Here is a 101,441-nt window from a genome sequence, read left to right on the forward strand (position 1 = left end):
CGGCCGCCCCCATTTTAAAAATTATCTCATTATTAAGTTCTGTACCTGGCTTAAAAACTTACATCCAATTTGTCCAAATCTTTCATAATAATTAAACACTATCCTATCCTCCTCAGGTTTCTCTTTCCAAGAGAGAAAAGACCCAGGTTAGTCAACCACTCCTCACACGTGATTCTCTTAAGTTTCAGAGCAACTGTGTATTCTTTTCTCTTTAACCCCTCTAGTAACTGAACATCCTTTTCAAAATGCTCCTTTTGGCTATATGTTGTTTGGTCTTTGCTGGGCCATCAGAAAGACCGCCATATAGATAGGAGGCATTTCATTTTGGGAACTCACTCAAATTGAACTGATCGCAGAATTATCATTAACTGCAGTCATGCATGGTCCCAAATTGTCCTTGCAAATTGGATTTAGAGGAAAGTAATATTTATTAATCCAATTTGTTTTGATTAATAGCACAAACATATTGAACCTTAATGAAAACTGAAACATGATAACATTGGTAATCAAAGTAATGTAATTGAGTTACTATACATTAAGTGAGATTTGATAAAGAGAAAACAGTTTAGGAATTGCCTATTTGAAGGAAAAGTTGGGAAGAAAAAGTTCTACCAGAGCAACAATAAAACTACTGAGAAACAAGATATATTTCTTGGATAATTAAAAGAATGTGAGCCTTTCATGACCTCAGGACACCACAGATTGCTTCACACAAAAGGAGGTGGTTATGGATATTGGCAGGGGCAAGGCCATGGAAGGAGTTGAAAACAAGGATGAAAATTATCAAGCTGTCGCTTATCCGGGAGTCAATGTAGGTCAGTGAGCAGGGAATGATGGGTGAACGGGACTTGGTAAAGGTCGGGATATGGCCAGAAGTTTGGATGACCTAGTGGGTAGGATGAGGGAGATCAGGCAGGAGTGCCTTGGAAAAGTCAAGTCTAAAGGTTAACAATGGCTTTGATGAGATTTTCAGCAGGAGGTGAGCTAAGGCAGGGTGGAGTTGGGCCATGTTGTGGTGGTGGAAATAGTTGGTCTTGGTGATACCACGAATATCTGATTAGAAGCTAACCATGGGGTCAAATATGCCACCAAGGTTGAAAATAGTCTGGTTCAGCTTCAGACAGTGCCAGGACACGGATAGAGTTGATGACTAGGGAATGAAGTTTGCAGCAGGAAACAAAGGCAATGGCTTTATCGTTCTCAATATTTAGTTGGAGGAAATTTCTGCTCACCCAGTACCATGGCGGAGAAGCAGTCTGTCAATTTGAAGATAACAGAGGGGTCAAGAGAAGTGGTGGTGAGGTAGAGCTGCGTGTTGTCAACATACATGTGGAGGCAGACAATTTTTTCAGATGATGTGGCTGAGGGACAGCATGTAAATGAGATAAGGGACTGTAGATAGAACATTTGGGGACACCAGAAATAGTAGTGAAGTGTTAAGAGAAACCATTGCAGGGGATTCTTTGGCTATGACTGGAGAGATGAAGAATGGAACTAGGTGAGTGCAGTTCCACTCAGCTGAACGACAGTGGAGAGGCTTTGGAGGAGGATCATGTGGTCAACCATGTGAAAGACTGCAGAAAGGTCAAGAAGATTGAGGAGAGAAAGTTTTCCATTGTTACTATCACATATTAAAGTCATGGGTAACATCCTAAAGAGCCGTTTTGTTACTGTAGCTGAGGTGAAAACCTGATTGGAGGGATTCAAACAGGGAGTTCAGGGAAAAACAGGAACAGTTTAGGAGGCTGCAGCCAATTTGTGCAGAGACAAGGGACAAGTATTGTCCAGAACACCATGGAGAACTCCACTGCTTCTTGATATTGTGCCACAAGAACTTAGGTCCACCTGAGAAAACAGACTGGGTCTCAGTTTTGATGTCTCATTAAAAGATGGCACCTTTGACAGTGCAGCACTCCCTCAGTACTGCACTGAAATGTCAGCCTGGATTATGTGCTCAAATTAATACAATATATGTGATCTTCGCATCACAATCATTTTTCTCTGCTCCATGCTGGAAGCAGTAGTTTTAAGTGTAATACACTGGAGATTAGGCTACACCAATATATGGCCAAGCTAGTTCAGAAAGCCAGGGACATTCATTGTCTCCGTCCCTTTACAAACAGCCCTCTTTCACAAAATTGTCGTCGTCTCCATGCCTAGAAAAGTAGTAGATCAATTCGTTTACGTCAAGTTAAAAAGTCAGCAGTGCCAAGTTCAGGTTTTACATTTATTTAAAAAAAAATATGGGGAGGTTTATTCTGTTTTCAGAAACAAGTTGTCTCAAGATATTTCAGCATTAAAATAGTGTGATCTAGACATATTGAGTCTACTGCAATAATTATTGTGTGGAGTCTTGTTTCACACTAATTATAAGCACATTGACAGGAATTGTATTACTTAAAGAAATGCATGCATCTACTTCCTTAGACACGAGATATATAGAAATTACAGTTCTCATGTTATCCAATTCTCCAGTTTATAGGAATTATTGAAAACAATGAGTTATTAACTAAAAAAGGCGCAATTCCTGGACATACTCTGCCTGCTTGCAGAGGACAACATAAGCATGAGGAACAATAGCTCCCTGAGCATTTTCCATGGCAATGCCTTAATCAAAGATGACTGGCCAACCAATCAGCACCTTTCTGCCAAGCAATAGAAATTCCTTCCTTTGGAATTGGTATTCTTGTGTTGGTCTTGATGAGTGCAAGACAAAAAGCTTCGACAGCATGTCTCTTTTTCAGCAATACTCAAATTCTGTACTACCAAGCAACCATAAATTACTTCCTTAAAAACAATTTAGTTTTTTAATTAATTTAATTAAAAGTTAATTTAGTCAATGTGAAATAATAAACAAAGTACATTAAATACAAAGGATCTCAACGGCTTTGCATTTTGGTTAAAACAGGTTATTTTACACGTCAGTCATGGTAATGGCTACATTTGGAATCTTGTATACAATCTTGAACAACCTATTTCTGAAAGGTCATGGTTACATTGGGAAAGATTGAGAAGAGAACATAAAGGGCAGTTTCTCGATCATTACCAGGTTATGAAGAGAGACCCACAGAATTAAACTTGCTTTCATTGCAGAAATGGGGGCCAAGAAGGAAAATGATCAAGGTCTTTAAAAATCTTATGTTTATATGACTGGATGAAGAGTTCTGTCCCCACTACAAAATATTAAATACACCAAAGGCTTCCAGAAAAACCACTTAATGCTTTATAAATGGAGTAACTCCACATGTTGGATCAATAGTGGTTAACCACAATACTGAAGAAAATAAGGAGTTCAGGCTACATACTGATAATCAAAATAATTATGGAACAAAATAGTTCCGGTGTTAGTGGGAGCATGGAAATGCCATAATGGAAATAAAACTGTCCAGAATGGAATAATATAAATTGTAAAGTTGTAATGATAATTTGAAGTCCTTCCTCCATAAATGCGAAGGATTAGGGAAAAACCTTCACGTGCTTTAACTTCTTGGAACTTTATTTAACTCCCTCGATTAAATAAACTAGGCAAATTATATGATACTGTAGTACAAACTGCATGCAGCTTTTGGGACCTAAGCTTTTCTCATTCTGTAATTTATTTTTAAATATAAGCCTGGAAATGAAGAGACAATTTTTCATTGTTATCCATTAATCTGAGGACCAGAACCTACTGGATTGAAATATTGAATGTCAATCAGATAAGTGCTTCATGCTTTCATCTGGACCTGGAAAAATTTATTAATTTTGCTTCCAATTTCCATCCTTCCATCATTTTCACATGATCCATCTCTGACACTTCCCTTCCCTTCCTTGATCTCTCTGTCTCAATTTCTGGTGATAGACTTCCACCAATATCCATTACAAACCTACCGACTCCCACAGCTACCTCGACTACAGCTCCTCACACCCCGCTTCCTGTAAGGACTCCATCCCATTCTCTGTTCCTTCCTCTCCATCACACCTATTCTGATGATGCCATTTTCAAAAACAGTTCCTCTGACATGTCTTCCTTCTTCCTTAACTGAGGTTTTCCACCTACGCTGGTTGACAGGGCCCTCAACTGTGTCCGGCCCACGTCCCACACATCTGCCCTCACACCTTCCTCTCCCTCCCAGAACCATGATAGGGTCCCCTTTGTCCTCACTTATCACCCCTCCAGCCTCTGCATTCAAAGGATCATCCTCCGCCAACTCCAGCATGATGCCACCACCAAATACATCTTCCCTTCACCCCGCCTAGCGGCATTCTGCCAGGATCGTTCCCTCCGTGACACCCTGGTCCACTCCTCCATCACCCCCTACATCTCAACCTCCTCCCACAGCACCTTCCCATGCAACCGCAGAAGGTGCAACACCTGCCCCTTTACTTCCCCTCTCAGCGTCCAAGGGCCCGATCACTCCTTTCAAGTGAAGCAGCATTTCACTTGCACTTCCCTCAATTTAGTCTACTGCATTCGTCACTCCCAATGCGGTTTCCTCTACACTGGAGACACCAAACGCAGACTGGGTGATCGCTTTGCAGAACACCTTCGGTCTGTCCACAAGAATGACCCAGACCTCCCTGTTGCTTGCCATTTCAACACTCCACCCTGCTCTCATGCCCACATGTCCATCCTTGGCTTGCTGCATTGTTCCAGTGAAGCTCAATGCAAACTGGAGGAACAGCACCTCATCTTCCGACTAGGCACTTTACAGCCTTCCGGACGGAATATTGAGTTCAACAATTTTAGGTCATGAACTCTCTCCTCCATCCCCAACCACTTTCCGATCCCCCTCTTTTTTTCCCCCAATAATTTATATAGATTTTTCTTTTCCTACCTATTTCCATTATTTTTAAATGTATTTCCATCCATTGTTTTATCTCTACCTTTTAGCCTATTTCGAACCCTTTCCTTCACCCCACCCCCACCAGGGCTGTCTGTACCTTGCTTGTCCTGCTTTCTACCCTTAATTAGCACATTCCTTAGATAATATCACCACCTTCAACACCTCTTTGTCCTTTTGTCTATGACATCTTTTGGTTATCTCCACCTATCACTGGCCATCTATCCAGCTCTACCTCTCTTCCGCCCACCCCCCCCCACCACCTCAAACCAGCTTATATTTCACCTCTTTTCAAATTTTTACTTTGTTCTGTTGAAGAGTCATACGGACTCGAAACTTTAACTGCGTTCCTCTCCGCAGATGCTGCCAGACCTGCTGAGTTTTTCCAGGTATTTTTATTTTTATTAAGTGATTTTAATAAGTTGATTTACTGAAATTTTACCATGAAACTAAAGGAGAAAAAACTTTACAAAGAGCATTAAGCTTGGGATAAATATTTTCTTACTCTTACAGAATGTATGTGTGCTTCCTTTTTAAGAAATAATAGGGGTAAGTGATGGTGAACAACTTTTTATTTTCACAGTTCAGTACAGCTTTCAAAGGAATCAAAACATTCAAATCACGTTATATTGCAACAAAAGTTAAAAAATAAACAGGCAATAAAAGGATTTAACATTTTACTTGGAAATTAGGTCAATACTCAGTAGTTTCCCTCATGGCTCAGGGCATGCTGTCAAATTGTCCTTGCATTCACCCAGACATATTATATATAAGCGAAAGGTAATCTGCACAATGAAATCATAATGGCTAAAATAAACTATTACACTAAAACACAGTTACAACACAAAACAAAATTTGACAAATAAAGTTCCCTAAATATTTAAGTCTTTTCACAATGCGTCTTAAAAAGATCTTGGTTTCTTCACACTTGCCACCTCGTCACTGGGGACCACAGATGGAACGTTCATGTCATGGTCCCCATCAGGTTTTGTGTAACCTCTGAATCCTTCTACAACGCTACACCCATCTTCCAGCCACCCAGATTCTCAGAGCCTGTGTGGAATAGCAGCGAGGGAAGGTGTAGCAATAAGACCATCACATCACTTCTAATTAAAGTGGAAGATACAAAACAAAATCTTGTACCCTGACAATTCCACTGATACATCAACAGCCTGCACTATAGATTTTAGAAGCAGGTCAGTGCTCACTGTGATCCAGTCAGATGCCAACCACAGGTGGACAGAAAGCAGACAGATGGGCAATAGGGAAGGCAATACAACAAAGGAGAAAAGGAAAAACATTGTACAAAAATGATCCAAGCCAACTAATAAACTGTCTTGTATCATGTACAAAATGACATCAGCAAAGTCCTGTGAGCATGGCAACTTTCAGATTCATGGTGCTGCCGATGCATAGAGTGGCTGGGGACGGGGGGAGGGGGGGCGTGGCGAGAAGGCTGTACAAACATACAGCTGTAGATATGTTGCAGACATATTGCAAACTGAAGGTTCAAATACTGTACAAAGGGGAAAAAAGTAATCATATTTAGAATTCCTCATTGTGGATAATTTTAATTGGGTCAATATTGAATTCCAAAGGGTACAAATTAAATTGCACTGAGAGAAAGGAGTTACCCTTGATTATGATTACGAAGGAAACCCATTTCAGTTTGGGTTTTCTCTAGGTCAATGGTCGATCTCAACAGGACTTCAATAGATCTGCAGACCATCAATCTATGACTGTGGGGAAAAACAGAGAAAAACTGTATAAACACTAAAGTTCTTATAATATGCTCCATTACAACCTTTTGAAGCCTGTTGATAAAGTGACAATGGAGTAACTAACAGTTAGGAATAAATTGCTTATGTGTGCTGTTTCTCCTTCTTTATTAAATATTCCATAAAGGCTTTATACAAAGTTTAATACAATAAATTTTTGCTAACTTTACAGCATGAAGCAGAAATGCATTTTTAATGCGTACTCAATGAAAATGTAAAATTACAAAAGGGCAATATTCTTTTAAAGAAAAAGTCTATTATTTTGCATATTTTAGCAGTTCAATAACCCCTAGTCTCTCTCTCAAATTTTAAAATATACACATTAATGATTTGAGGCCAGAGTTATCAGCTTATCATTTGTCACAGGTATAACTAATGTACAGGGCATGCTCTTTACTCAAGTCTGCTTTAAACCATATTGTAAGTAAAGAATCTTTTGTATGCCAGTATGCTTTACAGGTGTCATGGATCAAATGTGCATCCCAGACAAATAAAAACGTTTCTACACTAAAGAGGATGACATTGTAGATTTAGTATTTTCACTTATCTGGATGCTCCTATTCATATGAAGGGACATCATCTGATCATTCTTGATGCCTACTCTATCATCAGTCGAAATGGATGCTGTTAAATTCAGTTACATTGAGCGCTATAATTTTTCAGCACTTGTGATCAGTCCAAGCTGGTTGTACTGACCACTCTTCAGTGCTGACCATTAGTTCAGTCAGGATTCAGTTATCACAAGGTATAACGCTGAACTGGCCGTATCCTTCGTGGATCTCTATGAAAACTATCAACAAAAATCAGGCACATTTCTCAAGAGGTGGATCAGTAAAGGATTAAAATTGGGTTCAAAAAGAGATTCATCAACACTGCTATTAGCAACCACTGCTGTAAATCGGGAGGCTCTTGCCTCGCAAGGAGCAATCAAAGTGCAGTCTTGAAATAACATTTTGTGGGAAGCATGGCTTCATTATGTCTGAAATTGCCATGCAATTGCCTCACTTACGTTAAGTATCATGTTTGCAGATTAACACCAAAATGCTTCTAAGCAAATACAACTTACAAAATTAAAATGGAGAACATATTTCTTTTTAAAAGAAACATCTTTTCCACAACTCCCAATTGTCATCACCGAGCTTGGTCTTTAATCCAAAATGAATGGGGACAGGGAGGATTTCACGACTGCTCTGGGGAACTCAAGCAATTATTTGCTTGATCGATCATTATGGACAGAATTATACGGCCCCGCTGAGACAGGGAAAGAGCCGTGAAAGGCGGTGAGAAGTTCAAAAGGCCATTGACTTTGGCGGGACTGGAAAATCTCACCAGCGGGAGGCGCTGCAAATTTCTGCCCTACGTATGGAATTCCATTTTATACTCAACACACACCGCTATGTTATTTTGTAGTATACAATAATCACGCTACAATCTCACATCTTAAATGACAATAAGTTTAAGTAACTGCAGTTCTGATTTCCTTCCAATGGTCCTTGACATTAGTGACTACCACTTTCTACTCAACATGCCTAACGGGTAAAAATTGTTAACAGTACCCTTGAAACAAAATACAGAACCATTTTCTCAAACTGTGAACTGTATTCTTTTTGGATTCTGTTTTAGCACACAAACAAACCTCTCATTCACAAATTACATTTATAAGCATTCAATACTGTTTCACAATCTTGTATTTTACTTGGCTACTTTCCAGAATACTTGATTTTCTTGGTTACAAACTTCCTCTGTTCTTCCAACTTTCACACTTCTTTTGACCTACATTTGAAGGCCCTGCAATGCCTCAACCTGTAATTGGTTCAACTTGGAAATTAAGGTAGCAAAGAATACTCTGGACTGCTGATTCATCTGTTTTAAAAGTCTGACTAACAGGCATTATAATCAAATGTAGGAAACTCCATTTAAGCCTGAGTTATTTAAAAAGAAAATTTGTTGAAATCATGAAAAGTTTGATACCGGCAAATTTTATGTCATCAGTCATCATATGGCTGGTCTAGGGTCTGGAACGTTTTTGTTATTTATTTGCTATTCTACCTGCACCGTTAAGGCCATTTCTGTAAACAGCCAACAAGGTAATGCACCTATTTATAATTCGCCGAGATAAATTCGTACACTGTTGTAATTTCATGTAAATTTCAGGCTCCGGATCAATGACTGGTTTTCTAACACTTTTAAAAAAGAATTCAGCATCTCTCACAAGGGTGTGCGACAGGCTGCAATAGATGCAACACTGATATAGTTTTCCTGTGCAGGCCTAACTTAGGAAGATTTTCCTGAACTTCAAATTGTTAAGCTGACACTTTTAAAAAAAAATGGCTGCTGAGCCAAGAAATAATGAAGAGTTGAAGTCATTTCAGCCTAAATGGGCATGTAATTGGCTGTGCTACTCCACTTTACATCCCAATGCACTGCACCCAGCAGCACGATATCTGGAGGATTTCTCAGTCACGGTTAGGCCCTCCTGAGCCAGGGGAAAGCAGAGCTGTCCTTAGGTGCATTCAGTTGGTTTAGCTCACCAACACCAATGTCAAAATTGAGTCAGCTATTTTCTAGCATTAGAAATTGAAAAGCAGCACAGCAAATTGTCAGTGCATTTTCATAATGCTAGGTTTTACGATCTTGAAAAGAGTTAACTGAACAGATGTAGTCACACTGATCTGTGGCAAGGACTGAGAGAGAATGCTTGTTACAGATAATTTCGCTCAATGATGGCAAAAGCAAAAAAGAAAACATGCCCCACCAAACTGGGGTACAAGTGAAGCTAGTCACCAAACACTGTGCAAGTGACAATCTGACGGATCTGTCAGGCATTGTGTTTTTTTTAAAAAAAAAAATGAATTGCAACATTTTTGAGTATAAAGAAGGGTTTAAATAATATCCAGAGTAAAAGAGCACACAAAGTAAAACACAACAGTTTGACACAGTCAGAAAATGGTTGCATATAATTTATTGTAGACCAGCCCATAAAATCTCTTAATATAGTCTATGACCAAATAGATTCTGCTCAGAAATGGGGAACTGTTTGAAAAACCACTGACCCTAGTTTCAGTGTAGAATCCACTCAATCCTCTTTTAGTTCACCATATACTTTAACTGCTTCTCTAATGGCTTAGTGGATTATTGTACCACCTGGTTTAGTACGGAACCACCCAAGTCAGGGAAGGTCTCAGGTTCAATCCAGGATGATATTAGATTAGCCAGAATGGAAGATTGGGTACAACAATTGGCCTCAGTACCCACTGGGCTATGGGGAGGGAAAAAAAAACTAACCAGGATTCACACTCATGACCCTTCTCCAGCGATCCTGCTGGAAGAACCACGTATGTGCTCAGGATTTGGCTTTGTTGTGAGGTGACAATATTTACCCACTGATTCGACTCACACACAAAGACTTGAGCAAGGGCCTCAGGGAGAGGGTCTGTATTTGTGGAACCATACTCCAAATATGAACCATTATCCATGAGAGAAAACTAGGGGTAAAAGTTGTTGAAAGTGCATTTGGTCTACCAGTAATAGTGAAGGGCAAAAAAAAATTTCATGGCAATTATGCAATACACCTAAAAAGGAAATAGACTATCTTCCTGTAGACAGCAGCCAAATATTGTATTGGTCCCCTATTCCAGAAGGGTACTCATTGCAATGAGTGCCCATAAATAGTTTTCTTCTGTGAAAGACAGAAACATACTTCCTATTTACAATAACTGAGATTTTTGTACATATCTCCAGTAGTTTCTAGAGGCTGAGGCAGTAACTTTCCTGCGTTGATGCTGGACATGACTTGTCATCAGGAACGATTCTTCAAAATTACAGGTACTGCAAGGATATGGAAAAGTACTTGTTAACAAAAATGTTTTTATTTGTTGTTTGGAAAAGCATGCATAGCACCACATAAATAATAAATATTAACACCAAGTTAAAGAAGCTTGCTGACAACTATCCTATTCCCTAAAGCAAAAGTTAACTACCAATAAATATGGACAGTGGCTCCTTACAATTATTAATAAAACAATGAGGAAAACATAATTTAAAAGAATCCATTCTGATATTACTTTCAATGTTCCCTGAAAATAAATTGAGCTTTAATAGTTCTCCACAGAATTAATTTTATCTTGCTTATTTAAATCTTTCCTCACTTTGCCTTCCTCCATAGTTTGTAGATTTTTAATTTTAGACTTGTCATTGTTAAATGTTTCTTATTCTTAATAATAATACTTTTAAAAAATTCCATATATTAGATACTAAAAGTAATGCGATAAAGGGGCACATTTATAAAGATAGTCAGTGATGCACACTGCAATGAAAGCTGCTTATTAAGAATATTGCAAAATAAACAATATGGTCTTCCCACTGGAACATGATTGTCAGTACAGAATTTGAGAGGCTGTATTTATTTTAAGATGAGAAGGATACTTACTGATGATGACTAACAAGACAATTACAACGACCACTGATATGATGACCTTCATCTGAAAGGAAAAAGTCAACAAGGTCAAAAATTAGTACATTGTTAAACAGTAATTATCTGTAAATACATATTTTCTTTGCGCAGTTAAAAAAAATGTATATTGAGCTATGGTCTTAAGTCCATTTTCCATTGTTGCTTCCTTTGAGCATCAGATTTCAAGTGTGTATGTGTATAATAATATATATATTTTTTTCTTTTCCCACCTACTTCCATTATTTTTAAGCGTATTTCCATCCATTGTTTTATCTCTACCTGTTGGCCTATTTCGATTCCTTCCCCCCACCCCACCCCCACTAGGGCTATCTGTACCTTCCTCATCCTGCTTTCTACCTTTAATAAGCACATTCCTTTAGATAATATCACCACCTTCAACACCTCTTTGTCCTTTTGTCTGTGACATCTTTTGGTTATCTCCACCCATCACTGGCCCTCTATCCAGCTCTTCTTGTCCCACCCCCACCACCACCCACCCCCAACCAGATTATATTTCACCTCTCTTCTATTTTTACTTAGTTCCGTTGAAGGGTCATTCGGACTCGAAACGTTAACTGTGCTCCTATCCACAGATGCTGCCAGATCTGAGTTTTTCCAGGTATTTTTGTTTTGGATTTCCAGCATCCACAGTTTTTTGCTTTTATCTTAATATTTAGTTATACTTAGGGTTTAGGAAACAGTGTGCTATATAAGTAACCCACTCACATCAAACTGAGAATGGAAGCATTTGACACGCCTTTAAACGGATATATCTACCTATACAGTAAGAGAAGTGCCTTTCTATCAAAAATAACAACGTAAATATGTCTTTTTTTTACTGAACCTCACGCATCTCTCTTGCATCGCTGTTATATTATCCTTGATAGTAAAAGAACTACATTTAAATAATGTCTTTCATGACCTCAGGATGTTCCAAAGTGCTCTAAATCTATCAAGTATTTTTAAAGTGTAGCAACTGTTGTAGCATAGAAAACATGGCAACAATTTGTGCACAGCAAGCTCCCGCAACAGCAATGTGATTTGGTTAAGGGATAAATATTGGTCAGGACTCCATTGCTCTTCTTTGAAAAAGGACTGTGGGATCTTTCACATCAAAATGCAGGGGCTAATGGGGCCTCAGTTTTAAGAGGGGAACTCTGATAGTGCTGCACTCCCTCAATATTACAGTGGAGTGTCAGCCTGGATTTTCTAGCTCCTGAAGTGTAATACAGGGTGCACTTGTGTAGCAACGTATGTGCCGGGTGCTCATATTTTAATAAAGACCTTTTACATCTTAAAACAAGTAGTAAATTAAACCAAAAAAAACTGTATCTGAATTTATAAAGCTTCTCTGTGAAACTCTGTGTGGTGATGCAAATGCTTATGGAGCAATATTGAACCAAGAGGTTTCTTAAAGTACATCCACATCATTGGCATCTGTGTCTTTAGAAGACAATGGAAGGGATCTGTATATACACTTAAAAAATATAAATTTACATTTAAATGAAAATTAAATACATGAAGCCAGTCCATTGCAAGTAATAAATTATAAAGCTACCTCATCCTTTAAATCTGGGTTAATTAAAACTGAAGTATCTATGCAAATTAGAAATAGCCCTGCATAGATGCTTAGGGACTCTTATTCCTCCCAAGACACATTTATTATTTAGACACCCATTCAAATTAAACTCTGTGTTACATACCAGTGGCTGTATTACAATATATAACTCCCAAATAACTAATGCTTGAAAACATTTCAACACAAATTTCCAAGAAGTTATTATACCACAATCTTAAGATAAATGAAACAACAGAAACAAGGAGATGCGATAAGTTAAAACTATTTCAGGACCAAATACAAGTGTCAAAAATAAATCACCATTATGAAGTTTTAGACAGCTTGTTTCAAGATTGTAAAATAAATCCTTTTGTGTTCTTCATGATTTACTGATCCTGGTGCCAGAATTCTGCACAATATAATGAAAGGCATCTCTCTAAAGGTGAAGGAAGGGTCAGTTATCTACCAGTGAAATGCCACAGGCAATAAATAGTCTTACACATTTGACAAATCTCTGTAATCCAAAGGGTGGTGGACAGCAATTACAAATGGGACGAAAATATTTTCTATTCAATCATACTTCAAAATCTGATTTTACAGTGAACTAACGAGTTTACTGTGACAAACTATTAGAAACCCCATGTCATAGATCTTGACTGAGCATGATTAGACCATAGAAGCTAAGGAAACCTCTCTCCCTCAGTAGCTAGAAAAACTAGTCAAAGACTTAGGCGGTCATGTCATTGATGCAATAAAATCATTCTTTAGAATTTTAGATTTCTATTAGCCAGAAGAAAAGACTTGACCACCTTCGGATTTGGTTTTCAGTTAACTGCAGTTTGTTTGGTGTGATTATCACCTGCAAGATGAATATTGTGACCCATGGGGAAATGGACAAAATAAAGGGGGATAAAAAGAATAAAACAGATAGATGGGATCAAACAGAAATATAGAAGAAGGTTAAAATAAACAGAATGGGGGCGGGGGGTGAAGAAGAGGGAATGGGAAAAATTAGGTAGGACAAGGCAAGAGTTAACATTTTGGTCTCAATTTAGCAGGCATATATAGAGCTAGTAAGACAATAATAAAACTATTCCAGACATTTAAGTAGCTTAACATTGCTCTAATATTAATATTTGTTTGTTTTAAGTACGTAAGGTGAAGGCTTTCAAAATGGCTAACTCAGGAAGACTGCAATTTCTACTGACTTTCCAGGACTCTACAGGTAAAAGGCATTGTATATTTGTTCAGCAATATTATGCATTCACTTCCAGTATAAATCAATTTTGTACACCAAATGTGGTTTTGTACACCACTGTCTACTAGAAGTAGCACCAAGTTATACATGGGAAATTTAGGGTAAAAATGCATTTGAACTACAAGGCTGTAAACACATTGACATTTCTGTTCAGAACAGGATTGTACAGAAGTAAATGGAGGAAGCTATTGCTTTAAAGAACAAACTGTAAAGCCATGCAATGTTTCACTACAATCACAACAAATAAATTGCATTTATTTAGCTTCCTCAGCTTAGAAAGCATTCCAATGTGAGGGAAGGTGGGGTACAGGCACAGAGAAATCTGTAAACAAGGGTGAAGATGATTTAGAATTTAACACTTTTGAGTAACTGAACCAAGGGAAACTGGGAAGGTAAGAAGTGATGAGCAAGCAGGACTTAGTTCAGGATGTAGAAATGAAATAGGTGCAGGGTGAATCTTGGGGTGGGTCCCAGCAAGGTCTAAATTTTAGGAGGAGGAATAAGGTGGCTACTTATTTATTGGAAAATAATGCACTAAATTGGTAGAGAACAATGCCCACTCTCATTTTTGTGTGGTTTGCAACCTGTTCACTTAGGTGTGCAGTGCCTTTAAATTTTTTGAGCGACTGCACACACACACACACCGTATCTTAAAGGCAATGACTTGTGAGCAGCCTGTGCAGTACTTTCAAGATTACAGCTTGAAGGGAACATTAATAGAGAAGCAAAGAAATCTGGGAATCCAGATACATAACTCATTAAAAGTAGTAAAATAGGTTGATACGACCATAAAGAATGCGAACAAAGTATTGTGGTTTATTTCTAGAGGAACAGAATATCAAAGCAGCAAAGTCATGTTAAATTTATAAAGGACTATGGCTAGACCCCACACTTGGAGTGCTAAGCACAGCTCTAGTCTTCATGGTACAAAAGGGGCACTGAGGCACTTGAAAAAGTACAGAAAAGATTTACAGTAATTAAGAGGATGCATTATAAAGAAAGACTGAGCAGATTGAAACTATTTTCTCTGGAAAATAGCCTGAGAGGACATATGATAGAGGCCTTTAAAATCATGGAGTATTTCATTAGGATGGATTTAGATAAACTGTTTCCATCTTGGTTGAGTCGAGAACAAGGAAACATAAATAAATGATAGCCAGCACCAGATCCCAAAAAGATTGTAGGAGCAATTTGTTCACACAGAGTGGTGAGAATGTGGAAGTCACTAAGACATGGAATTGTTGAAGCAAATCACATTAACACATTTAATATGAGGCCTGATACATACACAATGGAGAATGAAATAGAAGGATATGCAAGCTAGTTGGCAAAAGCTAATTTAAGTGGGAGGAAGCTCATGTCAAAAAGAAAAACTTACATTTATATAGTGTCCCATGACATCCCAAAGTGCTTTACAGCCATTTACATACATTTGAAGCATAGTCATTGTTGTAATGTTGGAAATGTGGCAGCCAATTTGCACACAGCAAGCTCCCACAGCAAAATGATAATGACCAGGCAATGTTTTTAGTGATGTGGATTGAAAGATAAATATTGGCCAGGAGTAACTCATCTCTTCTTTTTCAGAACAGTGTCATGAGATATTCCATGTCTACTTGAAAGGGCATATTGACCCTCAGTTTAATGTCTCATCTGAAAGATGGCACCTCTAATTGTGTAGAACTCCTTCCAATACTGCACTGAATTGTCAGTCTAGAGTTTTGTGCTCAAGACTCTAAAATGGGACTTGAAGCTACAAACGTTTGATTCAGAGGCAAGAGTGATGCCAACTTACAGAAAAGTCAGGCAAGTATTGGTATAGATCAGCTGGGCTGATTGGCCCATTTCTGTGATGTAGATTCTACACAATTTAACCCATGGAGCTGTTCACTAGTAGGTAGGATAGTAGGTAAGAATACACATATTGTAAATATACAGGGCACTTACACATTATTAAAGGAGCTCCCTTTCACTTTTGAAAGCTGCCTTGTACCTAGAGTCTAAACATGGTCTAGAAAATAGATCATATTAATATTCTTTTCATTTTCTACATTTGAGAAGGTATCTGATTCACACAAAATTTCAATGGTGATGGTTCTTTCAGCAGCTATACAAAATTAATGAACTGTATTTACAGTCCCTTACATTTAATTCAGAAAAACAATTTAGTTCTATTAAGGAGCAAAAGGTACTGTAGTATTTTAAAAGCAAGCTCTGAAGAGGAGTCATTTGGACTCGAAACATTAACTCTGTTTTTCTCTCTCCACAGATGCTGCCAGGCCTGCTGAGTATTACCAGCATTTTCTGATTTTATTACTGCAGTATTTTTACATTTTACCTTTGTATTCCTATCCTCTCTGCAAATTAAACACCAAGATCAAATTCTCCTAAGGCCATCAATATTGTGCAACCCTTTTGAATATCGGCAGGGTCATTGACACAATTATTCTATTTGTCATCTTGTCCACAATGAAATTATTGAGTTGTGTTTATTTTTTTTGAATGAACAAGCTCAAACCTTCAAAAATTTACATCAGTTTCCAAACAGGCTTAAGTGTGGCATTTTTAAAAGGACATTTTAAAAAAATGTCTGGAAACACTATCTTTCATGTGGCATCACAAATGTCAGTCAAAATCTATAAATTCTTCACAGGGTAAACCAGGCACATTATTACAGTGACTGCGGTAGGATTATAGCCCTGTAGCTATGCTGGTGTTCAAATAATTCTGAGCATTCAAATTTATTTTATGTGCACTTCACAAGTAGATATTGTCCTCTACCATCCATACTTACTTCCAAAGCTTTTAATTAAAGGTTATTTATGATGGGCCAGTAACGGTGTAAAACAGTGGGGTCAGTTTTAGGTTAAGAGCTCCATAATAGTCTTCTTGAGCAAGAGTACATTTATCTGGTTAAGTCAATTCTGAAGTAAACCTTACATGTAAACTCTATTTAGTGTCAGAAGTCATCCTGCCATCTGTTTTACCACAAACTTTTGTCATAATTTAATTATTCCAAAGTATTATTTCTTGTAAGCATATGCAAGTGATATCTACTGAGAAAGGCATTTCATGGTGACCTCAGCATTTACAAACACAGTACAAAGACAACTTATTCCAGGGACTTTCACTCAGCTTTGTCGTGATGTACCTTGATGAGAGGGCCATTCCTCAAACAAGGGGTCAGTCAGTGAATGTTGACAGGCAATGCAACTGCAACGGGCATCAAAGCTGCACTTTATCCTTTCCTAACGCAGCCTGATGGCTGGAAATGCACCACGAGCAAAAGCGACTGGATAGTGATCAGAAACAGGAAATTTTCTGAACTGAATATTCTCCGCCTAACCTGTAACTTTTTTTTGAAAGCAACAAAATAATATCCATTTGTACAGGCTTTTATATCCTCAAAACGCCCCCAAAGCACTTTACAGCCAAGTACTTTTGAAACTGTAGTTACTGTTGTAATGTGGGATTCAATTTGCAAAAAGCAAAAAACAAGATGATAACTGAGCAAATACTCTGTTGTTTTTGTGATAATGGTGAAGGGATAAATGTCCAGGACATCAGGAAGAATTCCCCACCTCTTATTCGAATAGTGCTATGGCATCTTTTACATCCACTCGAGAGGTTTGATGTCTTAGCTGAAAAGCAGCATCTCAGACATTGCAGCACTCCCTCCATACTGCACTGAAGTTCCACCTTGGATTATGTGCTCAGGTTGCAACTTTATGGCCTACTGAAAGGCAAGTGTGCTACCCATTGAGCCAAGGCTAGCACACAAAAATGCTAAAAAAAAAATTGATCTTAAAATGAGCTTATATGATTTTCATTTTTTAGATGAGGCAAATATTTTGTTGCCAAGAAGGTTCCACATTGGAGCAGCTTCAGATAAGTTGTCCTTATAGGTACATATTAAACGGTAACTTGATAGTGCTTTTAAATGCTACATATGCTGGTATTTATTTATCCTGATAACTCAATATGTATACGCTTCTATAAATATAATATTATGGAATTTTTCAAGTTTCAGAATCATTGGGCAGAATTTGCTGTTGGCGAGTAGGGGGCGGGGCCCGTTCGCCGACATGTTGGACAGGACGATGTTGGGCGAAATCCCCGACATCATTCCCACCCCATTTAAATTTTCAGGAAGGCGGGCCCGCCGACCGGTCAATGGCCAATTGACAGGACATTGACAGGATCAATTAAACAATTAAAGCTTGGTGGGCAGACCAGGAGCCTCGGCAGCAAATAGGTAAAACATGAAGCCTCATCCACCGGCGGGATGAGGTTTCACGCAGGGTTTTAAACGTTTTAATAAAGTTATTATGTAAATTATGAACATGTCCCATCTCATGTGACATTGTCACAGGAGGGGGACATTGTTAAGGAATTTTTCTTTTCTATTTTTAATATTTTTTAAAAAAGTGTCAGCGATCTCCCTGAGGCAGCGCTTAGCCTCAGGGAGATGTGCGCTCTTTCGTGCACATGCGTGAAAAAGCGCACTCTCACTTTTGGGGAACCCCACCCCACCCCCGCCCGCACAAGAAGCTTCCCGCTGGACGTCACGCTGGGCAGGCCTTAATTGGCCCGCCCATGTAAAATGGCGGTGGGGCCCGCTTCTCCAGCAGGGATCGGCTCCCCGCCCGCTGGAGATTAGGCCGGGCCCACCCGCCCGACAGGCAGAAAATTCTACCCATTATTTAAGAGAAAGGGACATGCTGAAACATGGCTAAGAACAAGGACAAGGAAAGTAATGACTGTATTCTACCAACAGCAATGGGATTGGTTTTTAATGCTGATGGCAAATCAAAACAGCATTGACATGGTTTCATTAGTTCAATGATATTACATTCTGCAGCAGTGTTTTAGATTTAGAGCTTGCCTTCTTTCAGCTACTCTGGCTGCACTGTTTCACTTAGAACTATACTCACTCAAACATTTATCAACACACCTGGGCATGCAACGTCAGGATCCTTGGGTCAATAGGCCCTATTAATTATTGGGTGAGACAGAGTCCTCCTTTCAGGTGAGCCCTGTGGCCAAGGAGTCATTATCCTGGTCTTCTTGACATTTGCACTTAGCAATTATCTCCAGTCCAGTCACTTTCAAACATCTGTGCACTTTCTAAATCACTCACCTTACACTCTCGCCACCACATCTGACGCCGTAACTGCTTTGCTCTGTTGCTGAAAACTGTGGCATTGTCGGATAAACTTTCTGCAAAATGAATGAAACAGGCCCAAGACAGAATGTTTAAACACATATAAAAAAAACACAGGAACCTGCAAAATCAGTTTAAATCTGATCAATAACTCAAATCTGACTACCAAATGTCACAATGATGCCCAGGACCCAAGAAAGCCCTTTCAGTGGTATTGGAGGGTAGGTTATGTGCAGCTTGGATACCACTTTGCAGTAAGCTGTGAGCATTTTCCTCCTGCTTTGTTCAAAATTGAAATGCGTTTATTTTAAAATACCATGCTGTTAACTAAAACGACATAAAAAGATTAAAAGTGAAAAGCCATAAGAAAACCACTGTCTGGATAAGGAGGACCCCACTCTCCTGAATTGTTGATTTATCCAAGCCCCTCTATGTCCTCTCAATAAAAAAGAAAATATTTTCTCAACTTTTTAGTTATAGAGCATAAAACAGGTAGGGAAAAGCCTCAAGGAAGAGCTGCATAATTGTAATAACATTGAGTTGACACAGTGTGGTGGGGATATGCGCTCTACTGAGTGCCCTCTTCATTTGTTGTTCATGCAGCTCTCTGATATTGGCTGCCAACACTTTCATTCACCCCTCCAAAGAAACCATTATAAACTCAACTTACATTATTATACAGTTTTTAAAAATTATTTATTCTTTCACTGGCATCACTGGCAAGGTTAGCATTGATTGCCCAACACTAATTGCCCTCAAGGAGGTGGTGGTGAGCCGCCTTCTTAAACCGCTGCTGTCCTTATGGTGTAAGTACATTGACAGTGCTGTTAGGGAGGGAGTTCCAGGATTTTGATCCAGCGACAGTGAAGGAACGGTGATAAAATTCCAAGTCAGGATGGCGTGTGGCTTGGAAGGGAACTTGCAGGTGATGGTGTTCCCATGCATCCTTATTCTAGATGGTAGAGGTTGCAGGTTTGGAAGGTGCTGTTGAAACAGCCTTGGTGAGATGCAGTACACCTTGTAGATGGTACACACTGCTGCCACTGTGCATTGGTAGTGGAGGGAGTGAATGTTTAAGATGGTAGATGGGATGCCAATCATCTTGTCTTTGATATTGTTGAGTTCTTGAATGTTGTTGGAGTTGCTCTCATGCAGGAAAATGGAGGCCATTCCATCACACTCCTGACTTGTGCCTTGTAGATGGTGGACAGGCCATGGGGAATCAGGAGGTGAGTTACATGCTGCTGAATTCCAAGCGTCAGATCTGCTCTTGTAGCCACAGTATTTATATGGCTATGAACATTAGACAGATTAGGACTCCCCTCCACAGCTCAGCTGATTGTGAATGAACAAGTCAAATAGGACTGGAAGGTCAAGGTTCATCCCCCAGGCTGCATTACCTGTTGTCAGTCAGGGTGGCAATGGAAATACAATTGGCTTCAGGACTCTGGGTCAGAGAGTGAATTTGGCCACATGCCCTTCTCTCCCCTGACAGCAAACCTTGTTGGAAATATGTATGTCAAGTGTTGGAATGAGAACGTGTCAGGACTGGCTGCGATAACCCTGTAAGTTGAATAGATTGCATCAATATAGTACCTTTAACATAGAAAAACATCCTAAGGCACTTCACACGAGTGTAATCAAAGAAGATTGACAATGAGCCACTTGGGACAGTTGAGGCCAAAGATCCTTTTAAGGAGAGTCTTACGGATGGAAAGCTTGAGAGGTAAAGAGGGATAGGGATGAAATTCCAGAACTTAAGACCTAAGCAGCTAAAGACAGCTATCAATGACAAACTGCTTCAAATCAGGGTTGCGCAGGGCAAAAACTAGTTGTCTAAAATCATATGAAGAATGGACACACAGGCAAAATATTGGATACTCACTAGCACTAAGACTGTAGCCTAGCATTAAATTGCGTTAGCAGTTCTCTAATGTAAGTTAAAAGTGCTTGAAATTACCCAGAGGCAGGTAACAGAACACAAACCGATATATCTGGGTTCAGTACTTGCCGCTAATGGGTTGCAGAGAGGCAAGAAAATGCTGCCAATGTTCCGCAGCAGCACCAGTTGGACACAATGCTCCACAGTGTATGTCCACACAATGGGAAGGAAACTGATGGTAATGTACTCGCACATTTTAAAATAAGTTGCTCACGATACCAATCGTGAAGAGCACCTGATGTCTGCTGTCTCGTTAGACTCAAACCCACTCTCATCAGTTATCTCACGACAAACAACCATTTTTAGAGGGAGATAGGCACATTATTGTTGAGGTGGAAGTGGCTCCAGAGATGGCATGCCTGATGATGGAGGTTTGGAACCATCATCTAAAATCTGTGTACAGTCAGTAATCCATTATCTGAGCCAGTCAGGGGCACAGTAGTCTGTGCACATCTCATGACTAACCGGCCAGCCCCACTCAACAAAGGAACCTTGAAGGTTAAGACCTTTCATTGGAATTTGGGAGTGCTCCAGATAACTCCTCAAGCCAATACTACTGGGTAAAGGTGAACTGGTCTGGAAAAGCAGCAGGAAATCTACTATTGTTCACTAAGGTCCTTTAAGGAAGGAAATCTTCTGTCCTTACATGGTCTGGTCTACGTGTGACTCCAGGCCAGCGACGCCCAATAAAAAAAATACAACGTTAAATGATTAAACTTAATTTACAAATATTTAGGACGGGTCCCTTAATCTCAGCCCTGCTAATCTGTACCTAAACTTTGAGCCTGCAGGAACACATGAACACAACTTACCCAAGTCTAAAGTGTGCACTTAATATCAGGCAAGGAGAGATTGTACTTAAATAGATTTCAAAATAGCTTCATTTTGAGATCCTTAAACATGGTGCTGGGTTTCCACGTCTCAAACATACGAACATATGAAATAGGAGAAGTAGGCCATTCGGCCCCTTGAGCCTAATCTGCCATTCAGTAAGGTCATGGCTGACCTGTTTGTGTTTCAAGTTCCACATTTGCATCCACCCCCGATAACCTTTGATTCCCTTGCCTAACAAGAATCTATCTACCTCTGTCTCAGACACTACGCAGACTGAAAAAGAACCTCAGAGCGGTAACATGGAAAGAAGTAAAGGTTTTGATGACATGGGTCCTAATAGAATCAGGTAAAGATAAGGACAAAAGGGCACACAGACAATAAGCCAGTTATGGCAAATACATAGTTTTAAAAAAAGCACATTTCTTCCCCAATTTTTCCTAAAATTGTCACTTGTCATCTTTGCACGTTTTCTCAGTTGGGAGGTTGGGATGATCTGAGCTGCAGATTTCTCCAATGACTGCTATCAATGTTGGTCTATGGTTAGTTATTTTGGTAGTAAGGTGAAGCACAAGGCAGCCTATCAGTCTAGTTGAGAACTGCCCAAGTTTATTACAGGCAAACAATTCATTTTGACTCAAACCTACAATCCTCCAAAACAAGTTTGCATGCTCAGTAGCCTAGTAGACCTTGTAACTGGCAATGCTTGGGCAGATCTCATAGAGACTAATGGCAGCTCAGGTTCCAGACTACTGTGAATCGAATTCTGCAATGCAAAGGAAACCAGCAAACCTGGATTGGAAACCTATTTGAAGTAGTTTTGTTGAGGGACTGTCTGAACAGCTCCCTAAATTAATATTCCTGGATAAATTCTGGCATTGTGATTGATTAATTAATACAAGTTCTTTTTATAAGGTTTACATTTTACCTTCCTTAACACACACTTAAGTAAAGTGAACACTTCTTTAAAAACAATGTGCTTAAGATAAATTCAATCACTGTGCAGATCTTCTAGGTGTACCTAGTGGATCACTCACGCTCAAATATCCCATGCCGTGATTAGCGACTGCTGTGACAAACCAATTATGTGAAAATAGATATGTTTTGACTGTCTGAAGCAAAGAGGTAGTTATACTCAACAGTTCAAGAAAATAGCATTTAGTAGATCAACTGCCATCACAACTTCAACAGGTTTCCCTTCCCAGGCGACACAAATCAAAACTGTCTTATTCAGAATATACACCTAAAATTTGTAGTGAAGTAATTCAATGTGTTCAAAACCTGCAGAGTTTATAGCAACTTTTATCGTTTCTCTTTCAGATGAAACAAGGATTGTCTCTCTGTATATTTTCTCATCCTCAAAATATTGATCAAATCTCAGCCAAAAATTTAGGATTTTCTCCATATACCGCTGTGGATTTACAATTAATTTTAAAATGACTAGACCATAAAACATCGGAGAAGTAGGCCATTTGGCCCATTTAGTCTGCTCCACCATTCAATGAGATCATGGCTGATCTGATATCCTCAACTCCACTTTCCTGCCTTTTCCCCATAACCCTTGATTCCCTTACTGATTAAAAATCTGTCTGTCTCAGCCTTGAATATACTTAATGATCCAGCCTCTACAGCCCACTGTGGTAAAAAATTCCACAGATTCGCTACCCTCTGAAAGAAGAAATTCCTCCTCATCTCGGTCTTAAATAGGCAACCCCTTACTCTGAGATTATGCCCTCTGGTCCTAGACTCTCCCACAAGGGGAAACAACCTCTCAGCATCTACCCTGTCAAGTCCCCTAAGACCTTATATGTTTCAATAAGGTCGCCTCTCATTCTTCTAAACTCCAATGAGTATAGGCCCAACCTACTCAACCTCTCCTCTGAAGAAAATCCCTCCATACCCAGGATCAACCTAGTGAACTTTCACTGGACTGTCTCAATGCCAGTATATCTTTCCTTAGATAAGGGGCCAAAACTGTTCACAGTATTCTAGGTGTGGTCTAACTAGTGCCTTGTACAGTTTTAGCAAGACTTTCCTATTATCATATTCCACTCCCTTTGAAATAAAGGCCAACATTCCATTTACTTTCCCTATTACCTGTTAGCTTTTTGGGATTCCTCTATGCTGTAGCTTTCTGCAGTCTTTTTCCATTTAAATAATATTCAGCTCCTCTATCCTTCCTGCCAAAGTGTATAACTTCACATTTTCCCACATTATATTCCATCTGCCAAATTTTTGCCAACTTACTTAACCTATCTATATCCCTCTGTAGACTCTTTGTGTCATCCTCACCACTTGCCTTCCCACCTATTTTTGCGTCATCTGCAAACTTGGCGATAGTACATTCACTTCCCTCATCTAAGTAATTAATATATATTGTAAATAATTGAGGCCCCAGCATTGATCCTGTGACACTCCACTAGTTACAGGTTGCCATCCCTTATCCCAACTCTCTGTCTTCTATTAGTTAGCCAATCCTCTATCCATGCTAATATACTACTCCTAACACCATGGGCTCTTATCTTATTTAGTAGCCTAATGTGCAGTACCTTATCGAATGCCTTTGGAAATCTAAATATATTACATCTACTGATTCCCCTTTATCTACCCTGCTTGTTACCTCCTAAAAGAATTCTAATAAATTTGTTAAGCATGATTTCCCTTTCATGAGGCCATGCTGACTCTGCTGGATTATATTATGCAATTCTAAATGCTCTATTACATCCTTTATAATAGATTCTAATATTTTCCCAATGACAGACGTTAAGCCAACTGACCTACAATTACCTGTTTTTTTGTCTCCCTCCCTTTTTCCAATCTTCTGGGACTTTTCCAGAATCTAAGGATTCTTGGAAGATTACCAGTGCATCCACTATTGTGTAGCTACTTCCTTTAATAACCTAGGATGCAGCGCATCAGGTCCAGGGGACTTATCGGCCTTTAGTCCCATTTAGCCTCTGGATTAAATGTAATTGTCCAGCAAACTATTCAGCTTTGCTAGCTAAGAGATTTAAAACTTGTAATCCAAATGTTTCTGCTACATTGCTTAATGTACATAAAAGAAAAATTCATTTCAATTATTGTTTATCTCTGATCATCAGAAGCCTTTTCCACTTGTTATTACAATAACCTAGTAAACACCATCTAACATGGCTTTCAAAGAAGGGAAGGCTGACAAATTTCTTTATTTGAGGAAGTGACAACACAACTAGACTGGGGTGAAACCCTGTGATGTGCTGTATTTAAGAATTCCAAAAGACGCCTGAACAGTTCCACGTGAAAGGCAACCACAAGCAAGATCAAAGCTGAATAGCTTCTGGGTAGATGTTGGGAATGAATAAGAAAGTGGCTCATGGGTAGGAAAGCAATGGGCTTTTGTTACAGAAGTAATATTGGGTGGTGGGTTGCTGACGAGCTACGAATGGGCCCAGGGCTCAGTTTTGGAGCACTGCTTTTTCAGAAACTTGATGCAAATTATTTGAATTCGCAAGTAACACTAATCAAGCTCAGAAATGCAGAATTACCAAAATTATTCCAGGACTAAAAGAGTTAAATTATGAGGACAAATTCATAAAATAGAATCATAAATGGTCACATCACAAAGGGAGGCCATTCAGTCCATGGAGTCTGTACTGGTTCTCTGCAAGAGCAATTTAGCTAATTTCACTCCCCAGCCTTTTCCCTATGGAGCTACAATTTTCCCTTCAGGTGCTTATTCAATTCCCTTTTGAAAGCTACAATCCCATCTCCCTTTACCACCTTTTCAAACAGTGCAAATTGTAATCACTTGCAGTGTAAAATAGTTTTCCATCATATTGCCTTTGGCTCTTTTGCCAATCACTTTAAATGTGTCCTCTGGCTGTCGACCCTTCTGCCAGGGGGAACAGTTTATTTCCATATCTCTAGATCCCTCATGGTTTTGAGCACTTAAGTCAAATCTCCTCTTAGCCTTCTCTTCTCTAAGAACGACCTCAGCTTCTCCAATCTATTCGCATAAAACGAAGTCCCTCATCTCTGAAACCATTCTCATAATTCTTTTCTGCACCCTCTCTGGAGCCTTCAGATCTCTCCGAAAGTGCGGTTCCCAGAATTGGACACAATTCTTCAGTTGAGGCCGAACCAGGAGACAGAAAAGATGTGTAAGAAAGGCAAGATTACAGTGATCATGGGGGATTTCAACATGCAGGTAGACTGGGAAAATCAGGTTGGTAGTGGATCCCAAGAAAAGGAATTTGTGGAATGTCCACGAGATGGCTTTTTGGAGCAGCTTGTGGTGGAGCCCGCTAGGGAACAGGCAATTCTAGATTTAGTGATGTGTAATGAGGCAGATTTGATAAGGGAGCTTAAGGTGAAGGAACCTTTAGGAGGAAGTGACCATAATATGATAGAATTTACCCTGCAATTTGAGAGGAAAAAGCTGGAATCAGATGTAATGGTATTACAGTTGAATAAAGGCAACTACAGAGGCATGAGGGAGGAGCTGGCCAGAATTGACTGGGAGATGAACCTAGCAGGAAAGACAGTGGAACAGCAATGGCAGAGTAATTTGGGAGAAACAGCACAAATTCATCCCTAGGAAGAAGAAGCATACTAAAGGGAGGATGAGGCAACCATGGTTGAAAAGGGAAGTCAGGGACAGCATAAAAGCTAAAGAGAAAGCATACAATGCGGCAAAGAGCAGTGGGAAACCAGGGGATTGGGAAGCCTACAAAGACCAACAGAGGACAACTAAAAAAGAAATAAGGAGGGAGAAGATTAAGTATGAGGGTAAACTAGCCAGTAATATAAAAGAAGATTGCAAGAGTTTTTTTTTTAGATATATAAAGGGAAAGAGAGAGGCAAAAGTGGACATTGGGCTGCTGGAAAATGACGCTGGAGAAGTAGTAGTGGGGAACAAAGAAATGGCGGAGGAACTGAAGAGGTAGTTTGTGTCAGTCTTCACAATGGAAGACACGAGTGACATCCCCAAAGTTCAAGAGAGTCAGGGGGCAGAGGTGAGTATGGTGGCTATTACCAAAGAGAAGGTGCTAGGAAAATTGAAAGGTCTGAAAGTGGATAAATCACCTGGACCAGATGGATTACACCCCAGAGTTCTGAAGGAGATAGCTGAAGAGATAGTGGAGGCGTTAGTGGTGATCTTTCAGGAATCACTGGAATCAGGGAGGGTCCCAGAGCACTGGAAAATCGCTAATGTAACACCCCTGTTTAAGAAGGGAGTGAGGCGAAAGACGGGAAATTACAGGCCGATTAGCCTGACCTCGGTCATTGGTAAGATTTTAGAATCCATTATTAAGGATGAGATTTCAGAATACGTGGAAGTGCATGGTAAAATAGGGCAAAGTCAGCATGGTTTCATCAAGGGGAGGTCATGCCTGACAAATCTATTAGAATTCTTTGAGGAGGTAATGAGTAGGTTAGACAAAGGAGAGCCGATGGATGTTATCTACTTGGACTTCCAGAAGGCCTTTGACAAGGTGCCGCACAGGAAGCTGCTCAATAAGATAAGAGCCCATGGTGTTAGAGGCAAGGTACTAGCATGGATAGAAGATTGGCTGTCTGGCAGGAGGCAGAGAGTGGGGATAAGGGGGTCCCTTTCAGGATGGCGGTCGGTGACTAGTGGAGTTCTGCAGGGGTCAGTGTTGGGACCACAACGTTTCACTTTATACATTAATGATCTAGATGAAGGAACTGAGGGCATCCTGGCTAAGTTTGCAGATGATACAAAGATAGGTGGAGGGACAGGTAGTATTGAGGAGGCGGGGAGGCTGCAGAAGGATTTGGACAGGTTAGGAGAATGGGCAAGGAAGTGGCAGATGGAATACAACGTGGGCAAGTATGAGGTCATGCACTTTGGTAGGAAGAATAGAGACAAAGACTATTTTCTAAATGGGGAGAGAATTCAGAAATCTGGAGTGCAAAGGGACTTGCATGTCCTAGTCTAGGATTCTCTTAAGGTTATCTTGCAGGTTGAATCAGTAGTTAGGAAGGCAAATGCAATGTTGGCATTTATTTCGAGAGGACTAGAATATAAAAGCAGGGATGTGCTGCTGAGCTTTATAAGGTTCTGGTCAGACCACATTTAGAATATTGTGAGCAATTTTGGGCCCCTTATCTCAGGAGGGATGTGCTGGCCCTGGAGAGGGTCCAGAGGACGTTCACGAGAATGATCCCAGGAATGAAAGATTTAACATATGAGGAACGTTTGAGGACTCTGGATCTATACTCGATGGAGTTTAGAAGGATGAGGGGGGATCTGATTGAAACTTACAGAATACTGATAGGCCTTGATAGAGTGGACGTGGGGAAGATGTTTCCATTAGTAGGAGAGACTAGGACCCAAGGGCACAGCCTCAGAGTAAAGGGAAGACCTTTTATAACAGAGATGAGGAGAAACTTATTTAGCCAGACAGTGGTGAATCTATGGAATTCATTGCCACAGAAGGCTGTGGAGGCCAGGTCATTGAGTGTATTTAAGACTGAGATAGATAGGTTCTTGATTGGTAATGGGATTAAAGGTTACGGGGAGAAGGTGGGAGAATGGGGTTGAGAAACTTATCAGCCATGATTGAATGGCAGAGCAGACTCGATGGGCCGAATGGCCTAATTTCTGCTCCTACGTCTTTTTTTATATACATATATATATATATATATATAAAAAGGTTCATCATAACTTCCTTGCTTTCGCACTCTATGCCTCTATTTATAAAGCTTAAAATCCTTTATACCTTTTGAACTGTTTTCTCAACTTGTCTTGCCACTTTCAACAGTAATGGAAATCTGGAACTCTTCTCCAAAAAAGGCTGTAGGTACTAGGGATCAATTAAAATTTTCAAGACCAAGTTCAACAAATTTTTGTTAGTTAAGGGTTTCTAGGATTATGGTTCAAAGGTAGGTAAATAAAGTTGAAGTACACATCAGCCATGATTTAATTAATTGGTCAAACAGGCTTGAGGAACTGAAAGGCCGATTCATATTCCTATATGTGATGCATTTTCTTAGATATATATCCCAGTTTCACCTGCCATTTGTGTTCCAATCCAACTTAGACCCATGTGACAAAAGTATATTTTGTTTGTTGGCTGCAAGGGCCTCGGCAGTTTCATTTCAGCTGTAGAAGGCACAGATCTCCCTGTACAATACTGCTCCTAATTTGGTACAAAGGTAACAAGTCCAACAGGCAAAGAGTATCACATCAGTATAGTTGAGGGAATTACTTCAAGAGGTCAAGACCAAGGCACTTTGGTAGAGTCGAGCAGAGGTAACTAAATGATTAATATATTTAAGATACAACAATGTCAATGTCAATGTAAATAAATCAAGGAAACACCCCTCACCAGATTTGTCTTGTAGCTCATCAAGTCGTTCCCCTCGTTCAATCACTCGAGTGATGTTCTCCTGCATCACATCAATAACTTCATCTACTTGATTCTGGACACTGACAGAATAAGAAAAAAAAAGTTAACTCTCAGTTTGACTCTAAAGCTTCTTAAAATTTCCTTATGTTAGAAATACCGTTCGTTTCCAACCACCATGCCCCCACCTATGACCAGAAAAGTATTGAAAGTCATGCAAGGATATAAAGCTTAGATTTCCTGATTAGGCTAGGAATTAATTACCTACACACTAAATAAGAATAACATTTGACAAAACAAAATAATTTACAAACTTGCAATATGGCAAATGTTCAAATTTACCTTTCATATTATATTACTTAACACGATTAACTCTTATGGAGGTGCAAAACAGCAGTATATTGTAAGGCATTATTTTGCTACGCCATTATTAGCTCGCTGGCTACTCACTGGCACTGTATGACATCACAAGCTACTCATTACAGTAATGGTTAGTTAAAATGTTTCTGAGCTGAATCTAGCAAACAAATATTTCTTAGGGAGGGGAACAAAGAAGTGACACCAACAAATATGCATTGTACTGTAAGTGGACTTTCTGATAACTTTCAATAATAAAGCTGATCTCAAGAAACTGGTGGCTACAGTGAATCCTCAATGGATAAAGAAGGAAAATGTAAACAATGAATTGGCTAGATCAGCTTGACTAACTTTATGTTGAAGGCAACAATACCAGGCAGTGTCTTGTTCAATGGCCATACTCTTGACTGGAGCAGAAATTGCTGGAATGGTACATCTCTCAACAAGCAGCATGAATTGGATTTTTTCTCTCACTCTTTAGATCGTGCTATATTTTGTGTTGCATTTTGCTGGAAACATGAACTGGTAATAGCCCAGGAATGTCGGAGGAATACCTGAGACCTCATGAAAGTCATAATTAATGGTTTCTCTCTTTAAGCAAAGAAAAGGATAAAGAGACAGCAAATAATGGAAAACAAAATGCGGTGAGTTAGATACAGGAAAAGAAATAAAGGGAGGGATAGAGTGGATCAGGAGAGAGAGAGAAAGAGAAGAAAACAGAAAGGAAAAGTAATGCAGCATTTTTTAAAAAGAGGAGGATATTATAATCTAGTTGTGTTTGTTCTTAATTGGCCACCTCTAGGAAGATCTGCCTGGCCCTAACAGCCAGTGTGGGGTCAGGACCTGGAAAAGGTCCTGCCCCTTGATTATTTTTAAAGTGCACAAGATTCACTCACAGTTCACTTTGTGGGCCTCCAAAGTGGAGTGGCACACCAGGCTCAAATGACATCATCCTTATGTCATGAACTACCAGTCCTAAATGGCAGAGACGGAATTAATTTACTTTAACTTTATGATTTCAATGTATCCAGTGGTACGGGTAGCATAGTGGTCATATTACTTGACTAATGATCTAGCGGTGTAAGTTCAAACCCCGCCATGGCAGCTGGGGAATTTAACTTCAATTAATTAAATATAAATTTAGAATAAGAAGCTAGCATCAGTAATGGTAGCAATACAACTACTGAATTGTTGTAAAACCCTATTTGGTTCGCTAATGAATTTTTGGGAGAGAAATCTGCCGTTCTTACTGGGTCTGACCTATGTGTGACTCCAAACCCACAGCAATGTGCTTTACTCTTAATTGCACTCTAAAATGGCCTAGCAAGCCACTCAGTTGTATCAAATCATTATAAGAAACAGTAAGTATATAAACGGACATGACAAAGGCACACCCAGTACAGTCACCCTTGCAACCTCCACCTCACTGACATCTGGGAACTTGTATCAAAGTTGAGAGAGCTGTCTCACAAGCTGGTCATGCAACAGACTGACAGTTATACTCCCAGAATATATCCTTTCATTAAATGTCACAAACTTCTTCAACCCTGGTTGTGTCATGTTCCTCCAGCAGGCCAGGACCACAAGAGGCAGCAGCACAATACCATACTGCCAGAAGGGATTACCCTTGGGAGTCCTCATGGCGTCACATCAAATTAGGGCAAGGAAGCTGCTGCTGATTACCTCCTATCACCTGACATCATTCAATTTATGAATCTTTCCTGCTTGAACTACCCGCACTTGGTAAATAGTGCACCGGAGTCAGTCCCCATTGTCCCACAACACAACTTTGCATTGCCAAATGTAAGGATTACGACCTCTATTCATACCGTAGGGAGAAACTAGCTATCTAGTGTATATGCAGCAAGCTGTGTTCGGAACAGAAGGCAACTGTTTCTGATTTTCTAATGGCTTTAAGGTGATTGGCAAAAGAAGAATTGGTGACATGAGGAAAACCTTTTTACACAGCGAGTGGTTAGGAATTCACTGATTCAAAAGAAAATTGGAGAACTATCTGAAGAGAAAAAAGGTTGCAGAGCTCCATAAAAAAGGGAGAAGAATGGGACCAAATGAGTTGCTCTTGCAGACAGCCAGCACAAACAAGCCCAGCCAAATAACTTCCTTCTGTGCTGTAACCATTCTATGATTCTATGTACTCCTCCATGTTGAACATCCCTCAGAAGAAGCACCATGGGTAGCAAGGGCACAGAATGTATCCTGTACATGCCTGTAACAAGGTTGCACCTAAACAGAGCCAGGACCAATATCCTCAAGGAGCAGTTTGCTAGTGCTGTTGGAAACCACAGCTGGAGTATTGTGTGCAGTTTTGGTCTCCTTACCTCAGAAAGGATATACTTGCCATAAAGGGAGTGCAGCGAAGGTTCACCTGACTCCTGAGATGGCAGGATTGTTGTATGAGGAGAGATTGGGCCGACTAGGCCTGTATTCACTGCAGTTTAGAAGAACGAGAGGGGATCTCATTGAAAGGTATAAAATTCTGACAGGGACGGAAGACTGGATGCAGGGACGATGTTTCTTCTGGCTGGGGCGGTCTAGAACAAGGGATCACAGTTTCAGGATACAAGATAGACCATTTAGCACAGAGATGAAGAGAAACTTCTTCACTCAGTGAGTGGTGAACCTATGGAATTCTCTACCACAGAAGGCTGTGGAGGCCAAGTCACTGAATATATTTAAGAAGGAACTAGATAGATTTCTGGGCTCTCAAGGCATGAAGGGATATGGGGAGAGAGTGGGAGTGTGGCGTTGAGATATAGGATCAGCCATGATGGTATTGAATGGAGGAGCAAGCTCGAAGGACCGAATGACCCACTCCTGCTCCTATTTTCTATATTTCTATGAGAGGGTTTAAACCAACTTGGGAGAGCGATAGGAACCAGATGTAGCATTAGAAAGGAAAAACACGGTACACAAAGAATCAGGAGAGACAGATAGCACCAGAGGAATAGTAAGTCATTAGGTGATGTCAGACTAAGAGAGAATAAAATAAGGTCTAAATTAGGTTTAGAGCGTGTAAATAAATGCACAAAGTGTGGTAAATAAGGTTGGTGACTTATAGGTGCAGATAACCACATGGAAATATGATGTTGTGGCAATAGCAGAGACCTGGCTCAAAAAGGCAGGACTGAATACTAAATATACCTGGATACAAAGTGTTTGGGCAAGAGAGGGAAGGAAGAAAAAGAGGAGGAGTGGCAGCATTGATTAAGGAGAATACTACAATGCTGGATAGAGAGAGAGAGAGAGAGAGTTCCTGGAGGGGTCAAGGTTAGAGTCTATTTGGTTAGAGTTAAGAAACAACAGAGGAGTCATTGCACTACTCGGCATATTCTACTGGCCAACTAGTGGGAAAGATATAGAGGAGCAAACTTGCAGGGAAATTACCGAGAGTGCAAAAACTATCAAGTAGTAATAATGGAGGACTTTAAATATCCTAATATAGACTGAAATAATATAAAGAGCAGAGAGAGGGAGGAGTTTCTGAAATGTGCTCAGGAGAATTTTCCTGATCACTATGTTTCTGGTTGAGGGGGAATTGCTGGATCTGGTTCTGGGGAATGAGCTGGGTCAAGTGGATTGAGTGCCAGCAGAGGGATGTATACAGAAGTGATTACAGTGTCACAAGGTTTTAATTTATGGATAAGAACAAGCGGAAATCTAGAGTAAAAATACTTAAATTAGTAGAAGACCAATTTCACTAGAGTTCCAATGTAGTCGAGGTAAATTCCCACAGGAGGTCAGTTAGGGAAGCCAAACCTAGAGTTCCCTGGATGATGAAGAGTTAGAGAGTAAAATGAAACAGAAAAGATGTGCCTAGGTCAGAAGACAGGGCGATGATACAGTAAGAGCCATGTTGAATATAGAAAGTTCAAAGCAGCAGTGAAAAAAGGAATGAGAGACAAAGAGACAGTATGAGAAGAAGCTGCCAACTAACATAAAAGGAAATGTATATAGAAGTCTTCTATATACATATAAATAATAAAAGAGTAGTAAGAGGAGAGAACTACTGGGAACAAAAAAGGGCATTTATGTATGTAGGCAGAAGGCATGGCTGAGGTACTAAAGGACCACTTTGTACCATCTTTATCAAAGAAAAAGATGCTGCCAAAGTCATAATGAAACAGAAGATAGCTGAGACGCTGAAATATGGTAAAGAGATACTCTAAAAGATTGGCTGTAATTAAATTGATAAGTCACCAGGACCGGATGGGATGCATCCCAGGATGCTGAGGGAATTAAGGGTGGAAACTGTGGAGGTATGGGCCATAATCTTCCAATCCTCATCAGATACAGGAGTGGTGCCAGTGGATTGGAGAATTTCGGATGTTTTACCCTTTTTCCAAAGAGGGTACAAGGATAAACCCAGCAACTACAGGCCAGTCACTTGGCCAACTGTGGATTAATTAAGGAAAGCCAACATTAAGGCAAATGGTGTTTACTAACTTGATTGAATTTTTTGATGAGACAACAGAAAGGGTTGATCAAGGTAGTGCCGATGATGCTGTGTACATGGATTTCCAAAAGGAGTTGGAGAGAGTGCCACATAACAGGTTTGTCAGCAAAGTTGAAGCCCATGGAATAAAAGGCACAGTGGCAGCATGGATATAAAGTTGGCTGAATGACAAGAACAGAGTAGTGGAGAGCAGTTGTTTTTCAGACTCGAGGATGGTGTACACTGTAGTTTCCCATGGGGTCAGTATGAGGATCATTGCTTTTCTTGATCTTTATTAATGACCTAGGCTTGGGTCTACAGGGCACAACTTCAAAATCTGCAGATGACACAAAACTTGGAAGTATTGTGAACTGTGAGGAGGATACTAATAGAATTTAAGAGGATACAGAAAGGCTGGTGGAATGGGTGGCGAAATTTAATACAGACATGTGTCAAGTAATACATTTTGATAGGAAGAACAAGGAAAGGCAGTATGAAATAAAGGGTACAATTCTAAAGGATGTGCAGGAACAGAAGGCCTGGGAGTATATGCACACAAATCGATGGAGGTGTCTTGGCAAGTTGAGAAAGTGGTTAAAAAAACATACAGGATCCTGGGCTTCATAAATAGAGGCATAGCATGCAAAGCAAGTAAGTTATGATCAACCTTTACAAAACTGGTTTGATCTTAACTGGAGTACTGTGTTCAATTCTGGACACCACATTTTAGGAAGAACATGAAGGCTTTGGAGAGGGTGCAAAAATGATTTACAAGAATGGTTCCAGGGATGAGGGACTTCAGTCAGGTAGATAGGTTGGAAAAGCTGGGATTGTTCTCCATGGACATTAACTTCTTTAAGTTAAGAGGAGATTTGATGGAGATGTTCAAAATCACAAGCAGTCTAGACAGAGTAGATAGAAAGAAGTTGTTCCCATTGGCAAAAGGGTCAAAAACTTAGTGGACATCAATTTAAGGTGTTTGACAGCAAAACCAATAGTGACGAGAGGAAACCTTTTTTAATGCAGCGAGTGGCTAAGATCTGGAATCCACTGCCTGGGTGTTGGGTGGAGGCAGATACAATCTTGACTTTAAAAAGTGAACTGGAGAAACATCTGAAGAGAAAAAAATTGCAGCACCACAGGGATTGGGCATGGGACTAGAGGAGCTACTCTTGCAGAGGGCCAGCATGGACGTAATGAGTGGAATGGCCCCTTCTGTGCTGTAAGGATTCTACAGTGCTGAAGGTTTGTGTTCCAGACTAGCCACATGTCTAACCAAACTGTGCCAGTACAGCTACTATACTGGTATTTACCCAACAAATGTAAAATTGCCCAGTTATGTTCGCAAACAGCAGTATAAATCCAATCTGACCAACAAAACCACCCCATCAGCCTACTCTCAATCATCAGCAAAGGGATGAAAGGTGACATTGACAGTGCAATCAACCAGCACCTACTCACCAATTCTGCTAGGGCCATTTTAGCTTCAAACCTCATCACCATCTTGGTCCAAACGTGGGCAAAGGAGCTGAATTACAGAGGTGAAGTGAGAGTGACTTGCCTTTAGATCAAGGCAACATTTGACCAAGCGTGATGTCAAGGTGCCCTGTGTTATGATCAAGTGACGGGAAGTCAAATTGCTCCGTTCTTTGCCCTCTCCTCATTTGACCGCAACAAGTTTTTGGGTTGAAAAGGATAGTAAGCACTTAGTAGGCACTTAATTGTTTACATGCTGTGATCATAACAGAACCAATAGGACAGGTATTCTTGAGTTTAACTCTATTATACTTAAGCCAAATATAATAAAATTTGTACACACACTCAAAGTTCACACACACAAATACAGATTATAGAGTGGGGAAGGGTAGGTTGGCCAACTTAAGAGTCTGTAAAAATAGTAAAAGAATATACAGTCTGTATTTTTGTGACTTGGCTGGCTTCAGGCTGAATTCAATGGTCTCAATGCTTCCGATTTAAAGATTTGGATGACTGAGTTGGCTGTTCTTCAGGAGGCAGTAGTACTGGATTAGACTGTTTTAAGAAATCTCTTTCTGCACCAAGGCATCCCTGGATAATCACAGTCAGCAAACAGCTTGAAGCTTACCAAGTGGTTTGGAGAAGACAGGAGGCAGGAGGGACCCCACTTTTAGGTCTTCTCCCTAAGCTGCTTGTCCTCAATTCTGCTGAGAAATCATGTACTTTAAACATAAAAGAGTTTGGCTTGTCATGTGATCTTCCTCTTCCAATTGTCAGTTGAATTAAAAAAAAGACATTGTCCACGTATTCCAAAGGTGACTTGATTAGCTTATGTCTAGTAGCTAACTGAGCCAGGGTCCTGTTGTTCAAGGGATTAGGCTTAATGGCTCTTCTCCAACAGTTGAATACCTCACGTGCTTGCCAGAGATGCCTTGTTAATGAGACAGGTGGTGCGAGTCCTTTACACTCCCCTGAAGTCATTGTCTTTGATGGGTTTTGCAGACAGATTGACTCCACTCCAGTGAATTGGAATGTGGAATGTATTGTAATGCAAATTGGAGCTATCCATCTTTTGGGCTTTGAGTTCAAGTCGCTTTAGCCTCTGTGTTTTTAAAAAGTCTGTTTTCTTTTTAAAATTTCATTCAAGTTTCCAGTTGGTGGATTAGAAATCATTATTTGGCACATCTTCATGACGCTTGATAAAAACTGAAGTCAGTGGGAATTGGGGAAAAGCTCTTCACTGGTTGGAGTCATGTCTAGCACAAAAGAAGATAGTTGTCTTTTTTGGAAGTTAATCATCTGAGCCCCATAAACATCACTGCAGGAGATCCTCAGGACAGTGTTGTAGGCCCAGCCTAGTCAGCTGCTTCATCAATGACCTTCCCTCTCACATAAGGTCAGAAATGGGAGATAGTATTAGATTCAGTTCCATTTGCAACTTCTCAGACTATGAAGCAGTCCATGCCCATATGAACACAAAATCATAAGAAACAGGAGCAGGAGCTGGTCAATTGACCCCTCAAGCCTGTTCCGCCATTCAATAAGATCATGGCTGATCATGGTAAAATCAACCCTACTTTCCTGTTTGCCCCAGCGCCAATGCTGCCCTCCCCCTGCATAATCCTAGACTCCCTTGTTCATCAAAAATCTGTCTAACCCAGCCTTGAATATATTCAATGACCACTGGTCTCTGGGAAAGAGAATTCCAAAGAAATTCCTCTTCATTCCCATCTTAAATTAGAGGCCCCTTATTCTGAAACTATGTTCCTTAGTTCGCGATTCCCCCACGAAGGCAAACATCCTCTTAGCATCTACCCTGTCAAACCCCCTTAGAATCATATATGTTTTAATATCATCTCTCTTTTTTCTAAGCTCCAATGTGTATAGGCCCAACCTTTCCTCATAAAACAACCTCTTCAACCTGGGAATCAATCTAGTGAACCTTGCTGCACTGTCTTCAGTGTAAGTATATCTCTCCTTAAATAAGGAGAACAAAACTGCATGCAGTGCTCCAGGTGTGGTCTCACTAATGCCCTGTACCGTTATAGCAAGACTTTCCTAATTTTATACTCCATCGCCCTTGCAATAAAAGCCAAAATTCCAGTTGCCATCTCAATTATTTGTTGTACCTGCATGCTAAATTTTTGTGATTCAAATATGAAGGCACCCATGTCCCTCTGTATTGCAGCATTCTGTAGTCTCTCTCCATTTAAATAATTTCTGTTTTTCTGATCCTCTTACCAAGCTGATAACCTCATATTTTCCCACATTATGCTCCATATGATGAACTTTTCCCCCATTCACTTAACCTATCTATATCCCTTTTCAATTTCAGTGTCCTCCTTACAACTTGCTCTCCCATCTATCTTTCTATCATCAGCAAATATGGCTACAATAAACTCGGTCCCTTAATCCAAGTCATTATTATAGATTGTAAATAGTTGATAGCCCAGCACTGATCACTGTGGCACCACACTAATTACAGTTTGCCAACCTGAAAATGACCTACTTATCTTAACTCTGCTTCCTCTTAGTTGGCTAGACTTCCACGCAATGTTCAATGGCATGACCATCGCCGAGTACCCCCACCATCAACATCCCGGGGGTCCTCTCTTACCAGAAACTTAACTGGACCAGCCACATGTATACTGTGACTACAAGAGTAGGTCAGTGACTGAAAATTCTGCAGTGAATAACTCACCTCCTGACTGCCCAAAGTCTTTACACCCTTTTTAAGGCACAAGACAGGAGTATTCTCTAATTTCATGGATGAATGCTGCTCCAAAAACACTTAGGAAGCTCAACATCATTCAGGAGAAAAGTCTGAACATAAAATGGATTATAAGAAAAACAGATCTTTCTAAACAAACAAATAAAATTCAGAAACATAACAACCATATGAATGAAAAGCCAATGGAACGTTGAGCACTATAATGAATGTCAGAGTTAGAGGTATACATCATTATATAGAGATAGACAACCAGGGGAGCAGCCAGTGAGATTTCTAGCCATTAATCGCATCCTTGCATTTCAAGGCAATTATTGCCGACTATGTAATTGATTGCATGTTCAGGGAGATAAGATTGATAGTTAACAGCACATTAATGAGATCGCAAATGTTTGTTTTTGGTAACCAAGGTTATGAAAACAGTGGAAAAATGGTCAAAGGAGGCCAAAGCTAATTCCAAGTTTGCGATCCCTGACCTATGAAGAGTCAAATCTGTTCTCAAATGGAAAAAAAATTAAGGATACACATGCTCCCAAGTTTTAAAAAACATAGATATGAGAATCAACAGGGAGGCTGGAGATGAATTTTGCATGCATTTAATAAACGGAGAATCAAGGTAAAGTTGATTTATGCAGTAACTTGTTCACTTTTAAAGTTGTTAGTTTATGGAAAGGAGTGCCATGTAGCACAATGAATGTAGACTCAGTTGAAGCACTCAAGAAAGGAAATGGAAATATTTCAAATTCAGCATGGGGTAGGGGCTTGACGCCAGAGCAGAAGGGAACTGAAAATGATCCAGTGGGTGAAACAACAAGGCACCTAAATCAACAGGGCTAGCTCAATGGTCTTTTCTTATTCCTACATTCTTATTTTAGCAAGTCAGCTAACATTTCATTTGAATCAATGAAGCTTATATGGTGAAAATCTAAATGGTTCTTTAATTGCCGACAATCAAGACTTATCGACTTCCAGTCAATTTAATTTGATTCCGTGCTTCAGCAGGTATGAAAGATGTAAAGTAAAATACCCACTATTCTACTAAATTAATTTCTGCTCTCAAAGTCTTTTTATAGTTCCTCTTTCATTCTCCATTTGCAAGTTTTTAATGTAATTTCTTAATATTAAAGAAATCATTTAGCATCCAGAGACAGGGTGGTGCAGTGAGCTAGAATGATGTTTATTCACCTTTGGCATCTGGATTTGCATCCAGCCAGACTAATGGCTGAAAGTCACCCCTTCTCTCTCATAATTGAAGGCCTTAAATTAACTTGGAAAGCCTCAACACAGTCCTAGAGGGTAGTGCAAAACTGAACGTAATTCATCGCTGACTGAAAACTGATGAGCTTTTTGGGATTGTGTGTTAAGGAAGTGTACATGGAGCTTTACTCTACATCTAAACCATGCTATTTTTGACCAGCAAGTGTTTGATATGATTATACAAATTGAAAAACTGTTCAGTTCCCTAGATAAACGTATGTTCATTTCAAAAGCAATTAATCGTGGCTGTACTTTGAGATGCTTGGATGTGATAAGACAGTTTTGTAAGTATTAAGAGATAACCTTCAACCAAAGTAATTAAAATTGTATCCCAACAAGTCTTCCACTGAAGTTTCTGCAGGAGAATCCCTGCAGAAAATGACCCATTAAAGTCCCTAACAAGTCAAGAGGCTATGTATTTGTAAAAATTCACAACGGACAAACACTGAAGTTTACTTAATGCACTAAAGCCATCTCCCCAGAACTGCCTCCACACCTCCATCTATACTTGTAAATTTGATCAATTGTACTACAGCATTTTTAAATTTGCAAGCCTAATGAAACAAGCTGTAACTGGAAATCTGATTGCCCTTATACATTGCCATGTTAGGAGGCTGGTGAATGAAGCAATGACTGATTCCTCCAGCTGAAAACTGAACCTTACCCATATGAGTACAAAATAAATTTGGTGGTGATAATGAATCTGATCTAATTTGGATTGTAATTCTGGTCTAGATTTTGCCGGAGAGGAGCATCTTTTGATGCGTCCAGTTTGTTTGGCTTTTTCCCTCATCCTTCAGCTTGAAAATTAATTGTGACCTTAAAAAAAACACAGCAAGGGAAAAGGGGCATCTGGATCCCAATGAATGATGGAATGATGAAACCATCAGTCCATCTCCTTACTCAATGGGATTTCAGCAGAAGGACAAAAGAGAATTAAGTGAACTGAGAGTCAGAATGAGTGCAGAAAGGGAAATCAAGGAAGCGCAAAGAAAGGCTGATTAATAGAGAGCAAAAGGCAAAAAATAAAAAAAATTAAAAATCGCCAATCAGCAGAAATGAGATTCCAGTTTCAATTGTTCCCTTTCTGTGCTGGACAAGTTAAGTGGCATTGCAGGGACACAGATCATTAAAGGTATCCTTATGCTGTTAAATCCTAGCTCAAACATTCCGCAGCCTGTTTAATTGTCAATGCGCAAATGAAGCAATTTCTTGAAACTTGCAGGGAGGTTGAGAGGGAGCTGCCATTACCTCGATGCTAACAGTAGCAAATTGTTCAGCAATTCGTAACATTTTACTGCCGTAAATTGCTAAATAATTCACACAGTAATGATGGAGAGCATGTTAAACTCGCAATTATTTTGCCAGTAAATCCTCATTGTAGAGAAAAAGGATCAAATTGGTGCTGTATAATTATCAAGAACTAAAATTTCTGTTCTAAATAGTTAACAGGAATGTTGAAAAGAATGCAATGCTTGCAGACAGCTGCATTTCAAAGGATAGTAAAGCAGACCTTTACCCAGACAGTTATTTAAAAAACCTAGACGATTGAAGGCATGATGATACAATGCCAAGTATATTTTCCATATGGTAAAAATTTTGAAACTTTGAATGATAGGAGGGCAAATTTGTGAAAGTCTACCAAAAAATCCAAGATGCAACTGAGTAACCCATATTCTTCAGTTGTGATGGAATGTCATTGACCTGAAACGTTAACTGTTTGTCTCTCCACAGGTGCTGCCTGTTCTGCTAAGTGTTTTCAGCATTTTCTGCTGCCATTTCAAATTTCCAGCATATTTTGTTTTTATATTCTTGATATAGTTCACTTTTTGTTCTATTCATTTGAACTCCAATATCATCCTGTTCTATACTTTGATTTTTCAAGACTAAAATGCATGATTGGGAACATAAAAATTTCCCCCCATTAAGTTCAGCTTTTCTTTTAAAGGCAAAAGAAGGTTCATATTTGTTGTGACAAAATATTGTCTTGTTTCACAATTCTAAAAAATATCTATACAATAGAAAATTAGCATGTTATAATTCAAATTAATAAAACGTATTAGTACTTAGCATTATGTATGTAAACAGCAACAAAATTCTCCCAGTAACTGTTTTCAACAGCCTAATAATCAATTCATCCCCACATAAAAACCAAGGAGTTTTTTTTCCAAGCTTCACCAGCCAGGAAGCAGTGAAGAATGCAATTATTTTAATGGATATCACAGGGCTATAATGAGTCAGCATTTTATAATGCACTGATATTGCCTGAAGAACAGGCTTATAAAAAAAGGGGAGCTTTCCACCCAAGACTCCTAACGTATTTTGAAAGGTCACTGTTGCAGTCTTTAGTAAATACTCACTCAATGAGCCAGAAAGACAACAGTTTATCTCAGTGCCCAAAAGCTGCAGTCAATACAGAGAACAGGTTTTATATGGTCTACGTTTAGCTATTAATTTCTTACTTCTTAGGCAGTCCCTTGGGATCGAGGATGACTTGCTTCCACTTCAGTTTGATGGGTTCTGAGAGGACTGAAGTCCAATGTACAATCTGCAGACTCTGGCACTTGCAGGACAGCTGGTGCTTGGAGAGTCGAGTAGATGAGCTGTTGGGAGGTTTGTGCGCTCTTTCCGATGCCTCAACTCCGCCTCTGCATGTTCCCAATGAAGTCTCTCGTTGTGTTCAATGCCTTCCTAAATGCATCTTGCCATTTTGGTCAAAACCCAGGGACTCTCATGAATCAGTGGGGATGTTTGATGTCTTCAGGGATGCTTTGAGGACATCCCTAGAGCATTTCCATTGTCCTCCTGTGAATCTCCTGAAATGACTGAGTTCTGATTGGAGTAGTTGCTTCGGGTGTCTGCTGTCAAGCATACAAGTGACATTATAAAAGCAAAATACTGCGGATGCTGGAGATCTGAAATAAAAACAAAGTGTTGGAAAAACTCAGATCTGGCAGCATCTGTGGACAAAGAAACAGAGTTAATGTTTTAGGTCCAATATGACACTGCTTTGGAACTGAAGTTCTGAAGAAGAGACGTATTTCACTCGAAACGTTAACTCTGTTTCTCCGTTCACATATACTGCCAGACCCAAGTTTTTCCAGCACTTCCTGTTTTTATACACGGACGACATATCCTGCCCAATGGAGCTGTTTCTGCGTGATTAGCGCCTCGATGTGGGGCATGTCGACTTGGGAGAGGAAGCTGCTGTTGGACCGTTTATCTTGCCATTGGAGTTTGAGGCAGCATTGGTGGCACTTTCCGGTGCTTTGAGATACCTGTTGTAGGCTGTCCAAGTCTCTGAAACATATAGGAGCGCAGGGATCACTGCTGCCCAGTAAACCATGACCGTAGCCCCAGGTTTGAGATCCTGGTCCTCAAATGCTCATTTTCTCAGTCAGTTGAAGGCTAAGCAGGCACATCAGAGGCAATGATGAATTTCATCCTCTGTTAACCTTCGCCAAAAGGAGGCTCCCAAGATATGGAAAATGATCTACATTTTCCAGGATCTTGCCGTTGATCTTAATCAGTGGCAGGGGAGGTATTGTGCTATGAGAACCGTCTGGGAGAGGATCTTAGTTTTCCGGATCTTCAGTAAAAGGCCCATTTCCTCACATGTTTCAGAGGAGATGACAATGACCTGGAGCTCAGCTTCTGAGTGAGCATGCACACAAGTGTTATCTACATACTGAAGTTAAAGTGATTTGGGTTTTAAAGGCAGCATAGGTTGAACAGTTTCCCATCTATTCTGTAGATTATCTTCACGCCTGTTGGCAGTTTGCTGGAGGTGAGGTGAGTATCGTAGTGAGGTGACACAGCCCTGCTTGACCCTAGTCTTCACTGAGGTAGAATCTGTGATTGTTCCATCGGTGAAGATCACGGCTTGCATGTCATTGTGCAGTAGGTAGTGAAAGGTGACAAATTTCTGAGGGGAGCCAAATTTGAGGAGGATACTACTTAAGTCTTCACAGTGGACAGAGCCAAAGGCTTTCATGAGGCCGAAAAAGACCATGTACAGCAGTTGATGCTGTTCCTTGCAATTTTCTTGGATTGCAACATCAATGGCAACGTCAAATTACGAGATATCAAAAAAAACTGGTCTTTAGCAAATAAATCCAACAAGTCATCGTCTTCCCCCACCACTCAGAGGTAGACTGGTTTCTTATTGTGCTATTGTTCCATACACTGACAGCCTCACTTAATTCAAGTAGTCACCTTTTATGTTTGAGTCTTAACAGTGAATGTTGGTATGCTGTTCAATCCACAGGACATCACAGCTGAATTTAAAACTGTTCTCGCCTTATAACTATACAGTGCATGCATAAATTCCAGTGGTGATCCCTCAGCAGTTATCAAGAGTGGAAATATCCTTTCCTAGTCCAGATTGCAGAGTCCAATTTCAAATTCTTGCCAACCCTACAGTTCCATGTGTCCAAATGGCTATGTAGAACAACAAAAAAGGCAATAATTCATTAGAGGCCATTTGATTTGTGAAATCTGGGGACCATTGTGATCCAGCTTTTAGGTATCAGCCTTCTCTTTTGATTGAAACTGTCATTGGTTAAAGCTCCACTTTAGAGACATAATGTAGGCATACATTTCAGGGCAGTACCATGGGTTTTTAGATGAGAAGCTAAACTGAGGTCCTGTCTGCTTTCTCAAGTGAACAAAATAGATGTCATGGCACTATTTGAATAGTTGAGCAGTTCTCCTGCTGTGGTGAACAAGATTTATCCCCTAACTATCATTAAAATAGTTAATTTTGTAATTTAACAAATTGGTGTGTGAGAGATTTTGCTGTACATAAATTGGCTGCTCTGTTTCCCAACACTACAACATATGACAATTCAGAAGTACCTAATTGACTGAGAAGTGCTTTGGGATGCCTTGAAAGGCACCATATAATGACAAGTTTGTTCTTATGGTTTCTATTCTGATCCTGTCCTTACCAGATGTCCACATAGCACACTTTCCAGCTAGGATACCTACTATAATCAAGAAAGTGAACTAGAATTATAGAATGATACAGCCACTTGGTTCATCGTGCCTGCGCTTTGAAATAGCTATCCAATTAGACCCATTCCCTGCAAATTTTTCCTTTTCAGGTTTATATCCAATTCCAGAAGACAACTTGCTGTGTCAAAATAAAATTCTCATCTCTCTTTGGTTCTTTTGATAATTATATTAAACTAATGTCACCAACCCTCCTTCCATTAGAAACTCTGACTGAATTTTACTTTGTTAACCCAGGAATGCTAAGGCTAACTCTAGCACCCTACCGCAACACTGGCTGAGCTTAGCAAAGATAATGGATCAAACTCGTGCTCCTTCCAGTATCACACCACATAATACAATTATCCAGTGAACTATCACAAGCGAAGTTAATTTTCAAATCATAAATGCAAAATAACATTGGAAGTAAGACTGTAATAGATTCTGGCAGAATGCATTAAATTGTTAGATTGGTAATTTTACATAGGTAGGTCTGCAGTTTCATCTCATTTTATCTGACTATTAAGATAGTTTAGAATGAGAATTGCAATAATTCGCATGGATTTGTTTTTCATGAAATGGAGTCTGAAGGTACGTGTCTGTTATATGGTACACAATAACATTACACTGGTATCACAAGTTACAATCAAGAAAACATTTGAAATCTATATTTGTTGAAGCTGATATTGGATAGCACTGCATCATGTACTATTTGCCTGTGTGCAACCTTCCAATTGGGGCACAGAGTGGTAAACCTCAAGATTGGCAAGTCTGTAACAGTGTAAACTTGTCTTGTCTTACTGGATATCACAAACCACAAGAAATACACTCAGTTTTGCATGCCAAGAAAGTGTTCTGTTTGATGAAGCTCAAAAGCAGTTTTCTTCATATGTATCACATCAGCTGATTCTCTTGCTTAATCCTCAGATTTAAATTATTTTCTCAAACTAACAAGTTACAGGACATGGATCTCTTGGTCTCACAATTATCTGGACATTTATTTATGATAATAAGATTTTTAAGCAGCCCAAAAAAAATTACAGTTTATTATCACTATACTTTCATTGAAAATGGAAGAACTAACTGCAGATCAATGCTAAAAAGTGTGGAGTATGAAAATTATCAGGGATTCAACATCCCCTTCCTTCCTATATAACCTATTTGCCCATCTATCATTGGATACAGAGAGCAGGAACAACCAAGCAAAGAACACAAATTTAGCTCAGTGATTTTAGGAAGTGAAAAACATATTAAGAGAAAAAAGATATATCATTTTGCTTGATACAGTGGCAGGACATTTTTCAGTCATATTTTGCTGCAGAAAGGAATTTAGTGACACCTGCCATTAGTTAGACTTGCCCATATACCCTTCATTGAAAATAATCTTGTCCACAAAGTTTCAGAAAGTGCAAGTAGATAACAACATAGTGAGGGAAACGGGGTATCTGGAATCTGAGGGAACAGGGCAAAAAAAAGGGTGTTTCCTTAACCAAAGCGATTTAGAATTGGGAAATAAATAGCAGAAGGTCTGAGAAGAAGGGTGAATTAAAGGGGAATTCAATGTCAAATCAGGTAGACAAAGAGAAACAAAAAGGGGAAGAGGGTTGAAATACAAGAGACAGTAAAGGAAAGAAAGAATTCTTTTACAGGTCACTTTTTAAATCAGCACAAAAAAATTAAAGCCCGAAGAAATGAGACTCCATACTTGTAACTGATCATTTTCTGTGTCAATAAGGCTGTCTGGCAGAAATTAACAATCGTTCTTAAAAGTGTATTTACACTCATAATTGCAAGCCTTAAACATCTGTGGCAGATTTGGTTCATATCTATCATGCAAATTCAGCAAACTTCATGACATTCAATGCATGTCAATGGTGAGACAGACAGGAAAATGAAGTTTTGAAGTGAGAAAGATGCTGGAGAGATGCAAACTAGACAGTAACTTTTAGATATTCACACAAGATTGCTGCACCATTTACATATAAATGACTGAGAGTGCAATTAGCCTCACTATTATTTTGGTAGCAAAACCTGGCCCTTTATTCATTCAGTCATTGCAAGCATTGGCTAAAACCTGATACTAAATTACCTCAATGCAATAGTATTTTGAACTAGAGTTGGGATTTATGGATTAGAGAAATGGAACACATTATCTACAAAAAAAAATGAAAGGGCAAGCCAGCAAAGCTAGATTTCTACCTGTTAATGATTATTTCTATATGAATACTTCTGAGGCCAAAATATATATCTAAAATATGGGAACATGACTTGAAAAGAATGGGGAGATGTCTAAGGTCTGTGACTTATTAGATGCAGACAGCTGCAGTTTTGAGAAGGCGAGTTGAGCCTTCAGAATGAGTACAAGACTGAATGTGAATGTGTGGTTCATATCACTCTGCCCCTACTGTGCCCAGGTTTCACATAAAATATTTTCAATCATGTTATATTGGGGTTTAGAGATTTTATTTGACGTAGCCATTTACTCACGATTCAGGAATCTTCTCAATCCTACAGTTCTCTCCCCCACTTTAAAAATTAACTAGCTGGATCTATTTAAGAATGTGACAAATCAATCATAAGGCTCTGGAAAAACATTTTGTATTTTTAAAAAGGCAGAAAGGATATTTAAATGAGGATCATAATTTAAATGAGGATCAAATGTAATTTATTGCGACACACAGCCCTGGTTTCTGTTGCTTGTGCAGGTGAGGAAGATTAGAGATTAGAGGAGGACAATAGACTTCCCATTAAAGAATCAAACATACACTATTTGCAGTGTCGAGTTTAGCATATTTTCAATACATAAAGGAAACCATAATTTCAACCCAGTATTAATCAAGTTGGAATGATGACTCATTGATGCTCATTAATCTCTGGATATTAATTATATAGGAAACTGGGGGGAAAAAAATCAATGTCTGGCACTTTTTTAAATAGTCAGGGTTTATAATGTGCCAATAGTCACATTTAATGGCAGAAAGATTGTGGTGCCTTAATTTGTTTTGGAATATTTATGCATCTCTGAAAATAAGATCCTGCCTTGAAACATTTTTCTTTCACACATGAAAAAGACATTGAAGGGTGAATTAAATTGAAATCTTTACAATAAGAAAAAAAAACATAAATAAAATGTTTCCTCCTTTGTAAATGTGTTGGAAAATGTCAAGATTTCAGTTGACCCACAGAAAGAAGCAGCTTTATGATGTTGCAGGAAGATTAGAATCAAACAGGTACAACAGTGCTGGAAGAGCAGGCTAGTGCTCCCGGTATCCTTCTTCTTCTTGGACGGTCCCTCAGGATCGAGGATGACTCGCTTCCATTCCTGTCTAGTCGGTTCTGAGATTGTTGATAAGTCCAGTGCGTGATCTGCAGACACTGCCACACATAGGGCAGGCGTTGCTTGAAGGGTGGGTATTTGGAGGTTTGTACTCTCTCTCTGATGCCTCGGCTTGGCCTCGGCATGCTCTCAACGAAGTGTCTCGATGTGACTAGTGCCTTCCCAAATGAACCTTTGGCAGTTTGGTCAGTCACAAGCCAGAGACTCGCATAAACTGACAGGGATGTTTGATCTTATCAGGAATGCTTTGAGGGCATCCTGAGTGTTTCCATTGTCCTCCTGGGTGTCTCCTGTCACAACCAAGTTCAAAATAGAACAATTGCTTTGGGAGCCTGGTGTCAGGCATACAAGTGACATGTCCCACCCAGCAGAGCTGGATTAGTGCCTCTATATTGAGTATGTTGGCTTGGGAGAGGATGCGATTCTTGGTCCACCTTTTTAGTCATCGGATTTGGTGGAAGTTGCAAAGGCACCACAAATGGTACTTCTCCAGTGCTTTGAGGCATTTGTTAGTTGTCCAAGTCTCTGATGCATAAAGGGATGTGGGAATCACAGCTGCTGGGTAACCCATGACCTTGGTCTCAGGTTGGAGATTCTGACCCTCAAATACGCTTTTCCTCAGTCAACCGAAGGCTGAGCTAGCACACTGCATTCATCATCTACATCTGCTTTTGTCAAGAGAAGGTTCCAAAGATACGTAAAATAGTTCATGTTTTCCAGAATCTTGCCATTGATCATAAATTGATGAGGTGGGAATGGGTGGCAGGTTGCTGTGAGAGCTGTGTGGAAGCCAACATTAGTTTTGTGTGTGTTTAGTGACAGGCCCATTTTCTCTGGTGCTTCAGAGGCGTTGACAATGACCTGGAACTCAGTTTCTGAGTGAGAGCACAGTGCCATCTGCATACTGAAGTTCAATGACTGAGGCTGGAATAATTCTAGTTTTGAACTGAAGGCAGTGTAGGCCAAACAGTTTTCTGTCTGTTCTGCAAATTATCTCCACGCCTGTGGGTAATTTGCTAGACATGAAGTGCAATATTGTAGCAAAGAAAATGGATGAGAGGGTTGGAGCGATGTTACAACTTTGTTTGGCCCCAGTCTTCACTGAAATAGGACCTGTGCTGGCTCCGTTGATGAGGATCACATCTTGCCTGAGATTGTGGAGCAGGTGAAGGACGGTGACAAATTTCTGAGGGGTACCAAATTTGAGGAGGATATTCCATAAGCCTTCATGGTTGACAGAATCAAAGGCTTTCCTGAGGTCATAAAAGGCTGTGTACAGCAGTTGGTGCTGTTCCTTGTATTTTTCTTGGGTTTGTTGCACAGTGAAGGTCATGTCTGTGGTGCCACTCGATGGATGAAAACCGCAATGTGACTCTAGAAGGAGCTCTTCGGCCACTGGGAGGTGGCAGTTAGTTACCGCTTGTTTCCCTTCTTGAATATAGTCACAACCACAGCGTCCCTGAGATTACCCAGCAGGCACCCCTCTTCCCAAATGAGGGATGAGAGGTTGTGCAATGGTGCCAGGAGCGTTTCTCTACCATGTTTCAGAATTTTGGCAAGGATTCAACCTGCTGCAGAGGCCTTGCTGTTTTTCAGCTGTTGAATGGCTTTTTCAACTTCGCTGTGGACCAGGGTAGTACCAGGACTCAGCCAGACAGGGTATTGAGGGATGAAGTTGAGGATGTTCAATTTGAAGACAAAATCTTGGTTGAGGAGTTTTTCAAAATGTTCTCTCCAGTGTGCAATGATCACCTTGTCCTTGATAAGCTCCCCTCCATGCTTGGCTGTCAGCGGGGTGGACCCTTGAGTGCTTGGGCCATAAATTATCTTGACAGCACTGAAGAAAGCTGGCATGTCGTTGATGTTGTGTGTTGTTGGATCTCCCGTGCTTTTCCTATATTTGCCTCATCTCCGTTTTAAATGGGTGACCCCTTATTTTAAAACAATGAACCCTAGTTCTGGATTCTCCCACAAGGGGAAACATGCTCTCCACATCCACCCTGTCATTTAAGTGTTTATGCCCGCACTGTTGCTTTAAAAAATAACAGAGAGCATTATGAATAGAAAATACCCAACTGTTAGCACCAAAATTCCTAAATGGAACCCAGTATCTGATGCAGAAAGAACATTTAAGAATCTAAACAGAGCATTTTTTTTAAGTTACTGGGTTGACAAGTTAGTATAAGCTAACCAACAAGATATACAATTAGGTCTACAAAAAATAACTATTCGTGTTCCAATACAGCCATGAAGGAAGGATATTAACTAAATATAATTAGTTTAGAACTTCAGTAGTTATTTAATTCAGTGCATTTTTAATCTAGCGAATCTGTCAGCTAACTGGACAACTATTTCCTTGACACTTGCTTCCAAAACAAAAATCTCAAGAATGTGGCTCTTACTTCAGAGATGATCATTCCCTTTTTAATGAATCGGAAAAAATAATGTGCCAAGTGTTTCATTGTAGAGTGAGCTTAATGTCTCAATTCTCACATTACCATTCTCCCCACCTCAGGTGGTCCATTTCGGAAAATAACAAAGTAGAACACAGACATCTTTGGGACAGTAAGCCAGGACTACTTTTTCCACACATATTCCAGTCACCCATTACAGAGCAGGATTGAACAGATCACCTCCCTAGTCATTAGCTAAAAAGATTATGCATGACATACAGGCTGGATATTTTGAAGGGAGAATTGAGCGAAAAGGGGCAATAAAACGCTAGAAATTCACAGCAGCCACTCAGCATCTAAAGACAAAATACAATTTAACATTTACAGCAAGACCTTTCTTAGTGAACTGGAAATAGTAACTTTAGTTTCAGAGTCCATATACTACGAACTTTCCTACTTTAATTTCTGATTTCCAGAACACACAGTTTCTTCTCTTTATCTTGAAGATATTTATGTTTCAAGTTGATTTGGTTGTACTCTTAACTCTGGGTCAGAGAACTCTGATCATCCCTTACCAGAGTTTGAGTTCATAATCTGGGTTGGCACAGTACAGTGCTTACAAGAGTTTCCCATTGACAGAATTGTTATCCTTTGGACCAAATATTAAACCCACATGCTAGCTGCCTGCCCCATTGGATCAGACTGATGTTAAGGAACTTATGATTACATTCAAAGAAAGGGGTGTTCTCTGGGTATCCACTGGAGTTTAGGGAAGTATGAGGTGACTTGATTGAAACATGTAAGATCCTGAAGGGTTTTGACAGGGTGGATGTGGAGAGGATGTTTCTTCTTGTGGGAGAGTCTAGAACTAGGGGTCACTGTTTAAAAATAAGGGGTCGCTCATTTAAGACGGAGATGAGGAGAAATTTTTACTGAGGGTTGAGTGTCTTTGGAATTCTCTTCCTCAAAAGGCAGTGGAAGCAGAGTCTTTTGAATATTTTTAAGGCAGAGCTAGATAGACTTCTGATTAACATGGGGGTGAAAGTTATCAGTGGTAGGCAGGAAAATGGAGTGGAAGTTACAAATCAGATCAGACATGATTTTATTGAATGGCAGAGCAGGTTCAAGGAGCTGAGCGGCCTACCCCTGCTCCTAATTTGTATTTCATATGTCTCCAAGCCAACATCCAATATTCAACTCAATGAAATCAATATCATGAAATAAAACAGATTAACTGATGGCTCATTTCAGTGTTCCTTGTGGGACATGGTTGGTCAAAATGGATTCTACGTTTGCTCACAGTCACTACACATCAAAATCAATTCACTGTATGAATATCTGAATGTGATAAAAATATAAATATGTGCCTTATCACATCAAGGGGAGAGAGAGAGAGAGAGAAAACATAAGAGTATAAGAAATAGGAGCTGGAGTAGGTCTTTTGGCCCTTCATGCCTGCACTGCCATTCAATAAGATATGGCTTATCTCCTACCTCAACTCCACCTTCCGGCACTGTCCCTGTTCCTTAATTTTCTTGGTAAATCAATCAATCCCTGTCTTGAGCATACTCAATGACTGAGCATTCACAGCTCTCTAGGATACAGCATTCCAAAGATTCACAACCCTTCAACTGAAGAAATTTCTTATATTAAAGCTAAATGGCAGATCTGAAATTTTATCTTTGCAACATAGGAAATTTATGGAAGGAAAGAATTGATGTGTTTTATCCGGGAGTACAGGATTTCCTAATTTTACAGAAAGTATGCTTCATTTAATAAAATTGTGGGAAGTAGCAATGACAGAATGAAAGTAAAGGTGGAACCAGTTAAAAGACATTAGAAGTACATGTATGATAAATTTAATTTTCAGTATTTTATCAATCAGCTGAAGAAAATCAGAGATTTTGGCTTAATCTGTTGAGTATGGGAGGGTTCAAGCCAATGTATTATTTTGCCATTTCTATTCAGGCAGCAAGGGATGCAGCTTCATAGAAGTCATCTTTACATATCTTACCACAGAGGAAGTAGGTTTATTTCCACACCAATTATAAGAGTATAAATTGCCCTTCAGATGGCATTTTAGAGACTCAGTGAGTGTGTCAGCATTTACTAACACAATTTAGTATGGACTACATTTGCTGTGCATCAGTTCTGTTTCTCCCAGAGTTTGACTTCGAATAGAATGGTTACAGCACAGAAAGAGGCCATTTAGCCAGCTGTGTTTGTGCTAGCTCTCTGCAAGAGAAACTCACCTAGTCCCATATACCCACCTTTTTCCTGGAGCCCTGCAAATCTTTTCTCTTTAGACACTCTTCAGATTCTCATGTCGGGAATACCAAGAATTCAATGTGGGTTAAGAGCTCATTGTACAATGCCAAATAACAAGCCTAAACTCAGAAGTAAGAGTAGCACCTCCTAATGTTTCAGAGAGAATTCCATTTCTTACACTAGCCACTGTTATAGGTTCAGGCCATTAATTTAATGATAAAGTTTGGCCAGACTCTGTGCTGGGGTCTGATGATCATGCTGCTGTGTTAAAACTGGTTAAACTAATTTCATTCTTACTGCTGTTGCAAATTTGATTCTGTTAATCTAGGTTTGATTCACTTCTGGTCTCTATATTTGAAAACAGTGTGTCTTAAATCCCGGTATTACATGCTGCAGTGGTGTCCTTTTAAATTTTACATTTAATGCAGTTCACTACTATATACTGGGTACAAATCTCACATTACCTGATCTTGGGATCTGCTTAGATTTATGACAGAGTATAATGAACATTATACAGCTACAACAAACAAAAAGGTTAACATTTTAGAGTACTGCACTGAACAGTATACTATCTGTACATTTTTCTTCATTTCTTAATCCATGATGGCTTTTAAAAATAGTTTTGTAGGAAATTGGGAATATATACTTTGCCATGCTTTCTTCAGGCTTATGTTAGTCAACTTGTTTAGACAAGCATTTAAAATAGAAATTTTACTAGCAATTTACCAAGGAGATAAGTCATGAAAAGTAAGTAAAATATTTACTTGATCCAAAGTTTCAAATGCAAAAAAAACTAATGTCTAAGTAAGTTGTTAAAAGAGTTACACAATTCCTTCTTTAAAAAATATATAGCTCTTTTAAGACAAACAGCTTATAAGAAATCAGTGCATTACAGGGTATAAACTGTATTTTAATCAAATTCAATAGTTTGTAACTTGTTAGCCTGAGATAAAGAAAAAAAGGAAAGAAAAGGAAAAAGAAAAAGCTTTAGTAGTCCCAATGAACATCTTAACAGTTTTGTTCCTGAATAAGATCAAGGAGGTCATTACAACCATTAATAGGAAGACAATCTGCAATCAGTACTTCTATAGTTGTACTGCTACATTTTGATGAACATCATTTGTTATGCAATTATGGCTATTCTTAACTAATTACAAAACAGATGCACTGTTGGTACTAGTGTGGATGGACTGTGTAGATTTACATAGCTCACTTGCAAATCAATCAATTCAACATCTGGGTATACAGGAGGTATTTTATCCCCTTGTCTTTCCTCATTATCCTTGTAAACTGCATATCAATTTCTAATAGCATTAAAAGAAAACAAATTACCTGGTCCTTATCGCATTATTGTTTGTGGGACTTAACTGTGCAAATTGGCTGGCTGGTTTCCTATATTACAAGCATGATTACACTTCAAAAAGTATTTTGGGTCATCTAAGATCATGAAAACTGCTATATAAACGCAATTTCTTCTTTTATCTCTAATCTTCCCTAGCCCAAAAAACAAATTGCGAGATGACGAATTTATGGTACCCATTTATCATTTAAATTACTGTCTCAAAATTCAGTGGCAACCTTAATGAAGGCTTTTGTTTGCTTGAGAAGAAAAGTAGCCAAATTGAACATGATTTATGATCTATTTTAGCAGGATTTATTTCATTACAAGGTGCCTCGTTCCAGAATCACTGAGGTTAGGCCAATGGTCTTCTCCTGTCCAAAACATTGTGTTTTTAAAGTAAATGAAATGGGTTTGGGAACTTTGTCTCATTACGTTTGCACCCTTACAACTAAGTACTGTAGCAATTTTTTAAAATCTCAAAGTAAACAAACATTTTTTTTTTACAATTTTTTTTCACATTGCATTCTTTTAACATTCCACATTACTTTATTTGACAAGTCAGGCAACTATGGATATTGCCATAGATGTCAGCTAGCCTGGGTCTGCTGCCTTACATTCTTCTCATTATTCATAATTAGAAAAAAAACACATTTTTTCATAACTGCAAGTTTAGTTCAAGGTTACAAAAAACAAATCAAAAATGATCATATTGGACACATACTGTTGGATCTTGTCATTCTTCGGTCCAAATTTTGGTGCAGTAGGTCCTCTTCTGTAGGGAAAACATATAATCAGAAATGCTGAAGCTGGATAGGCATACAAATAATCTGAAAACATTGCATATTGTATAGGTATTCGAACTTCATTCTTCCTATCCGTTCATGATCCATGTTACACATAGTATCTTCTATTCAACACTGATATCCAGCTAGAAGAGCAGACTCCTCATGGGCTCCAAAGCTATGTTTTATTATATTTGTTCATGGATGTGGGTGTTCCTGGTTAGGCCAGCATTTATTGCCCATCCCTAATTGCTCTTGAGAAGGTGGTGGTGAGCCGCCTTTTTAAACGTTGCAGTCCATGTGGTGTAGGTACAACCACAGTCCTGTTAGAAAGGTAGTTCTAGGATTTTAACCAAATGTCAGTGAAGGAACGCTGATATAGTTTCAAGTCAAGATGGTGAGTGGCTTGGAGGAGAAATTGCAGGTGGTGGTGTTCCCATGCATTTGCTGCCTGTGTCCTTCTAGATAGAGGTCATGGGTTTGGAAGGTGCTATCGAAGCCTTGGTGAGTTGCTGCAGTGCATCTTGTAGATGGTACACACTGCTGCCATCAGTGGTGGACAGAGTGAATGTTGAAGGTAGTGGATGGGGTGCTAATTCAGTGGGCTCCTCTGTCCTGGATGGTATCCAGCTTAAGTGCTGTTGGGGCTGCACTCATTCAGGCAAGCGGAGAGTATTCCATCACACTCCTGACTTGTGCCTTGTAGATGGTGGACAGGCTTTGGGGTGTCAGGTGGTGAATAACTTTTTGCAGCATTCCTAGCCTCTGACCTGCTCTTGTAGCTACATTATTTTTATGGCAGTTTCCAGTCAATGGTAGCCCCCAGGATGTTGATAGTGGGGGATTCAGCGATGGCAATGTCATTGAATGTCAAGTGGAGATAGTTGGATTCTCTCTTGTTGGGGATGGTCATTGCCTGGCACTTGTATGGCATGAATGTTATTTGCCACTTATCAGCCCAAGCTTGGATATTGTCCAGGTCTTGCTGGAAAGGGTTGTTCTTTAACACCATTGCCTCACCAGTGGATAAAGCTTAATTAGAAAATCAAGGACTTTTTCTATCAGCAAATTCAACAAAAACATTGTTTTAAACTTTGTATGCGATCTCAAGGCTCCACAGTTTACCCTCAAGCAACCATAAAGGCTGAAGTTTAGACAGCCTTACAGCAGCATATGATCCTACATGTTTTCAGCAAAATTCCCCAAGAACAGCTTTTTTAAAAAGTAGAAATACAGCACATAAATGCACTGCAGAAAGTAAACCAGAATTATCCTGGATCACAAAATCCAAGTCTGCACTCCTGTTACTGACAACAAAATCAAGGGGAGATTCAAAGATAGTTAAATAATTTTAATTATGAATTTAAAAATACCAGTACAATTGGCTCTAAAGTTTATTGTGGAAAAGAGTCAAAGTCAATTTCAGAGATTCAAGATGGGCCTGAAAACTCATTTTGGTAATCTCAGCAGAATGAGCTGCTTTGCCAGTCCTTCCGAGATTGCAAAGACCAGGGTTAACTGCATCGTGGAACTGAAACCTGAGTGGTAGAAGATATAGTGATAGAAGCACATACTCACAGGAAAAAATCTTCCTCTTCATCAGAATCATCTTCCAACAGGTTCCGCTGCAACACAGATAAAAGAAAGGGTGATGTTTGTTGTAAGGGTGAGGAGGCTACTTTTCGAAGTTACTCCATCGCATGTCCTAAACCCTGTTAAACTCTACACCAGCTTGAAGACAACTGTTTAGACACGACTGGTTCACTTATCTTTATTTTTAAATTTGCACCTAATCTCATATACCCACATTCACGGCCAAAGTGTTTGCTTGATACTAGAAAGTAAATCATGCAGAACATGACTTGACTCTGGATCACAGCATTTAAGTCCTTGCTTCAATAACTAATAATGTTCAGAATACAAAATTAATTCAGATTCGAACGATACATGGCCTAGTAGTTCCTGGAGATGGGTACCTCAGACCTAGACCTGTTAATCAGACTTGTCTGTCCACCTTTCAGTTTAAATTTTGGAAGTGCATGAAGTTATCAGTGGAGGAATGGAAACAGGACATCTGGAATTTGGTGAAGAACAGGAGAAATACAGTCTCCTTAACCAATCAAATGAAAGGAGTGAGAAAGAAACAGGGGAAGGATGGAGAAGAAGGATAAATTAGAGTGGGTTAATTCAATATCAAATAAGTAGAAACAGAGAGGGGGGAAAAAGATTGTAAAAGGAAAGATGGACAGATGGAAAAGGGGAGAGGGTGGAAGAAAGAGGCAAAGAGAGAGAGTAAAAGAGATGAAGGAAATGCAAGAAAAAATGTAATTTGAAAATCTGACATTTGCAAAATCTCCATCAATTCACCACTTGAAGAACAGAGACATTATATTGTTCATAATTGTTCACAGTTCATAATTGGGGAAAGAGAGGCTGATTGGTAGTCATTAGCAATTATCAGAGGTCATCAACCTGAAATATTAACTCTCTCCCCATACTGTCTCACTTACTGACTCTTTCCTGCATTTCTGTTTGTATTTCTGATTTCCAGCATCTGCAGTATTTTGCTTTTATATTAACAATTATCATGTCATTAAAAGGGGACTTACACGGTGAATCATGAATGATGCTAACGGCAGGTAACTAACCATATTAACACTGTGGCACAGAGCATCATAAAACAGTCCACCCTGGCTAGGTTTTCTAGTCCAAATGAGGAACTAACTTCTATTTACTGTAGACTAATAATGTTTCTGAACCCATTCTGATGAAACCTGAAAAAGTTAACTCTGTTTGTCTCTCCACAGATTCTACCTGACCTGCTGAGTATTTTCCAGCATGTTCTGTATTTATTTCAGATTTCCAGCATCCCCAATATTTTATTGTTGTTTTAAGGGAGCCACTTTCTACCACAATACCATGAAATCCCCCCATTTGTGCATTTTCCACACCACCCAACCGGCTGGAACTGGATCTAGAGCTGACTACTGAACTGAGAGGTTGCTTCCAGGCGTAATCCCTAGAATCTCACGTTCTGCAGGATCCTTATGCCCATTGAGGAGATGACATCTACCACAACAGTGCATGATGGAACCAAATCCACATGCCAGGAGTGAAAGGGCACAGTGCTATTCCACTGCACACCAAATTAGATGATGAGAAGCAGATCTAAAATGTAAATGAACAAGAAAACAAGATATTGAAACTGGCAGGCCTGAATTTTCGCCTCAATATGGGAGCAAAACAGAGTCAGGCGAGCATGTGATTTCATCTATCTATTATGCCAGCTTGCTGACACCATCTCAAACCTGGGTCATTTTCCTGGATTGGGAGTGGACGCGCCACCCATCTACAAGCAGCGGGTAGCCCATTAAGGTAAGTAAAAGGCTAAATAAAGCCAATTCCAGTCAGCCTGCAGGACCCCCTGTAATACTGGGAACAGGCCAGCTGGTAATCCTGGTGCCTCCAGGGGCCAGTGCTTCAGGCAGCCTTTGGGGCCCTCCCTGCTACACAAGCACAGCTACAACCACAAACCACCCTGTGGATGGGAGCCCCGTCCACAATGGTGGCACAGTAGCTGTGGCCATAATTCAATATGCTTAGAAGTTGGCTCCTAGAGGCCTTCCAGCTTCAAGAGCTCATCCGTAGAGCACGCTTTACAGCAACCAATTAACCGATTCTGGCAAAATCGCTGTCAGGTACCTGCTTCTGACACAGCGGGAATACCATTTGCCGCCGACGCCCAACCCAAAACTTTATCATTGTTTCAGTGACATTTTGTGATTTTAAAAGACTATTAGAAACTTTAATAAAGTAATTTTACAGCAAACAAGATATTACAGCACATCATTTCCACAAAATTGATAAAATACCCTGGCAGCTGAGGGGATGCAGAGGGGCCATCAACAGTGCTATCAAGCTGCACTTGTTTAGCAACAACCTGCTCACTGATGCCCAGTTTGGGGTCCGCCAGGGTCACTCAGCTCCTGACCTCATTGCAGCCTTGGTTCATGGACAAAAACTCCAGAGGTGAGGTGAGGCTATAAAGCAGAGGCGGTGGCGTAGTGGCAAGGGTGGGGGAGGGGTAGTGGCATTGTTGCAAGGGGAGGCGGCAGCAGGGTAACGGCGGGGGGAGGCGGCAGCAGGGTAACGGCGGGGGGAGGCGGCAGCAGGGTAACGGCGGGGGGAGGCGGCAGCAGGGTAACGGCGGGGGGAGGCGGCAGCAGGGTAACGGCGGGGGGAGGCGGCAGCAGGGTAACGGCGGGGGGAGGCGGCAGCAGGGTAACGGCGGGGGGAGGCGGCAGCAGGGTAACGGCGGGGGGAGGCGGCAGCAGGGTAACGGCGGGGGGAGGCGGCAGCAGGGTAACGGCGGGGGGGAGGCGGCAGCAGGGTAACGGCGGGGGGAGGCGGCAGCAGGGTAACGGCGGGGGGAGGCGGCAGCAGGGTAACGGCGGGGGGAGGCGGCAGCAGGGTAACGGCGGGGGGAGGCGGCAGCAGGGTAACGGCGGGGGGAGGCGGCAGCAGGGTAACGGCGGGGGGAGGCGGCAGCAGGGTAACGGCGGGGGGAGGCGGCAGCAGGGTAAGGGCGGGGGGAGGCGGCAGCAGGGTAAGGGCGGGGGGAGGCGGCAGCAGGGTAAGGGCGGGGGGAGGCGGCAGCCGGGTAACGGCAGGGGGAGGTGGTGGTATAATGGCGGGGGAGGCGGTGGTGTAATGGCAGGGGCAGGTGGTGGTGTAACGGCAGGGGGAGGTGGTGGTGTAATGGCAGGGGGAGGTGGTGGTGTAACGGCAGGGGGAGGCGGTGGTGTAATGGCAGGGGGAGGCGGTGGTGTAATGGCAGGGGGAGGTGGTGGTGTAACGGCAGGGGGAGGCGGTGGTGTAACGGCAGGGGGAGGTGGTGGTGTAACGGCAGGGCGAGGTGGTGGTGTAATGGCAGGGCGAGGTGGTGGTGTAATGGCAGGGCGAGGTGGTGGTGTAATGGCAGGGGGAGGCGGTGGTGTAATGGCAGGGGCAGGTGGCGGTGTAACGGCAGGGCGAGGTGGCAGTGTAACGGCAGGGCGAGGTGGCGGTGTAACGGCAGGGGGAGGTGGTGGTGTAATGGCAGGGGGAGGTGGTTATGTAATGGCAGGGGGAGGTGGCGGTGTAATGGCAGAGCGAGGTGGCGGTGTAATGGCAGGGGGAGGTGGTGGTGTAACGGCATGGGGAGGCGGTGGTTTAACGGCAGGGGGAGGTGGTGGTGTAATGGCAGGGGGAGGTGGCGGTGTAATGGCAGGGGGAGGTGGCGGTGTAATGGCAGGGGGAGGCGGCAGCAGTGTAACGTCAGGGGGAGGTGATGGCGTACTGGCAAGAAGGTGGTGGCGTAGTGGTATTGTCACTGACCTGGTAATCCAGAGACCCAGGATAATGTCGTGGGGACGCAGGTTCAAATCCCACCATGGCAGATGGCAGAATTTGAATTCAATAAAAATCTGGAATTTAAAGCCTCATGGTGACCAAAAAACCATTGTCAATTGTCGTAAAAATCTATCTGGCTCACTAATGTTCTTTAGGAAAGGATATCTGCCATCCTCGCCAGGCCTGACCTACACATAACTCCAGATCTGCAGTAATGTGGCTGACTCTTAAATGGCCAGTTGGTATCAAACTGCTATAAAGTCAATAAAAAGGAATGAAATTGGACGGACCACACAGTATTGACCTAGGCACCGGAAAAGACAACAGCAAATCCAGCCCTGTCGACCCTGCAAAGTCCTCCTCACTAACATCTGAAGCTGTCTCACAGGCTAGTCAAGCAACCTGACATAGTCATCCTCACAGAATCATACCTTACAGATAACGTCCCAGACCCCACCATCACCATCCCTGGGTGTATCCTGCCCCACCGGCAGGACAGACCTAGGAAAAGTGGTGGCGCAGTGGTATACAGTCAGGACGGAGTTGCCCTGGGAGTCCTCAACAAGTCTCATGGCATCAGGTCAAACATGGGCAAAGAAACCTCCTGCTGATTACCACATACCATCCCTCCCCCCTCAACTGATGAATCAGCACTTCTCCATGTTAAACACCACTTGGAGGAAGCACTGTGGGTGGCAAGAATGCCGAATGTACTCTGGGTGGGTACTTCAACGTCCATCACCAAGAGTGGCTTGGTAGCACCACCACAGACTTGGCTTCCTAAAGGACATAGCTATTAGACTAGGTCTGCGGCAGATAGTGAAGGAACCAAGAGGGAAAAACATACTTGACTTCATCCTTACCACCCTGCCTGCTGCAGATGCATCTGTCCATGACAATATCGCTAGGAGTGACCACCGCACAGTCCTTGTGGAGACAAAGTCCCATCTTCACATTGAGGTTACCCTCTATCGTGTTGTGTGGCACTACTACTGTGCTAGATGGGATAGATTTCAAACAGATCTAACAACTCAAGACTAGGCATCCATGAGGCGCTGTGGGCCATCAGCAGCAGCAGAATTGGACTCAACCACAATCTGTAACGTCATGGATTGGCATATCCCCCACTCCACAATTACCACCAAGCCAGGGGATCAACCCTGGTTCAATGAAGAGTGCAGGACGGCATGCCAAGATCAGCGCCAGCCTACCTAAAAATGAAGTGCCAACCTGGTGAAGCTACAACACAGGTTTACTCGTGTGCCAAACAGCACAAGCAGCAAGTGATAGAAAGAGCTTAGTGATTCCACAACCAACAAATCAGATCTGCAGCCCTGCCACATCCAGTCATGAATGGTGGTGGACAATTAAACAGCTCACTGGAGGAGGCAGCTCCACAAATATCCCCATCTTCAATGATGTAGGAGCCCAGCACATCAGTGGAAAAGATAAGGTTGAAGCATTCACGAAAAGCTTCAACCAAAAGTGCCGAGTTGATGATTCATGTTGGCCTCCTCCGGAGGTCCCCAGCATCAAAGATGCCAACCATCAGCCAATTTGATTCACTCCACGTGATACCAAGAAATGGCTCAAGGCACATGATACTTCAAAAGCTGTGGGCCCTGGAAATATTCTGGCAATAGTAATGAAGACTTGTGCTCCAGAATTTGCTCCAGCCCTAGCCAAGCTATTCCATTGTAGCTGCAACACTGGCATCTACCCGGAAAATTGCCCAAGTATGTCCTGTACAGAAAAAGCAGGACAAATCCAACCTAGCCAATCACCACCCCATTAATCTACTCTCCATCATCAGTAAAGTGATGGAAGGGGTCATCAACAGTGCTATCAAGTGGTACTCGCTTAGCAATAACCTGCTCACTGACACCCAATTTGGGTTCTGCCAGGGTCAGTCAGCTTCTGACCTCATTACAGCCTTGGTTCAAACATGGACAAAAACACTGAACTCCAGAAGTGATGTCATGTCTCACTGGGGATACTGCGCTGTAATATCGAGCCTCAATGTTCCCCAAGCTGCGACAAATGTGAAAAGTTTGATCAGACCACCAGATTGCCCCAGTTCTACCTAACTATTAAATTTAGGTTAATAGAATGCAAGCACCAAGTTTGTAAACTTAATAAGTAAATAACTGTATATTGAGCAAATTGTCTTTTAACTAATGGCAAACGAAAGAAATATGAACTGCTAACTCCTAACTCTATAACTTAAACTCTACCCCTTCTTAAACAAACACACAGACACACACACAAAACATGGATCTTAAGGGTGACTTAAAACAGTTCAAAAAGCACCAATCTGGAGTATAGGATTAGATGGGCTGATTTTGATTGATGTCTTCTAAATTTCTTGCAGTTTGTTGTTGATGACACGAGGTGATCTCCCAGCACTTTCAGCCTGTGGTTCACTGGTTGAAAAACTTGCTTTTCAATGTCTTAACTGGTGATTTTTCCCCTCTTGACAGGGGTTTTCAGAGAAAGCAGGTTACAGAGATGTGAGGAATAGCCAGCTGGCTACTATGGCAGAATTACCAGAATCTTACAAACACAGGAGAGAGAGGTTTTAGGTCTTCCCTCTTTGCAGGCTAGGAGCTGTACTGTCTGCACTGTTACCACACAAAATCCCTGGTCAGAAGCCAATTAAAATGCTGTCATTGGACAGTTACCATTAGTCCTGGGCTCCACTCCGGTACCATCATGTTCTTTTATGGCACACTCTGTTCCTGGATAACAACATTGTAGATATTCCTCATCCTATTCCAGTGAACATATCTTTCAACTGCAGCCATGGTAGTTTTTAAAGCCACAATCCAATTTTAAAGCCATAGTTCAAGAAAAATAAAAATAGGTTCCTTCCAGTGAGGTGAGAGTGACTGCCCTTGACATCAAGGCCACATTTGACCAAGTATGGCATCAAGGAGCCCTAGAAAAACTGGAGTCAATGGGAATCGGGGGAAAACTCTCCGCTGATTGGAGTCATACCTAGTACAAAGGAAGATGATTGTGGTTGTTGGAGGCCAATCATCTCAGTTCCAGGACATCACTGCAGGAGTTCTTCAGGGTAGTTCCTAGGCCCAACCATCTTCAGCTGTTTCATCAATGACCTTCCTTCCATCATAAGGTCAGAAGTAGGGATGTTCGCTGATGATTGCACAATATTCAGCACCATTTGTGATTCCTCAGATGCTGAAGCAGTCCATATCCAAATGAAGCAAGACCAGGGCTAACAAGTGGCAAGTAACATTCATCCCAAACAATGACCATTTCCAACAGGAGAGAATTTAACCATTGCCCCTTGACATTCAATGGCATTACCATCGCTGAATCCCCTACAATCAACATCCTGGGGGTTACCATTGACCAGACACTGAACTCGATTAGCCAAATAAATAATGTGGCTACAAGAGCAGGTCAGAGGCAAGTAACTCACCTCCTGACTCCCCAAAACCTGTCAACCATCTACAAGGTGGAAGTCAGTGTGACTGAATACTCTCCACTTGCCTGGATGAGTGCAGCTCCAACAACACTCAAGAAGCTTGACACCATCCAGGGCAAAGCTGTTCACTTAATTGAAACCCCTTCCACAAACATTCACTCCCTCCACCACTGACGAACCAAGGCTCCTTTGGCAGCCACCTTCCAAACTCTCAGCCACTACCATCTAGAAGGACAAGGGCAGCATATTCATGGGAACACCACCACCTGGAAGTTTGCCTCTAAGCCACTCACCATCCTGACTTGGAAATATATCACCATTTCTTCATTGTCGCTAAGTCAAAATCCTGGAACTTTCTCCCTAACAGCACTGTGAGTGTACCTATACCATAGGGACTGTAGCAGTTCAAGAAGGCAGCTCACCACCACCCTGTCAAGGGCAATTAAGGGTAGGCAATAAATGCTGGCCTAGCCTGCGACACCCACATCCCATAAATGAGTTCAAGAAAGAGCTGGTCAGAGACTAGGAATCCCACTCCCTGACTCCCCAAAGCCTGTTCACCATCTACAAGGCACAAGTCAGGACTGTGATGGAATACTCTCCACTTGCCTGGATGAGTGCAGCTCCAACAACACTCAAGAATCTTGACACTATCCAGGACAAAGCAGTCCACTTGACTGGCATCCCATCAACAAATATTCACTCCCTCCACCACCCACCCACAGTGCTTTAAAAATATGGACATGTCCTGTGCCTGGCATTGGTGTGTGGTCAGGGGGCACTCACTAAGGCTCAATAGACAGCATCTTCCAAACCCATGGCCACAAACATCTAGAAGGACAAGGGCAGCAGTTGCATGGGAACACCATCACCTGGAAGTTCACCTCCAAGCCACTCACATCCTGACTTGGAAATATATCGCCGTTGCTTCACTGTCGTTGGTTCAAAATCCTGGAACTCCCTTTCCTCTCAGCACTGTGGGTGTACCTACACCACATGGACTGCAACAATTCAAAGAGGCAGCTACAACCACCTTCTCAAGAGCAATTAGAGGTGGGCCTAGCCAGCAACACCCACATCCCACGAATGAAAAAAAAATTACCTCAAATAAAGTCTGCTTTTCAAATAGTACTGGCATGAGCACAGTAAATCATTCTGCCCAAGGATATGTAACATTAATTAGTCATGGATTCATATCCTGTCACTTAAGATAGCTTCAAATTTAGCAGCAACTCATGCTGCTACTCTACTTTTGACGATGACATTACTCCTGGGGCTGGGAACTTTCCAGTATTTATTTTTATGCACGCACACACATCTTCCCTCTATCCTTGTGCACAGGAACTACTAGACAAGAAAAACCATGGATCATCCATAATAAAAACAGAAAATTTCATTCATCTTTACCAATTAGTGAAACAGACTCAGACGTGAGGCGAGGAAGCCCCCAGTGGTGGAGGGTTTTGTAAACCATATGACCATCCTCCCAAGAGTGTTACACCTTATCATGCCTCAAGTTACTCATACACAATATCCCAAAATGTTACTTCCTGAAACAAACGCATCTAATTTGCAACTAAATGAATCAATATACCATCTTTCCAGGGAGCATACTCTATAGATTTGTCACTAACTCACTGAAATAATGAGCTGAATGGCACAGGGGCTCAAGGAGACAGGATTGGAAGCTAAGGGGAAGAGCCACATCAGAAACATGGCAGCAGGCTGACTAGCCATTGGAATGAAAGGCTGCACCCTTATCTGTCAATACTCCTGAGGTGGGTTTTGCCCTCCACACCGATGGTGCTACCAGCTTTGGGCCTCTTTATTTGATGGCTCCCATGTAGGCAACCGAGGGCACTTCCATGTTTAGGCTCCCTTATGTGCATCTGCCTGTCCTAGCAGCGCCGGCCTCCACTGTGAGCCCTCTGATCCGGCCATCAGCCTCAAGAAACCCACCCACTGCCCTTAGTAGGACAGCGAGCGCAGAAGCAGTAAACTGGCAGACAAAATATGCCTGGAATTTTTCTAGTCTGCAATCTAAAGTACAGTAAACATGCATTTAGGTAAAATTACATAGTCCTTGTGTAGGACTATACAGGATAATACATGTCTGCGTGGGAGATGGTTGCAAAACAGTAATTCAATCAAGCACATCTAATGACATCACGAACCATTACAGCAAAACTCAAATGGTTTGCATACTTTAGCAACACCACAAGAGTGAAATTATTTGCAACTCTTTGACTGATATTTGTTGTTTAATTGGGATTTATTAAATTTAAACATTATCTTGATACAATAAAAGAGCAATGTATAGAAAACACAGAAGCGGGGTGAGGGATGAAATCACAAGTGATGAATAAATAAGGTGCTTTAAATCCAAATGAAAATGCCTGATTAGCAGATACTGCAGCTTGATTGGGCAGTAAAGTGATAGTTTGTTTTTCTCCTCCTCACTGTCTTGCTACTCAAGTTATGAAAAGGAAGCAAACGCAGGTCAGATACTTCCCAATGTAAATGAAAATAAATTCAACCACCCATCTTTTTCCTTGCTGCTTATTTCCAAAAAATGTAATCTGATCAGAGATGACATGCTCTAAAATTACAAATTTTCTGAAATTAACTGATCAACACTAATTGCATTTGATTTTGCTTTTGATTATCTTTTCTCCAGTGGGGGGTGGAGGGGGGGGAAATCTGTCTTTGCCAAACACACTGAGCACTTGAATAAGATTTTTGTACTCCATATAGCTATTCCAGGTGAGGGCCCTTATAAAACCTTAGATGCATAACAGACTGCAAAAAATGGATTGTATGCGGTTTCGCTAATTGGTCAGCAGGGGGAGTGTTTTCAACAGCTACACAGACCATTACATAAGTTCACCATTTTTAGATCGTTGCATGAAGCAAAAAATATCTTGGGGTTAATGCAAAATGTACATTTATTTTTCAGAATAACTTTATGACTACCAGAATTTTAAAAAAAAAATCTGCCAGAGGTAATTCTATGGTAGCAGGCCTGTTTAACATATCCTTAATAGTTCAGGTGCAATGTATGCAAACAGATCAGGAAGTGTTGATCCTCATTTTATGTAGATCTCAGCTAGGGAACTGCAACTGACCTCAGTATCTACCATCAGGCTTGAGGAGGGGTTGCTACCGGTCATTTTCCAGTGACCCTTGTTGAGTGAAGGGACTGCTATTACATGGGAAACACAGCAGACATTCTGCTCCAGTAATGCCACAAAAACAGAAATGAACTGAAAGGCAGTGGCAAAGCCATGATGTAACTTAAGACAAACGCCTCTGTTATTTCTGTTGTGACATCATAAAGTCATTAAGCTGTGTGGGCAACCAACAGCATATTACAAACCTAAATAGGGGAGAAGTATGCTGTCACGTAAAAACAGCCAAAGATTAGTTTTAAAATAGCATACTCAAAACATAGAGATAAAAACAAAAAAACTGTGGATGCTGGAAATGTGGAAGGGTCATGAGGACTCGAAACGTCAACTCTTTTCTTCTCCGCTGATGCTGCCAGACCTGCTGCGTTTTTCCAGGTAATTCTGTTTTTGTTATACTCAAAACATATTGTCTAACAAGACAAAAAGGTCGAAAGCAGTCCTTTGAAGAGACATGAGTTGTCACATGAGTATCTTTGTATCACTAGAGGCAAACCCAGTCAGCCAGGCCATTCAAAAGAGAGTCATTTATGTGAATCCATCCAAACAATGATAAGCTGTCATTGTTTGTACCTTTGCACATATAGACTGTGAACAGTGTTGACATCATTCATGTAGATTACTTGTATCAGATTGGAAAAAAAGTCCTGCATTTGAAGATCAAAGAGTTTTATGCATTTAAAATTATGCTCCTTCTATCAGCAGATTTTTTTTCCCCTCATTTGCTGTATGGAGCAAGGTTTGTAATGGTGTGTGTTTATTTGTGCTGCAATGCTAAGGGGGGCATTTCCTGTACATGCAGTGTCAGTGTCAACTGCTGCATTAAAACGAACAAGTTGGCTTGACACAGACTAAAAATACTCCGCAGTCCTCAACCAACTGCAAGTTCTTGTATTCATTTTATCTATCATTGATCAATTGTTCCCTCTATAAAACATGCTTTTAATGTTTCAGTGAATGATGCAGAGATATAATCAGGAAATTTCAGTAAATGAGATTCCCAACTTTCAATGAATTCAGAGACTGTGGAGAATTGATTGTCATTTTTTTGGTAAAAATCAATAAACAAGTATTTTGAATAAAATACTTAATGTATTATCTCATGTAGGATTCAAAATGTCCCTGGAATTAAGAGTCCAATTATCAACCAGCTGAGCTACCTGGGCTGTGAGGGGTTCCCTGAACAATGCCTTAACATGCTGCGGGAAAAAATAGCATTTCAATAAACTCAATTATTTTGTAACTCAATTATTTATAAACTCAATTATTGCCCTCTGGTGATAGACTGTCCACTAATATCCATTACAAGCCTACCGACTCCCACAGCTACCTCGACTACAGCTCCTCACACCCCGCTTCCTGTAAGGACTCCATCCCATTCTCTCAGTTCCTTCGCCTCCGTTGCATCTGCTCCGATGATGCTACCTTCAAAAACAGTTCCACTGACATGTCCTCCTTCTTCCTTAACTGAGGTTTTCCACCTACGGTCGTTGACAGGGCCCTCAACCGTGTCCGGCCCATCTCCCGCGCATTCGCCCTCACGCCTTCTCCTCCCTCCCAGAAACATGCTAGGGTCCCCCTTGTCCTCACTTATCACCGCACCAGCCTCTGCATAAAAGGATCATCCTCCACCATTTCCGCTAACTCCAGCATGATGCCACCACCAAACACATCTTCCCTTCACTCCCACCCCGCCCCCCCCCGCCGCCCCCCTCCCCCCTGTCGGCATTCCGTAGGGATCGTTCCCTCCGGGACACCCTCGTCTACTCCTCCATCACCCCCTACTCCCCAACCCCCACCTATGGCACCTCCCCATGCCCACGCAAAAGATGTAACACCTGCCCCTTCACTTCCTCTCTCCTCTCCGTCCAAGGGCCCAAACACTCCTTTTAAGTGAAGCAGCATTTCACTTGCATTTCCCCCAACTTAGTCTATTGCATTCGTTGCTCCCAATGCGGTCTCCTCTACATTGGAGAGACCAAACGTAAACTGGGCGACCGCTTTGCAGAACACCTGCGGTCTGTCTGCAAGAATGACCCAAACCTCCCTGTCGCTTGCCATTTTAACACTCCACCCTGCTCTCTTGCCCACTTGTCTGTCCTTGGCTTGCTGCATTGTTCCAGTGAAGCCCAACGCAAACTGGAGGAACAGCACCTCATCTTCCGACTAGACACTTTACAGCCTTCCGGACTGAATATTGAATTCAACAACTTTAGGTCTTGAACTCCCTCCTCCATCCCCACCCCCTTTCTGTTTCTTCCCCCTTCCTTTAGTTTTTTCCAATAAATTATATAGATTTTTCTTTTCCCACCTATTTCCATTATTTTTAAGTATTTTTAAATCTTTTATGCTCCCCCCACCCCCACTAGAGCGATACCTTGAGTGCCCTATCATCCATTCTTAATTAGCACATTCGTTTAGATAATATCACCAACTTCAACAGCTATGTGTTCTTTTGTTCTTTTGTCTGTGACATCTTTTGATGATCTGCTTCTAACACTGCTTGCTTGTCCCTACAACCACGCCACCACCCTCCACCTCTCTGCCGCCACCCCCACCCCACCTTAAACCAGCTTATATTTCACCCCTTCCTTGGATTCACCTAGTTCTGTTGAAGGGTCATGAGGACTCGAAACGTCAACTCTTTTCTTCTCCGCCGATGCTGCCAGACCTGATGAGTTTTTCCAGGTAATTCTGTTTTTGTTTTGGATTTCCAGCATCCGCAGTTTTTTGTTTTTATCTCTGTGTTTAATTGACTGCCGCTGCTCTTCAAGAAATGCCTTCCTTGAAGAAGTTCTGTTCGTCTCGGCGACAAGATTTCCGTATCTCTCTTTTGCCTTGCTCACCTTCATTGCTTTCCATTTCTCTCCTGGTGTTTGTCAAGGTGGTTACTAAAACCCACTTTCACAGCCATAGCTCCTTTCTCAGTGACTGTCTCCATCTCCGACTTAGCCCACGTGGATTTCAACTGAAATTCCAACCCTCATATTTCGAACCCACCCAGGATTACAGATATCTCCGGGACATAAAATGTTTCTCCGACTGCTGTTCCCGTCACATTCTGAGATCCATACTCAGTGCCATGCACCGCCATATGAACACGCTCGACCTCTCCTTCCAGCAGCACCACCGTACCCTTTTTCAAAGCTGCGCGTGTCCCCAGTTTCATTTTATTCTTCGTCTCATCTGACTCCACAACAAGAAATTTTTTCTCTTTCTTTCAAGTGCTAAGGAACGCAAGCTCCAACAACTCATCGACACCAACACCCATCCAGGACCTTCCACCCCTGCCTGTCCCTCCGTCCCCACCCCATCTTCCAATCCCAGCCCCAGCCGTGTATTCACTATACCCCCTGACCTTCCCCTCTCCGATGCTGAACGTTTAGCGCTCAGCAAAGGACTTAGTTTCATACCCTTACGCCCTCACCACAATGAATTTCGGGCTCGGCACGATGCTGAACTCTTCTTCCGCCGTCTTCGTCTCCGGGCTCACTTCTTTGGGCAGGAGTCCTCTCCCCCGTTCAACGGATACTTTTACCCACCTCCAATATTCTGCCTCCACCTGGACCCCTCCCTCTGGATTATTACCTCCTCTTGATCTTTTCATTGAGAACTGTCGGCATGACATCAGTCGTCTCAATTTCTCTGCTCCTCTCACCCATTCTAATCTCCATCTCTCTGAACTTACTGCACTCCGTTCTCTCAGGTCCAACGCTGACATTGTCATCAAACCTGCTGACAATGGTGCTGCTGTTGTTGTCTGGCGCACTGACCTCTACTTCGTGGAGGCTGAGCGTCAACTTGCAGACACTTCCTCCTACCTCTCCCTGGACCATGACCCCACCACTGAACATTAAGCCATTGTTTCCAGGACTGTCAATGACCTCATCTCCTCTGGAGATCTTCATCCCACAGCTTCCAACCTGATAGTGGCCCAACCTCGGACGGCCCGCTTCTACCTCCTACCCAAAATCCACAAACAGAACTGTCCCGGTAGACCGATCGTGTCAGCTTGCTCCTGCCCCACAGTACTCATTTCTTATTATCTTGACTCCCTTCTCTCTCCCCTTGTCCAGTCCCTCCCCACCTACATCCGTGATTCCTCTGACACCTTACGTCACATCAACAATTTCCAGTTCCCTGGCCCCAACCGCTTCCTCTTCACCATGGACGTCCAATCCCTCTACACCTCCATCCCCCACCAGGATGGTCTGAGGGCCCTTAGCTTCTTCTTCGAACAGAGGCCCGAACAATCTCCATCCACCACTACTCTCCTCCGTCTGGCTGAACTTGTTCTCACACTGAACAATTTCTCTTTCAACTCCTCTCACTTCCTCCAAATAAAAGGTGTGGCTATGGGTACCCGCATGGGCCCCAGCTATGCCTGTCTCTTTATGGGGCACGTGGAACATTCCTTGTTCCAGTCCTACTACGGCCCCCTTCCACAACTCATTCTCCGGTACATCGATGATTACTTCGGTGCTGCTTCATGCTCTCGTTGGGACTTGGAAAAATTTATTAATTTTGCTTCAAATCTCCACCCCTCCATCATTTTCACGTGGTCCATCTCTGACACTTCCCTTCCCTTCCTTGACCTCTCTGTCTCAATCTCTGGTGATAGACTGTCCACCAATATCCATTACAAGCCTACCGACTCCCACAGCTACCTCGACTACAGCTCCTCACACCCCACTCCCTGTAAGGACTCCATCCCATTCTCTCAGTTCCTTCGCCTCCGTCGCATCTGTTCCGATGATGCTACCTTCAAAAACAGTTCCTCTGACAGGTCCTCCTCCTTCCTTAACCGAGGTTTTCCACCTACGGTCGTTGACAGGGCCCTCAACCGTGTCCGGCCCATCTCCCGCGCATCCGCCCTCACGCCTTCTCCTCCCTCCCAGAAACATGCTAGGGTCCCCCTTGTCTTCACTTATCACCCCACCAGCCTCCGCATTCAAAGGATCATCCTCCGCCATTTCAGCCAACTCCAGCATGATGCCACCACCAAACACATCTTCCCTTCACCCCCCCCTCGGCATTCCTTAGGGATCGTTGCCTCCGGGACAGCCTCGTCCACTCCTCCATCATCCCTTACTCCTCAACCCCCTCCTATGGCACCACCCCATGCCCACGCAAAAGATGTAACACCTGCCCCTTCACTTCCTCTCTCCTCACCGTCCAAGGGCCCAAACACTCCTTTTAAATGAAGCAGCATTTCACTTGCATTTCCTCCAACTTAGTCTACTGCATTCGTTGCTCCCAATGTGGTCTCCTCTACATTGGAGAGACCAAACGTAAACTGGGCGACCGCTTTGCAGAACACCTGCGGTCTGTCTGCAAGAATGACCCAAACCTCCCTGTCGCTTGCCATTTTAACACTCCACCCTGCTCTCTTGCCCACATGTCTGTCCTTGGCTTGCTGTATTGTTCCAGTGAAGCCCAACGCAAACTGGAGGAACAGCACCTCATCTTCTGATTAGACACTTTACAGCCTTCCAGACTGAATATTGAATTCAACAACTTTAGGTCTTGAACTCCCTCCTCCATCCCCACCCCCTTTCTGTTTCTTCCCCCTTCCTTTAAGTTTTTTCCAATAAATTATATAGATTTTTCTTTTCCCACCTATTTCCATTATTTTTAAATCTTTTATGCTCTCCTCACCCCCACTAGAGCTGTACCTTGAGTGCCCTACCATCCATTCTTAATTAGCACATTCGTTTAGATAATATCACCAACTTCAGCACCTATGTGTTTTTTTGTTCTTTTGTCTGTGACATCTTTGATGATCTGCTTCTATCACTGCTTGCTTGTCCCTACAACCACACCACCCCTCCTCCACTTCTCCCCCTCCCCAACCTTAAACCAGCTTATATTTCACCCCTTCCTTGGATTCACCTAGTTCTGTTGAAGGGTCATGAGGACTCGAAACGTCAACTCTTTTCTTCTCCGCCGATGCTGCCAGACCTGCTGAGTTTTTCCAGGTAATTCTGTTTTTGTTTTGGATTTCCAGCATCCGCAGTTTTTTGTTTTTTATCAATTATTTTGTATTATTTTCATGGTCTGATTTATTATGGATTGTGGTAAGTTAATTGGTTGTGTGTGTGTGTGTGTGTGTGTGTGCGGGGGGTGGGGGGGGCAGGGTTTGATCCCTCTTTAGATGCAGCCATTTTTCTACCTTGATATCATTGTAGAGCTTTAATAATACATCCACTGCCAATTACAACACCAGCACTTATTCGATGGTGATGTAAATAGGCAGCTTTATAAAACCAGATTTCACAGTCATTCCGAGACAGAAAAATTCCACCCTGCTGCCGCTATCAAGAACAGCTGCGCATGTGCCAGCAGCCGCAACGTGGGTGGGGTGCGCGTGCAAAACTGTTCCTGCTGTACTTCTGGTCGGCAGCAGGAGTTACAATGCTGGTAACACAACTCAATAGGTTATTCCTCCAAGGGCTATATTCAGAGAAATAAAACTGTTATTATTTCCCTCTAATAAGGTAGCTTGTCAGCCAAAGGTTTGTAAAGGATCTCAACTGATTGAGTATGTGTGTTTAACTCTTTGTAAACACACTCAAGTCTGCTCTATTTAAATTTGTTCTGTTTTCCTTACATTACTGTTCCTGTAAATAAATCTATTCATGAATAAATCCATGTAATGATTGACATTTTTACTGTTCACTATCTAATGTAGTATGGAGGTCTTGTGGTAGCGTCCCTATCTCTGGGACAGACGCTCAGGCAAACAATGGCCAGAAGTTCAAGTCCCACTTCAGGATTTGATAGCCATGGAAGGTGCATTCATTTTGTGGTCAAACAGGTTGATGATCAGCCTGTAATTCCTTCCAATAAGCCTGATGGCAGATGGCAAGAGCAGGAGAGTTTCCCGGTCAGCCATACTGCAGGAGGCAAACCACTGCACGTTGCTAAGCATTTCCATGTATCAATCCAATGGAAGTCCATAGTCACCAATGCCATCTTAGGGCATGGAATCTGGAGGAAGAGGAACCAATGTAACAGGGAGACATTCTATCCAGTAATGATAAGAAAATTCATGATTCACCTACAGCACAATATTCAAGGTTACTAAGTGCATAAGATCACATTTCTATTCACAATTGAACCTTTTACATAAGATGATAGTAAAAGGTGTCTGGAATGAACCGGAATCATGACACAAACAAAAGGGTTTCTGCAGCCAAAGTATTTTTTTAGTTCTTTACTGTTGTCAATAAACATGGATTTAATTTTTAAATACAAAAATCTAACAGAGGATATTATTGGATGACTATTTTAGCCTGAGGAAGGAACAGACTGAACTTAAAGTTTTGCCAATATAGATCACCAATACACATAAATCAGCATTTCAAAATTTACAAGGCAATAAATAATTAACCAATTAACAACAAGGTCAAGGCATTTTGGAGAGATACAACTTACAAAATCAATTCAGAAACTATAGTGCCTGGTCTTGTTACACTACAATAACATTTCCGAATCAAATTAAAAGTACATTATAGAATTAGCAACCACGCTCAATGAACAATGCTGACTCAGTCAGGGCTACATCTACATGGGCACTAGTCATCCTCTGTCACCCTGTCTTACCCTCTCTCTCTCTGTCCAATATCCTCCAACCACTACATTTTCTCCTTAAATTTCTTTGTCCAGCCTGATGTTCAGCCTGTCCTCCTTCCCTCTCTTTATGGGTGACAAACCACCTTAGTTCTACTCTCCATAGGTCCTTCCCTAAAATCTTCTGTCTCACCGTCTTCAATATTCTTATGACCTATCTTTTCAATCAAGTTTTTGGTCACATCTTAATCACTGCGTTCCAGATCCATCCATATTTCCCTTACGTTGTGAAGCGTATTGTTACAACTCTGTCTCCGCCCACAACCGAACAACGCATCACTGGAAGCAGTCAGCAAATTCTTGGATTTACGGTGACAGACAACCTGCCTCTTGACGAAAAGCTAAGCACACACATTAGAAAGACAGTCACTAACTTTGACTGACTAACAAAACGGGCATGGAAAAACAACAAACTGTCCTGCAGGACCAAGATGCTTATCTACAAGGCCCATATCCTCAGCACATTGCTGTATTGGAGCAAAGCCTGGGCAACTTACACCTACCAAGAACAAAGGCTCAATAGCTTCCACCTCCAGTGTCTATGACACATCCTTAGCATCATATGGAAAGGCGTAGTCACTAATGAAAAGGTACTTTCTAGGACAAACATGCTAAGCATGTTAACACTATTCAAACAATGCGGCTCTGCTGGGTTGGGCATGGGCACAGGATGGAAGATTGCCACATCGCCAAAGGCGTGCTAGAGGGGAAGTAGTCTATGCCAAGAGACCAGCAGAGTGCACAAAACTCTGATTCAAAAGAGTTTTTGTCAAAGAGTGATTGTCAAAAGAGACATGAAAGCCCTTAACATCAATCACAACAAATGGGAAACTAGCTGGCAAGCGATGCAAATGACAACACCAGTTGTGAGCAGAAGTTCACCACCACCACGACATGTGGCTTTCGAAACTCCAAAGCAGATGCCAACTCTGCAAACAAGACATCAGCAGAGATCATCCCACACCCCTGGCAAGGGACAATTTTACGTGTGGCATCGTGACGGATTTTGCCTTTCCAGAATCGGCATGTTCCGCCGTCAAAAGAAGTGCAGCAGATGATCTCATCTGGCATCATGGTTCAGAGGTTGGATCCCCATCATCCCTTGCAGATGGAAAGATACCAACCAAAACCTTTGTGAAACATTCCTTTACATTAAAAAAGTCTTTTGTAAATGTAAGGTTCCGTCATCGTTGCCTTTTTATGCATCATAGCCTAGACATTAACCACTTGCAGGTTATTCAAACACAGAGACCCTACAGTCATGCCTGTTCCAATCTCATCGAACATCCACACTTTCCAAAAGATAGATGTAAAATGCTAACAGTCTCCAAATCATGGATGGTGAGATTTGGTAACTTTCAAAATATTATTGACATCACCACATGGGCTCAAGTGAGGAATTAATCATGCCTTTAATAATTATTGCATAATGAGTGCATTGCGGAAAGTGGTCAGAAGTAACAGGAAAGCTTTGATCAATACAATGGCCTGTCAGCTGTTGAGGCTCAGCAAAATCACAAATCTGAACTGTCACTCAGGTGCTACTGTGCACAATTCAACTTTTGCAGAGTCAGTCAGGACAAAAGTCCCTTTTTAAAATGGAGACTGCAAAGTGTTAGAGTCTGTTGACTCTTCCACGATACAATTTTTTTTACATGTGGCCGTCGCTGCCTAGGCCAGCATCTATTGCCCATCCCTAATTGCCCTTGTTTCAGGGGGCATTTTAAGAGCCAACCACATTGTGTGGGCTTGGAGTCACATGCAGGCCAGACGAGGTAAGGACTGCAGTTTCCTTCCCTAAAGGACATTAGTGAATCAGATGGGTTTTTACAGCAATCGGCAATGGTTTCATGGTCATTGTCAGACTTTTTAATTCCAGATTTTTAATGAATTCAAATTTCACCATCTACCGTGGCAGAATTCGAACCCGGTTCCCAAGGGCATTACCCTGGGTCTCTGGAATATTAGTCAGTGACAATACCACTATGTCACCACCTCCCTTAATGCAGGATTCCGTAGGGTGGAATACAAAACAATCCTATTCAAAACACCCCAAATGGCTTGTTTATAACATTGCTTAATCTGCTATTTACAGCATTAATAGTAAAAAGTTTTACTCACCCTTTCACTTCTTATGGAACCTGTCACGTCGTCATCATTTAAATGTCGCTTAAACTTAGGCGGCATGATTATTGCCTGATGGAATTTGATCTCTTCGGTCTGAAGCGCAACAAATGTTCAACCTAGGACATATAAAAGAGTAATGTTAATGGCACGTACTAGAACCAGGAGTAAGCCGTTCAGACTGAAGCACCCCATGCTCAAATGCAGCGAGACCTGGACAATATCTAGGCTTAGGCTGACAAGCGGCAAGTAACATTCATGCCACACAAGTGTCAAGCAATAGCCATCTCCAACAAGAGAGAATCTAACCATCACCCCATGACATTCAACGGCATTATCATCACTGAAACGCCCCACTGTCAACATCCTGGTGGTTAACATTGACCAGAAACTGAACTGGGCCAGCCATATACATACTGTGACTACAAGAGCAAGTCAGAGGTTAGGAACTCACCTCCTAACTTCCCAAAGCCTGTCCACCATCTACGAGGCACAATTCAGGAATGTGATGGAATACTCTCCAATCCAACAAAACTCAAGCTACTTGACACCATCCAGGGCAAAGCAGCCCACTTGGTTGGCACCCCATCCACAAACATTCACACCCTCCACCACCGACGCACAATGGCAGCCGTGTGTACCATCCACAAAGATGCACTGCAGGAACTCACCAAGCATCCTTAGACAGCACCTTCCAAACCCACGACCTCCACCATCTAGAAGGACAAGGGCAGCAGATACATGGGAACACCACCAGTTCCTTTCTAAGCCACTCACCATCCTGACTTGGAAACATATCATCATTCCTTCACTGTCGCTGGGTCAAAATCCTGGAACTCCCTTCCTAACAGCACTGCAGGTGTGCCTATACACATGGACTGCAGCAGATCAAGAAAGTAGCTCACCACCACCTTCTCAAGGGCAATTAGGAATAGGCAAGAAAGGCTGCCTAGCCAGCAATGCCCACATCCCATGAATGAATTAAAAAAAGGCCTCGGGTCTGCTCCACCATTCAATTACATTGTGACTGACCTGCACCTTAATTCTATTACCCCGCGTTTACTCCATATCCCTTGATATCCTTACCTTAAAAATGTCTACAATCAACTGAATACAAGGCAAATTTATGCAACCTGCCCTCGTAATGCATCCCCTCAAAGGCTAATATATTCCTCCTGACATGTGGTGCCCAGAATTGAGCACATCACACTCCAGATGGGGCTTGATCAATGTTGGGTGCACCATACTCTCACAACCTTATTTATTAATATTGTTTGTTGCTGCTTAATACTGTGAAACAGGAAAACAGGTGAATGAATGAAAGTATTGCAGCTACTGGCACAGTGAATTTTTTTAATAACTGAACTTGAGACTCAGCTTTGAAATTGTTTTTGTTTGCAAGTTCTAAACACAAAATATATGGTTCTAATTTATCGTCAATGGAAGCTCAGCAGAGCAGGAACAACCTTTTACAAGCAAGATTGCAACATAGGTTTTCTACAATTTACTTGTGCTCTTCATAAGTCCACAAAACACCACCATATAAAAATGAAACCTTAAATCAAAGAGGTTCTGTTGTATGCACTGGCCCTACAAATAGTTAAAAATATTTGGATCGATTAATAGCGATTATGTATTTGAAAAGAATCAGATGGCCCTTTACTGCATTTATAGTATCGTTCAGAAAGGTGCATCATACATCTGCTAAAATTTTTAAGGATAAATGCTAAACACGCCAATTTTGTGAAAGTTATAGAAGGGAGCAAAATCCCTTATCAATATGATGGAATTATATTCCATATCACACAACACAATCCTGCTAACCTTCTCTCTTCCCAGCCAGAAGGCCTAGTCTTATGGTGAAATTCTGAAGAGATAATGTGGTGGTAAAGAAAGTTTTCTGGTTACCAGAGCAAATCCCTTCACAGGAGATTTTGCAATTGAAAAGTCTGCAAACTAAAACATAGCTTCTTTTCAACAGAGGGATTTCGCATGGAGATAGGGACATAGGAACACAGAAAATAGGAGCAGGAGTATGCCATTCAGCCCCTCGTGCTTGCTCTGTCATTCAATTAGATCACAGCTGATCTTCCAGCTCAATGCCATTTTCCTCACTGCCTTGATGTCTTCACTATCTATACATCTATCAAACACTGTCTTGAACATACTCAAATACTGAGCCTCCATAGCCCTCTGGGGTAAAGAGTTCTAAAGATTTACCACCCTTAGTGAGAAATTCCTCCTCATCTCAGTCCTAAATGCCCTACCCCTTATTCTGAAACTGTGTCCACTGGCTCTAGGTACCCCATCCAGGGGAAATATCCTGCATCTACCTTGTCAAGCCCTGTAGGAATTTTGTATGTTTCAGTGAGGTCACCTCTCATTCTTCTAAACGCTAAAGAATACAGGCCCAGTCTCCCCTCATAAGACAATCCCACTATTCCAAGATATCCTTCCCACTGAATCTTGCTTCACCTTCCCTAGCTGGTGTGTAGAAATGCACAGGGCATTGCAGTCCACCTAGTCAATTCTAAAAAAACATTGCTAAATGTAATGTTAATATCTGTCATTAAACAGTTGCTGCATTTGATGAGATGTGGCCTTCTCTAAATATAGATGAATTCTTGATTTTTTGTCTCCTAAACAGAATTTCAGTTTGAGAATTGACATGGTTCACTCTGATCCCTATTCTTGAGCCTAATAGTCCAGGCTACTTAGAAGTAACAAACTAATCAGATATGCCACTTGGAATTCAGATGTTTTGAGTTAATTGATGTTCAACATAAATTATCACTAAAGTTAGAAAATGAACCAGCTGACCAAGACAATTGGAAAGGTCAGAATACCACTAATGTTTCTATGCAAAATGAAATCGCTTTATCTGAGCAGAAACAAGACTTAAACAGAGGAACTGTATATCTAGAAAATTTGATTGATAGAATTCTGTCAAAGAAATCAGCCAAGTGGACAGAAACAGAATCATACAATGATGGATAGCAAACTGCTGACAAAATGCTTTTATCCAAAAGAACTTAAAAATGGTATTTAGTTCCAAACTTTGCCCATAGGGTGGAATGTAACAAAGCAAGAGATCAATTAACTCATTTAAAAATGCCTACTTAGGCTAGCATTTGACGGCAATTTATTTAACAAAATATTATATCTAGAACTAAAGAACTTTATGTAGTACCTTTCACTTCCCCCCTCAAGGCATTCCTAAGCATTCATTGCAAATAAAAGCTTTTCGAAATTTAACCATGTTTCATAGGCAAATGCAACAATTTCCCCACAAGGTCCCATAATGAATTAAATGACTAGAAAACATTTTTTTGCCTTATTGAAGAATGAATGTTGGCCAAAGCAAAGGAAAAACATCCTTTTCTTCTGCAAATAGGTGGATAGGGGCCTTGGTTTGACATCTCATCTGAAAGACAACACATCCATATATGTAACACTCCCTTTAAACTGGACTGGAATGTCAGTCTAGATTATCTACCCTAGTCCTGGAGTGGGGTTGGAACCCATAACCTTCAGACTCAGGAGCAGTGAGCATTACCACTGGGCTGGTGGTGGCATACAGCACAGAAATAGGTCATTCAGCCTTCATGTCTGTGTCAGTTCTTTAGAAAAGATCACTTTACACAATTTTTTTATGTGGCCAATCTGGTGTTTCATTAATAATTCCACTTGCCCAAAGGTTTTTTTTTAGTGAATCCAAGCATTATCATTACTTGAGTGAGGTACTTTTATCAAAATAGTTACCCTCAAAAAAGTTACCTTCTGGATCTGCTGTGTCCCCTCAGCCACTGTACTGCTCACAAATTCAGCAATTCAGGCTGAAAAGTGGTCATTACCTTTCTGACTTTTCACACTCCAATTTGTCCTCTCCACTCAATCTTTGCCATTGATAACTCGAGGGGTCCTGAGTAGTAAGTGGAGGGAAGGTCCAAGCAGGGGAAATTTTATTCTCTGTCTTATTTGCCTGCCCAAAAGTTACAGTACTTTCAATAACTCATTTGTACAAAAATGAGAAATCCTTTGTGAAAAATTAGCCTTACAGTTGAATGAAAGGATCATTAACAGAAATCCACCAAGCTGTTAGACAAGAGCATCATGCAACACAGAGAAAGATGTGTCACGGACCATTTTTAGAGAGTACTGCTTTCTGTGTTTTATCACCATGGGAAAATGATTGTAGAATCCAAGAGTGTAACTTTACTCTAACTCACTGGTTGGGAATCCTATGGTCCTGGTGGAACACTGGTTTTACACTCTGCACAATATCATTCTGTCTTTACTTCAATGGACAGCAAAACCGAACGGGGTGTAAAAGCAGCATTACACTTGTTTCCACCAGTGTCCCGACAAACAAATTAGGTTAAAATTGTCTCCAAATCTTAGTCAGGCTGAATCATTTAAACCTGAAAACCAGGGAAATATTATTCTCATGTCTTGGTACAGTTTTTTCCCAGAGGATAAGAGCTTAAGGAAAGCCTTATAATAATGTTTCGAGGGTGTGGGATGAGGGGTTATATTACAAGAAAATCAATGCCATACTGAAATGAGGACAGTAGTTTGCTTGGACAGATGTCAGCCTTGTGTAAACTCAATAACCATATTAATTCAGTGAGCAAGCAGTTTGAGAGATCATTGAAGATGGTTGATGAGAAGAAACCAGCTCCCAAGAAGGGAGCCAAGAAAGCCTTAAAGAAACGGACAGCAATGGGCAGGAAGAAGCGGCGAAGACCGAGAAAGAAGAGTTACTCCATCTACATCTACAAAGCTTTGAAACAGGTTGACGCTGACATTGGAATCTCCTCCAAGGCCATGAGCATGATGAGCTCGTTCATCAACTATATTTTCCAGTGCACCACGGGTGAGGCTTCCCGCATGGCCCATTACAACAAGTGCAGCAGCATCAGCTCCCGGGAAATCCAGGCGGCTGTGCGCCTTCTGCTGCCCGGGGAACTGGCCAAGCACGCCGTGTCGGAAGGGACAAAGGTGGTGACCAAGTACACCAGCTCCAAGTGAGACTTCACAATGGACTGAAAAACACATTCTTGTTCAAACTCTTCACATATTTTTTTCCTTTTGAACTTTAAACATCTTAACATTATTCAAATGTGAAAAATCATGTTATAATATCTGATGAAATCCAACTTACTGCAATTTCAGATGATAGATTTTCTGAACCAAGATTCATTGGAATCCATGAATATTGTAACTATCTTTGACCAATACTTTAAAAGTACCTCAAAACTATTATTTCAATTTTTAAAACAAAACTGCAGTTTTACAAGTAGCAGTTTGAAGTAGTCATGTAGGCCATAAGGAGGTATAGTAACTGAAGCCTGCAATGCATAAGGTACCATCTATTACTGATGCTACAAAAAGTTGTACAAAGGATTGAACAATTTAAAAATAGTCTTACAGTTGGAATGATATTGAGTTGATCACATCTTGGGGCATGGAAATATTCCATCTTTGTGGAAGACGGTGGCGTAGTGGAATGTCACTGGACTAGTAATCCTGAGGCCCAGGATAGTGCTTGGGGGACATGACTTCAAATCCCACCACCATGGCAGCTCGTGGAACTTAAGTTCAATTAATAAACATGGAACATAAAGCTAGTTCAATGTTGATCATGAAAATATCAAAGGTTGTTGTAAAACCATCTGGTTCACTCATGTCCTTTAGGGAAGGAAATCTGCCATTCTTACCTGGTCTGGCCTACATGTGACTCCAGACCCACAGCAATGTGGTTGACTCTTAACTGTTCTCTGAAATGGTCTAGTAAGCCACTCAGTTCTCAAGAGCAACTAGGGATGGGCAACAAATGCTGGCCTTGCCAGCGACGCACACCTCCCATGAAAGAATAAAGAAAAACAACAAGTAGCACAGTTCAGATGCAGATCAAAGTTCTCTATACTGTACACTAACAAGATGCCTCAGTCCCAACTTTAGAAGCACACCTTTTACTGTGCCAGTTCAACAGTTTCATTTGCAACATGAGACATCCTATGATCTCAAGTGAGAATGTCAATTAGTGTCAAATTAAGGCCAAGTCCACTTGCTAATTAATTTCATATTAGAACCTATAGAGCTGGCATACAGAGGTTTTCATCACTGATCTGACCCTTACAACCAGAGGATGAAAGTTACCTTCGTCTTATGGGCTGGACTGAATCCAGGAGCTAAAGCCATTGTCTGAAATCAATGCACCATTCAGTGCAGATTCCATTTTTTAAATCTCATTTAATCCTTCTAAAGCACATGGGATGCCATACCAATAAAGTCTACAGAATGTATGCTGTCTGAAAATGTAATCAACAACTTAAAAATACTAAAAAGATCCAGATGGTTAGAACGATGCTGCAAAAACATTTTTGGTTTTGATTATACAAAGCGAGTAGCAATGATGTGAAAGGCACTGCCTGAAAGGATGGCGGAAACAGATTCAACAGTAACCTTCAAAAGTAAATTAGACACACACTTAAAAGGAAAATTTTGCCGGGGTACGGGGAATGACCAGAACTAATTGGATAGCTGGAGTGAGAAGCCACAAAATATCATTTTTGTGCTGCATGATTTTATAATTCTACCTTAACAACTACAAGTTTGACTAGTTTCCTGGTTACCACATTCTAACACCTAAAGCCTTAATACAAGATCAGGATCCACTATTCCTTCGTTATCTTTGATATCATAGCTCTCAATTTTTGTTGGCTCCTCCCCACCCCTTCCTGAATCTCCAGTATGATCCAAGGTCATGTAAATTGTACCTTCTGAATGCCAGCCATACCCTTTCTACAGCAGGTTACACAGGGGATTGAGTTCAAGATGTAATGATGCAAATGGATAAAGACTGATGAGGCCACAGTTAGAGTACTGTGTGGTACTGGCCAGAGCATTATAGAAGGACACTAAAGCCACAGACAGTGTAGAATCACCAAGATGATGCCAAGACTGGGAAACAACAGCTTGAGAAAAGTTGTCAAATACTTGGATGATTTCCGCTGAAGTTGGGAAAGCTAAGGAGATTTAATAAAGGCTTTTCAAATTACAAAGTGTGTTCTGACAGAGCAAATGGTGAGACACCATTTCCTCTGGTTGGTGTATCTGTAATGAGTAGTATGTTTAAAGTGGAGTGAGGAGAAATTTATTTACAGTGTATGGCTGCAGCATGGAATGCTTTGTAGTTGAGGTGGACACCATTCACCTTTTAAGTAATAAATTGGATAAATATTAGAAGGTGAGGAAGATACAAGGCTATGGGGAAGAAGACAGTCGGATTAGTTCTGCATTGCTCTAAACAGCTGGCACAGACGCAGTGAGCTGAATATCCCAGAATATCCTCTTTCTGTGTTGTATACCATTGTGGCACAACCAGTACCTCATACAGATCACTGAAACATTGAATTATATAAGCCTTATTTAAGGCCTAATGCAAATGGCAAGACTTAAAGCAGGCTTTATCTGCACACTTAGAAACAGGTGTGTAGCTTAGCCCGATAAATTTTCCGGAGCTTCTGAATTATTTTTTTGTTCCCTTTACCAATCATAAAATACCGCAGCCAACTGGGAACTGCATTTGCCACAAAACTGCACACTACTCCAATCTGTTGTCAAATGTTGGCGGCAGGCCCATGTCCATATTATTAATTCACGTATAATGCAGTTAACCTGGAGCATGCCACCAGTTACATTGACTATTCAGGTTTCAGTTACCAAGCAAAGAGGAAAAAACTCAGAAAATTTTCAGTTGAAAGATTTTCAGAGGGCATTTTGAGTGATTTGTGGGGAAAGCCCACCCAAAGGCCAGATTGTGCAAAATGGCTTGCTATCATATTTGACAGGTGACACAAGTAAAGGGTTTCACACAAGCAGTGCAGTTAGAGATGGATATATTAAAAGTGGGAATTCTCAATAGCAGGTGAAACAGACATACTGACTTTGGTAATATAAAGATGTGGAGTACTTTGTTATTTTGAGTTGCCTGCTCTATTAGTTCTGGGAGGTTTTTAATTTTGTGCTATAGTGTCAGTTTTGGGGGAGGAAATTGGGGTGTTTGGCCTTGCTATTTTTACCTGCAGCTTTAGCCCATTACTCATTACGCACACACACTTTCAGACTGGGATGCTGGATCAACTGGGGAGTTTTGTCAGCACCATATTCTGCATCGGTTTCTGATAGAGCTGCTGTTGAATGCAGTGTATGTTTGGACCATTTTGCCCACATTAGAAACGTTGTCATTTAGCACTCATTACTATTACTAACTATTGCAGGTATCTTCTAGGGCTTAGGGCACCAGTACTGGAATTCCTCTAATTGGTTTGAGTATATACTTTTTGTTCTATGGATGGTAACTCTCACTGAATGATGTCTACTGGTAGGGTCGGGAAACCCACAGGTATGGATGTTATCTACTTGGACTTCCAGAAGGCCTTTGACAAGGTACCACACAGGAGGCTGCTCAGAAAGATAAGAGCCCATGGTGTTGGAGGCAAGGTACTTGCATGGATAGAAGATTGGCTGTCTGGCAGGAGGCAGAGAGTGGGGATAAGGGGGTCCCTCTCAGGATGGCGGCCGCTGACTAGTGGAGTTCCGCAGGGGTCAGTGTTGGGACCACAACTTTTCACTATATACATTAATGATCTAGATGATGGAACTGAGGGCATCCTGGCTAAGTTTGCAGATGATACAAAGATAGGTGGATGGACAGGTAAAATTGAGGAGGCGGGGAGGCTGCAGAAGGATTTGGACAGGTTAGGAGAATGGGCAAAGAAGTGGCAAACGGAACACAACGTGGGGAAGTGTGAGGTCATGCACTTGGGTAGGAAGAATAGAGGCATAGACTATTTTCTAAATGGGGAGAGAATTCAGAAATCTGGAGTGCAAAGGGACTTGGGAGTCCTAGTCCAGGATTCTCTTAAAGTTAACTTGCAGGTTGAGTCAGTAGTTAGGAAGGCAAATGCAATGTTGGCATTTATTTCAAGAGGACTAGAATATAAAAGCAGGGATATACTGCTGAGGATTTATATGGCTCTGGTCAGACCACATTGAGAATATTGTGAGCAATTTTGGGCCCCGTATCTCAGGAAGGATGTGCTGGCCCTGGAGAGGGTCCAGAGGAGGTTCACGAGAACGATCCCAGGAATGAAAGGCTTAACATATGAGGAACGTTTGAGGACTCTGGGTCTATACTCGATGGAGTTTAGAAGGATGAGGGGGGATCTGATTGAAACTTACAGAATACTGAAAGGCCTGGATAGAGTGGACATGGAGAAGATGTTTCCATTAGTAGGAGAGACTAGGACCCGAAGGCACAGCCTCAGAGTGAAGGGAAGACCTTTTAGAACAGAGATGAGGAGAAACTTCTTTAGCCAGAGAGTGGTGAATCTATGGAATTCATTGTCACAGAAGGCTGTGGAGGCCAGGTCATTGAGTGTATTTAAAACCGAGATAGATAGGTTCTTGATTGGTAAGGGGATCAAAGGTTATGGGGAGAAGGCAGGAGAATGGGGTTGAGAAACTTATCAGCCATGATTGAATGGTAGAGCAGACTCAATGGGCCAAATGGCCGAATTTCTGCTCCTATGTCTTATGGTCTTATGATGATACAGATAGTAAATGAAGTAATGGAGGATTGCTGCTCCATCTACAAACTGCCCTTTACACCACTAGTACTACATTTCCTGGTTTGAAGAATACAAAAGCAGGTTTTAATTTCATTATTTAGCTCTCATATGTTAATTACACAGTACATACATGGTTCAGATGGCACATTAGTGTGGGAAAGAGATGCTTTCAAAGGAAAAGAATACAATGGTCAACTTTTAACAAAATAGAAAAAGTGCCAATGGAATAAAAATGCAGAAGATGATGGAAACAGTGTTAGAGTAAAATAATTAGGAAAATACTGGAAACTAAATAAATTATTTCACTTCAAATAAGGACTATTTTCTTAGATTAAACAGAGCCCTGAAAATGCGGTAATCATGGTCTTTTAGTCCTCAAGGCTTTTTTTTTAAGCAGCTTATTTGGAGACGGATATTTGTTCAGGGGATGTGGGAATTGCTGGTAAGGTCAGCATATATTGCCCATATTCAACTGCCTTTGACATAGTGATGTTGAGCGTCCTTCTTGAAATACTGCAGTCCACATGTAGGTTCACCCATAGTGCTATAGCAATAAAGAAAAAACAGTAATATAGCTCAGAGTCCAAATGGTATGAAACTTGTAGATGGTGACTCCCCTATGCACCTGCTGCCTCTGTCCTTCTAGGTGGAGGTGGTTGTGGGTTTGAGAGATGCTGTTAAATAACCTTAGCAAATTACTATAGCGCATCTTACAGATGGTTTACACTTTGCCATGGTGCGTCAGTGGTGGAGGAGTGAATGTTTAATGTGGTAGATGGGATACTGAACAAATGGGTTGCTTTGTCCTGGATGGTATCAAGCTTCTTGAGTGTTGTTGGAGTTGCACTCATCCAGGCAAGTAGAGAGTACTCCATCATATTCCTGACTTGTGCCTTGTAGATGGTGGACAATCTTTGGGAAGTCAGGAGAAAGTGAGTTACTCATCGCAGAATTCCCAGCCTCTGATCCTGTTCTTGTAGCCACTATATTTTTATAGCTGGTCCAATTAAGTTTTTGGTCAATGGTAGCCCCCAGAATGTTTATTATGGGGATTCAGCATTGGTAATGCCATTGGATGTCAAAGGAGAGCTGGTTAGATTCTCTTGTTGGAGATGGTCATTGTCTGGCACGTGTGGTACAAATTTTACTTGTCATTTATCAACATAAGCCTGAATGTTATCCAAATCTTGCTGCATGCAGGCATTTCCTGCTTCAGTATCTGAGAAGCTGCAAACAGTACTGAACATTGTGCAGTCATCAATGAATGTCCCACTACTGACATTATGATGGAGGGAAAGTCACTGATGAAGCAGCTGAAGATAGTTGGGACTCAACATTACCCTGAGGAACTCCTGCAGCGATATTTTGGAAGCTGAGATGATTGGCCTCCATCAACCACAACACCTTTCTTCGTGCTAGGTATAACAGCCAGTGAAGTGTTTTCTTTGATTCTCACTGACTTCAATTTTACTAAGGTTGTTTGTTGCCACATTCGTATCAGGCAGGCACTCTCATCTCATCTCTGGAATTCAGCTCTTCTGTTTATGATTGGATCAATGTTGTGATGAGATTTGGAGACAAGAGGTCCTGGTGGAAATCAAACTGAACTCTGATGAGCAGATTATTTGTCGGTGGATGTCACTTGATAGTACTGTTGTTGACACCTTCCATCATTGTGCCGATGATTGAGGGTAGGCTAATGGAGCAGTAATTGTCCGGATTAGATTGGCCCTGCTTTTTGTGGACAAGACAGACCTGGGGAATTTGCTACTTTGTCAGGTAGATGCTAGTGTTGCAGCTGTACTAGAACAGCTTGGCTTGAGGCACATCTAGTTCTGGAGCACAAGTCTTCAGCACTCCAGCTGAAGTATTGTCAGGGCCCATACCTTTTTTGTTCATCTGTTTCTTGATATCGCGTGGAGCAAATCAAATTGACTGCAAATTGGCTTCTGTGATGGTGGTGATCTCAAGAGTGAGCAGAGACGTTTCATCCACTTGGCACTTCTGGCTGAGGATGGTTGCAAATACTTCAGCCTTGTCTTTTCGCCAGCCTTGACATTAGGAAGAAGATGTCCTTGGATCCTCTTCTTAGCTGTTTATTTATCCACCACCATTCACGACTAGATATGGCAGGACTGTAGAGCTTTGATCTTGTGTGTTGACAGTGGGATCATTTCGTTCCATCTATAGCATGCTGCACGTAGTCCTGTGTTGTAGCTTCACCAGGTTGGCACCCCATTTTCAGTATGCATAATGCTGCTTCTGAAATGCTCATCTACACTCCTGATTGAGCAAGTGCTGATCCAACACTTGATGATAATGTGATAATGATACAGAGTGAGGGATATGCCAGGTCAAATTGTGGTAGTGCACAAATCTGCTGATGATGACCCGCAGCACCTCATGGATGTCCAGTTCTGAGCTACTAGATCCATCCCATTTAGCATGGTGGTAGTGCCTCACAATGCGAAGGAGGGTATCCTCTGGGTGAATGCAGGACTTTGTCTCTAACAAGGACTGTGGATTGGCCGCTCCTACTGATAAGGTCACGAGCAGGTGCATCTGCGACAGATGACTAAACTTCAAAAGTATTTCATTAGCTGTACGGCAATTTGGCATGTCCGGAGGTCTTGAACGCAGTATATAAAAGCGAATCTTTCTTTCTTTAATTTCTCATTGTTTGGAACGGGATCCAATTTAATTCAGACCTTAAAGCTCTTCAGCTGCGATACAAACTGCGTCAAAATGAGTGATGCCCAACAAGCAATTGTGAATGATTGGTGCCTGTAGCACAACCGTCTTGGTCCTGCAGGGATGGTCATTTGTCATATCATGATTCTTTGGTCCACAGGTTCTTTACATTTTCAACACTTGCACTACTTTATTGCACTGATCCATTATTGAACCACATCAATATTTATTCAATATTTATTATTCACTGGGCACACTTAATGGGCCGAGTGACAACTGTGGTAACTCAGGTGATACTTTTCAAATCTTCAAGTTTTAACTTCCAAATAAAATTGCAGTTATATTATAGATAGTGTAAAGTCAAAGCAATACCAGACTACCTCCTGCTGATGATCTCTCACACCCACTTCCCAAACCCGTAACTAGTGTGACTTGTTTTTCTGCACATTTTGCATTGTAATAAAGTAGAATCTGCTTTGTAATAATACATAAACACATAGTGTAATTGACCTGAACATTTACTACATTAGGTTCACTTCCATCAACAGCTGTTAAAACTATGCAGATCACAAAATCCCAGCTTCAATCCTTAGTCTGAGTTAAACCATATGACCTAACTTGCAACAATTAGGCCAACATCTGGTTTCAGTGTCCATGGGCTTGTGGGACAGGGTGGGATACAACCTGCCAGCAGACCTACAATGGATTCAGTGACTCCTGCTATGAATTGCATGCACATGGAGGTCAGGTGAAACAGAATCAGACTCAGCTATGTTGTCCTCCACAGTCAACCTGCTTGCCAACCTACATTGACCAGGCTCAAGAATAGTCACTCAGAAACCATATTCCAATTATTGTCAGCACCTTCAGGACAAAAATTGGCAAAACTAAAATCTCCCTCTTTCAAAAAATCCCATGGCACTATTTCAAAGAGGTGCAGATTTCTGCCTGTTTCCTTACCAATATATATCCTTCAACAAACATCACTAAAACAGATTATCTGGTCACTATGTTTATGGGACCATGCTGCGCACAAATTGACTGCTGCATTTCCTACATTACAACAGTGACTACACTTCAAAATATTTTATTGACTGTAAAGCATCCTGGGACACCCTGGCGTAGTGAACAACAACTTGCATTTATATAGCACCGTTATTTGTAATAAAACATTCTAAAGCACGTCACAGGGACATTATCAAGCAAAGTTTGATATTGAGCAAGATAATGAGACATTAGGGCAAATGTTCAGAAGTTTGATCAAAGAAGTAACTTTTAAGAAGCGTCTTAAAGAAAGAAAGTTGGGGGGGGGGGGAAGAGAGAGAGAGAGAGAGAGAGAGAGAGAGAAGGTTCAGGGAAGGAATTCCAGAGCTCAGAGCTGAAGTGATTGAAGGCTTGGCTGCCAATGCTGGAGTGATTAAAACTGGGCATGCAAGAGGCCAGGATTGGAGGAACACAGGTATCTTGGCAGTGTTGTTAGGCTGAAGGAGGGGGACAGAGAAATAGGAAGGGGCAAGTCCATGGTGGATTTGAAAACAAAGATGAGAATTTTATAATCAAGGCTTTGTCAGGTTGGGAACCAGTGTCGGTCAGAGAGCACAGCAGTGATGGTGAATGCGACTTGATGCAACTTAGGACACAGGAATGCAAAATTTTGGAAAGCTTTAAGTTTATGGAGGGTGGAAGGTGCAAGGCCACAGGGGCGCATTGGAGTTTTAAAGGCATGGATGAGGGTTTCCACAGCAGATGAGCTGAGATGGGGCAAAGTTGGGTGATGTTACAGAGGTGGAAATAGGCAATCTCAGTGATGGGATGGATGTGATCAGAATCTCATCTTGGCATCAAGTACAAGCCCAAAGGTTGCAAACAGTTCGATTAAACCTCAGACAGTTGCCAGGGAGAGGGATGGCTAGGAAACAGTGCTTGTGACTGGAAATGAAGACAGTAGCTTCAGTCTTCCAGATACTTGGAAGAAATTTCCACTCTTCCAGTACTGGATGTTGGCGAGGGACTCCAATAATTTAGAGACAGTGGATAGGTTGAAGGAGGTGGGGGTGAGGTGTCATCAGCACCAATGTGAAAACTAAAACTGTGCTTTCAGATGGTGTAGCCGAGGGGCAGGTTGGAGATAGGAGGGGGTCAAGGCTAGATCCTTGGGGGACACCAGAGGTAATGGGGTAGGAGCAGGAAGAGAAGCCATTGTGAAAGGTGCTATATAAAAGCAGGTTCTCCACATGACAGTCCACACTGTTCAAATGTTTACTGTAATATATGGACGTGGTTCATTCAGTGGGTGTCGACGAAGCCCAAAGTGCTGAACAGTGGTGCCCAGTTGCTCTGATCCCCAATTTAGAAATGTCAGTGTAAATTATTGTGAATCCTACAACAAACTCTATGCCTGCCTGGTGCCTGGTCCAGTAACACAGGATAACGGCGGTGGATGTGACCGCGGTGGGGGGGGGAGAAGCGGGGTGGAGAGGTCTCTGTGCCCCCGGGGGTGGGGGAAATGGAGATATCTCTGTGCCCCCAGGGGTGGGGGGAGGGGGCATGGGGTGGAGAGGTCTCTGTGCCCCTGGGGGGAATGGAAAGGTCTCTGTGCCCCACCCCCGGGGGTGGGGGGGAATGGAGAGGACTCTGTGCCCCCGGAGGTGGGGGAAGGGAGCGGGGTGGAGAGGTCTCTGTGCCCCCGGGGGGAATGGAGAGATCTCTGTGCCCCCAGGGATGGTGGGGGGCGCGGGGTGGACAGGTCTCTGTGCCCCCTGGGGGTGGGGGGGGGAGAAGGAGCGGGATGGAGAGATCTCTGTGCCCCCGGGGGTTGGGGGGGGGGGGGAGCGGGGTGGAGAGGTCTCTGTGCCCCCGGGGGTGGGGGGGAGGGAGCGGGGTGGAGAGGTCTCTGTGCCCCCTGGGGGTGGGGGGGGAGGGAGCGGGGTGGAGAGGTCTCTGTGCCCCCTGGGGGTGGGGGGTGGAGAGGTCTCTGTGCCCCCGGGGGTGGGGGAAATGGAGAGATCTCTGTGCCCCCCGGGGATGGGTGGGAGGGAGCGGGGTGGAGAGGTCTCTGTGCCCGCGGGGGGAATGGAGAGATCTCTGTGCCCCCGGGGATGGTGGGGGGCGCGGGGTGGAGAGGTCTCTGTGCCCCCTGGGGGTGGGGGGGGGGGGCGCGCGCGGGGTGGAGAGGTCTCTGTGCCCCCGGGGGGAATGGAGAGAGATCTGTGCCCCCGGGGATGGTGGGGGGCGCGGGGTGGAGAGGTCTCTGTGCCCCCTGGGGGTGGAGGGGGAGGGAGCGGGGTGGAGAGGTCTCTGTGCCCCCTGGGGGTGGGGGGTGGAGGGGGCACGGGGTGGAGAGGTCTCTGTGCCCCCGGGGGTGGGGGAAATGGAGAGATCTCTGTGCCCCCCGGGGGTGGGTGGGAGGGAGCAGGGTGGAGAGGTCTCTGTGCCCCCCCGGGGAATGGAGAGGTCTCTGTGCCCCTGGGGGGGGGGGGGTGGAGAGGTCTCTGTGCCCCGGGGGGGGGGAATGGAGAGGTCTCTGTGCCCCCGGGGGTGGGGGGTGGAAGGAGCGGGGTGGAGAGGTCTCTGTGCCCCCCGGGGGTGGGTGGGAGGGAGCAGGGTGGAGAGGTCTCTGTGCCCCTGGGGGGGGGGGGGGGGGGGGGGGGGGGGGTGGGGAGAGGGAGCGGGGTGGAGAGGTCTCTGTGCCCCCGGGGGGGGGAATGGAGAGGTCTCTGTGCCCCCGGGGGGGGGGGAATGGAGAGGTCTCTGTGCCCCCGGGGGTGGGGGGTGGAAGGAGCGGGGTGGAGAGGTCTCTGTGCCCCCCGGGGGGGGGGGAATGGAGAGGTCTCTGTGCCCCCGGGGGTGGGGGGTGGAAGGAGCGGGGTGGAGAGGTCTCTGTGCCCCCGGGGGTGGGGGGTGGAAGGAGCGGGGTGGAGAGGTCTCTGTGCCCCCCGGGGGGGGGGGAATGGAGAGGTCTCTGTGCCCCCGGGGGTGGGGGGTGGAAGGAGCGGGGTGGAGAGGTCTCTGTGCCCCCGGGGGTGGGGGGTGGAAGGAGCGGGGTGGAGAGGTCTCTGTGCCCCCGGGGGTGGGGGGTGGAAGGAGCGGGGTGGAGAGGTCTCTGTGCCCCCCGGGGGGGGGGGGGGGGGGGGAATGGAGAGGTCTCTGTGCCCCCGGGGGGTGGGGTAAGTCCCTGTGTGCCTCCCCCTTACCGGGGTGGAGAGAAGCCGGGTTGTTATGTGCAAGATGGGCCTCCTCCTCCTCCCGTTGTTTACACACGGATTCCCGGCCCAGATCCAGCCTTACCTTCCGCCACCGCCGCCGCCTTCGCTGTGCCCAAACCTCAGTCGAGTCGAGTCGAAGCGCGGCCCTGCCGGCCGGTAGAGGAGCCTTTCCTGTCCCCCTACCCTCCCGGGCTGTGGTATCGTGGCCGACCGGAGGGTGGGGGAGAGGGAGAGCGGCGGGGCTGTTTCTTCCAGTTCCTCCCCCCACTGCCCCGATCCTCTTCACTCGGCCTCAGGCTGCAAGGAAGCGAGAGCGGCCTCAGCTCGCGAGAACTGAACAGAGCCCGCCCCGTCTCCATGGTAACCGGGGAACCGAGAGAGCGAGAGAGAGAGAGAGAGAGAGAGACTGACTGACTGACTGGGGAATAGGAAGACAGGTGAGAGGGGACTGGAATGGGAAAGGGTGACTGGGAATTGGGAATGTTTAATGTGGAAAGAGAGAGATGAGAATGGGAGTTTGGAGATGGAAATGGGGGGGGGGGGGGAGGGGTTCAGTGAGCAGCAGGTTGGGGAGAGGGAGATGGAGACCGTGGCCCTTGCTGTATGTGTAAACACAGGATGTGAGGGAGAGACAATAACCACAAGAAAGAAAAACAATCAGCCAATGTTGTTTGTTTACTTGTCCGATAAATTGATTTGCCACTTCGATTTTAAATCACGGTCTACCTTCTGTCACTTGGTGATCAGGAGAAATGTGTGGCAGCTTGGGGTCGAACCAGTAGCTGAACAAATCATAGGAACATGGAATGATACGCACAGAAGCCGAAGGAAGGAGTTTTGCTCTTTATCCTGGTCAGGCTTATCTGATATCTGGGCAAGAGTAAACAGTCATAAGGACGTACGGAGGTCTTGCCCATGTGAATCAGAGAGTAATAGCATAATAAAAGAATTAAAGTGTCCCAAAAATGTAACCAGTGCCTGGGAACATAGGGACATGATTAAGCTATTCAGCCCCTTAAGCCTGTTCCATGATGTGCTGATGATAGCGGCTCTGCCATGCACCTGCTGCCTGTCCTATATAGTGGAGGTTGTGGTTTGGAGGAGCTGCAAAAGAAGCCTTAGCAAGTTGCTGTACCGCACCTTGGAGATGGTTTAAAGATGTTAGCCATGGTGCATCAGTGGTAGAGGCAGTGAATATTTAACATGGTGGATAGGATACTGATCAAGTGGGCTGCTTTGTCCTGGATGGTGTTCTTGAGTGTTGTTGGAGCTGCACCCATCCAGACAAATAGAGAGTACTCCATCACACTCCTGACTTGAACCTTGTGGATAGTAGACAGTCTTTGGGAAGTCAAGAAATGAGTTACTTGGCGTAGAATTCCCAACTTTTGACTTGGTCTTGTAGTCACAGTATTTATATGGCTGAACCAACTAAGTTTCTGGTCAATGGTAACCTCTAGGATCATGATGGTGGGAGATTCAGCAGTAGTAACGCCATTGGATGTCAAGGGGAGATGATAAGATTCTCTCTTGTCAGAGATGGCCATTGCCTGGCAAGGGTGGCACAAATATTATTTGCCATTTATCAGCACAATCTTGAATGTTATTCAGACCTTGCAGTATACAGACATTTGCTGCATCAGTATCTGAGAATGGTACTGAACATTATGCAATCATCAGTGGATGTCCCATTCACAGGGACCTGATTAGGTTATTCAGCCCCTTGAGCATGAGTTGAGCTATTCATTAAGATAATGGTCCATCTGTACCTTAATTCCATCTGCCCACCTTTATTTCATAACCCTTAAAACCATTGCCTAACATTTGCAGTTTCAAAACCTTTAATTAACCTCAGCTGCTTTTTAGGGGAGAGAGTTCCCAATTTCCACAAACAATTCTGCCTCTTGACATCACCCCTAAATCTAGCTCTAATTTTGAGGTTATGACCCCGTTCTAGATTCCCCCACCGAATAAACTATTTTCTACCTACTCTATCAAATTCTCTAATAACCTTTAACACTTTGATTAGTTTATCCCTTAATGTTCTATACTCAAGGAAATACCAGCCTGATCCATGCATAAGTCCTCATAACTTAACCCCTTTAGCCCTTTCTTTTCCATCTGTTTCTTTTAGCAATACCTCAAGGCCATGCTCCACCTGCAGCTGAGCAGGACAGGAATTTGCTGTTTAAACCAGTGGCTCTGAAACACCTTGGTCCATAGGCCACTTAGGTGGAGCAAAAGACCTTGCGGGTCACCTAATGGCCCTACTCCACCTGCTTTCGCTTGCCACCGCAAAAAAACTATCAGAGATAGTGGGAACTTATGGAAATTATAAATATTTTGCTACTAAATGTAGTAAATTTATGCTTTTTATTAAACATTATAAGGAAATTATTAATTCATGCCAGAAAAAAGATGTTTTCATATTATAAACATAAATATGACAAATGAACTTGTTTATTTGAAGTATTCTAATATGTTATAAAACAATCACAGTAAACTTCTTCTGAGAAACTAATACTACATATTTATTAATCAAACTCAAATAAACCTTGCTTATAAAACTACACTGTTCTATTTCAAGTTTATGACGATTTGTGCCACTGCAAGTGGTGGGGGTGGGGGTGGGGGGGTGCGGTGCAGTGCAGAGAGTTTTGCTCTGTTCTCTCAGTTGTGCTTTTGCACAAAAGGTTTGGACCAGCCTATGGACCACCTGGAGGACCCTTGAAAGCCACACCACTTTGAGAGCCACTGTGCTTGACTGTTATGAGAACTGCTCTTCGCTGGCCACCAGACGGTGTCAGAGAGGCTCAGTGAAGAATCCTTCTTGTTTAATCCTGCCTCTTCTCTAGATAGGTGTCAACATTCAACTAGCTCCTCTGTACAGCAAGAATGTTGAGTGAAAAATGGACCAGAACCCCACCACCCCAAGTTCTAGTAAAGACGTTTCAGTGTGCTGATTTTTAAAGCAGTACTGTCTTTGTTATGGGGACAGTGGATAGCTGTTTGGGAAATCAATGTTTTTGCAAAGCAGTACAAATTTCAAAACAGAAAAGGTTTTCTAAATATTTTTCATTAACAAGTGTAATAATTTTAATTGTGAAATATTATTGTATCACAATCCACATTAATCTTTTTCAACATCCTCACATTTCAGTGAAATCAAAAGGAGAAGGCCCCGTGTTTGTTATTCACAAATTGATTCTTCTGTTCAAGCAATTATCCCTTTGTTGCAATAGCTTTTGACTTGAAAATAACTTCATACAAAAATATGATCAGCAGATGCCTGTTTGTAATGAATTTCTCCACTTCAGAGATTTCATATGACATCTGGGAAATTCTGCATTTTGTCTGATACATAGAGGAAGTTGCCAAAGTCCCCACCAAATTGCAATACAGTATGTTGTATTAGCAACACACTGCCTTCATCAGTTAACCAGAATTTGAAACGAATATATTTCCATCCCCTACAAAATGATCATCAATGATTTTGCTAATTAACTATAGATCATGCTAAAACAAGTGGATACACATAAAATGTAGTTTGCTCTGTTTGTGGACAATTTACTTCTTGTGTAATGGTTACTTCCAACCTGCAAATTATGCAAAATGTTTAATAATCCATTTAAAACCATGTAAAACTTGAAATGAACCACAAATGGATTAACCTGTTAATTTCATATTGTGAGCCTTCATCCAAACCCAGTTCACACCCAAAACATTAATCTGTCTTTCTCTTTCAGAGTTTGAATGCCTAGAAAAGTATTTCCAGCATTTTCTGCTTTTATTTTCCAGTTTTTATTTAGCAGTTAATTTTTACCTCTACTAATAATATATTTCTTTCTATGGCATTATTATTTTCTACTATTGATAAAATGAGGTTCATTTAGTATCTGGTACCACAGAACATCTGGATAGCTCCCAGACTTCATTAGCCTGCCATTAGGCCATGGGGCTAATTTTAACATTGGGTGATAGTTAGTGTAAAATGGACAACACAGAATCGGTGATCCATTGTACAATACATTTGATTGCATTGACTTCAATAGAGAGGAATATCGGATGTACAGAAGATGGCAATTTCAATATTGCCTAAATTACACCACCTTCCAAATTTAAAATTACTCCCACTGTGTGAACACATCTCCCTCCCTACAGGGAGTGTATGGTCTCCACTCACTGCCTTCCCCAACTTTGCAGTTCAGATTGGGAACTCAGCAAAACTAGGAATAAAATTACCACTCTGTTGTTACGTGTTGGTACTCAAATGCACTCAACATCATAAGCTTTATGTCAGGGGTGGGGAACCTACAGCCGTGGGCTGGGTCTGGCCTGTTGCCCAACTCTATCTGGCCTGCAGCAAGATTTCTAAAATTAAAATTAGCTCAGATGTCTGAATTCAGTACTAGATCTTTCTAATGACTTTGTTTTATTTTGTTGCCTCAGACGCTATTTTTAGTGAGATCTGTACAAACTCATCATGACAGTATGGCTGCTCGTTTGTTTCTGTAACTGACTGCAAAGGTGCGTGAAAACAATTAAATCCCAGCTGAACTTTAGGACAGTGTTAGACTTTTGGGCTGGGAAACGTGCCATCTAATTTAAACAAAAGGGATGACACCAGGAATGCTGAGAAACATTATCTTTGGCTATGGTTGCTCTTTTGTGGGAAAAGCTCAAATCAGCAGATTACAAGTTAACAATGCAGTTTTATGTATTCAAGCTCCAACCACATGATTTTAATGTGAGTGTGGCCCACAACTGATTTTGTCTATGTGTGAATAGCCTGTGATAAGAAAAATGTTCCCCACCTCTGCTTTATGTAAAACACAGTCTAATTACAAAGTCTCATTGTCAACATCAAACCATGCATCACATTTTTTTTAAATCAACCCATTCTTAAGGTTAAATGATTTAAATTATGGAACTGTAAGCTGTAACTACTCAATTATTTTAAAATCAAAATATAGGCTGTTTATTCTTAACTTCATCCAGCTACATTGGGAAGACTGCAACCATTACCTTCAGCTCTTGGTGCAAATGCCATACATTTGAAATTGTCTGCATCCCCTACCCTGTTCAACCCCAAATTCAGCTTCCACATCATGGCCTCTCCATCACAAAGACCACCAGATTCCACCTCCATAATGTCACCCAGCTGTTGCCCCTAACTAAGCTAATCTGCTGCAGTAACCCTTATCCGTGTCTTTGTCGCTTTCAGATTATACTGATGCTTTCCTGGCTGGCCTCCTATTCTCCACAATCCACAAACTTCAGCTACCCATATGTTATCCGGCACCAGATGCACTTGTAAATACTGTGTCATTATTGGAAACAACTACTTCTGGTAGTCCGTGAGTGGCAAAACTCTAACGTAGTTTCTCAATTGTAGCGCCCAATGTTGGTGACGTCACCAACCATTTTGAATAGGCATCGACAATGAGCAGAAACATTGTTTCCTGGAAAGGTCCTACGTATTCAATGTGTAACCACACCCAGGGTTTATCTGGCTACTCCCATGGGTGTAATGGAGCTGTTGCTGGCAACTTTTGCAGTTGCTGACATTGCCCACAATGCTTTACCATACTCTCTATTTCGCCATCCATCCCTGGCCACCATAGATAGCTGTGTGCTGTGGCCTTCATTCGGGAAATTCCAGGATGGGAACTGTGTAGTTCAACTAAAAGTGGCTCCCTTCCCTTTGGAGGAACCATCGCTCGTGCACCCCACAATAGGATGCCATCCTGGCTATTTATTTCATGCCTTCTGCTAAGTACGGTTTCATTTAATCAGCATGTCGTTCAGAGTTGTACCAAACTCTCAATGTTCTGGTGGCTGCTTCAAATTGACCACGTAGCATGCAATTGTCTCATCCAGGATTCTATTTCGCAAATTAAACCTGAACCTCTGCCTCATGACTGAGGGCCTGGGTTGAAAGTGACCCTTCACGAGGTCCACTAATTCATTGAAATTCTTTGAACCTGGGGCACTCGGTGCTTTCAAACTTCGAATCAAACCATAGGTTTTGCTCCCACATGTACTCGCTCACCTCTTCTCTTTCCCTGTAATCTTGTTCGCTTGAAAAAAGAACGTGAGGCGTTCTGTGTATTGAGACCAATCATCTGTGGCTGGTTCAAAAGGATCAATTCTCCCAAATTGTGGCATTTTGAGAGAGGATAACTTCTTCAATTCTAATGGAGCCTGCTACTTACAGTCACTGGGAGATGTATAGTGCCGATTTCTTTTTAACTTGATTTCTTCTGTTCAATCCTGTTTTAACCTCATTGCCAGTTTGTTGTAGGGTGGCCGAGTTGCACTGTTAGTAATAGAGTTGATCTGCAGACACTTCTTGGGCAGAAACATTAAGGGCTGAATCTTGGCTCAGCGAGCGGGGGTGGGGCCCGCTCATCAAGCCGTAAAATGATGCAGCATGTGTCCCGACATCACTGCACGTCATTTAGATTTTCAGTTTGGCAAGAACACAGCTGAGTCGGCTGCGCGCCCGCCAAACTGCCAAAGGCCTGTTAAGGCCATTAATGAACTAACTAAGCCTATTAAAATTTTTGGAACTTAAACTAATCTCCCCGAGGCAGCTCCGTGCTTCAGGGAGGTTTCTGCTAGCGTAGGCCCTGACTCAGGGAACCCCCCCCACCCCGCCCGCACAGGGAGCGCTGAGTGTGTCTGTGCCTGCCCCCGCACAACCTTCCCGATGGGGGATATTTCTACCCTAAGTTTATTTACAATATACTCAACAGCAACTACACGTGTGCTTTCAATTCCAACTCTATCTCTACACTGACTGTTGAGGTAGTCCGTGCTACACTCCTATTGGTTACTACAGATCATGTGATTTTTCCTAACATGCATTATTCTTAACGGTATATTACACACTAAATAAAACCATAATTACTACACAAATATTTCAAAATTGTCACTTCAGAAAGTGCAATGGCTTTCAAGTTTTCTACATAGATCATGTTGCTCTCTGAGGCGCTTCAATACAATTGTGATACATGTAATATTTACTGTATACATTCAATGTTAGGGGTTCTACATAGTTTCCAGCCCCTCTGTGCACTATGACTGAAAGGCCTTAGACATTGACCATTCCCCATTGCACCTTTGTGGTGGCTGCACAAAGCTTTAATGCGTCCCTCAGCACATATTCCTGGACCTTGGAATGCGCCAGCCTGCAACACACGGTCATGGACAACTCTTTGCACTGGAAGACTGACAAGCTTTGGGCAGACCAAAGAGCGTCTTTCACCGAGTTGATGATCCTCCAGCTGCAGCGGATATTTATCTTGGTATGCGTCCTGGGAACAGCCCATAGAGCAGACTCCTGTGTCACGGAGCTGCTCAGGATGAACCGCAACAAAAACCACTTCATCCCTCTCTGGATAAAGGCAAAATACTGCGAAATCTGAAACAAAAACAAAAAAATCTGGAAAAACTCAGCAGGTCTGACATCATCTGTGGAGAGAAAGACAGAGTTAACATTTCTAGTCCGTATGACTCTTCTTCAGACCTACTTTGTAAAGGCACATTCTAGAAGGTGTGCGATTGTCTCTTCCCCACTGCAGCTGTTTCGAGGGCAGTGTGCGGTAGCACAGTGACTCCGGCCGTGTACAAAGAATCTGACGGGGAGTGCCCTTCTCACCATCAGCCAAGCTAGGTCTTCATGCTTGTTTGAAAGCAGGTGGCCGAATTTTTATGATGCCAGAAGAATCACTCATGATCCTCTCAGCCCAACCAGGATTAGTGTCACCATTTCTGGCCATATTTTCAGTAAGGCCAGCTGCGATTCCATTAAAGATAACAGTTTTGGCCATTCAACATGTGGTACCAATGGACAGAGCATTTGCAGTGCCTGGTCTGCCTAGTGGCGCCTAAAATTTGCATTGGGTTTCTACAACTACCGCAGGACCCAGATTCGCATATGATAAATAGGTTCTTGCCTGAAACAGGCTGTTTCTTTTCTGTGAAAATAGTGATTTATTAATAAGTTAATAACTTTTTATATAGATGTTCTCTGAAATCCACACCTCTTTTGTACATGACTCCTAGACACCCAGATGCAAAGCCCCGTTCAATCCTCGATTTCAGACTCCTCTTTATCCTGGCTGATTTGGAAGTAGCGGAGTTCGAAGCTTTATTAATCGGAGGTGATGACCCGCAGCCAGTCTCACAGACAATTGTTCTTCAGGTACTTTTTGGTCAGGTACTTCAGACATGAAGTTGCTGCAGTTGAGGATCCCATCTTCCACTGGGTTGGAGAGGTTGAGGGTGAACTTCCAGACGGGTTTCTTCCTGCTCTTAAGGAGCACAGACGACATCTTCAGCGCCACTCCACCCCCACGGTCCTCTGCACTCCTGCCACTGGGACCGAAAAGAACAGGCTGGTGTTAGTCCCATTGTGGTGCAAAAGAAAACCCCCTCAAGAAATTGGTAATGTGTTGATTGGGAACAGAATGTTATGTTAATTAACTTTCGGGGTGCTACCATCCCATTCCCTCTAAATATGAGCCATGGAATTGATAATCAGGGAAACCACTGATGTAAAGGTGGTAGGAATGG

General features: G+C 42.1%; 1 protein-coding gene across 2 annotated transcripts; it reads right to left on the reverse strand.

The window, feature by feature from the left end:
• Positions 1-5,377: 5,377 nt before the first annotated feature.
• Positions 5,378-93,180, reverse strand: vamp4 (vesicle-associated membrane protein 4). Of its 2 annotated transcripts, XM_041208371.1 has the most exons (9): positions 92,944-93,180; positions 76,325-76,446; positions 56,123-56,169; positions 54,484-54,534; positions 29,142-29,242; positions 19,011-19,090; positions 11,031-11,082; positions 10,373-10,429; positions 5,378-6,562 (listed from the first exon to the last, which is right to left on the reverse strand). In XM_041208371.1, the coding sequence occupies exons 2-8, from the start codon at positions 76,388-76,390 to the stop codon at positions 10,401-10,403; spliced, it is 426 nt and encodes a 141-aa protein (XP_041064305.1). In that variant the 5' UTR covers positions 76,391-76,446; positions 92,944-93,180; the 3' UTR covers positions 5,378-6,562; positions 10,373-10,400. The 2 variants fall into 2 exon arrangements, with proteins under 2 accessions (XP_041064305.1, XP_041064304.1); XM_041208370.1 differs by lacking the exon at positions 5,378-6,562 and having other exon boundaries at positions 6,693-10,429.
• Between the last annotated feature and the right edge of the window lie 8,261 nt (positions 93,181-101,441).

The sequence above is a fragment of the Carcharodon carcharias genome, chromosome 16 (assembly GCF_017639515.1).
Source record: "Carcharodon carcharias isolate sCarCar2 chromosome 16, sCarCar2.pri, whole genome shotgun sequence".
NCBI classification, from domain to species: domain Eukaryota; kingdom Metazoa; phylum Chordata; class Chondrichthyes; order Lamniformes; family Lamnidae; genus Carcharodon; species Carcharodon carcharias.

Excerpts from the sequence above, each read along its gene's own strand:
- vamp4 (XM_041208371.1), bottom strand. The coding sequence starts at position 76,390 with ATGCCGCCTAAGTTTAAGCGACATTTAAATGATGACGACGTGACAGGT. Across the intron at positions 54,535-56,122 it reads GAAGAGGAAGATTTTTTCCT|AAGAGGACCTACTGCACCAA; the intron begins GTGAGTATGTGC and ends TTTTCCCTACAG. Across the intron at positions 10,430-11,030 it reads TGTCTTGTTAGTCATCATCA|TACCTGTAATTTTGAAGAAT; the intron begins GTAAGTATCCTT and ends ATATCCTTGCAG.